At 44.0% G+C, this 126,227-nt stretch overlaps 3 protein-coding genes and 1 pseudogene across 6 annotated transcripts; 3 read left to right on the forward strand and 1 right to left on the reverse strand.

Annotated features, from left to right (window-relative positions):
* The first annotated feature begins 15,497 nt into the window (after window positions 1-15,497).
* Window positions 15,498-78,585, forward strand: LOC123993014 (RNA-binding protein Nova-1-like). 3 transcript variants are annotated; one of them, XM_046294743.1, is made up of 5 exons: window positions 16,487-17,384; window positions 19,251-19,325; window positions 29,043-29,186; window positions 56,919-57,085; window positions 69,433-78,585. In XM_046294743.1, the coding sequence occupies exons 1-5, from the start codon at window positions 17,228-17,230 to the stop codon at window positions 70,459-70,461; spliced, it is 1,572 nt and encodes a 523-aa protein (XP_046150699.1). In that variant the 5' UTR covers window positions 16,487-17,227; the 3' UTR covers window positions 70,462-78,585. The 3 variants fall into 3 exon arrangements, with proteins under 3 accessions (XP_046150701.1, XP_046150699.1, XP_046150700.1); XM_046294745.1 differs by lacking the exons at window positions 16,487-17,384; window positions 19,251-19,325 and adding an exon at window positions 15,498-15,783; XM_046294744.1 differs by lacking the exon at window positions 19,251-19,325.
* Window positions 78,586-91,117: 12,532 nt separating this feature from the next.
* On the reverse strand, window positions 91,118-93,305 carry LOC123993018 (DNA-directed RNA polymerase I subunit RPA34-like). The gene is made up of 3 exons (XM_046294748.1): window positions 92,581-93,305; window positions 92,257-92,392; window positions 91,118-92,036 (listed from the first exon to the last, which is right to left on the reverse strand). Exons 1-3 carry the CDS (start codon window positions 92,654-92,656, stop codon window positions 91,292-91,294), a joined length of 957 nt encoding a protein of 318 aa, XP_046150704.1. The 5' UTR covers window positions 92,657-93,305; the 3' UTR covers window positions 91,118-91,291.
* On the forward strand, window positions 92,344-96,237 carry LOC123993016 (interferon regulatory factor 2-binding protein 1-like). Of its 2 annotated transcripts, none has more exons than XM_046294747.1 (2): window positions 92,344-95,113; window positions 95,317-96,237. In XM_046294747.1, the coding sequence occupies exon 1, from the start codon at window positions 93,222-93,224 to the stop codon at window positions 95,091-95,093; it is 1,872 nt and encodes a 623-aa protein (XP_046150703.1). In that variant the 5' UTR covers window positions 92,344-93,221; the 3' UTR covers window positions 95,094-95,113; window positions 95,317-96,237. The 2 variants fall into 2 exon arrangements, with proteins under 2 accessions (XP_046150703.1, XP_046150702.1); XM_046294746.1 differs by having other exon boundaries at window positions 92,345-95,113; window positions 95,314-96,237.
* A 4,625-nt stretch (window positions 96,238-100,862) lies between these two features.
* On the forward strand, window positions 100,863-105,036 carry LOC123993017 (annotated as a pseudogene).
* The last annotated feature ends 21,191 nt before the right edge of the window (window positions 105,037-126,227 follow it).

The raw sequence follows: 126,227 nt of genomic DNA on the forward strand, positions 1-126,227 counted from the left end.
ATCCTGCCAACCTACAGATAAAATACAAACTGCAGAAACAAGGCTTTCCCTTGCTAATTCATTGGGATCATAAACCCATGTTCATTATGAACTGAAATTTCCTCTGACGTTTCCCACAAACCAAATCACTGGCTTGACACTGACACAAAATAAGAGAAACTATCTCGAGGCATTTTGTTTGATTGATATCCTCAGTGATAAGACAAGGTGTTAGTGTGCCCCAATTGTCCTATACCAATCAGAAATAACTAAGACTGTGAGTAATGACCTTTGTCGTGCATTACTACTGTACATTTGGAAACCAGGCTTGAAATTACTGTAAGCTTTTACCCAAATGAACACATTCATTTGTATGGTACAGTAAGATACTGTTTATTCTATCACAATGATACACAGTGAATACATTGAAAGCAGTGACGTGTGATACTGTGAATTTTCAGGCAGAGCTACAAATAACCTCTTATGTAATTACGATCTCATTGTGCTGGCGTTTTCATTCACACAATCATCATCTTCTTTACCACAGTATTTTGTGGTATCCTCTGTAAAACAAAAATGTGGCTTGAGTCTCACACATCAATATACTCCAGAGTTTTGGTTCCTGACACGTGCTGTTGAGAGGATTCTGGCAAAAGATAACAGTCCCGTATTTATGGAAACTGTTGTTTTCAACAGATGTCCATTAATTTCATCGAAGGTTTCATGTTCATATCCATTCCATGAAATCTGATATCCAACTAGAATACCTTCTCTTTACATAACTGAAATGTGGAATCATTTTAAGTATAAAATATTCACAGTACCAGTCAAAAGTTTGGATACACCTACTCATTCCAGGGTTTTTCTTTATTTGTACTATTTTCTACATTGTAGAATAACAGAAGACATCAAATCGATGTAATAACACATATGGAATCATGTAGTAACCAAAAAAGTGTTAAATAAATCAAAATATCTGTTATATTTGAGATTCTCCACCCTTTGCCTTGATGACAGCTTTGCACACTCTTGGCATTATCTCAACCAGCTTCATGAAGTAGTCACCTGGAATGTATTTCAATTAACAGATGGGCCTTGTTAAAAGTTAATTTGTGGAATATATTTCCTTCAAAATGTTTGAGCCTATTAGTTGTATTGTGACTATTTGCATAAAAAACAACTCCGTATTATGGCAAGACCAGGTCAAATAAGCAAAGAGAAAGGACAGTCCATCATTACATGAAGGACAGTCCATCAAGACATGAAGGTCAGTCAATGCAGAACATTTCAAGAACTTTGAAAGTTTCTTCAAGTGCAGTCACAAAAACCATCAAGCGCTATGATGAAACTGGCTCTCATGAGGACCGCCACAGGAAAGGAAGACCCAAAGTTACCTCTGCTGCAGAGGATAAGTTCATTAGAGTTACAAGCCTCAGAAATTGCAGCCAAAATAAATGCTTCACAGAGTTCAAGTAACAAACACATCTCAACATCAACTGTTCAGAGGAGACTGTGTGTATCAGGCCTTCATGGTCGAATTGCTGCAAAGAAACCACTATTAAGGGACACCAATAAGAAAAAGATACTTGCTTGGGCCAAGAAACACGAGCAACGGACATTAGACCAGAGGAAATCTATCCTTTGATCTGATGAGTCCAAATTTGAGATTTTTTGGTTCCAACCTCTGTGTCTTTGTGAGACGCAGAGTATGTTTGGTTCCCACTGTGAAGCATGGAGGAGGAGGTGTGATGGTGTGATGGTGTATAGGGGCTTTGCTGGTGACACTGTCTGTGATTTATTTAGAAGTCAAAGCACAACCAGCATGGCTACCACAGCATTCTACAACGATACGCCATCCTATCTGGTTTGCGCTTAGTGGGACTATCATTTGTTTTTCAACAGGACAATGACCCAAAACACACCTCCAGGCTGTGTAAGGGCGATATTGAACAAGAAGGAGAGTGATGGTGTGCTGCATCAGATGACCTGGCTTCCACAATCACCCAACCTCAACCAAATTTGGATGGTTGTGGATGAGTTGGACCGCAGAGTGAAGGAAAAGCAGCCAGCAAGTGCTCAGCATATGTTGGAACTCCTTCAAGACTGTTGGAAAAGCATTCCTCATGAAGCTGGTTGAGAGAATGCCAAGAGTGTGCAAACCTGTCTTCAAGGCAAAGGGTGGCTACTTTGAAGAATCTAAAATAGAAAATATAGTTTGATTTGTTTAACACTTTTTTTACTACATGATTCCATATGTGTTATTTCATAGTTTTGATGTCTTCACTATTATTCTTCAATGTAGAAAATAGTAAAAAAAATAAAGAAAAACCTTTGAATGAGTAGGTGTGTCCAAACTTTTTACTGGTACTGTACATATAGCAGAATATGTATTTTTCTATTTAATATGACATGTTAGAATGAAACCTTTAGCCAGTAATATAAATTGCTTAATTATTTCTGCCTGCTTCATTGTGATATAGTTTGGTGGTTCCTATTCAAATCAAATCAAATGTATTTATATAGGCCTTCGTACATCAGCTGATACCTCAAAGTGCTGTACAGAAACCCAGCATAAAACCCCAAACAAGCAATGCAGGTGTAGAAGCACGGTGGCTAGGAAAAACTCCCTAGAAAGGCCAAAACCTAGGAAGAAACGTAGAAAGGAACCAGGCTATGAGGGGTGGCCAGTCCTCTTCTGGCTGTGCCGGGTGGAGATTATAAAAGAACATGACCAAGATTTTTGTTTTTAGACATTTTTGCTAATTAATAAAAAATGAAAAGCTGAAATGTCTTGAGTCAATAAGTTTTCAACCCCTTTCTTATGGCAAGTCTAAATAATATCCGGAGAAAAGATTTGATTAACAAGTCACATAATAAGCTGCATGGACTCACTCTGTGTGCAATAATAGTGTTTAACATTATTTTTGAACTACCTCATCTCTGTACCCCACACATACAATTATCTGTAAGATCCCTCAGTTGAGCAGTGAATTTCAAACACAGATTCAACCACAAAGACCAGGGAGGTTTTCCAATGCCTCGCAAAGAAGGGCACCTATTGGTAAATGGGCAAAAAAAGCAGACATTGAATATCCCTTTGAGCATGGCGACGCTTGAAAACCTATGGCAAGGCTTGAAAATGTCTGTCTAGCAATATTTGAGCAATTATTAGTACATTTGCAAAAAAATGTTTTCATTTTGTCACTATGGGGTATTGTGTGTAGATGGGTGAGAGAGAAAAATCAGGCTGTAACACAACAAATTGTGGAACAAGTCAATGTGTATCAATACTTTCTGAAGACACTGTCGATAGAAGGCATCCTACATTCAACTTTATTAGGACAGGATTTCTGAGTGACAGGGGAATCAACCAATCACAGTTTGACTTATGGGTGGGACCGTTTTTACAAAAACGTATGGAATCGTCTGCCTTCTAGAAGGCCGACAGGTCAGTGCGCAATAGCGAGTAGCAGTTTTCTCACGGTCCAGCTAGCTAGCGGCTGCAGTAGGCCACAATACCACATCTGCGGAGTTTTTGGAGTGAACCTCCGTCTCCTTCAAGTCACTTCTTTTATCTCCCCGGAGACCGTCAAAGAAAAATCCTGATTGGATCTTTTTTTTCTTTCTCTTCGGTGTTAACCCTTTCCAACACAAACTAAAGAGATTAAATCTGAATATTATTGAAAATAATAATATTATTAGAATATCATTGAAATATTATTGAAAAGATAAATCCTTAGGCCTCACTGTTCCCAACTGGGCTATCCCCCTCGGAGAACCCCTTGAAGAACCATTTTGGGTTCCATGTAGAACCCTTTCCACCGAGGGTTAAACTTGGAACCCAAAAGGGTTCTGCCACATGGATATCTGACATCTAATAATATTGTAATAAAGTTTTTCTCAATTGCTAAAACACAATTTCTGAAAGCTTGCTCCATTTCCTGAAAACATTAAACACAAAACCTCATCTTCAAGCACTATTTACATAACCTCTGACTCCTCTCGCAAAATGAAACATTCGCCTCAAAACAGTTTAACCTGTGTTCAAAATCAAACACTGCTCTCAAATCATAAACAAAGTGATCAAAATGATATACACTCTCAAGCAGTCAGTAAACAATACACCGAAAAATAGAAAACACATTGTTCAAAACATACAATTCTCAGGGAGTACATTTTTAATATAATCTAAAAAAATATTCATATTTCTCCGTCATTGTCTTTTGATGAACGAAAACATGTTCTATCATTTTTTGTTCTTCCTCCTCCTTGTTCCCCTGTTTTTACAGTACTGTGCCCTGCATCTCACACACTTGTCCTTTGTCTCTGTGATACTGTAATTCTTGTTCTTTTTTGATATGAACCTGCAACCAGTCAAAATTGATTGAGCAGTCAGTACTGTTAATAAATGGAAAGCACAATGTTTAGGGCCATACAATTTGCCATTGTACAGTATACAGCTGACAATGCACTGTACTACAGTTTACAATACTAAAAGGGACAGAAATCAAAGGGGTAAACATGTGATCAATGTGCTTCTTCTTGTCTTTGGGCTGGGTCAGGCCAAGCAATATTGTCCCTCCTGAGGCAACGGGGAAGAAGCCTCGTGTGCCGTATCCAGCCCTGACATGATTCCTCACCTATATCACCACAGGCAAAATCCATGGCTTGCAGCAGATTTACTCTCGTGTATTCCTCAAAAAAAATCCTCAATCGGATTCAGGAAAGGCGAGTATGGAGGGAGGTACAAGTACATAAACTGCCCATTGATGTTATACCATTCCCTTAGCTGAGCAGCTCGGTGGAAACTGACATTGTCCCACACTATCACATAGGTGGGAATGGGATTCTCATGTAGCTCTGTCCCTGCTGCTCTTGAACCTGCTGCTCAAATAAAATATCTCTTAGATTGGCAATAAATCTTAGAAGGTGCTGGATGTTATATGGCCCGAGTGTAACATGGTGATGTAGAACACCATGGTTGCTGATAGCAGCACAGATTGTGACATTGCCACCTCGTTGACCAGGGACTTCAACAATGGCCCGCTGCCCAATCATGTTTCGGCCTCTCCTTCTCCTCTTTGTTAGATTGAAGGCTGCTTCATCGACAAAGATGAACTCATGGGGTCTGTCCAAGGATTCCAAGTCAAATATTGTCTGTGTAGAAATACAATATGCTGTATGTAGGATTTTTTTATGTCGTACAGAGACAGTGCTATACTGTAGAGTACAATTAGGCTTCTGATTCACATACCTTGTATGTACTGAAGAGTAATGTCATTCACATAGTATGTGTTAGTACTGTAGACAATCTGGATTACAGTAAATGTTTCTGAATGTACACTTACTTGCACATACTACAAAAAGTAGTGCAGTTACAAAACATATTCATGCAGTACAATACATAGTGATTAACTTTACAAATGTCTATTGAAACAGCTGCATATAGTGTAGTACAGTAAATTTGCAATTACAAAAAGACAGTAGTATCCTATACCTGTTCTCTTCTCTGAATGTCCTTACTATGGTGGACACAGAAAATCGGCTCAAATTGGGTTGCACTCTAAGTCCTGCTTCCCTCTGTCAGTCCATGGACAAGAATATGGTCTTTAACTGTTGCTCGAATTTCATCAGATAATTCTACTCTTTGTCTTCCTCTTCATCCTCCTCTTCGCCCACCTCGCATACGCACTCTTCCTCGTCCTCTCACATTGTTTCTTCTATCCATTCTCAGACTTTCTCCTTCCCACCTTCAACAACCTGTTTGCTCTCTGAACTGGCTTATATTGGTTGTGTCGCATCATTTGAAACAGGTTAAATCAATTTGAGTGGTTGTGTTCAATCAATGACATGTCTTCTCTATTTGTATTTGATTGTTGCCACTTGTGTTTACCAGTATGGATGACATGTGCATTAGAGTGCAGAATGTGGTTAGAGTTTTCCTTAAAAGTCTAAGTGAGATCTGCAAATTGTGTTTTACCATGTGAAATGGTTTAAGGTATTGACAACAGACTGCATAATTAGGTAAATGAGTCCAGGCAACTGAGAACTTTGTTCAGCCAATGGGTTTTAGTGTTTTAGCAATTGAGAAAAACTGTAATATGCTATTTAGCAGACGCTATTATCCAAAGCGATTTACAGTCACACGTGCATACATTATACATAATGTATGGGTAATCCTGGGAATCAAACCCACGATTCTAGCGTTACCACTGCCATGCTATACCAACTGAGCTACAAAGTGTAGGCTGCTCCATCTTTGTGATGGAATGATGGTGGACCACAGAGAAGAAGCAGGAAATCAGCCCTAGGGCGCATCCCACTTCCTGCTGGAATCATCGTCATGGTGATGGCTCGTGGTTCGTCAGGGATTCCAGCTGGTCCCACAGTGTTGAGTCCAGTGGGACCAGGGGAGACAGAGACAGATTCAGGATGCGGTCATGTTTCCAGCATTCCCATCCCATCTGTAAACACAGTCTCCAATAACTCCGTGACTGCACCAGTGAGGGGCCTGAGAGAGAGAGATTGAGAGCACGAGAGAGAGAGGTGAATGGTGTATGATGACAAAGCGTACTAGCAACAGACCTAAATCCCCAAACAAAGAAAAAATCAGACTGTTACTGTGTTCGAATACTCATACTAACTGCACTAACCATACTATTTGTGACGTAAATTGAGTATATAAAATGCTTATTGGTCATAGTATGGATATAGTTAGTATGCCAAAAGTTCCCGGATGTCGTACTAAATTCGCCAAAATATGAAGTATACACGCAGAGGACACTATTTCTGTACTATTCCTGCAATTCTTCAGGAAATGGGCATGGCTTCACATTGTTTTCAGATTTGAAGAAAATGGCAGAAAATATGCAGCTGAAGTCTGACGAGAGCAGATACAAATTCAGTGCTTTAACTAATTATGACAAATGTTAAGAAAATGTTGAGCAATGTAATAAAGTAATGACTTTTCAAACAAGTTACCTTCCAGGTTACGTTGGCTGACAATTTGTTAGCTACACTGTCCTTACGAACCACATAGCATATCATTACAACAGTATGTACTGATATGTTGTTAGCTAGCTACTTATACAAACTTTCCACTATATATTAACTATAGGCTAACTAAGTATCCAACAATTATTGACTTGATTATTCCCGTCATTCTTAGCTTAGCTAAATGGTATTTTCTTGTGCGTTCTCAATGCACTCTCGTCAGAGTACCAGAGCGCAGAATAATGAATTTATGAGAGCTTCACACCCGTTGAATATGGCCGATGTCAGTACACTAAGGCAAAAAAGCGTAATTAAATTGTTGCCAGCAGCACAGTTACAGCCACCCTGGATAACATGAAAACTGCCTAACCAGCTCTGCCAGGGCGAGTAAAATGGTCAGAGTGGTCTCATTTGTGTCTGGAAGTAGCTAGCAAGCTAGCCAATGCTAGCCAGTTAGCTTGGGTGCTTGACTGCCGTTGTGAGGTCAGAACGCTCAAATCAACCCTATTCCTTGTGTGATAATGTTGCGTTAGGAGGTAGGTGAAAGAGTCAGGCGCAGGAGAGCAGAGATGTCTGAGAAACCTACTTAAATTAGCAAGTCCACCAACACCGGTATGGCACAATCAAAAAAGTAAAACGCCCCCAACAACAGAGAACCCGTACAAACGCATGGAGGAACAACAAAGCTCCGACAATAACACACTCTTAAAAATCTGTGAAAACAAGAAATAGGGCATAACCTCACCGAGCTACATCACAATAAAATAATAATCCCGCACAAACCTAGGCAGGCAACCAGGTAAATATATACACACAGAAATGAAGGCAAATGAAACCAGGTGTGAAAAGAACCAAAAACAAAACAAACAGAAAAGGAAAAAGGGATCGGTGATGGCTAGTAGACCTGCTACTCCGACCCGCAGAGCGGACCGCTCTGAATTTACAAGTGAACACACCCGAAGTCGTAAAATGTTTAACTGGTCATTTGTTATGTTAACTACCTAGCAAGAGGTTGCATAGCAACAGCATCAACTTCCGGTTGACAGGTGAAGAGCTAGTACACTCAACGGAAAGGTTACTATTCGTTTACAGTATACTAAAAGGAAATAATAGTATATAGTATGTAGTGTATACTCATTAAGTATGTAGTATACCGTATGTCAGTATGGGTATTCGAACACAACTTGTGTTTTACTGGTGAGACATAAGGTTTGCTTTGGATGTTGTGCTGGCTCGTATGGCTAATTGTATGTCAAAAGTGAATGTGAAATGTAAACCCCTCCACTTGACAATTTCTTCAGCGCACAGTACAGGCTTGGAGATGGGAATGACCTCTTAGTGATGCTGTAATTACTTCCTGCCTGGCATCATGCACTGCATGGCCTTAATAAAGAGTGACTGCCTTTAAAAGCAACAAATCCCTTTGAAAACTGCCTATGTGGCATTGATATGAGTCAGAAACAGTTATTCTAGTCTTAAAATTGACTACAAAGTGGAAAATAGGATAATTTTGATCATAAAGTCAGTCTGGTCTAAATCAGAGTTTAGGTTTTGATTTGATGATGTACATTTGCCCACTAACATGTGGTGAACAGCTTCAGTGATTGCATTCTATCCAATAGCATAGACCTTGAGACAGACCTGCCCAGCAACTCCGACTTTGTTGACAGACAACATTTAGCACATTTTTTTACTTGAGTAATACTGCACCAAAAACACCTTAGATGTAAAATTGTGCAACTAAAATATCCACTGCAAAAACATCTAAATGTATTACAGATTTATTGAGTTATCTTACATTCATTCTGGGGATTTTGAGGAAGTGAAATAGGCTCCAGTGTCTCATGGGGGACAAACATCATTAACCAAATGTGGAGTCAGTCAGGAAACACCTCCAAGACTCCAAGCTAAATAGAGGTTAAATCAATTTTTTTTTTTTTTTTTAAAGACTGAAATCTCGTTTTTTCGAATGATCAACAGAATAACACGTGCCAATTGGCTCTTTAAGTACTATTGACAATGTATTGAGAAACATGCATAAATCTGTCTTCTCACATTTTGAAATACAATGGTGATTTTACAACGCAATTGCATGGTGATGATTAAATCATCTTTCTTTCATCTTGAGTAAATTGGTGTGATTGATGGGTCTTGCAGTAATGGGGGACTTCAGGAAGGAGAGAACAGTGTTGGAGAGAAATGAGAACATGTAGTACCATTGGTTATGACTGTGATTGCCTGGCGGCTGCAGAGATGGGGTATCAGTGGACATAATCGACTTAAAAACAAACAACCAAAATCATCTGCACATATTTGAGTGTTTGGCACAAACTTAATCAAATGTCATTGTCTAACAAAAAGAATAGTTTTCGAGAGCTTCAATCTATTAACAGATCTGTGGGTAATTGCTTGTTTTTGTTTGCCTTAATTACGTGTTTGATTGTCTAGTACTTGTTTTCGTAAACTATGGGTTGGGAACCAAAGTGGGCCCAGAGCATGTGAGAGGTGGGCCGTGAGTTATGAGAATACATCCATAAACACAATTCTTCTTCTTAATTTTGGTAGTTGGAGTTTGATTTGGGTCACGGAAACATTGGTCAATTTCTCATTTGGGTCTTGTGCAGAATTTATTTTTTAAACCCCTGTTCTAGTAAAATCATAAATGATACATAAATGATAGTATTAAAAAACTCACCACTGTAAAATCCACAGGAATTCTGCCCCAAAAACAATGTGTCAGAATGGGTTTCACTTGGGAACTTCAGCCCTGTTGATCTGTAATTATTGTATGGCAATGAATATGAAGAGGCCTATGAGGATGTGGCCCAGTGATGGGCCTGCGAATGCAAGGCATCCAGACACCAAGACAGAGACTAGGGTTGCATAATTCTGCATTGAACAAGGGACCATTTTCCCACACAATCTAAACAAACATAACGTTGGAAAAATAAACACAGATTGGTAAAAAAAAAAATAACGTGTATATGAACATAAGATCTGTCTATTTGTCTTCCATCAACATATCATATGTACCAGCATCCACTGTGGAGGGCATTGTCTCTGTGCTAGACAGGCATATAACATACCATTCCTATCGCGTTACTCTTAAAATATACTCGTATATACAAATATATACAAATGTATGATAAGGATGAATCAATGCCTGTAGCAACGAATAACTCTAAAGGTGTATTATTAACTTCTAGAACTTACTTGCTTATAATGTTGTCCCTAAACTAGATGATGAAAAGAAAACAACACTTATGTTTTATAAGTGTTGATGTACCACAATTGGCCTTTACAGCAAGTACACAGCTGTTGCTGAAGAACAATTTAAAATTGATAAAGGAAAAGACACAAGAGCGCCACCTAGTGTACAACGATGTGCACCTTTCTGCATTATCCAGCTTCTGCCCGATAGTCAGCATCATCATCATCATCTTTACCGACACAGCTGTTGGCACACAATAAATCCAGGGAGAAGTCGTTTTTAAATATCCCTCAAATTTGTCAAAACTATTAAATGAAATCACACACTAAATAATTGTCTAATGCTTCTGTGGTTATATGACTGTGGCATATTCAATGTTTTGGTCAGTGTTTCCCAGGGGACCTTAATTAGTGGGGACATGCAGAAAGTATAAAAGCATGGAAAAGTCTAAGTGGAATCCTTGGGATGTCCCAACTCTGATCATCACCTCATTGAAGTTTAAATTGAAAACGGTTAAATGTCCAATGCAGCTGTTTTTATATCAACATCATATCATTTCTGGGTAACAATTAAGTACCTTACTATGATAGTTTTTTACTAAAATGGTCAAAAATAAACAAAAATAGCTTCTTTAATTGCAAAGATACATTTCTCAATAAATAATTTTCTAGGACTGTCTGGGTGTGGTCTAAGTCGGGAGGGGAAACTGAAAACTAGCTATTATTGGCATAGAGGTATCAAATTCTCTTTCTTATTGGTCTATTAGCTCATTTACTGACTGGTGATGTCACCAGGCAGTCCAAAACTCCACCCCACCAAAACAGGCAGACATTTCAGGCGGCCTTTTCAAACAGCTCTTACACTAAAAGGGCATTATCAAAGATTTGGCATGGGTTCTCAGATCCTCAAAGGTTCTACAGCTGCACCATCAAGAGCATCCTGATTGGTTGCATCACTGCCTGGTATGGCAGCTGCTCGGCCTCCGACCGCAAGGCACTACAGAGGGTTGTGCGAATGACTCAGTACATCACTGGGACCAAGCTTCCTGCCATCCAGGACCTCTATACCGGGTGGTGTCAGATGAAGGCCCTAAAAATTGTCAAAGACTCCAGCCACCAGGGTCATAATCAGCTCTCTGCTACCGCACGGTAAGCGGTATCGGTGCGCCAAGTCTAGGTCTAAGATGCTTCTAATCAGCTTCTGCCCCCAAGCCATAAGACTCCTGAACACCTAATCAAATGGCTACTCAGACTATTTGCATTGCCCCCCCCTCTTTTATACCGTTGCTACTCTCTGTTGTTATTCTCTATACATAGTCACTTTAATAACTCTACCTTCATGTACATATTACCTCAACTAACCAGTGCCCCCACACATTGACTCTGTACAGGTACCCCTCTGTATATAGTCTCGCTATTATTATTTTACTGCTGCTCTTTAATTACTTGTTACTTTTATTTCTTATTTTTATCATTTTTTAAACTGCATTGTTGGTTAGGGGCCCATAAGAAAGCATTTCACTGTAAGATCTACACCTGTTGTATTCAGCGCATGTGACTAATAAAATTGGATTTGATTGTCTTTTTCACAATTTCACAGTATTATTCCAACCTCATAGTGGTATATATAAAACACAGGAAAAATCATGTTTTTGACGTCACTATGACGTTAAAAGCTGAAATATTCACATTTTTGGGAAACCCGACCAAATTCACATAGAAATGTGAGTTATAAATTTGTCATTCTCATAGAAAGCAAGTCTAACAAGCGCTATATCTGTTCTATATGCGCTGTTTTTATGCTTCCGTTTTTAAGTTGAGTTATTGCATCTTTTACTTTAGGTTTTTCTACACCAGCTTCAAACAGCTGAAAATACAATATTTTTGGTTATGGAAAAAATATTTCACAGAAGTTCAGATGTTACAATGATTATCTACGCAAACCTGCTTGTTTGGTCACATAAACTGAAATAAGGGTAACTATTTGAATTTGAGCATCGAGGAAATGGAGGGGTGATTTCTGTATATTGCACCTTTAAGGTAAGGGTTAAGGTTAGGGTTAGGGTTAGGTAAGGGTTATGGTTAAGGTCAGTGGCGATTTTAGCACGTAAATCTTGATGGGGCAAACTTAAAAATATATATTTTTAGATGCATGCCAGTAAAGCCACTACACAATACAACACTAAACAATACATGAATTGCACTATAACGGTGACAAACGGTGCACACAAACTGTTAGGGTCTACATAAAGATGTCCCAACAGCAGAGCTTTCTTTTCAGCACCATAAAGTGAATCCTTACCACTGCTACACCTGGCTATCAGTGGAGACTCATTCATTCAGCCTCATTTACTGCCTTAAAAAAACATAGCTGATATGGCTGACTTGCTTAAACAAATGTGGTTTCTACTGACAATTGAAATATACAAACTATGGCATGAGGGAACGATGAGCGGATAAGAGGCCGTCCGTAATTTCGATTACGACAATGAGCGAGCCAAGACGGACGTAGTCAATATAGCTATTTCTTCGGCACTTTTTAAATGTACAGCGACAGAATTCAGAACATGGGACATTCGTACAGTATTATCCTTTACACCAAGTCAGAATCCTAGGATAAATAAAGGGGGCATATAAGCAGACAATGAAATCTCTTACGATATTCAATGATGTAATTTCTCTAAAACAGGATTAGGGTCAGGGATTATTTTTTTGCTAAACAGGTGGGACTCAAAACAGGTGGGCTCTGCCCCACCTGCCCTGAATGACGGGTCGCCACTGCTTAAGGTTATGGTTAGGATAGGGACATCCCAAGGATTCCTGATAGAACTAACCATAAAAGCACCCCTTAGATCTCTTCTTGTGAGTCGTGAGTACTTTTGTACCTGAAGGTCCAGTGTAGAGATTGTGTGGCGTCAATGCTGTGTACTCTATTTGTGTGAAGACAACCATTTTGGGGGCCATGCTGTCTGGAGGTATGATCATTTGGACAAAAGAATCACTGATAATTTGGACAAATAATGATTTTGCAGGCTCTAGCATTTTTGAATTTCAGAAGGGGACATTTGTCTCATAGACTTTTCAGATGCTGGCTGAGAGTTTCTGTTGAGAGAGGGAGACTTCGCTATTTTTGTTAGTACATTTTCTAACATATCTCCCCTGGAACTTAATCAAGCATCTTAATCAAGTTCTGGGTGTCCAAGAGTAGTAGCCTGACATTAACAGTCTCCGGGGCTGCAGCTGGATACCGCTACATATTGTAGCGAGAGTAGTTTAGCTGTTTCCTAAATTTAACCACTAGGTGGCAACATTGCATAATAATCCTAATTCCACTTGTATCGTAGCCCACTTTTACTTTCACCAATCACCATGCGGATAGGCCTATAATACATAATGACGAGGGTTTGTGGATTCAAAGGCCGTTATTTTTGGATCAAGGATCCAGGAAAAATATGAAATATTATATCTACAAAACATCACAACAGTAAATAACAATACGATTTAATAATAAAACGTGCAAACAACTTTGACCTAATTTTCATGTAGTTGAATAATAATAATATTATTATTAGTAGTAATAATGATTATAATAAATAATAATACATAATGGAGACATTAATAACTTAAATATCATAAGGATGATCACACCAGATGTGGCTATTTGACCGGCTCCTTTCAGGCAGAAGGTCAGGAGGGAACAACAGTCCCAACACCATGTAGGAAGGGGCAGATGGGGACCCCCTCCAAACAATGGGATGGGGGTTATGCATGGAGAATCATCCGCTGCTGGTCTACATCACGCAGGCTTTAGCCTTTTACTTCTAGCACAGAAGGAGAGCCGCATGGGTTTATGTGAAAGCTCATAAACCCATATTGCTGGAATGGAGTGTTTTACCCCAAACCATCTGTCCAAAATGACCAAATTAATCAAATGCTTTGATGGGAAAATACAGAGATTGGTGGCTTACCTACACATAATAGGTACCATATCACCCTGAATGCACTGCAGTTACCAGTTATTTTAATGGTGGCATTGGGTCTAGTTGCCAGGCCATCTGGCATTTTGGTCAAATGCCAGATGGCCTGTCTGCCACCCTGCCACATCTGGAAGAGACTATCATAAAAGTGGGTCTCCCTGGCCTGGACCCCTATAAGAGCTGCCCTATTGTCATAGAGGAAGGTGAGATACTCCAAATGACACACAATACGTTTTTAGCCTAGTGGACCTGTCTTACTTGGGTTTTTTGCCCAAAATTGTAAATATCTGGCTAATAATGGCCATCTCAAGGAATAAAATAGGCAGGTGTAGCTTTAAGCACGAGCTGTCAGAGCAGCTCACAGATCACTGCACCTGTACATAGCTCATCTGTAAATAGCCCATCCAATCTACCTCATCCCCAAACTGTATTTATTTATCTTGCTCCTTTGCACCCCAGTATCTCTACTTGCACATTCATCTTCTGCACATCAATCACTCCAGTTTAATTGCTATATTGTAATTACTTCACCACCATGGCCTATTTATTGCATTGCCTCTCTTACCTCATTTGCACACACTGTGTATGGACTTTTTCTATTGTATTATTGACTGTATGTTTGTTTATTCCATGTGTAACTCTGTGTTGTTGTATGTGTCGAACTGCTTTGCTTTATCTTGGCCAGGTCGCAGTTGCAAATGAGAACTTGTTCTCAACTAGCCTACCTGGTTAAATAAAGGTGAACTAAATAAAAAATAAATAAAAGGTGTGGGGGCGACAAAGATGGGCCGGTTTGTGGGCTTCAAGGGGGGGGGGGGGATTGTCCAGTGTGTAAAAATGCCAGAGCCGATTTATGGTCCCAGTCCGCCCCCAAGATGAGGAGCCAATAGAAACCTTGTCGTATATCATATCATACATGTATATCATATGTTGTGCAGTGCGTCGGCTGAATAATCAGCCTCTCTATCAACAGGTACAAATAGCATCCTACATTTTCCATTATGCAATCTAGGAAATGTACACTCAGATAAGCGTCACAATAGTCTACGCTACATCTGTTAGCTGCTATACAGCCTGCTTTATAAAACCCCAAATAATGTTCTTAGTATTCCTCATTTTAAAAATAGCTTATGGGCTCAGCTACTTCACATTGTCCATATTACTGTAGCAGGCAACCACTAAAAATATAGCTGGACATGAAAGGTCCACACCATGGGCTGAAAGAAAGTGGGATGCTGCGCAATTGTTTCTTATCCGAACTCCGACGGTCCAATAAAGTGGCATACATCTGCCTTGGATTTGTCACATATTTCCACACATCAAGCGGCGTATTCTCGGAGAAAACCGAGATGTCTCCCCGCATAGAATTTCACAGCCATGTGAAATCGTGTGAGATCCCTGCTTGTGTGTAGGCCACGGTCGACGCAATGTCACCTTGACGAGAATCTAGAGGAGCACGAGGGGCGCTCCGCATCTGTCTTGGACTGGACAGTGAGAGAGGGTGTGTGCCGGCAAGTGTGTTTGTGTGTGAGAGAGGCAGTAAAGACCGGCTCGGAGAGTTCGCGCGCACGGAGGATCCCTCCATTTGGTTTCTTCCACACGGAGATGGCTGGAGTCCACACAGGTATACTTCCAAGTTTCCTTTCCTATAGGTATGGAACGGGTTTATTTTAGAATCTGATTGATTTAAAGGGTGTAATTATGTTTATCTATTTAGTCAACGATGTTATGGAAATTATAGTCTGTAGGCCTACACTCTAACAATAAGATAATAATTAGGCCTACCCTAATAGGTAATAATAAGAGGAGTAATAATATTATGTTATGACTAAGCCACTTCATCGTGGATGTTTTTTATTTCAGTGAACGAGGCACAGTTGAGCGCCGTTAGAAGTTACGGCTTCAAGTCAGCCTAGTTTTACATCTTCCTGTGCAGCCCGACCCTCGGTTAGTTGTCCCATTTTTACTAGATGGGATACAGCTTTTGTCAGATTTACCTTTCCGTGGCAAATTAGGAGAATTAACGCAGCAGGTTAGGAGATTTGGCGTAGCAGGTTATGATACTTAGGTTCCGTTTATGAAAATGGTTAGGGTTAGCTAAAAAGCAAAGAAAATATCAACTTTTGACGTTAATTTGACAAAAACCTGTACCCTTTCTAGCCATGACCTAGTTGTCCCCAACCCCTCCTCTTTCTTTATCATGTGACATTGGTTTTATACTCCGTTTGCCAGAGAAAATCAGTTCATCCAATCGCGTTTCGAGAGGGGCGGCTCGTTTTCTCAACATTTGACAGGGATTTATTCTGATCTTCATGACGTCACTCGATACCCTGCGCTCCGACAGTCAGAACGCGAAGGGATGCTCTAAACGCAAGATTGCAGCATCTTTCCTGAGAGACTACAAACAAATCGCATCTCACTCTAGCTTTGTATCCATTCTCGGCATTCTCTCCCCTTTGGACCCTCCTGAAAACGCACCTCTTGCCCTCCAACATCGAACTGCAGGGTGTCTTCGTGCACGAAAGGAGGACCGGATAGAAGACCATATTTGTATTTCAACACCTTTCCTTTCCCTTTATTTATTTAACCTCTGTCGTCTGTATATTTTTTTGTTTTGATCTTTTATTTTGTTGACCATTGCCTAGCTGCAATACAGAGAGGAGGAGGTCGTTCTGCATTGCTTGATAGGAATACGCGCTTTATTGCAGTGGAATGACATAACACACATATGAAGAAATTAATGGAAGATTAAATTAGCCTACTTTCTACAACACGCTTATAGTATCTGGAGCGGGACATAATTTATCGTTTCATTGGATTTTTGTTGAGGTTACGTTCCAGACGCAGCGCAAGCATCGTCTTCCTCGGTTAGAACACATAGCCCATACTCATCGTAGCATCTCGGTGTTCTCTGAAAGGGCGAGGATAATAACACGCAAGATATTTCATTATCAAGAATATAGGCATTTTCGATTTTGAATCGCTTCGTCTATTCAAATACATTTTTTTTCTCAATTGGTTACGTTGCATAAAGGGATAAACGCAGTTTCATCCAACCTACTTTAAAAATGATGGCCGGCGGGGCAGTACAGCAAAACGGGGTTTTCTTGAATCCTCACCATCACAATCAACAGCCGCACATGGAGTCGGATCCCCCAGATTCGCGTAAAAGACCGCTAGAGACCCCAACTGAGGCAAGCAGCACTAAACGCACAAACACGGGAGGTAAGTAAATGATGGGGATGCGGGGGATTATCTCGAATGTGTGAATCCAGTTTATCATTATGCCCACACAGAGGTAGCACCGAGAAAGGGAAAGGATGGCAGGTTGATTATCATCTTGATGTAGCATTCCTCGACACCACTGAAACTAGTGTTATTTAGTGATGTATAAAGCGAAATGTCCAATATATTGCCTCTTGTTATAGTCTTTTTTATCCATTGCATCTATTTACAAATGACGGAAAATCCTTTGTGTTGATGGAATGAAGACAATGAAGGGGGTGAGTGAGAGGGTGCTGATTTGGAGGGAACCCTCGGATCTCATGCACATAGAACAAAGGTGTTATCTAGAACCTAAAAGGGTTATTTTATTTGACCCATTTTTAGGTTTGGGCGCAATAAATTGCGGACGTCCAAAATAACAAAACATTCTCGAAACTACAAACAACTGAAAAACATTCCATTGTTGACCGCGCTCACATCCCTTGCTTTGTGACGGGTAATCGTGTGATTATCGATAATCTGGCACATAGGCTAGGGTACTCTAGTCTCTTTGCGTACAATTTACTCAAGAAGACAATAACATGCATATAGACACCGTTAGTAATAAGCCCAAATACAGGAGTCTACAGTATATGTCGCCATTTCAGTGCAACATTGTCATCCGCTATTATGCAGTCACTGCTTATACTTCATCATTATCATTGTAGCAGTCCAAATACTGCACCTCTCATTAAAGAAAGGCTACATTGACAATTAATACATTCTAATCATGATTCTATTCACTGGTTGGATCAAACATGGATGTCACCGTAGGTAATCAGCATTTTTTTTTTACATTGCTGTTAAGCGCCATGCATTTCCAACCTTCTAGTCATTATTACTATACCATTAATATTTACTTATCCTGACTTCGTGGACTTTTGATAGGCTTACAAAACATTTTTGAGGGTAAACAAAATATATTGTAGAATATTAATTTTAGTGTGGTGCGCCTACCTACCACACACATAACAATATCATGATATTGTTTACAATCAGAAATAGCTATATAGTGACCCAAAAAGTAATTTCCCACAATGCATTACGATAATCAAACGCTGCCAAAGAAATGAAGTGAGACAACTTTGTTAAAAGGAATCGATACTCAGCTGCACATATAAAAAAAAAACATGCAACACTCTTGGGAGACATTACATACACACACATCTCATCCATTTGACCAAATGAAATGTCTGTGATTATGAGAACAGCTAGAGTGCAGTAACAACCACAACTTTCCCATGGAGTATTGTAGTCAGACGCCCAGTCAAAACACTTACACACATGCGTCTACTCAATGAGATTGTACCGTAGTAAAATGGCAGTTTGTTTTTCTTTAAAAATCAGAACGACTTCCTCAGAAGTGATATAAAGAGCAAGGTTCCGGAAAGATACACGCTTTATAAGAACACATAAATGCTCAGACATGATGACTGCCAAGTAGTAAAGCATTGTAGCAGCAACCGCTTCAATAGCTTGATGTTTTAATATTTGCATTGCACACAAACATTCAGAACTTGTTCACTAAAAATCCACTGAGGCCATTCTAAACGATACCCTCGTCATCACAATACTCACAAGCGTTTGAATGTGTCAATAGCAGAGCAACCATTTACACTGTACGTAGGCTAGCTAGAGGCCTGTCCATATTGGAGCCCAATACCTAAATCAACAGGCCTCATGTGCAGGTTGTTTGTGGTTAAACAGAACCAGTTGTCGACTTCAGGACATTGATGCCAGTTACAGGGGAGCACAGTACCTCATAATTATGTGTGATAACATTAAGTTTTGCCACACACACACAATGTGCTTCCTCTTCCTGTATAGTGGCCTTCCTGCAGCCCCTTTTTGAAACTGAAGGCATTGTATTCCCTCACCAGGAATCACACTCTGAGGCACATGGTAAGAGAGACACTTTGATTTTGTTATTATTCTAATTTCTTTTGCTATGCGCTTACTAAATTACAATATTGTTATAGCAGTTTGACAGTGATATGAATAGTTCCTAAAGAAAGGCAAAAAATAGTCTGCAGACTAAAATAACCCAGTCTTTTCTGAAACTATTTCTGGAAAACCTCTAAATCTGATTTAATATATTTGGCCTACATCTTTAATTGAGCTAAACTGATTAAATGTATCTCAATTCATAAGCATCTTATGTATATGGACTATCATGGAAGCTTTGATTTTAAGCATATCATCTGCAGAAAATGTAGGCATATGTTTACGTTTTATATACGTAAATCCATAGCATCCATTTTCATGTTAAACTGCCATGCTTATTTTGCCATGCTATTCACATTTGTGGAATTGAAAAGGTTATCACATTTGTAATATTTGCACATCTATTGGATATGTTGTGTATATGAAATTGGTTGTTGATCATTTCGTAATTGACACGATCACCTTCATTCCTTTTGCATGACATTGTTAAAGGGGGCATTGATTGAGAATGATGATAACGTGGATTAGACATATTTAAACCTCAATGGATGTTGTGTTCTCTAAATATTGTCTACTCTTCTGATTGTTCATCTCGGTCTCGGTCATACTGCAGAAGAGATGGGATGAGAGGGCATTGTGCTGTAACCTATAGAGGCTCTAAATCATGATTATATGTTACATAAGGTGACATTCATATCAAGGGGGGGGATCACTGACTCCCTTGGTTTGATTTTTGTTACCATCCACATGCTTGACTTGCTCCCACTGCATACCCATGGGACGCATATTCAGATAGGTCTTCAGCCCAAATCCCCTCTTGTAAATAAAAATATTCTGTCCACTATAATGAGATATGTGGAAGTCATTTCGTTAATGGATGGACTGGCACCAAAGTGGCTTCAGTGGACAGTGGTGAGGAGGCCTTCTAATGCCCTTGCCAAATGACGTGAGGAGACTGTGAATACGTCCGTGGAGGGTGAACAGAGGGGGGGGGGCGATGAGGACTCAGACGAGTAGTTATTCTCCAACCCAACCCGCCCCCGTCTGGCAGATACTATACAGAGCACTGAGACATCGGTCTATAGGACAGGGCCTTTGATGTTAGCGATCGCATCGCTCGTGTTTTGTGTTGCTTTCCCCTCCGGAGCTGAGCTGACTTACCTTCCCCCGGATCTATCCATTGGTGCTGAGGAGAATGCGTCACACTTTCACAGAGTGAAAAAGCCCAAAAGATAGCAGAGCTGGTTTTTATAAAGGCTTTGCATAAACATTTGGATATTGATTTGTCAATGATGGTGAAGGAGCACTATGGACAAAGGGCAAATATAAGCGTTGTCCTGGCCCATCGCCTGCCAATCTCATAGTCACCCAGTGTGTGTCAGCTCGGGCTGTTGTAGCCAAAACACTGCGTGTCCTCCCACTTCTCTGCGGCATGGCTGTTTTTCAACTGAGCGTTTCTAGGCAGCACGGCGCTCTCTTTCTCTCCATCCATGCTAATCATGGTTCTCCTTCAGACCATCACGACTGCTCCCTCTTCTCCACCTACCCACCCACCTCATCAATCACCAGCTGCCATTCACTACCTACCCCCAGCAACCACATGCAGCCGTGTCTGCCCATCGATCCCCATCCATTACCATGAACATGAAGGGGGCGCTGCTTCTTCTTCTTCATCATCCGTTCTTTTTTAAAGCACTGCGTCAAACAAAATAAAAAAAATCCCATTGTATAGGGCGGGGTTTCGGGTGATGCTCTCGAAATGGTTGCTTACAATTGGACACTGAAGTCGCCTGTCTCCTCCAGCCCACCGCCGAGTGGAGGAGAGACCTCACAATGAATATGGATGAGAGCGATGAAAAGAGCGATGCAGAGGGGAAGATCTAGCCCCCTCTCGAAACAGCCGTGCTTGACGAACAATGCATGGCGCTTTTCACACACTCAAATACACTGGAGATGGAGTGGCGCTCAGCATGGGCATTAGCATAGTTCAGATAGCCGTGTCCGGAAAGGCTCAAATGTGGACACTACAAGGGGGGACATTTTGAAAAGACTATAAACTGGTTAGACCCAACCGAAACACATTATGCACCTGGCTACATAAGGAACAGAGGACAGCCAACAAGAAGTTCATACAGATTCACTGGTGACCTTGAAAATACCCCGCGACAACAGAATGGCTACAGATGTGAAATACTTTTTTCTTATTCATGTTCTAGGTTTCATGACTCAGAGTAACCCCATATACAACCAAGACAGGTGGTTGTCCACTAACTGGTGTGGAGATTTAACTTGAACAAAAGGAGTGGAGGGTGAGACTAAGCTCCGCTCCCCCACACAAACTCACCCAGCTTAAGTGAACTGGATTTTTATAACACCCCAATGCTTTAGCCTAGCCCAGAGGCACACCCAGCCCCCGACACCAGATCCCCAGATTTGAACCGTCCAGGCTGATGGAGCCTATTCTGGGCTCCAGGACTCCTGGGAGCCCCTAGCAACAGATTGCTGTGTTTACCAACTAGTTTATTATGTCAGATGCCTATTCATTATTTATTGTAGCTACCCCTTACATACAGACATAATGACACGCACACTCTTGAACAAATGACACTGATCCAACGCCAGGCATAGTAGGAGTAAGACATGTTGGATGTATTCTGACCTAGCTGGCTCACTTTGTTGTTTTCCAAGTAGTTGGTGAGTTGGAAGCAAAATGTTTTTTTTTTTTTACCTTTATTTAACTGGGCAGTTAAGAACAATTTCTTATTTACAATGACGGCCTACACCGGCCAAACCCTAACCCGGGATGACGCTGGACCAATTGTGTGCCACACTATGGGACTCCCAATCACGGCCTGGTTGTGATACAGCCTGGAATCAAACCAGGGTCTGTAGTGATGCGTCTAGCACTGAGATACTGTGCCTTAGACTGCTGCGCCACTCAGGAAGTTAGAGATTCGCAAGCCAATGCTAACTAGCGTGCTAGCAGATACCTATAGACTTCCATTCATTACACTAACGCTGGTTAGCAATTGCACTAGCACTAGTTAGCAACTTTCTTAAAACTGTGCGCGTAGACATACAAAATGGTATCCACAAGTTTATCTGACTCTGGGACGTAGTTAAAGGGCCTCGTTGCCAAAATCCTGAAGTATACCTTCAAGTCTTATGCACTGACAAGTAAAGAGGAAATGACTGTGTTCCTCCAGAAACTTGAACTGCTGGGATCCTGTCTGTGTTGTGTAAGAGGAAAGAAAGCAAAGACCAGGAACTACAATCCTGATGCCTAACATCTGCTCGGGGCGGATCACATCTCTGTCAGGTTCATGCTCATTTATATCAATCCATCCACAGTCCTCACTGGGACGTATCAGCTAAATATTTAAAACCAACAGTTCATCTGAAAGCCTCTTCTCACCAGACGTACTAATTCAATTTTAGGGTGTTCTGCCCTAGCCTTCCTTGGTGACACCGTCGAGGAACTAAATCTGACCGGGTTAGAGCGAGTGGTTTTATGTTCCCTATCAGAGATCGATGTAGAATGCGTGCTGATTGTCTAGACAGGAGTAGCCGAGCAACTGTGCACAGTCATCATGCTTGATTAGTAAGGGCTGCATTCAGGATTATCATCTCAGGGACTGGGATTCGCCATGATACAGTCAGATCTGTATAAAACAAGTATCTTAAACAGAGACAATTAGAACATAATTGTCATGTATAAAAGAATGGCCCACTGTGTATGAAAGGTGTGTGTTTACTGTTTATGAGATGTTTCTATGGATATACAGTATGTATGTATGTCCACCTGTCTGTCTGTGTATTTGTTGTATTTGTGTGTGTATACGTGTGTTGTGTAGTGCGTACCAGGGTTCATGTGCAGCAGCAGAACCCGTTTGTGTTTGATATTACTTATCAATTGAGGCTGGTTAAAAGTAAATCTACCCCAATCAAAATGAGGTCAGTCTTGGCTTTATTTGGAATCTGGGTCATTGCAGAACACAGGCAGTTCTGCTGCTTCTTATACTCAGCGTAGGCAGGCTCACTGTCAGGCAGTGCTGTGCGGGAGAAAACAATTCTATAACCTGCTTTAAAACACAAAGGTCCGTCCCAGCTCTATGTAGGATTTCATGTCTATGACCTTACTCACAGTTAGAAGGGAAAGTATCGTATTTCCTCCTCGTGTAAAGCGCTCTCTCTCCATCGCCCTTGGGTTGGTTCAACAGACCAGGTCCCAGACGGTTCCAATGGTGCAGTTCTATGATTTGGAGCATGCCGAGGAGAAAAGCCGTGCTTAGAAAACACTATTTCTAACAAACAGACTCTCTGCACACACGCACGCATGCACACACACACACACACACACACACACACACACACACACACACACACACACACACACACACACACACACACACACACACACACACACACACACACACACACACACACACACACACACACACACACACACACACACACACACAAACACAACAAGAGGGGGTGCATCGATTAATGAGATTATAGCAGGACCAGTGAGTGTTTCGATGAAAGATAATGAACTCTCTCAATTTGCTGATGATTCCCCTGGCCAGACCAAAACCTAATTCTGTCTGCCTGCCTGCACCCTCTCACCATCACCGTCACTCTATGAGGTACTCAGTGTTCTTGGTTAGAAATACGAGACACTCCTGAATACATGCTAGGAAGTCATCAATACACATGCAAGAGGTGTCGCTATTTTATTGCATGTCAAGTCAAAGTGTGAGGGTAGCCATCATTATAATCGGTGTCGTAACTCATGACCCCCCCTCCCCTTTCTCCACATCTTGCACAGTGGATTGATTGCTGTTGCATTAGTATAGAACAGGTCCACTTAATAATAATCCTATTTATATCTGCCGCCTTGTGGGAGGCAACCTGGATTAATTGTGGTGGAATATTAGGAGAGGAGGAGAGGACCCAGGCGATTGGTTGAGACACTGGGATACATTGTCACCTTAACCCTTAAACTACCAACATATTTTACATACGTGATTTACCATCTTGGATCAGCTTGATTATTTTCAAAACATCATTAGACATGTAAATAATGTTATCAGATAATAAAAAATAAAATATAAACAGACTGTTATTTTAGCTACGGTTTTAGCTACGCTTAATTAGCATATTCTGTCAAACGAAAATAAGAAAAAAATCCCTTATACACATCCACATTAACACTAAAAAGCTGATTTACCATCATTTGATTGTAATATCATTCAGTTATGTAAGTATGAATTGTGTCATATTTGTGGTAAAAATGTCTGTCATTGAAAGGAGCAGTACACCAACATTTGAAATATGCTACATTTTTCGGACAAAAAGGAATTCACTCATTGTTCCTGAGAGACATATGGCTTAGTTTGCTTTATTTACTTACCCCACAGCCAGCATGAGCATCACTGCTAGTGAAACAATGGGAGTGGTAGGGTCTATGGCAGGATGCTTAAAAAAGCATACCCAAATCCTTAAAGTCACTTCAAAACAAATGTTATAGCAACCAAAATACCATAACAAGTTGCACATATAGAATATTGGAGGATATTAAAGGAATTCTGGTATCTATATATCATTTTCTGTAGAATAACTATTTTTCGGAGAGTACACACCAATACAAAAGTATATACAAACTTGGCAGGTAGCCTGGCGGGTAGGAGCGTTGGGCCAGTAACCAAAAGGTTGCTGGATTGAATCCCTGAGCGGACAAGGTAAAAATATATCGTTCTGCTGCGGAGCAAGGCAGTTAACCCACTGTTCTTTGGGCGCCGAAAGACGTGGATGTCGATTAAGGCAGCCCTCCGCACTGCTCTGATTCAGAGGGGCTGGTTTAAATGTGGAAGATGCATTCAGTTGTACAACTGACTAGGTATCCTCTTTCCCTATGTACATTCAGAGGGGAAGCTAACTGGTTTCTGTGTTACAATTCTACCAAGCATTCCTACCACTGACATACTTTTATGAGCTATTTTGACTGCGACTAAGCATGTATCTTAGGTCATTTTGATTTTGTACACAGTCATACCTAGTTATAACCAGTTATAACCAGCTATATCTTTGCAGGTGATCCGTCTATCTAAACCCTCTGCTGGCATGGATAATTTGTAATTATGTCCCCAGAGAAACCTAGATTCAAATGAAGGTCCTATATATACCATTTATATAGGCAGAATGGTGTGTATTTGGCTGGGGGTCAGAATGACCCCAAAGGACTTGAATGTAAAAAAGAAAATCCAAACAATTATTTTGATTTATTAAGAAAAAGTGGACTGACAAAGTCATGAAAAAAATGGAAGAATTGAATAAAGCCACCTTTGGGCTATGATCAAAAGTATGCCGATGGGGTAAGAATGTCCCCAGTCGGTAGTTTGAGGGTTAAAGTCTCAGTCAGGGAAGAGGCTATAGACCTTAAAGTCCCTGTCAGGGAAGAGGCTATAGACCTTAAAGTCCCTGTCAGGGAAGAGGCTATAGACCTTAAAGTCCCTGTCAGGGAAGAGCTTTAGAACTTAAAGTCCCTGTCAGGGAAGAGGCTTTAGAACTTAAAGTCCCTGTCAGGGAAGAGGCTATAGAACTTAAAGTCCCTGTCAGGGAAGAGGTTATAGACCTTAAAGTCCCTGTAAGGGAAGAGGCTATATAGACCTTAAAGTCCCTGTCAGGGAATAGGCTACAGCCTGATCGTGAATACAGCCTCAAGCTCATTACCATAACGCAACGTTAACTATTCATGAAAATCTCAAATGAAATGAAATAAATATGCTAGTTCTCAAGCTTAGCCTTTTGTTAACAACACTGTCATCTCAGATTTTCAAAATATGCTTTTCAACCATAGCAAAACAAGCATTTGTGTAAGATTATTGATAGCTAGCGTAGCATTTAGCGAAGCATTTAGCGTAGCATTCAGCATGCAACGTTTTCACAAAAACAAGAAAAGCATTCAGATAAAATAATTTACCTTTGAAGAACTTCAGATGTTTTCAATGAGAAGACTCTCAGTTAGATATCAAATGTTCAGTTTTTAAAAAAAGATTATTTGTGTAGGACAAATTCGCTCCGTTTTGTTCATCACGTTTGGCTACGAAAAAAACCTGTATCCAGGAGTGTAATTCTCTAGGCAAGCTCATTAGCATAACGCAACGTTAACTATTCATGAAAATCGCAAATAAAATGAAATCAATATATTTGCTCTCAAGCTTAGCCTTTTGTTAACAACACTGTCATCTCAGATTTTCAAAATATGCTTTTGAACCATAGCTAAACAAACATTTGTGTAACAGTATTGATAGCCTAGCATAGGATTAAACCTGGCATTCAGCATGCAACATTTTCACAAAAACAAGAAAAGCATTCAAATAAAATAATTTACCTTTGAAGAACTTCGGATGTTTTCAATGAGGAGACTCTCAGTTAGATAGCAAATGTTCAGTTTTTCCAAAAATATTATTTGTGTAGGAGAAATCGCTCCATTTTGTTCATCACATTTGGATAAGAAAAAACCCTGAAAATTCAGTCATTACAACGGCGAACCTTTTTCCAAATGAACTCCATAATATCGACAGAAACATGGCAAACGTAGTTTAGAATCAATCCTCAAGGTGTTTTTCACATATCTATTCGATGATAAGTCATTCGTGGCAGTTTAGTTAATCCTCTGAAGAAATGGAACGCGCATGGACCTGGAGATTACGCAATAATTTTGACGCAGGACACCGGGTGGACACCTGGTAAATGTAGTCTCTTATGGTCAATCTTCCAATGATATGCCTACAAATACGTCACAATGCTGCAGACACCTTGGGGAAACGACAGAAAGGGCAGGCTCATTCCTGGCGCATTCACAGCCATATAAGGAGACATTGGAACACAGCGTCTTCAGAATCTGGGGCATTTCCTGTATGAAACTTCATCTTGGTTTCGCCTGTAGCATTAGTTCTGGGGCACTCACAGATAATATCTTTGCAGTTTTGGAAACGTCAGAGTTTTTTCTTTCCAAAGCTGTCAATTACATGCATAGTCAAGCATCTTCTCCTGACAAAATATCTTGTTTAAAATGGGAACGTTTTTTATCCACAAATTAAAAGAGCGCCCCCTATCTCGAAGAAGTTAAGGCTTCCACATGCTTCAGTTCAGCTGGCGCCTAGGTATGCAAGTGTGCTCGACCGCTTGAAAGACCTTTGCTTGAAAAACTAGAAAAAACTGTTTGTCTATCTTGAGATGCCGTAGCCAGTAAAACACTTCCTCAAAATAGTCAGAATTCAAGAAATCTGTCATTCATTTGGACGTTCTTGCCAAGGAGATCTTAGTTGCACAATTTTACATCTAACTAGGATGTTTGGTTCAGTATTTCTCCAGTGAAAAAATGTGCATCAAAACGAGTCGTCTATCATTGAATGGCAACAAACACTTAAATGACGAATCCCTACTGGTGACCAATCACCGACGAAGGGGCGTAGACTTCGGCTTTTGAACTTCGGCTTGCCTCGGGAAAGAATGTCGTGTGAACGAACAGCAACAAAATAAAATGTCCCAAATGAACAAAAATGTCACAGAATGTTGTTATAATGTATGTAGGAACTGTTCTGAACAGTTTTGGATGGGATGCATGTGGACGCTTCAGGAGGCAGGTAGCTATCGCCCTACAAAACAAAGGTACTTTTGTTCCGGGGGGGGAGTTGTGTATCCTCTCTGCTGCTAAACCCCCATCTGCACGCTTTGAAGCAATGTCTTCATGTCTTTGATATTTCAGTTGTGTTCCTAGGCCTGTGTGCCTTCATGTTTTGTCCTATATCCAAGAAGGGTGGGCTGAGAGCAATATCAAAGTTTTCTCTGTTAATGTATAGAATAGTTTCGAAACTGGCCAAAGTGTAAGGGACATTTATGTAAACCAGACTGTGTAGCAATAGATGGTGTATATAAGGGAATATGGTTATGCAATGTGTGACTGTGTTTCCAAAAGCATTACATCTATTCGATTAGATTTAACAAATCCCGTCCCTTTATTAATAACGGTCTGCCAAGATGATGACAAAGAGTAGGTTCTTCTGTGAAACGCAAAAATTAGATTAAAATAATTAGTGAAATGAGCTGGGACCTCCCTGGTGGCGCAGTGGTCTTAAGGCTCTGCATCGCAGTGCTAGATGTGCTGCCAGAGATTCTGGGTTCGAGCCCAGGCTCTGTCGCAGCCGACCGGGAGGTCCATGGGGCGACGCACAATTGGCCCAGTGTCGTCCGGGTTAGGGAGGGTTTGGCTGGCAGGGACTAGCGACTCCTGTGGCGGGCGACTCCTAGTTGTACGGTGTTTCCTCCAACACATTGGTGCAGCTGGCTTCCGGGTTCTATGTGTGTTGTGTCAAGAAGCAGAGCGGCTAGGTTGGGTTGGGTTGTGTTTCGGTGGATGCATGGCTCTTGACCTTTGCCTCTCCCGAGTCCATACGGGAGTTGCAGCAATGAGACAAGACTGTAACTACTACCAATTGGATACCACTGAAATGGGGGGGGGGTTACAGCTGTAAATGCATAGAAAGAGGATAGTTGTTGGGGGAGAAAGAGGTTGCAAAACAGAGATGGCTGTATGATTTTACTACAGGTAAATGGATCACCTGACTGTAGTATATTCTTACTTCCTTTTCTGTTTCCTGCCTGCAGAGGAAGGTGAGTACTTCCTGAAGGTTCTGATCCCCAGCTATGCGGCCGGCTCCATCATCGGCAAGGGCGGACAGACCATCGTCCAGCTGCAGAAAGAGACCGGCGCCACCATCAAGCTGTCCAAATCCAAAGACTTCTACCCTGGTGAGTGCTCATTGACCAGTGCTATATTTCAATCAATGACGCTGTATTTTAGAGATCTTTCGATATACAGTAAATAAGCTTATTTCCGGAGTGTACTATATGAATTTATTTTCTGACCTCTGCCTCTCAAAGAGGCTTCCCTTTTCCCCAGACGTGTTGTGTCTGAAACCTGATTCCACTGGGTAACAGACATGGCCTCTGTCGGGGCTCAGGTTTCATGCAGCCGTGGAGCGAACACAGAGTCAAGTTCACCACAGATACGGTATTAGGGTTAATTAAAGGTGAAATTGTATTTGCCTAAACTCTTAATTCCTTCATGACGTTACATTTTGTACAGCTTGACACATGAGATGCGCCTCAGCTAAGTGCCCAGGCTGTCAGTGAAGCAGCTTGTGTGCTCGATGAGAATTTGCTCTGAACATCACAGGCAGGAAGGGATACATTGAAATTATGAGACGAACCAATCACTGTACATGTTATATCTCTATCGCACTCAATGGGATTCTTGTCTGGACATGTGAAATGGGAGAAGGTAGAATCAGTTTCAGATGTTGGGCTCCTTGTTAGAAGAGCATTCTAATTCCCTGTACATCCTTCTACTGCTAGCCATGTCAACAGAACAGGCCATCGCTATTGTATCTCCTCTCCCTGGGACTCAAGACCCCATACTCCAGCCAGCTAGAGCAGATGCAAGATGCGAGACCCCCACCACCCCCCAACACTCCTCCCTTATTGCAATTGGCAGTAACTAGCGATCTTATGTTGAAAACGGTTGAGATAGAGAGTGAAAAGGACCACAGAAAGAGGGAGGAAGAGAGTGAAAGGGGGCTAAAGAAAGAGATGGCTCTAAGGGCCTCTTTCTGTCGTCTTGGAGGAGTGCGGGGAGGGGGGTGCGGGGTGGTCCTTCCTCTGCACTGAAGGAGGCATCTGTATGCAAATGAGCACCGGGCGGCTCTTCCTGGGTGACAAATCAAAAGGTCCACCTGCTGCGATGTCCCGTCTGGGAGGGGGGCACGGAGGGAGGCGCTGGGCGTAGTGGGTGCCGTGGGGAATGATGAAAAAAGTTTAATCAAGTCAGAAGCAAATGGCCGTGTAGCGCTTGAGACTCTGTCCCACCTCACAAGACGTGCTCCCTCAATTCACCCTGGTATAGTGCCTCACAAGTATTTCATTCCCAACCAATTAGTTGGCCACAGCAGTGTTGGGCCAAGACAGGCAACATTCATTATTATTGGAGCCAAGATTTATTAGATACGGCCCCTTCCAAATATAGGCCACTGCAATGTTTACTGGAAAGTAAAGGCCATATTTTATGCAACCTTGCGTGGACAGAGTGGAGGCGCGCTGCTCAATTTTACAAGGGCTGAAAAAATGTAGATTAGAAAGAAGATCTCTGTATGACAGCGTCTTTGCTCATACCTGCAGGTGTCTGGGCCTATAGGGAGAGAAGGTTAAGGATGCTGTGGCCACTCGTGTCCTCCATTACTCTTTCTTTGGGGATCACAAGCAGAACAAAGATGTTAAGACATTAGCCATCGCACCCAGAGCACAATTGGAACTGATCAAATCAAATGTTATTTGTCACATGCGCCGAATACAACAGGTGTTGGCCTTTACCGTGAAATGCTTTCTTACAAGCCCTTAACCAACAACGCAGTTCAAGGAAAAGAGTTAAGAAAATATTGACTAAATAAACTAAAGTAAAAAAGAAAAAGTAACACAATCGAATAACAATAACGAGGCCATATACAGGGACGAGGCCATATACAGGGACGAGGCTATATACAGGGACGAGGCCATATACAGGGACGAGGCCATATCATATACAGGGACGAGGCCATATACAGGGACGAGGCTATATACAGGGACGAGGCCATATACAGGTACGAGGCCATATACAGGGACGAGGCTATATACAGGGACGAGGCCATATACAGGGACGAGGCTATATACAGGGACGAGGCCATATACAGGGACGAGGCCATATACAGGGACGAGGCCATATACAGGGACGAGGCCATATACAGGGACGAGGCTATATACAGGGACGAGGCTATATACAGGGACGAGGCCATATACAGGGGAGGCCATATACAGGGACGAGGCCATATACAGGGACGAGGCCATATACAGGGACGAGGCCATATACAGGGAGGCCATATACAGGGACGAGGCCATATACAGGGACGAGGCCATATACAGGGCTATATACAGGGACGAGGCCATATACAGGGACGAGGCCATATACAGGGACGAGGCCATATACAGGGACGAGGCCATATACAGGGACGAGGCCAGGCCATATACAGGGACGAGGCCATATACAGGGACGAGGCCATATACAGGGACGAGGCCATATACAGGGAGGCCATATACAGGGACGAGGCCATATACAGGGACGAGGCCATATACAGGGACGAGGCCATATACAGGGACGAGGCCATATACAGGGACGAGGCCATATACAGGGACGAGGCCATATACAGGGACGAGGCCATATACAGGGACGAGGCCATATACAGGGACGAGGCCATATACAGGGACGAGGCCATATACAGGGACGAGGCCATATACAGGGACGAGGCTATATACAGGGACGAGGCCATATACAGGGACAGGGGACGAGGCCATATACAGGGACGAGGCCATATACAGGGACGAGGCCATATACAGGCCATATACAGGGACGAGGCCATATACAGGGAAGAGGCCATATACAGGGAGGCCGAGGCCATATACAGGGCTATATACAGGGACGAGGCCATATACAGGGACGAGGCCATATACAGGGACGAGGCTATATACAGGGACGAGGCCATATACAGGGACGAGGCCATATACAGGGACGAGGCTATATACAGGGACGAGGCTATATACAGGGACGAGGCTATATACAGGGACGAGGCTATATACAGGGACGAGGCTATATACAGGGACGAGGCTATATACAGGGACGAGGCTATGTACAGGGACGAGGCTATATACAGGGACGAGGCTATGTACAGGGACGAGGCTATATACAGGGGGTGTACAGGTTAGTACAGGTTATGTGCGGGGGTACAGGTTAGTACAGGTTATGTGCGGGGTACAGGTTAGTACAGGTTATGTGCGGGGGTACAGGTTAGGTTAGTACAGGTTATGTGCGGGGGTACAGGTTAGTACAGGTTATGTGCGGGGGGGGTACAGGTTAGGTTAGTACAGGTTATGTGCGGGGGTACAGGTTAGTACAGGTTATGTGCGGGGGTACAGGTTAGTACAGGTTATGTGCGGGGGTACAGGTTAGTACAGGTTATGTGCGGGGGTACAGGTTAGTACAGGTTATGTGCGGGGGTACAGGTTAGTACAGGTTATGTGCGGGGGGGTACAGGTTAGTACAGGTTATGTGCGGGGTACAGGGTACAGGTTATGTGCGGGGTACAGGTTAGTACAGGTTATGTGCAGGTTATGTGCGGGGGTACAGGTTAGTACAGGTTATGTGCGGGGGTACAGGTTAGTACAGGTTATGTGCGGGGGTACAGGTTAGTACAGGTTATGTGCGGGGGTACAGGTTAGTACAGGTTATGTGCGGGGGTACAGGTTAGTCAGGCTTTTCCCGCTCATGCTGTATGTGATATTGACATTTGAGAAATGCTGTAAACTGATTGAGAAAGTCAATGTCAACATTTCTCATTTCAAGCCTTCAGATAGGCTCCTGAGTGGCGCAGAGGTATAAGGCACTGCATCTCAGTGCTTGAGGCGTCACTACAAACACCCTGGTTCGATTCCAGGCTGTATCTCAACTGGCTTGTGATTGGAGTCCCATGGGGTGGCGCACAATTGGCTCAGCGTTGTCTGGGTTTGGCCGTCATTGTAAATAAGAATTTGTTCTTAACTGACTTGCCTAGTTAAATAAAGGTTCAATTAAAATTAAATTTAAAAAAACTATTAAATGGCAAAGAGCCCCAAGGTGCTATATGCTTGTTCACTTTCATATCTTAGCTGCCGAATAAGGAATACAAGAAGATAGCTAGGTGTTTTCCAGTCCAATTATCATCCAGGTGATGAGCTTACTTGTTCTGGGTCACCTCTCCAGTCGTTGGAAGCTGTTAACTGTCTCCAGAGACCGTAAGTAGGTCAAGAGAATGGAGGTGGCGTCTCATTCCCTCCTTTAAATTGAGGACCTGCTGCAAATTTGGGAGATACATTACAGTAAAATGCTTAATGTCACATGGTTCATAAAGACCACAGCCTTTACATGTTTTTGACCTATGAACCCACCTACAGGCTACCACCTACAAATCGTTTGTCGTTGTCCACCTATGACACCCATCCCTTCGTATGCCCTCCCGGTATGAAGTCACCATAGGGACGTTTTAATGGGGTTCAAAGGTGACGATGGTGGAAGAATAAAGAACTCTCCCTTGAAGTGAGCGACAGCCCCCCTCCCCCCGTCTTGTTGTTTGTTCCTCTATGTTGACTCCCTCCACGTTTAGCGTATCCTGACCAACCGCTCACTGATCTTTCCCTCCAGCTTCTCTGTCCCTCTCTATCGCTGGAGTGAGGCACCATATTGAAGCTTTGTCTTAATCCTCTGCCATGATTTCGGTTTTCAGTAGTTAATACCTTGCCAAACCCCACAGCCCTTCCCACTGCCCCCCCCCCCAGGCATTATCAACATTACTGATTTCGCCCTTCTAAGCCGCTTAGGCTCTAAGCTTTTTGACTGAGGGATGAAAAGCCGCAATATTGCATATCCAACTCGTTTGGGTGAAGTGAGTTTTGTGTTTGTTTTCATTTACGGTCTATTTTCTAGATGAATCATTATTACCGTCTGTGGTTTAATTCAGTTATTCAGTTAATTCAGTATGTAATCTAAATACAATTGTTGATGTTGATTCTGACTGATTGTCAGAAATATTGGGATGAATGCATAGTTTGATGTGCCATGCCGCTTAACTGAGAGCTTCACTGTTGATATGAAGTTATGTTGTCATTCTCTCGATTGCCCTCTGTCTTTTCACTTCTGGTCAGCCACTCCAGGCTGTAGTTTTATTCCAGGAAGTGATGCTGTTCAGGGGAGTAGTTAGATATGGGAAGGGGCATTTTAAGGCTAATGGTGGAAAGATACCACTATTTTGATGTTAAACTCCGTGAACTCACACCTAGAGACAAACCAGTTTAATTGGGTTGAGATAGTTTTGCCTTGAACTGTCAATGATTTCTGTCATTCTCCCGTATCCACCACTGCCAACATTATGCCATTGGCATACATGTACAGCTCACAAGAGGTTGGTGGCACCTTAATTGGGGAGGACGGGCTCGTGGTAATGGCTGGAGCGGGAATAGGTGGAATGGTATCAAATACATGGTTTGATGCCATTCCATATGGGCCGTTCCAGCCATTATTATGAGCCGTTCTCCCCTCCTCTGCCTCTACTGTTGCAGCTTTAAAAGCAACCATTCTCATTTTAATAGCAATACACTCCATCTTCATTTTAATACAATATCATGAACTCCACAGCACTTGGCTGATGCTGTGTCAATGCTACCTAGTTGTATTCAGTGCCTGTGTGCATGTCAGCCTAGTATGTGGAGGGTCTTTGTTGAGCAGCAGTAGTGACAGTGTCGCCAGTAGTAACAGCAGCAGTCGCAGTAGTCCCAGTGAGGGATCACAGGCTGGTGACAGGGTGTCCAGCGTCACCGTGGGGGCAGGGTGTCCAGCGTCATCCCACTGGCTTTGTTTTGTTTTCCATCATGTGTGACGTCACCGTGAACGCCAACAAACGGCCCACTGGCTGAATAATTCCTCGGTGCCAGTCAGTGCCTGAGCGATCACTGCATGGTCTACCATGCCACCATGGGGCTGTCACGTCACAGGCAGGCAGCACACACAGGAGCACAGGGAGGATTAGAATGACGAGGATTAAACTACTACTTATCAGCCTCATCATCCACATTATCTTCACCGGGTTATTGTTTTGATTTGAATGGTTTTCTGGCATTATCAAGCCATCCATCCAATACCTCTAGAAACTTCCACATCCATCCAATACTTCTATGAAACTTCCACATCCATCCAATACCTCTAGAAACTTCCACATCCATCCAATACTTCTATAAACGTGGCCTTACTTGACTGTATATGACAGCTATGTTTGTGATGTAGTCAGTTCGGCGAGATAGACTGCCGGACATTCTGTTCGCTTCCAGGTCCACTCCATCACCCAGCTGCCTTGTGTAACTAACCCAGAGGCTTCACTCACCTCTGCCTGCATCAGGCCACATCAATCACCCTGCCCAGCCAGGAAAGGCATGGCTAATCAATCTAAGTGCCACATCCATAGCAGGGTGCAGGACATTGTAGCTACCTGCAGACGTATATACCCAGATGCATTCCTCTTCCCTCCGATCCTTTGCAGCTATCCCATGTTGCATCTCTCTCTCTCTCTCTCTCTCTCTCTCTCTCTCTCTCTCTCTCTCTCTCTCTCTCTCTCTCTCTCTCTCTCTCTCTCTCTCACTCACTCACTCACTCTCTCACTCTTTCTCACTCACTCTCTCTCACTCTCTCTCTCTCTCTCTCTCTCTCTCTCTCTCTCTCTCTCACTCATTCTCTCTCTCTCTCTCCCTGCTGTCTTCAGTCTCTGAGGTGGTGTACCTTCGCCGGTTCCATGTGCTCCAGCTTTTTAATCAGATATAATAAAAGAGCTCACTGGGACTGGCCTCCATCAACATATCCCACAGATCAATTGTGCCGGGAGTGGGAGCATCCTGCCCACCTGCATGGTGAAATATGATTGTCATCAACCCCCTACACTCTCACTATCAAACAACCCCCGATAATCCATTCCCTGCATAACCTCCATTGATCTAACAGGCCTAAGTCTGTGTTTACTTCTGGAAATGAGAACTGTGGCTAAGTGTGCAGGGAAAGGTTAAGGGAAGAGAGGCAGTAATCTTTTTCCACCCGCTGAGTTTTATCACACGGTTACTCATATCCCCCCCAGACTCCCCCTGCAGCACCACAGCCAGTCAGTCTGATAACTCACACCATAGAGTAAAAAAATAGCAATGTTTTCTTAAAAATGCTTGAATAAAAACCAAACGGGTGCATTATCTCCAGCTGAAATTGTATGTCATGAAACTTGGTTTAAAAAAAGTCCTGCAACAATATTCACCCCAGTAAAAGAATGCAGGGGACAGTGAATCCAGTCATTATCTTACTTTCTTTTAAGAATCTTTGAACAGGTTCCTCTTCTGTGTCTAAATTGGGGAAATCTGACCCAGTGAATCTCACGCCACAGGGCACCTGCCAATCACAACATCATCAGACCTGGCAACCAATCAGAATACACCTCTGTGGTTGCCGGCACAGCAGACAGGCCAGAGGTGTCCTGTGATTGGCTGTAGCCGGGCTGGCTGACAGAGAGGGACGGGGGCTTTTGTTACAGGCTGATTATGTACGAAGGGAGTCGAAAATAGCCCACCTCAATCCTTCCTTTGTGCTGGCATGACAAAGCTCTGCCCCAGCTGTGCTGTCTCCTCTCTGGGACTATACAAGAACTGCTACTGCCTGACCTAAAGAGGCCCAGACCTACATAGGACTAATCAATGCTAGAGCCTGTTTGTTAGAGGGGGTTGATGCAGGCATATTCATTTCTATGGTTGAAGGCGCAAGTAAAGAGATTATGGCTACGGGTCTTTTGTTTCTGAGAGAATAGCTGTATGAATGGATGAGGTTTCTGAGAGAGTAGCTGTGTGAAGGGATGAGGTTTCTGAGAGATTAGCTGTGTGAAGGGATGAGGTATCTGAGAGAGTAGCTGTATGAATGGATGAGGTTTCTGAGAGAGTAGCTGTGTGAAGGGATGAGGTTTCTGAGAGAGTAGCTGTATGGGTGGATGAGCTTTCTGAGAGTGTAGCTGTGTGAATGGACGAGGTTTCTGAGAGAGTAGCTGTGTGAATGGATGAGGTGAATGTGGAAGGAGAGCGTTGTGCCTTAATTAGAGGTGGGAATGTGTATGTGACAGATTGGGGGAATAGAGAGAATGGGAGGGGAAAACAGAATGGGAGAGTGATGAAGGAAAGAAATATCCAGTGGTTTGAATGGTCAATGATGGCCCCAAACTGTCAGCGACAATAGAGAGAGGTGGGCCACTCTTAATGACAATAGAGTCTTTGCCATTGTGACCGCTCAGGGCGGGGGAAGGGGGAAGCGAGTTGGTCTCCCATCTGCCTCAAGAGGTTCATGTCACACTGTGTGTGGTGTGTGTGCAGGCACTGGCCTATAGCTTGATCTGTTTTAGCATGTTATGCATTTGTTTGGTTGCTAGCTTGACCACATGTTTGGGTGTGTTGTATAGGTTTGATAGCTACAGTAATTCTACCAGTGGAGGCTGGTGGGAGCAGCGATAGGAGGATGGGCTCATTGTAATGGCTGGAATGGAATAAATGGAGTGGTATGAAACCGATCAAAACGTATGAAAACCACATTTGACTCCGTTCCATTGACTCCATTCCAGCGATAACAAAGAGCCTGGCCTCCTATAGCTCCTCCCACCAGCCTCCACTGAAATATGCTGTCGAAGGAGATACAAACCCAGGCTTTCTAGCTCATTGTGCTACCCTAGCAGTTAATGAAATAATGCAACTCACTCTCCATGTCTTGTCAATGCCATGAGTATGATTTGATATAATCACAATATATCTTGTTGTTGTGTACCACCCTGCTGAAGCCAGCATAATATAGTTGATGGCTATCAAACTGCCTGACTCTCCCTTCACGTCTTGTCATCAGCTGCATATTTTCTGCGAGCTCATCACAAAAATGCGTGGTCTTTATTTAGGCTTGCTTGGCTAAGCAACAAGGCCAGCCTCTTCAGACAAAAAAAGGGGTGAAAAACTGTTACTGTGGAACACGCCATGAGTGACAGTGTAGGAGACAACAGACGTTCTGGCTTCAACAACAGAGTCGAGTTAGAGAAAAGAGTTGACATGTTCTTTCCTGAAACATGTTGTCACAAAGCTCAGCCCCACCCACTGAGACGTCTGAATCACCACCACAATTGACTTGTTTTGTCATCTGAATTGAGCTGCATTGTGGGATGTTAGAGAGCTGAGAGAGAGAGACTTCCTGTGTTCGCATCACAGGAGGTTGGTGGCACCTTCATTCGGGACGACGTGCTCGTGGTAATGGCTGCAGCAGAATCTGTGGAATGGTATCAAATACATTGAACACGTGGTTTCCAGGTGTTTGATGTCATTCCATTTGCTCCTTTCCGGCCGTTATTATTAGCCGTCCTCCCTTCAGCAGCCTCCACTGGTGCACATGCATGCTTGTGTGTGTATACGTGTGTACGGTGTTCTCGAGGTACAAAGCAGGAGACAACACGCCCCTCGTATTCCACTCTGCCTCCCAAAACAAAGCAGGGTTTTGTGGGACTGCACTGTACGCCCTGTTGCCTTGGTGATCGGAATCAAAGTGACAGCTCCCCAAGCAACGGCGCCCTCTCCCCTTCCTCCCTCCCCCGTCCTCTCCTCGCCTCAGCAGGTGTAGCAGGAAGAGGAAGATGTCTGTCACTTCAGGCCTTGTGTCTCTGCTAGAGGAGAGGAGAGTGATGTGGGACTGCGGCTGCGCAGCTCATCAGCGGCTCTCCGTGTGCGACTCAGATCGAGGGGGCCACAGATTCAGGGAACCAATGGGTAGCGAACAGCGCTGCAGTCGTTTCTGTGCGCCCGCGGAAAGGATGGGAAGCAAAAACACAGCAATGTCAGATTGACCTTTTGCTCGTATGGAAGTTCTACCTCGATAAGAGAACTGGATTTGTTTCGAAGCCTTTTTGGATTCGATAACATTGTGGTTTTGATCGTTTACATTGGTTGGGTCTATTGTGGTTGTTATAGGTAATGCATTACTTTCAAGTATTAAGTTATAGAGCAAATATAGTGAGCTTTTAATCATGATTATGGTCGCTGGCTTTATGCTACTGTTCAAGCACAGATATTCAAAGGGAGAACGTGTGAAAAATACAAGATCTTTATATGCAAATCGAGCCATCTGTGCTCCAACTGGAATGCCTGGTTTCTCTGCCGCGCAGACACCCAATACCAGGGTTGGGGCCCCGAGTACGCTCTCCTGTGATTGCACACTCACCACAATGACACTTAGCATTTATGGTTGCCGTGGAGACGTCCCTCGTTGCTGAACGAGGTTAGAAGCAAAGGTCTAAATCTCCTAATGTCCTTGCCGTGGGTGGAGACTCTGTCTGAGGGAAAGAGAGTGTATGCCGCAACTCTCCGCGGAAAGAAATGGAAGGTCTTAAAGGAGCGTGCTGCACTATTACTGCCTGATGGAGACCTGCTTTGTGTGTAGTTTGCATTCCCTTTAAAATGGAAGGTGAGCGCTGACAAAGAGGTTCATTGAAAAAGAGAGCCGCCCCGGTAGTGGATTCCCTCCCCCCCATCTTTACAGACCCAGTCTCTTACATGGGGACAAAGCCCCCCCCCCCCTGTGCCCCCTCCAACTCACCCCCGGTAACCCCCATCTCCCCACTAAAAAAAAAAAAGACCAGGTTCCACAGCTGCCTCTAGCTCCGCCCCCTGTCCCTCCATTATCTCTAATCCCCAGTGAAAAGCTCCCCCCTTCACACCCCAAGTCCGCCCCGCCCCAACCCCCTATATGCTCGCCCCCTCTCTGTGGTTCATTTCCCCAAAGCCATTAGCTGGAACGGCCCCTTCAACACACAATCTGCACTCTCACTTTAATTGCGGCAGATCGGGGCACGCTAATTAACTGTGACCCGGCAGAGGTGTCTCATTAGGGGGCAACAGGGCGGGGGAGCAGGGCAGGGGAGCAGGGCTGTGGGTGTGTTGGCTGGGGTCAGTACAGTTGGTGTCCAGCCACGTCATGAGACAGCCGGACCCATTGTCACATGGCTGCTGGAGCCCTGACAGGGCTTGTGATGAGATCTTGATGGGTTTCATAACCCTTGACCTGAGTCTGATGATGCGTGGCGTCTACATTCTGGGGTCTTGTTCTTCTCTTGCATGACACACTCTAGATGATCATTTGAGACAGTTTATATTTATTAACTCGCGAACCAAAAATGCAGTATATGGTGATTTACGATGTATTTTTTAATTACGGAGATATACGGAAACAGTAAATCAACCTAATGTTTGCCCAGCATGAATTGGTGAGGCTGTTTATTTAAAAAATGATTTTGGGGCAGTTGAAATCATAGCCATCCAACGCCATAGGGTTTCGATGAATGATAATGACATCAGTGTTGAATTGGGATGCTTTACTGTCAGTGAGTTTTTCATGTCACTCCTAGAGCAGCGGCCTCAGCTCCACTGCATTAGTAAAGACGGGTGAAACCTTGGTCCCGTTAGTCACTGAAGACATTGCTAATTGTTGTTTTGCTGATAGCTAATTGCTATTTTTTCACCCTGCTGTTGGAACCACACAAACACCCCCCAAAAAGACTGAAAGAGGACACTGCTCCCATAAATCAGACGAGAGAGAGAAAGAGTACAAATATCTGTAGAAAGAGGAGGAGAGAGAGGAGGCGAATGGATGGAGTAGGAATGGTGTCCCGTGCATTTTGTTAGTTGAGTCAGACCCTCTCCTCTGCATAATTATAGTCCTGCTGATTCTGTCTCTAGTCTAAACACAGAGAGGCCTATGAGAGGCAGCCCAGGCCAGGGTCGCCCATGGGCCGCACGTGCGATCCCAGCCTTCAGCCCCCCTACGCCTCCTCTTCGTGGCAGGTGCGAGAGGAGAAGGCTGCTTTTCAGAGGCTTCTTCTGGAGCCGCGCGCTATACCGCCTTACACCTCTAACCGGGATGCGAGGGGACAGGGGATCGTCAGTCCGCCTGCCAACAGGCAACGAGAGAAAAAGGGGGGAATCGAGGGGAGGCAGCATCTTAACCCTGACAAACCCCCACGCTTCCTGGGAAAAGCCAAATGACTCTCCTTGACCCATACACACAAACATACACACGTTCTCATGCTGAACCACATTTGAAAGGAAACGTCTGATCCACCGATTCAGCTGTAGAGTCTTTACTAGTGTCGTCTCAGAGACTGGGTCTCCACTTGAGAAATCTTTCGCTGTTTTCTAAAACATGCCGTCCTGTACCAGGAGGTGGTTTAGCTATTTCACAACATATTGACTGACACGTAGCTGTCTACTTGACACTCCAGTGAGTGTTAGATTCTGTTTGTTTAGGAGAGAGCGAGAGCACATTCATATAGGTGAGTTTGCCTTTGATAGTGCTTACACGGTGTAGAACAACACTTGTGATAAAGGATGTGCCGACATCGGCAAGCATAAGGGTTTCATGTGGTTTTTCCGTGGGATTGCCACGATTCAAATCAAATCGGTATTTGTCACATGTGCCAAATACAACAGGTGTAGTAGACCTTACCGTGAAATGCTCACTTACAAACCAACAATGCAGTTCAAATAGCAGCCCATGTAGGGCTGAGTGCAGACTGCAGAGCCTCTGTTATTTGGCTGAGGCCTGTTCACAGGCTCCATTGCCTCATTGCAGTTTGCAGCTGTATGAAATGGGGAACAGATTTTATATGATGTAAAACGGCAAGCATCCCCCGTCTCCATGGAAAAGGTCATTTGTTGAGTAAACGCTGTGGTGCAGATGAATACGAGTTTAGAAGGAACAACACGACTCACAACACGTGCCCATGGAAACAATGAAAAGAGCTCTGTTTCGAATCTGCGGCTCCCACTGGACTCCATCATCATGGCTGGAGAAGGTGTGGTGGAGAAGGAGAGGTGGAGAAGGAGAGGTGGAGAAGGTGTGGTGGAGAAGGAGACGTGGAGAAGGAGAGGTGGAGAAGAAGACGTGGAGAAGGAGAGGTGGAGAAGGTGTGGTGGAGAAGGAGAGGTGGAGAAGGAGAGGTGGAGAAGAAGACGTGGAGAAGGGGTGGTGAGCGGGGGGGAGGGGGGGGGATTAGAGCGGTCTATAAAGTTGTGAAAACGGTAGTAAAGCTGAGTGACCGGCCCAATAAACCCTGCAGCTCGTCAGGGGAGCCACACGACCGGGTGGAGGATAGAGGGAGGAGGGTGGTATCGGAGGGTGAGTCACTGTGGGTAGGAAGGGAGGCAGCTGACACACGGATAGTAGATGGTCAGAGGGGCAAAGGGTAGGGTGGGGTGGTTGATGCCAGCTGACACAATCTGGCCACCCTCCAGACCATACCAGGAGGATGTTTAGACAACTTTGATGGACGCGGGGCGAGCGGGGACAGGTGTGCGGTACCCAACACCGCCAAGGGGAGATGTTCTTAATGGGGATGACACAAAAGAGTTGAGGACAGGGAGCATTTGGGGTGGGAGGGTAGGGTTAGAGGCTTAGAGCCCTAATCGACTGCCTTCAGCTGCCTCCACCCCATCTCCAGAGTGAAGGCATCACCAGGCCCCCGTCTCTTTCCATCGACAGGAGCCACCATGGTCTGGTTGACCCTGGAGCCCGGGCCCACTGCAGAGAAGGTCACAGCCAGCCTTAATGCTCCTTAAAGCCCCGGGCCACTGCTGCCAGTCTAAACTCAGACCTCCATTCCTGTCCTCCTCACACACACACACACACACACACACACACACACACACACACACACACACACACACACACACACACACACACACACACACACACACACACACACACACACACACACACACACACACACACACACACACACACACACACACACACACACACACACACACAGGGCCCTAGAGGGATAGCTCGGGTGGGAGTCAAATAGTCAATTCAACATAATAGAATCCAAGTAGAAAAGCAGGCGGGCGCACAATTGGCCCAGCGTCGTCCGGGTTTGGCTGGTGTAGGCCGTCATTGTAAATAAGAATTTGTTTTTAACTGACTTGCCTTGTTAAATAAAGGTTCAATTTAAAAATTAAAATAAACTAGCTGTGGTGAGATGTTGAGGAGAGGGGGGTGATGTTCGAGAGGGATGGGTGGGGGGTGATGTTCAGAGAGGGAGGACTGGGGGTTGATGTTCAGAGAGGGAGGGCTGGGGGTTGATGTTCAGAGAGGGAGGGCTGGGGGTTGATGTTCAGAGAGGGAGGGCTGGGGGTTGATGTTCAGAGAGGGAGGACTGGGGGTTGATGTTCAGAGAGGGAGGACTGGGGGTTGATGTTCAGAGAGGGGGACTGGGGTGTTGATGTTCAGAGAGGGAGGACTGGGGGTTGATGTTCAGAGAGGGAGGGCTGGGGGGTTGATGTTCAGAGAGGGAGGACTGGGGGTTGATGTTCAGAGAGGGAGGACTGGGGGTTGATGTTCAGAGAGGGAGGACTGGGGGGTTGATGTTCAGAGAGGGAGGGGTGGGGGGTGATGTTCAGAGAGGGAGGGATGGGGGGTTGATGTTCAGAGAGGGAGGGCTGGGGGTTGATGTTCAGAGAGGGAGGGCCGGGGGTTGATGTTCAGAGAGGGAGGACTGGGGGTTTGATGTTCAGAGAGGGAGGGCTGGGGGTTGATGTTCAGAGAGGGAGGGCTGGGGGGTGATGTTCAGAGAGGGAGGGCTGGGGGGTTGATGTTCAGAGAGGGAGGGCTGGGGGGGTGATGTTCAGTGAGGGAGGGCAGCCAAGAGCCTCTCTTCTCTCCCCCCTAGCCTCATTCCTTCATCCCTCCCTGCCTCCCTCCTACCCTCTCGCTCTCCTCCATCACCCACTAACCAAGAGTAGCTGCCTCATTATTCATAGTGTGTGTGTGTGTGTGCGAAGGGGAGTGTGGGTGTATCATAATTAGGCCGTCTGTGCAGTACGGCCCGGCCCAGGGGTTGATGAGACAGGGTTTCAGAGTGCTCCAGCCCCCCCCTCCTCTGATCTCATCTCCTCCCTCCATCTGAGCCCAATGCGGATGGCAATCAGTCACCGTTAGACTGATCTTGGCTGACCAAGAATTCACACGAGGTCCAGTTACCACACATGCCCTGAGACCACAAATGAGCTGCTGAAATGTGTATATGTAACTGTGTTTCAAATGTGTTTCAAATGTGCACGGTTTAGCTGGAAGAGAGCATCTATTCTAGGTATATGTGTGTCAGTGTGTGATTATTTTCTTGGTCTGTGTGCCTGACGTGTGTGCATTAAGCAGAGTGAATGTTTGGTGATTATAGCTGTATATATAGCCCTCTGTGAGTAGGCTTTTGGACGTGTGAGTTTTCTGTGTGTGTGTGTGTGTGTGTGTGTGTGTGTGTGTGTGTGTGTGTGTGTGTGTGTGTGTGTGTGTGTGTGTGTGTGTGTGTGTGTGTGTGTGTGTGTGTGTGTGTGTGTGTGTGTGTGTGTGTGTGTGTGTGCGTGCGTGCGTGTGTGTGTGTGTGTGCGCTTGTCCTTTGTTTATTGTGGGTCAGATGTTTTAGGATGTTAGTAGTATCAGCCACTTGAAATCATCTCCATAGTAAACACGTTGCTCCTCGCTAACGCAGCCTGGTTCACAGCCAAACAAGGCTGGTTTGACACATCTCCCTACTCTGCCTCTGTGGCCATGTTAACATGCAGTTAGACCCATTTGAAATTTAATTGGAAGAAAGTGTGACAACTGTCCATGGAAATACAACTTCCAAGAGTCCTTACAGCAACCTGGCAGAATGTGTTTTTCTCTGGGTAACACCCCTCCTTTCCCACCACTGCCTCTCTCCCCTATCTTCTCTCGCTCTCTCGCTCTCTTTTTAACTCTCTTTCCTTCTCTCTCTTTCAAACCCCTCCCCCCTCTCTCCCTCTCCTGTGCCCTGTCTACTAGCTGGAAGGTCTCAGAGAGGTGTGAAAGAGGGCCTTAGGGGGGTGAGGGACAGAGTGTGAGAGAAGATGAAGTGCACACCAGCGGAGAGAGCAGACATGGCATCTTTTCAGCTGTTTGCACGGCATGGGCCCCGTAACCATGACAACGCCATTCTTGCTGGCTGAAGTCGAACTGAGTAAAAGTGGGGGTGGCTGAGTGGACAGGGGGGGAGAAGGCCCAGGACTCACTCAAAAGAGTGACATCACCTTAGAGGAATTTACTGTTTCTTCCAAGTGCTTTTGTTATTCTTTTGAGATGTTCTTATTCTTCCTCTGGTGTACTCAATCATTGCAAAGCTGAGGAGAAGGAGGCTGTGAATTATGTTTGCTGATTTGCTGTTACAGGTACTTATTCCTCTAGAAAGCTGCAGGCCAGTTGTCCACACCAACACTCCGTTTTCACATGGTTTCCTAAATGACCTAAATGCGTTCCTTGGCTGTACAACCTGGCCCTCAGACTCAGTGGCTGCAGAGCGCCTCTCTCTCTCTCTCTCTCTCTCTCTCTCTCTCTCTCTCTCTCTCTCTCTCTCTCTCTCTCTCTGACCACTCATCTCATCCACATTCAAAAGACATAAAGTGATTTTGGACGGCAACCATTTGCCAAGTTTCCTTGACCCCCACCCCCTCCTCCCTTACTGTTCATGATTGCATAAGCACATGCAACGTCCACATCCAGTGTAGTCGCCTCACATGCAACCTCTCCTTTTTAAATAATAGCACATTACGTCACCCAACAGGCAACAGCTGCCCCGTAATATTTTCGGGGGGCCTGCCGGTTGCCTGGGTGACTAGGAGGAATAGTCATGGGTCTGGACTGAACCAACCGCCTCCTTCTCTCCAGCAAAACACACATAAACACATTGCATCCCTGGAGACCCCAGTCTCCCAGCACCTCTCTCTCCTGCTTTGTGTGTAGGGCTAGACAATGAGCCCCCGACACTCAGGGGACCCATCTGTTTCAAAAGTGCAATCAAGTGAGCCGCGATGGGTGGACAGGAAAATACGACTCACAGAGGAAGGGTGAAGCCTGTTTTTATATTCTCCCCTGTCTCTCAGTCGTCCTCGTTGACTCTTTCTCACACACTCTTTCTCTCTCTCTCTCTCTCTCTCTCTCTCTCTCTCTCTCTCTCTCTCTCTCTCTCTCTCTCTCTCTCTCTCTCTCATCTCTCTCTCTCTCTCTCTCATTCTCTCTCTCTCTCTCACTCATTCTCTCTCTCTCTCTCACTCATTCTCTCTCTCTCTCTCTCTCTCTCTCTCTCTCTCTCTCTCTCTCTCTCTCTCTCTCTCTCTCTCTCTCTCTCTCTCTCTCTCTCTCTCTCTCTCTCTTCCTCTCTCTCTGTCTGATGATCATCAAGCCAAGAAACATCTGTAACCCCTTCCACGGGTGAGAGTTCATGTTCCAAAACCTAGTCAGAACAGGCAGAGTCTTCTGCTACAGTGTCCCCCTGTCTGCTGAGACAGATAGCTCTGCCTACTTTGTCCCTGGAGCTGGGCCGGGTCATTAAGCTATTTCTATGGGTTCAGTACCCTGTCAATCAATGAATCAATCAATCTCTCTCTGCTAGGCTGGTATCAGCTTGTGGTCAGCACTTTCTAAATGACAGTGAGTTCTTCCCTTGGAGACATGGGTTTTTGATCTATTCAACCTTTGTGGTGTGACTCAGTGTTAACCTGTAATCTAAAAATAGTTTAACACCATAAATTGACCATAAGGTTACTGGAGAGTATGCATTCTGTTTACCCATGAGAACAACTCACTTCAAGTGTCTGTGAGCTTTCTTTTAATCTGGATTGGTTTTTGTTCTGCATTTACACAGGCAGGAGAATTCTGATATTTTTTTACACAGGTGGGGATTCTGCTATTTTTTTCCACAGGCAGGGGGATTCTGCTATTTTTTTCCACAGGCAGGGGGATTCTGCTATTTTTTTCCACAGGCGGGGATTCTGCTATTTTTTTACACAGGCGGGGATTCTGCTATTTTTTTACACAGGCGGGATTCTGCTATTTTTTCACACAGGCAGGGGGATTCTGATTTTTTTTTACACAGGCAGGGGGATTCTGATTTTTTTTTACACAGGCAGGGGGATTCTGATTTTTTTTTACACAGGCAGGGGGATTCTGATTTTTTTTTACACAGGCAGGGGGATTCTGATTTTTTTTTACACAGGCAGGGGGATTCTGATTTTTTTTTACACAGGCAGGGGGATTCTGATTTTTTTTACACAGGCAGGGGATTCTGATTTTTTTTTACACAGGCAGGGGGATTCTGCTATTTTTTTACACAGGCAGGGGATTCTGCTATTTTTTCACACAGGCAGGGGGATTCTGATTTTTTTTTTTACACAGGCAGGGGGATTCTGATTTTTTTTACACAGGCAGGGGATTCTGCTATTTTTTTACACAGGCAGGGGGATTCTGCTATTTTTTTACACAGGCAGGGGGATTCTGATTTTTTTTTACACAGGCAGGGGGATTCTGATTTTTTTTTACACAGGCAGGGGGATTCTGATTTTCTTTTACACAGGCAGGGGGATTCTGATTTTCTTTTACACAGGCAGGGGGATTCTGATTTTTTACACAGGCAGCCTAGAACAAACACAGCATATGTGACATGGCTGAGTGATTCTGCCTCATCACATTTCCTCTATTTTGTGACATTAAACCCATTGAAAGTCTCCCCTATAATAGGCCGATAATCCTTCTATTAGATCAAAGGTACACAGTTTACCGGGTTTAACCAGGGCCTATGGAGCTCCCTTTAATGAGCTTACATTAAACCTATCCACCGTATCTCAAAGTTTAAGATTGGTATGTATCAGGCTTTTTCCCTCTCTAAGGTTATCCCAGTGTGAATCCAGTCATGATAGAATACTGGATTGTTTTCAAGAAGTCTCAGAATTGGAATAAGGGATTGAACTGGGATGATTTCAGTGAAAGCGGTAGAATTAAATACATCTTCAAGTGCTTCCTGGTGATCCAGAGATGGGCTCTGCCATTGGACGCCCACCAGAATTAGCCAGGAGAAGTGTGTATGTAAGAGCTGTGTAAGAGGACATTTAAGCGGAGGGTTGCCCCCTCTGCTGCTGCTGCATGTGAGGTTTTTCATGCTCTCAGGGGCAGGGGAGCAGGGGAGGCCAGGGCACACATCATCTCTCAGCAGCTCCCCTCTCTGCCCGTTCGTGCAGGGAATGAATGAGTCACACAATTAATGATTCCATAAAAACAACTGCTCTTGAAATGGCCCATTGCTCTCAGCATGGCAGTTGTTGCTGGAGCTGAATTCTCCCAGCCAGGCCATCCATCTACTACATGAAGTGCTTCTCAATGACTTGTGTCAGGCCAAAGGCTCCAAGACGAGGTTCATCTGACCACATTTGAAGAAAATATTTGACCTGTTCCCTATAATGCCCATCAACAGTTCAGTTGTATTCGTATTTTCATTAATTTCAGGTTCAAATGATTGCAGAAGGAAATCCTTCACCCGTAGAAATTGTAAATAAGAAAGTACTAAATACTTTTAAGCAGTCTTGTGTGCTTTTAATTGGGAGGAAATCAGGGGTTTCCCTGCTATAGTAACTGTAACTATAGCAGTAACCAGGTAGAGGTTAGTCAGACCAACACGAGTAGTAGGGATGGGACTGCCAACTGAGCATGCTCTGTGAGCACTGTGGGAGATGTCAACATAGCAGAGAAAAGCTTTGTCAAACAGTGACACTTCTCCTGCAGGGTCACCCCATGTAACCTCACCCCCTCCCTCTCATGCACACACACACACACACACACACACACACACACACACACACACACACACACACACACACACACACACACACACACACACACACACACACACACACACACACACACACACACACACACACACACACACACACACACACACACACACACACACATTTCCCCTTTAGCTACATTACAAAAGTCATCACTTTCCTAGGCCTTCATTTAACGAGTAAGGTTCAACTGTGCTGCTGAATATCAAACCTTAAGCAGAGAGTATATCTATAGAAATTACCTATACAATTGAAAATACAGAAAAACAGTTGCAAAAAAGGGTACAATTTGATAGGATCTGATAGGATGGCCTTTGCTGCAGTATAACCAGTCTGCCCACCCCTCTTACCCACATCAACATGCTAAGACAATGGCCATCTCTGCCCTAATAATCCACTGGCTGATTGGTCGGGCCCAGATTGTCATGTTTGTCATTTATTATCATGTCTTGTCCCTGTGCTCCCCATGCTATTCGTTTCCCTCTGCTGGTCTTATTTGGTTCTTTCCCTCCTTCTATCCCTCTCTCTCCCCCTCCCTCTCTCACTCTCTCGCTCTCTCTTCTCTCTATCGTTCCGTTCCTGCTCCCAGCTGTTCCTATTCCCCTAATCATCATTTAGTCTTCCCACACCTGTTCCCGATCCTTTCCCCTGATTAGAGTCCCTATTTATTCCTTTGTGATCCGTTCCTGTCCCGTCGGTTCCTTGTTTTGTATTCACCATGCTGTGATTGTGTTTCGCCCTGTCCTGTCGTGTTTTTTGCCTTCATCAGATGCTGCGTGTGAGCAGGTGGCTCTATCAACTACGGCCTGCGCCTACCCGAAGCGACCTGCAGTCTGTGGCCGCTTCTCTAGTTATTCCCCTCTACAGACTAGAGGATTTTTGTTATTCCCTGTTTGGATTTAAATAAACTCTGTTTCTGTTAAGTCGCTTTTGGGTCCTCTTTCACCTGCATGACAGAAGGAACCGACCAAGGAATGGACCCAGCGACTTCAGACGCTCGTTACACTGCCGTCGAGATCCAAGGAGCCATGCTCGGCAGACACGAGCAGGAATTGTCTGCTGCTCGCCATGCCGTGGAGAACCTGGCCGCTCAGGTTTCCGACCTCTCTGGACAGTTCCAGAGTCTACGTCTCGTGCCACCTGTTACTTCCTGGCCTGCCGAGCCTCCAGAACCTAGGGTTAATAACCCACCTTGCTACTCCGGGCAGCCCACTGAGTGCCGCTCCTTTCTCACGCAGTGTGAGATTGTGTTCTCTCTCCAACCCAACACATACTCTAGAGAGAGAGCTCGGGTTGCTTACGTCATTTCACTCCTTACTGGCCGGGCTCGAGAATGGGGCACAGCTATCTGGGAGGCAAGGGCTGATTGCTCTAACAAATTCCAGAACTTTAAAGAGGAGATGATTCGGGTTTTTGACCGTTCAGTTTTTGGTGGGGAGGCTTCTAGGGCCCTGGCTTCCTTATGCCAAGGTGAACGGTCCATAACGGATTATTCCATTGAGTTTCGCACTCTTGCTGCCTCTAGTGAGTGGAACGAGCCGGCGCTGCTCGCTCGTTTTCTGGAGGGACTCCACGCAGTGGTTAAGGATGAGATTCTCTCCCGGGAGGTTCCTTCAGATGTGGACTCTTTGATTGCTCTCGCCATCCGCATAGAACGACGGGTAGATCTTCGTCACCGGGCTCGTGGAAGAGAGCTCGCATCAACGGTGTTTCCCTGCTCCGCATCGCAACCATCTCCCTCCTCTGGCTTTGAGACTGAGCCCATGCAGCTGGGAGGGATTCGCATCTCGAATAAGGAGAGGGAACGGAGGATCACCAACCGCCTGTGCCTCTATTGCGGAGTTGCTGGACATTTTGTTAATTCATGTCCAGTAAAAGCCAGAGCTCATCTGTAAGCGGAGGGCTACAGGTGAGCGCAACTACTCAAGTCTCTCCATCAAGGTCCTGTACTACTTTGTCGGTCCACCTACGCTGGACCGGTTCGGGTGCTACATGTAGTGCCTTGATAGACTCTGGGGCTGAGGGTTGTTTCATGGACGAAGCATGGGTTCGGAAACATGACATTCCTTTCAGAGAGTTAGATAAGCCTACGCCCATGTTCGCCTTAGATGGTAGTCATCTTCCCAGTATCAGATTTGAGACACTACCTTTAACCCTCACAGTATCTGGTAACCACAGTGAGACTATTTCTTTTTTGATTTTCCGTTCACCGTTTACACCTGTTGTTTTGGGTCATCCCTGGCTAGTATGTCATAATCCTTCTATTAATTGGTCTAGTAATTCTATCCTATCCTGGAACGTTTCTTGTCATGTGAAGTGTTTAATGTCTGCCATCCCTCCCGTTTCTTCTGTCCCTACTTCTCAGGAGGAACCTGGCGATTTGACAGGAGTGCCGGAGGAATATCATGATCTGCGCACGGTCTTCAGTCGGTCCCGAGCCAACTCCCTTCCTCCTCACCGGTCGTATGATTGTAGTATTGATCTCCTTCCGGGGACCACTCCTCCTCGAGGTAGACTATACTCTCTGTCGGCTCCCGAACGTAAGGCTCTCGAGGATTATTTGTCTGTGTCTCTTGACGCCGGTACCATAGTGCCTTCTTCTTCTCCGGCCGGGGCGGGGTTCTTTTTGTTAAGAAGAAGGACGGTACTCTGCGCCCCTGCGTGGATTATCGAGGGCTGAATGACATAACGGTTAAGAATCGTTATCCGCTTCCCCTTATGTCATCAGCCTTCGAGATTCTGCAGGGAGCCAGGTGCTTTACTAAGTTGGACCTTCGTAACGCTTACCATCTCGTGCGCATCAGAGAGGGGGACGAGTGGAAAACGGCGTTTAACACTCCGTTAGGGCATTTTGAGTACCGGGTTCTGCCGTTCGGTCTCGCCAATGCGCCAGCTGTTTTTCAGGCATTAGTTAATGATGTTCTGAGAGACATGCTGAACATTTTTGTTTTTGTCTATCTTGACGATATCCTGATTTTTTCTCCGTCACTCGAGATTCATGTTCAGCACGTTCGACGTGTTCTACAGCGCCTTTTAGAGAATTGTCTCTACGTAAAGGCTGAGAAGTGCTCTTTTCATGTCTCCTCCGTTACTTTTCTCGGTTCCGTTATTTCCGCTGAAGGCATTCAGATGGATTCCGCTAAGGTCCAAGCTGTCAGTGATTGGCCCGTTCCAAGGTCACGTGTCGAGTTGCAGCGCTTTTTAGGTTTCGCTAATTTCTATCGGCGTTTCATTCGTAATTTCGGTCAAGTTGCTGCCCCTCTCACAGCTCTTACTTCTGTCAAGACGTGTTTTAAGTGGTCCGGTTCCGCCCAGGGAGCTTTTGATCTTCTAAAAGAACGTTTTACGTCCGCTCCTATCCTCGTTACTCCTGACGTCACTAGACAATTCATTGTCGAGGTTGACGCTTCAGAGGTAGGCGTGGGAGCCATTCTATCCCAGCGCTTCCAGTCTGACGATAAGGTTCATCCTTGCGCTTATTTTTCTCATCGCCTGTCGCCATCTGAGCGCAACTATGATGTGGGTAACCGTGAACTGCTCGCCATCCGCTTAGCCCTAGGCGAATGGCGACAGTGGTTGGAGGGGCGACCGTTCCTTTTGTCGTTTGGACAGACCATAAGAACCTTGAGTACATCCGTTCTGCCAAACGACTTAATGCCCGTCAAGCTCGTTGGGCGTTGTTTTTCGCTCGTTTCGAGTTTGTGATTTCTTACCGTCCGGGTAGCAAGAACACCAAGCCTGATGCCTTATCCCGTCTGTTTAGTTCTTCTGTGGCTTCTACTGATCCCGAGGGGATTCTTCCTTATGGGCGTGTTGTCGGGTTAACAGTCTGGGGAATTGAAAGACAGGTTAAGCAAGCACTCACGCACACTGCGTCGCCGCGCGCTTGTCCTAGTAACCTCCTTTTCGTTCCTGTTTCCACTCGTCTGGCTGTTCTTCAGTGGGCTCACTCTGCCAAGTTAGCTGGTCATCCCGGTGTTCGAGGCACTCTTGCGTCTATTCGCCAGCGCTTTTGGTGGCCGACTCAGGAGCGTGACACGCGCCGTTTCGTGGCTGCTTGTTCGGACTGCGCGCAGACTAAGTCGGGTAACTCTCCTCCTGCCGGTCGTCTCAGACCGCTCCCCATTCCTTCTCGACCATGGTCTCACATTGCCTTAGACTTCATTACCGGTCTGCCTTTGTCTGCGGGGAAGACTGTGATTCTGACGGTTGTCGATAGGTTCTCTAAGGCGGCACATTTCATTCCCCTCGCTAAACTTCCTTCCGCTAAGGAGACGGCACAAATCATTATTGAGAATGTATTCAGAATTCATGGCCTCCCGTTAGACGCCGTTTCAGACAGAGGCCCGCAATTCACGTCACAGTTTTGGAGGGAGTTCTGTCGTTTGATTGGTGCGTCCGTCAGTCTCTCTTCCGGGTTTCATCCCCAGTCTAACGGTCAAGCAGAGAGGGCCAATCAGACGATTGGTCGCATACTACGCAGCCTTTCTTTCAGAAACCCTGCGTCTTGGGCAGAACAGCTCCCCTGGGCAGAATACGCTCACAATTCGCTTCCTTCGTCTGCTACCGGGTTATCTCCGTTTCAGAGTAGTCTGGGTTACCAGCCTCCTCTGTTCTCATCCCAGCTTGCCGAGTCCAGCGTTCCCTCCGCTCAAGCGTTTGTCCAACGTTGTGAGCGCACCTGGAGGAGGGTGAGGTCTGCACTTTGCCGTTACAGGGCACAGACGGTGAGAGCCGCCAATAAACGCAGGATTAAGAGTCCAAGGTATTGTTGCGGCCAGAGAGTGTGGCTTTCCACTCGCAACCTTCCTCTTACGACAGCTTCTCGTAAGTTGACTCCGCGGTTCATTGGTCCGTTCCGTGTCTCCCAGGTCGTCAATCCTGTCGCTGTGCGACTGCTTCTTCCGCGACATCTTCGTCGCGTCCATCCTGTCTTCCATGTCTCCTGTGTTAAGCCCTTTCTTCGCACCCCCGTTCGTCTTCCCTCCCCCTCCCGTCCTTGTCGAGAGCGCACCTATTTACAAGGTACATAAGATCATGGACATGCGTTTCGGGACGGGGTCACCAATACCTAGTGGATTGGGAGGGTTACGGTCCTGAGGAGAGGAGTTGGGTTCCGTCTCGGGACGTGCTGGACCGTTCACTCATCGATGATTTCCTCCGTTGCCGCCAGGATTCCTCCTCGAGTGCGCCAGGAGGCGCTCGGTGAGTGGGGGGTACTGTCATGTTTGTCATTTATTATCATGTCTTGTCCCTGTGCTCCCCATGCTATTCGTTTCCCTCTGCTGGTCTTATTTGGTTCTTTCCCTCCTTCTATCCCTCTCTCTCCCCTCCCTCTCTCACTCTCTCGCTCTCTCTTCTCTCTATCGTTCCGTTCCTGCTCCCAGCTGTTCCTATTCCCCTAATCATCATTTAGTCTTCCCACACCTGTTCCCGATCCTTTCCCTGATTAGAGTCCCTATTTATTCCTTTGTGATCCGTTCCTGTCCCGTCGGTTCCTTGTTTTGTATTCACCATGCTGTGATTGTGTTTCGCCCTGTCCTGTCGTGTTTTTTGCCTTCATCAGATGCTGCGTGTGAGCAGGTGGCTCTATCAACTACGGCCTGCGCCTAATAGCGACCTGCAGTCTGTGGCCGCTTCTCTAGTTATTCCCCTCTACAGACTAGAGGATTTTTGTTATTCCCTGTTTGGATTTAAATAAACTCTGTTTCTGTTAAGTCGCTTTTGGGTCCTCTTTCACCTGCATGACACAGATTACCCGTTGGACACCAGCTGTCAGGAACTCACAGAGGCTCTTTACGCCAAGCGACAGTCTGAGATTCCTCAATTGCTCTGTATTAATAGCTTGCCACAACTGGTACTGCGTAGGGCCAAACTCAACCCCATTGGCCCAAGAAAACAATGGAGGGAAAGGAGGAAGCAGGACGCTGCAACTGGTCGGAGGCGATAAGGACAAATGTCAGTCCAGCCCTAACAGAAGAGAGAGGGAGGGAAACAGGGAGAGGGAGAGGGGGAGAAAAAGAGGGAGAGAGAGGGAGAGGGCTCGGTTTGGGACTGGCCTAGTTTCTGCCACGGTATGAGGGCTTTTAGGTGGGTTGCTTTCCTTTCATGGTCTAAACACACATGTTCTGAGAGAACGGTGAAAATATATTTACACAGAGAGAAGTTGTGTTGGTCTTGGATGCCTGGCGCCAATGCAACTGATAAAGGCAGTAGAGGAAGATAATTAACCAAGGTCTGTAGCAAGGCTGAAAGAATCTGGACCTAAAAATGAAGTGCTTGCTGTATAGTACTGGTAACGCAGAGGTCGACATTGTAAATAAACCCTTTTATTGTCCAATTCCCCTCCTGAGGGACACTCCAATGTCAAGACCAGTCAATGACTCGTGTTACTATTGAATTAGTTGCAATATGAAGTCTTTCAGTAGACTCCCTGTCCAACACTAGCCATTATGTCCTGTAGGCCATTCTCTGAACAACAAGACACTCCATAGACGTGTGGCTGTTGTATCAGCTGCGTTCACAACTTCATCCTGTCATGGGATCGCAGTACAGTGTAACACTGAACAGATGTGGCCATGTGGATGTTTTAAACATTTGTCTCAATGCTAATCATGATTGTAGACATACAATAGTGAAGCCAAATGGTTGATAATGAATGTAGCAGATGGGTTGCTAGTACAGTGCCTTGCAAAAGTATTCATCCCCCTTGCAACAATCCCAGTGGCTAGATGTGCCAAGCTTATAGAGACATACCCCAAGAGACTTGCAGCTGTAATTGCTGGCTCTACAAAGTATTGACAAGTTTTCCATTTCTTTTATATTAGTTCTTGTTTGTTTCCCAATGTTGTGTAAATGAAATGATACAACCCCCCCCCCCCCCCCCATTTTTTTAATTTTTAAATTCCAGGTTGTAGGGCAACAAAATAGGAAAAATGCCAAGGGGGTGAATAGTTTCACCAGCCACTGTGTGTATATATGTGCAAACCTGGTCAAGAACTACAGGAAACGTATGATCTCTGTAATTGCAAACAAAGGTTTCTGTACCAAATATTAAGTTCTGCTTTTCTGATGTATCAAATACTTATGTTATGCAATAAAATGCAAATTAATTACTTAAAAATCATACAATGTGATTTTCTGGATTTTTGTTTTAGATTCCGTCTCTCACAGTTGAAGTGTACCTATGATAAGAATTACAGACCTCTACATGCTTTCTAAGTAGGAAAACCTGCAAAATCTGCAGTGTATCAAATACTTGTTCTCCCCACTGTGTATATATATATATACAGTATATATACTGTAGAAATATAGGACTAGTGCATAGAGCATGACATAGATCCTTAATCTGCTGTATTACTGTAAACGCACTTTGACCTTGGGTGATGTTAATTACTCAGTAGTATTCATGCTGCCTAACAGGCTTCATTTAGGTATATCATCACTGTCTACATTTCAAATGACCTGACACACCATAGTATAATAGTCATGGACTTCATTTAGGCAAGTCTCTAGTCAATTGAGTATTTTCATCCTAGCCTGGTCCGAGATCTGTTTGTGACGTATACACAACTCCTATATGATACTTTTGGCATGACAATGACAATAGGAGTTGGCAAAACAGTACAAAACAGATCTGTAACCAGGCTGTATTCATCCTTCTGACCCTGTATGACTTTACTGGTGTAATTTGACCAGGCTTTACTGATATTACTTTCACAGATGGAAGATGTGAAGTCAGGAAACTGAAATAGAAAAAAAAAACGATATTGGGTCATTGCATAAGACTGTATTTAGAAATGACAGGGTTGTATTTTACGACGTGGCAAATATTATTACACAATTCCTATGTTGGCCGCCATCTTGGGAAAGACCAGAAGTGAAACTTTTGAAATTTGGGAAAAGAGGGAATCACTGGACATTAAAGAAATACACATTCTGTTTTTTATTTTTTATGTTTGATTAGGCCTACACATACTCATAAAATGACATTTTCTGAAGATGTTTGATGGGTAATGAGAGTACATTACCCGTAATAAATATTGCATATGTTCTATATGTATTTGTCAACAACCAAAGCTCCTACCAAAATCTTTAAGTTAGTAAAGTCATGTTCTGTATGTGTTTCCGTCTGTTCTCCAGGCACGACAGAGCGGGTGTGTCTGATCCAGGGGACAGTGGAGGCTCTGAATGGAGTCCATAACTTCATCGCTGAGAAGGTGCGGGAGATGCCGCAGAGCACCCAGAAATCAGAACCGGTCAGCGTACTGCAGCCACAGACCACTGTCAACCCTGACCGCATCAAACAGGTGAAGCCCATTACCATGATCCCAACCCCTACCTTTTTTCTCTCAAGACCGCCTGGTGTTCAGACCGAGACTACTTTCTCTCCCTGGACTAAATGAGAGTTCAACCTGAGAGTGTATAGGGAATGTAAAAGGGAGTTTCCCATGTGTTTTTGTAACCTATTTCATGCCAACGGAGGCAATGAAAGTGTCTGTGTGCGTGTGCACGTGCACGTCTGGTTGTAGGTGTGTGTTGGGTAGGTAGGTATGAGCGTGACTTAGCAAACTGACAATCCTGGACTGAACCATTATAGAGGAGAGTCAGTGCGGTAGCTGAGCCAAAATGTTGACCCCTGAGCTAGTCAGCCCAAAATGGATGATTCTAATCCCAGTCATTCGTTTCTATATAGCCTCACTCCATTGTCTGTGTGTTGGCAGCTACCATCTCACAACAAGGGGTGGAATTCATTATTATTTGTCTTTCGAAGAAGGCCCAATCTAATAAATCATTGCAGTGTGAGTTTGTGGCCAAGCTCTGATTTTGTGTCTGCACAAGGCTCGATGCAGGGAGGGAGTGTTCCCGGCTTCCATGTTAACAGACAGGAAGAGACATCCTCCGGCTGTGATATAATCCACTCAGACAGGACACGGAGGCTGGGGTGTGGGGTTTCTTGCACTTCCAGATAGGCCCCCTTAAAGCCACACATGTGACATTAACCACGGGTCGCTAGCCTCACTACCCTCAACCTGTCACCGGCTATCACACAGGCCAGGGTCCTGTGTCTGGAAGGAAGCTCCCCCAGCACCGCAGAGGAAGTGTGGCTCATAAGTGTCGTCCAGCTAAAACACATAGATGAGGTGTGAGAAGTGGCAAAGGCCATCCTCCAAAATCCACATCAGGGCTGAGACTTTCAGCTCATTTGTGCTGCGACATTTAATCCAGCTGATTTGCTCTTTCCATCACCCTCTCCAGCTTCCACTTCCTTGAAAATCAACCGTAGCGGAACCATCGAATGAAAATTACAATAAGAATTGTCACTGTATTTTTTTCATATAGAACTCTGTTGTTTGGCCTTTCAGAGTCCACCAGTTCATACCAACACAGAACAGGCTCAATTAGGCAAGCCATTGATTCCTCCTCCCAATCTCTTTAAATGATTATCACTTCTGGCCACTTGATGATTGCACTCTATTGATTCGGGGAGGACCTGCATTGTTTTCATCTGCAACATTGACCCTGCTCATCTATTTACCGTCCCGTTAATTCAATTACCCTCTAGGACAAAGAGCACATGTTGGGTATTAATAATTCAGAACTTGAGTTATTTTCTGGTATCTCGGCTGTGTTTTCGTCCATGCTCATCCCTCATGGCGTTGTCCCTTCTGTGCTTACTGAGCAGACTCAGTGACAGGAGGCCATAACCTAAATTTGTGGAACACAACACGGCCTGCTCCCTCTCCTGCCGCGCGGCCAGCCTGATTATTAACGTGTGTAATTGTAGGAGTTATCAGACGAGTTACACACCTCTCTGCTGGGCAAAGAATAGTCCACTGGGGAAAAAGCTACTGCAGAGTGGACATTTTGCAGTTCTGATATAGTCAGGAATTTATGCATAATATACACTTACACACACATTATACAGGCACGCATGCATGCACGCACACACACACACTCTCACACACACACATACTGTTTCCTAGGAACACACGCACATACAGTACATATCAAAACTGATGCACGCAGATACACAAACCAGTATTTAAAGGAAAGATGCACTCATTTTGAATGTTGTACGTTTTTGCACAACTCGTCACACCAGCTGTATTTCTGCCTGCTTGAGCGGCAATTAGCTCAAGATGCACATGAAATGACCCCGGGAATTGATAGAACATCACTCAGAGAACATCACTAAAACGAAATAACATTCAAAATGGGCGAATCGTTCCGTTAAGCTTTTGAGTGAACTTGGAGTGACCTTGGATCAATCCAACGATGGATTGATGGCAGGGCTGGAAAAAGAACAGCTCCTATGGCATCAGATAAAGGGCAGTTATTTTAGACAGAAATAATTCCCGTGCCTCTCTTTTACTATTAATAATAATGAGTTTAAGAGTGGCGTGTGGAAGGATTCTGTGTTTGAATTACAGACAGACAGTGTAGCCTGTCGATTGCTGGACTATTAGTAATGTAAGCTCTTCTCCAAACTCCCAATAGTCTGGTTTCATTTGATGAATGGACTTCCATACTCAACCCAAAGGCCCAACGCATATGCGCTTTGAGGGCTTATTTTGGTTGTGTGTGTGGTTATTGTTTCAACGTGGTTGTTGTCACGAGCACGGCTGTCGTGGCATGTGTCTCGTTGTTGGTCACCCTAGGGAGCAGAGTGAGTGAGAGATGTAAGATCAGATGTAAAGTCATGTTAAGCAACAGCTGCCAGCCTGGCTCTCTGTGAGGTACAGCCGCTAATATCCACTAGCCAAATGGGGACAGGACAGGCAGGAGCACAGGCAGCTTACAAAAAATAAAAGCTAATGCCTAACTCAATGAAATCACTCAGGACAGACAGACAGGCAAGCACAAAACACATTCACACCCACCGACACTGAATCTCACTTAACATGGAGCGACATTCAAACTGATACCTAGGCTAATACATGACTAGTTTAGCTGAAATGCTAAATAGCATTGTTGTGCTAGCTAACGTTGATCTGATCTGGCATTTCAAGGCAACAACAGCCCACTATGGCGAGACTGTGATGTCTAAAATAGCATGATGACAGTGAAGTTGCGTCAACTTTGCGCTGTGCCCTGCTGCCTTTGGTCTCAAATGTTTTCAGAATCCTCCCTCCAGTGATTTCCTCTGGCCAACTGCAGTTTCCTGTGACCTTTCACCCCATGCTGGAACACCTGCTTCCTACTTCCTGTTATTGCCCTGTCCACACAGGAAGTAGCCCATTAATGCAAAGGAAATCAGGAGTCAGGTTAACTTCGAGTTAGCTGTGAGTGAGTGGAAAAGTGGAAATGTGGGATATGGTATTGGAATTTCTCCCAAAAATGTGTCATGCTCCACCATCGGACACCAAAATGCATTGTAGTTGTGACTAGCACACCATGTGTGTAGAGGGCTATTTGTTGTGATACAGAAATAGTTTCATAGTTGAGTGACTCTGCACAGTATAAACAATCGCTTCCCATACAACATGAGCCCTCCCTCACAGCATGACCCTAGCAACTCCAGAAATATTTAAAATATTCTCTGGTTTCCGTGATGATCATCTGATATAACTGAGGTTTTGAGGTCAATTACAAGGAATTGTGCATCAGTGATTTCGTTTCAAATTGAAATGTGGATTTTATTCTGGTCGGTCACAGAAACAATACTGTTTATATTCTCAACGATTCCGAAAATCAACATGTAAGCGACCAAGAAGATCCTACGCAGTAAACGATCGGTCTTTCGTCTCATCTCTTAATTAAAATAACCGTAAACCTCAAATCTTAAAATGATCCCTAACCCTGTAGTAACGTTGTTCTCCATTGGAAAGACATAAGTGGCTGCGCCGTTTCAGCCCACCCTTCCCTCCGCAACACCACCAAGCCCAGTCTATTTCATTAACCAGCATCCTGAATCTAATAACTGCACTCATTGGAACAGCACACAGCGCCGGCTAATCCAGCCGTGCCTAGCGCAAGCGGCGTTGGCCGTTCGTCTCCTAAATTAAAAGCGACATCAGGAAAATTGCTGTAACGCATGAAAAAAATAAGACAGAGCAATGCAACCCCCTCCCCCCAACCGCCCCCTCTCCCTCTCCAGCCTTGTCTCAGGAGGACCAATTGCCGGCAGAAAATATTTTATGCCATTTTTAACCTTCACGTTCATCAGCTGGCTCAGGAAAAGGTCACTTCCTCCGGCAAGTATCGATCCCATTCGTAGGGAAGCCGGTAGAGAGAGGCACAACAAGATATTTGTTGTCTTGACAAGGATATGCACCCGCTAATGTTGGGTTAAATCTCTTAGGAAGAATGGACAAATGTGCCACTGTGTGTATGGATGTTGTGTGTGAGCGTGCTTCCATGCGTGTGTGTATCTGGGAGAGAAAGGTCATTTGAAGGAGAGTGTTTCATGTTTTTGAAATACAGGTTTATCCATTTGCTGCTTTACAGTATCTGTGGAGAGGAATCTTAGATCAGGTTTAGATCAGGCTTCCGTGGAAGCAGAGCTAACATATCTGGTGTTAAGGTAGTATTTGTATGTGTGTATGTGATATGTCCAGTATTTTAAATGTGTAGCCAAAACATATACTTAGAAACTGGAAATCATCCAATCCTCCATCGTTAACAGAATGGAAAGTTCAAATGTTTCATTTATTAACTAAATGTTGAAAGTGCGACGGAGATAAACAACATGGTGCCGTTTGAGGCCATGTGGCGGAGAGTGATGCGGGCGCTGGGGACAGGGGTGTGAGCAGGTGGGTCTGGGCAGGTCTGATGTAATTGATGTTTGCGTGCATCTGTATGCTGTTTGAATGCGTATGGTTTGTATTTTAAATTCTTTAAAAAAATATTTAAAAAATAAAAACATGTGTAGCCCCAATGTAATGTACGATATCTGTCTGCAAGGCTTGGACCAAGATGGAAGATGGAGGATGGAGGTCAGCAGTTGCCATGGATACTAGAACAATTCATTATTAGTCCCCTTTTATTAAATATGCGTGAGAAAAATTCCTACCCAGCGGCACACCAATGTCCTGATTTATTGTCATCCACTGTGACAAGGGATGTCTGTAAAAACAATCCGATAAGATTGTGGTCGCCAACATTTCTGAGCATGCCATCCATCGCCTCCTCTGGTTGGATAGTGTTTGACATGGGCTTCCCAGCCTATCTCAAAACACACTGCCATTCCCTAGTGACTTAAAATTCTCTATCAGCCGTGCCACAGCTCAGGATTCTTCTGTTAATGAAAGCCTTGAGAGGGCTAAGTGGACAGTGGTGTTGTATTACTTAAGGCTGAATGGTACTTCCAAGCCTAAAAGCCTGAACACAGCATCAGCCCTGTTTCCATTGGAGTGGGAAGGAGAAGGTCTTCCTCTCAAGTCCTCTCTCTCTCTCTCTCTCTCTCTCTCTCTCTCTCTCTCTCTCTCTCTCTCTCTCTCTCTCTCTCTCTCTCTCTCTCTCTCTCTCTCTCTCTTCACCGCTCCATGTTGTCACAGTGTGTTAAGGTCTGTGAGTGAACACGTCCTGGCAGAGCGGCCCGGCGGCCCGGCTCAGCAGCACACTGAGGCTCCTCGGATGGACGTGACCCCACCTCAGCCCCACAAGGACGGGCTATTTTGGGCCTCATCAGCACTTGTTCGATGGCAGGCCTCATGAGGTCACTTAATGCATGATCTAGGACTCAGGTTTGGGATCAGAGCCAGCCACGACTCTGAGCAAAGTTGCTGTTATATGTGTGTATGGGCGTGTGTGTGCGTGTGAGCTTGTGTGTGTTTGCAACACACGTGCATATGTTCATGTACTATACATTATGGTATATGTGAATATACTGACCCAAAACATTTAAGATCCTATTTTAGATCACAATCCATATGGAATGCACTGCTTTTTTAATACAGTTAAAATGGAACTGACAGTATTTTAGCAACATGAAATCTTATTAGAATCTGTTCATATTTTTTTAATTTAATCTTTATATAACTAGGCAAGTCAGTTAAAGAACAAATTCCTATTTACAATGAAGGCCTACCAGGGAACAATGGGTTAACTGCGTTGTTCAGGGGCAGTTACTATATACCCCCTGGGAGAATATGACACTTAAAAAAAAAAAACATTTTCTGACAAGCGAGCACTTAGATGTGGTCATTTTCACAGTTCCGTAAATTCATAGAATGTTTGGGAATGATGTATAGTAAGGCACTTGTGAAAATTCTATAGCACTATAGAGTGGGAATGTGGCCGTGCGTTTGGACAATTAATAGACACTGCACTAAAAATAAACCCTCCAAAAAAACATCTGTCTTGTTCAGGACCGGAGTCTACGCAGACCGGTGCGCCATAGCCAATTTGAGCTACAGTAGGCCTATAATGAAAATAAACCATTTGCCACACGGGTCTGCCATCATTCACTTTGAACTGAACTGTGTGTTTACAGGCAGTAGCCACAGTGTGACTTTAGATCATTAGAACACATTCACCAAAAGCCACAAAATAGACTTGAATGGATTTCTGCAAATACCCAAGGGAGTCCTCTTACATTTGCGAACTTCACAGTCCTATTGATCAAACAACGATGAAAGGCTACAGCTATCTCTCCCTCAGTTGCTTATCCACATTAACAACAACAATATCAATAACTGATGCTAACCAGAGCGAGATGAGCTTAAAAATCTAATGAGGGAACATTAGATAAACTCTCTAAAACTTTTTCTGCTAGTTGATCATCAAAATTGCTCTGATAAAGGATGGGGATTACTGGCCTGCTCCTCCTCCTGCAGCTTGGTTGCCAATGCATGTCCCAACCCAAGTTTTGACAACCGAATGGGAACTTTCCTGCCTGCCTGCCTATTTGATTGATGCCAAATACATTTGATTGACAACTAAGAGATATGCTAACTGTGGCTAACAGTCGTTCAAGTTCAGCACTGACATTTCTTTGCTAGCTAACCAAATGACATCTGAATCTTTAGTTGTAGCCACCGATAAAGCTCCACCTTATCTCAGTTCACTGGTCACGATGGCAACACCCATCCGTAGCACGCGCTCTAGCAGGTGTATCTCACTGATCATCCCTAAAGCCAACACCTCATTTGGCCGCCTTTCGTTCCAGTTCTCTGCTGCCTGTGACTGGAACGAATTGCAAAAATCGCTGAAGTTGGAGACTTTTATCTCCCTCACCAACTTCAAACATCTGCTATATGAGCAGCTAACTGATCGCTGCAGCTGTTACATAGTCTATCGGCAAATAGCCCACCCATTTTTACCTACCTCATCGCCATACTGTTTTTATTTATTTACTTTTCTGCTCTTTTGCACACCAATATCTCTACCTGTACATGACCATCTGATCATTTATCACTCCAGTGTTAATCTGCTAAATTTTAATTATTCGCCTACCTCCTCATGCCTTTTGCGCACAATGTATATAGACTCCCCTTTTTAATTTTTAAATTATTTTTCCTACTGTGTTATTGACTTATTAATTGTTTACTCCGTGTGTAACTCTGTGTTGTCTGCTCACACTGCTATGCTTTATCTTGGCCAGGTCGCAGTTGCAAATGAGAACTTGTTCTCAACTAGCCTACCTGGTTAAATAAAGGTGAAATAAAAATTTAAAAAAATATATATATAAAGGGGAAAAAGTGTGGTCGCTCACCACACTCCTCCCATCGGTTTGCTAGCTAGTTAACGTTAGTCTCACGGGCCATATAGAAAAAAATACAACAAATTCGCCGGCCATTGTTTTAACTTGAGAAGATGTGTCCCTTTATCATGCCCACTTACTCGACATAGGATGCTGTGTATAGCATTTTAACATTTTTAAACAAAAGAGATACATACTATTTGTCCAGCCTTTGTTGCTATGCTTGCAGATGTGCATAATCAGCTGTGACCCTCATCAAAAAGTGTTTAATAACTCCAAACAACAAAACATAGCTGTAGGTCGTTGTAACATTTAAATATGTACAGTAACGTGTTTAAAAAAATAAAATGTTGCACTGCATGGATCACCATTGTGGTTGATAGTTGTATGTTACACTCAAAATGCAATGTAGTATGAGTAGCCAGCCTAGGCTACTGCTCAAATGTTGCAGTTATTGGCTTACATTGTTCCCCTTTGCGTGGGTTTTTGGTTATTAATTGTCATGCTTTAAAAACCGAAGCCTGACTGCTACATTTTTATTAGCCTAGCTAGGACTGTGACGTGTGTCTGCACACTTTCCCTCTGCGGCGCGCTGTAAACGGGACCCGCGAAAACAGCGCGTCAAGCTGTACTTAGTTGATGACTCAACTGTTGACTGATTTATACTCGCTTGTGTATCCTACTCGCTTGTGTATCGGGCCTTGACACATGTGCGCTAGCCCATTAGCTACTTTATGACTGACGTGTGATCATTGCCCTTGCTAGTTTTGGTTGTATTGACATTCCCAGACTTAGTTACAGTCATTTGTATTTGTTCAAAATATTGATTCACTGAAACTGAAACAGTGAATCCCGAATGGGTGAAGGCAGCAAACAATGTTTCAGGCCAGCTGTGATTTTCAGCCTGGATATTAATATTATTTGGCTTACCAAGAATTGTATTGGTGAATTATATTAATAATGCATTGAACTGCATCCATCTATTCTCTCAACCTCTTATACAGTTGGTTTGAAGCATAAACTGTGAATTTGATATTTTTGACTAATGTTATGTTTGTCTGTTTCATGTCTGCAAAGTAGTTAAAACACTGTGAGTTCCACTTTAAGTCCTCCCCTCAAATACTGTATCTCTCTGTTTAGATGTCAGTTCCACCCTATTGTGTTTGGCCATAGCATCAGAAAGAAAGAAAAGTCACACTCCCTTCATATCACTAGCGAGTCTAAATACAGATTTCTTAGTGTGATAGGCAGTGAAATGGAGGGAGAATGAGCGGATTAACATTACTGAGAAAGGGAGGGGTTGAGATGACCACCAGAGTTAATCCTTACGGCCACAAATATATATATATATATATATATATATATATATATATATATATATATATATATATATATATATATATATATATATATATATATATATTTCAAGAAAAATGACAATTGTTACACCAGGCTAGCGGCCCAGAGTGCGTGCCACAGCGCTCGTTCTAGGCACGCATTTTTCTTTCATTTCATCATTTGATATTGGATTGTGCGTGCGCGGCGGGCGGACGAAGGTCCATCACTCGGGACCCTTCTTGTCAACCTTTGGAGCGGAGCTGCTGGTCGGCTGCAGTGTGATGCTTCTGTGTTATTTTTAACCAGGGTTCTTTCCCCCCAGCCTCGGAGAGAGAGCCACACTGAAAGGCAGACGAGGCAGAGAGGAGCGGCTAAGTCCGGGGATCAGGAGACAGGCGATTAACCTAAAGTCTAGTGCTTAAGACTTCAAAGTACAAACAGCCCCCTGCTCACGGATCACACCACATCCATGGGCTGGACAGAGGGAACAGAGGGCAACAGTTGCTCCGTGTCCCCACACGTACGTAACCGGGGGCTGGGGAGGGTAGAGAAGGGTGGGGTGGGGTTCTGGCGTCCACAGACAATAACGCCCTTCGGGCTCCTTGCTGAACAGTGCTGTGGGAGGTTTAGGGTGAGCCTCAGCCCGTGACATAGAGAAGACACGAGCTGAGCCTCTCAGTATCCCTGAGCATGGTGCGAGAAACCAGGAGAGGGGGTGATGAACAGTGGGCGTGTAGTACTGCTACAGCAATACATTCTGTCAAGCTATGGGCGTGATGGAAACCTGGAACCGAAAAAGAAGCGGTCTCTATGACGGAAACGGGGTATGTTTGTTTTGTCTTCATGTTATCTCCAAAAGCTGGTTCTGACATATTTCCATGCCTCAGCACACCCCATCCCTATTATCCCTGCTCCCCATCAGCGCAGCCCCAGCCCCCCCCCACCCACACACACACACACACACACACACACACACACAGTACATAATGAATGACTAGCCACGGCTGATGAAACGGCAGCAGGTCTCTCTCATCTTCGCTTTCTCTCTCACCCCTCCCGCTATCCTCTCAATCTCCTCCTTCACAACTCCCCCCCTCTCTCTTTCGCTCTCTCTCTCTCTCTGTCTCTCTCTCTCTCTCTCTCTCTCTCTCTCTCTCTCTCTCTCTCTCTCTCTCTCTCTGTATAGCTCTCTGTCTTTGAACGAAGAGGAAGGAGGCTTCATTGTCAGTCTGCCTGAACATTAGACACACATTCAGCAGAATTAGCCCGGCGTATCTGTCGACGTTGCTCTATTCTTACCCCACGCTAAAGAGCCTACATTTTAATCAGCAGCTTGCTCCGACGCACAGGCCAAATGTTCTTGCCTTTGTAAAAAAAAAAATGAATAAAATGAAAGTCAGCTATAACTCTCGGGGATGAGGACGATTATTTTAGATTAAAATGGCCGCCAATGACATGGCGAGGGAAACTCGACGGCGACCAAGAAAAAAAAAGAATGCTTTAGAAACAGTGCATGTGGAGTAAAGGATTTATGAGAGAAAGTCAAATACAAGTTTGAATATCTATCAAATATTGAAGAGCTGAATGTGGTCCTTGAGACTCATCATTAGCAGTAATGGGTTTTATACATCGCACTATTCAGCTATTTATTCCACTGCTTCTTCTAATCTTAAGGAGGCAAGTCCCATCTGAATCATTACATGTCCAATCCAATAACATGCTAAATCTGTGTGGTGTGTGTGCATGTGTGTGTGTGTGCATGTATATGTGCAATGTAGAAGATGAAAAGGATTCTTAGGAGAGTCTTTCCTCGTTCTCTCGCTCACTCAGTTGTTTTGAGCCGCGTCTCTAATGTGTGCTTTGAACGAAAAAGAGGGAAACGTTTTTGCCTCAACACTGAACCACACACGTTTGTATGAAAATTAGGCGGAATGTTGTGAAAAATGGGTTGTGAGAAACTGGATGAGCCAAGACCAATTTAGATGGCACTTATCCATATGGGGACCGATCAATGTGTTTTTTAAATTTAACCACAAAAAAATCAACAAAAAATAATCCCTCAATTCCAATGCATGGTGAATCTTCATTGCTGTCACAAATAAATATGTGAATAAAATATTTGACTACAAACACAGAATAAATATTTGATGTTTAATAGTTTGAAGTCAAGTCTTGATCTCCCTCTGTCCCTGCCTTCTGTTAATTTCCCATTTCTATGTCAATTCACTGCAATGTACCACAGCCAGCAAGGCTACAGAATCAAGGTTACAGCAGCGCCTCTGTAAAGAAATGTTTATGGATGGAGGACTGCAGCAAACATTGAGAACATTTAAAGATCAAATCCAGCCGCACAAAAGGAGAAACATGCCAATTACTAGCCCCATACTTCCCCTGTACACACACACACACACACACACACACACACACACACACACACACACACACACACACACACACACACACACACACACACACACACACACACACACACACACACACACACACACACAACGTCTCTCTCTTTGTTCCTTCCCTTCTTTGCCTTGTCCTCCAACCAACCAACACTCACTTGCTTTCCTTTTGCCATTTTTGTCAAATATATTGAAAGAATAGGTTTGTAACCGTTTCCACGTTGTATGATACGGACATATTGTAGGTAACCTGTGAGACTTCAGAACAGAAACTCCTCTCATGTATCATCCTTACCGAGTAGGTTTACTCAGAACATTGTGTGACTTGCTTTGGTGCAAATCTACCCTCATTCAAAATACCACTACAGTACATTTAACGATCATAAATAATTTGTGGTCCTTATCAAGTACATATCAAGTACTGTACTTATTAAGAAAAAAGCACCCCCACCCCCCCCTCCTTACCCTCTGCCCAGCTGGCAGCTTTTCTCTAAAGTTGTAAGACAAAGGACAGTGAATGCGTGAATATGCTTCAATATGGCTGTTTATGTGAGAATGTATACTGTTAATACAGTACATAGTATACACATAGTTGTATGGAGAATTGTTTAGTGTGTATGTGTGCGAGCACGCTTGTGTGAATTTGGTGGGGGGGGGGGGTCTAGTTGCTACGCATCGTTTCGACTCCCTTTCAGTACCCCTTGAATGCTGGAGCTGTGTTTCCATGGTAACACTGACCCCTGGGAGTAGATGCTTTTCACCAGGAGCCTCTTTATAACCACAGATTCACAGCTCGGAAACAAAGAGACAAAATACACTCTTTCTCTCTCCCGTTCTTTCCAGAAACTACTCTCTCTGTCAATGTTATAATGTTTGGTCGAAGGAGTAAAAACAACTCACTCTTATTTTTCCCCTATGCTACGCCATAAAAAAAAAATATATTGAGTGTATCCCCCTTTGTGCTTTTTCCCCCTTTTAACTAGCCCCCTCTATTTCAAGCTCGATTCACTCTCTTTTTCTCTGTCTGTCAGGTATTTCTAACATATATTCCCCATTTTCACTCTTTGTTGGTTATCTTACGTCCTTCTCCATTGTTCCGGGCTATTTCAAGTTCTTATCTTGGTTATCTCTTTTCTTCCATTCCCTCGCCCAGTCCCTTCCTCCATTCAATTGATATCACACTTCTGTCATGTGGAGATACAATGTTAAATCAGTGCGGTAACCATCTCTATGTCCTCTCTCTCTCTGCTCCTCTCCCCAGGCCAAGCTGATAGTACCAAACAGCACAGCAGGTCTGATCATTGGTAAAGGTGGAGCCACAGTCAAGGCCGTCATGGAGCAGTCAGGCGCCTGGGTGCAGCTCTCCCAAAAACCAGAGGGCATCAACCTGCAGGAGCGCGTGGTCACCATTAGCGGAGAGCCCGAGCAGAACCGTAAAGCCGTGGAGATCATCGTTCAGAAGATCCAAGAGGACCCCCAGAGCAGCAGCTGCCTCAACATCAGCTACTCCAACATCTCTGGCCCTGTGGCCAACTCCAACCCCACCGGCTCCCCCTACGCCAACTCAGCCGAGGTGAACCCCGCTGCTGCTGCTGCCGCCGCTGCCACAGCCTCCAGCCTCCTGGGTCAGGCCACCATGCAGAGTATGGGCGGCTTCCCCACCACCATGGGTCCCAGCTTCTCAGGCAACGACCTCTTGACCATCACCTCGGCCCTCAACACGTTAGCCAGCTATGGCTACAACACCAACTCCCTGGGCCTGGGGCTCAACCCCGCCGCAGCCTCAGGTGTCCTGGCCGCCGTAGCGGCTAGCGCTAACCCCGCTGCGGCTGCCGCTGCTAACCTCCTGGCGTCCTACGCCAGCGATGCCTCCACCAGCGCAAGCCACCAGGCCGCCTCCATGGGAGGTTTCACCCTGGGCTCGCTGGCCGCAGCCACTGGGGCCACCAACGGCTACCTGAGCGCCTCGTCCCCGCTGATGGCACAATCCCTGATGGCCACTGAGAAGCAGATGCAGGAGGGGGCCAAGGACGTGGTGGAGATCGCTGTTCCCGAAAACCTGGTAGGAGCCATCTTGGGGAAAGGAGGGAAAACGCTAGTGGAGTACCAGGAGCTGACTGGAGCCCGGATCCAGATCTCCAAAAAGGGAGAGTTCATTCCCGGCACCCGGAACCGTAAAGTTACCATAACCGGCTCTCCGGCGTCAACGCAGGCGGCTCAGTATCTGATCAGCCAACGGATCACGTATGAGCAGGGTGTGCGCGCCACCAACCCACAGAAGGTGGGCTAGAGAATGAGAATGGAAAGGAAGAAAACGAGTGGGGGCTTGGGGAGGAATGCAAAGGGAGAGAGAAAGGGAGAGGAGAGCAAGAATGTTGGAAGGAATCGTCCACCCGTTTCTTTGGTGTTTCAGTATTCAAAAAATGATGCGACGCAAAAATTTGCTCGGGGAGAGAGGAGAAAGTGTACCGCGGAAAACAAAGGAAAATAAGGTGTAAAATGTAAATACGGTTTTATTACTTAAGTCTTGATGTTTCGGGATTTTTTGTTTGTTTTGTTTTCTAGTTCATTTGTTTTCTGTTTGTTTGTGTATTCTCCGGACAGTGGTGAATGCGATTTTAAACTGGCATGCTGCCGCGCTGCAGTTTGGAGAAGGGGGGCGGTGGGGGTACTGGGGGCCGACCCCCATGGAATCAGCCCCTTCCCCACCCTCACCCCCATTCCTGTGTAGCTCACTGATGTTTTTCTTCAGATTTGCCTTCAATTTCAATTTCCCCCTTACCCTGCCCCCCACTTTTCGCCCTCCCCCTACAAGGGTCTGATAAGACTGCAAACCAGTGCTTGGTTAGAGATCTAAGGAAAATCCCTGTAGTTGATGACATACCCCTCCATGCCCCGATCCCTCGCCCCTCTCCCAGCCACCCCCACTCTGTTTTGAGCAAAGGAGGGGGAGAGATGTGCCCAAGGCTTCCACACATGGATTATCCTCGTACCCCCTATAGCCTCGCGCCTTAGGTTCTGATTTAACCAGATGCATGCTATACCACGCTCCATATTTATATATCCGGGATGCTTGTGTTTCGTATGTAGGACGAAGGCAGACACGCATGGTGCATCTCATTGGGTCAGAATTCTAGCGTAGCGCAAGAGTACATATAGAGATCGGGGCATTTTTCTCAACACGGTTTGCAGTCGGATATTATGATTATTATTATTATGATTATTATCGATATCATCGTCATTATTTATGAATATGATTTCGCCCATAACATTTGGTATTTTTATTTTTTATCTGTAAATTCAGGTTGACATGAATGTAAAAGACTATTTTTGATTTGATTTGTTTCATTTAAGTGGATTTAATAACATGTCACATAGTGTAATATACAGTATGTCTTATTTAAGTCCAGTAAGAAATGGAGCATAAGCACCACAGCAGTGATGATGAAGAGTAAGGGTCAACTTTGATATCCAGCAAAGAGCAAGACAGTAAATATTCAATTTAAAACACACACACACACACACACACACACACACACACACACACACACACACACACACACACACACACACACACACACACACACACACACACACACACACACACACACACACACACACACACACACACACACACACACAAACATGATGCCATTTCAGTGCTATAAAAGGGATTATAACATATCTACATGGCAGATTACGGTGAAATCAAGCAGACTAGTCTCTACAGTATATACATAGATAGCGGCAAAATGACAATGCCACTTGCACAACGGGCCCAAGAGCACCGTTCACATTCTGGCATGGGCCGAAGCGCTCTAAAAACGCCAACCCAAAGTTGTTTCAATGTTGTCTGAGCTCAGAAGTCTCTCCCTCCGGTTTAGCCTGCGTCCCTCAACATTGTGAAAAGCCAAAGTATTGTTGGGACTGTAGGGCCATAGGCGTCTCCACTGAGATATCCAGCGAGCGCTGCTCTTCTGCCTGTGGCACTCTTAACAACACTCTGTCTAGACAGGCCAGGCGAGAGACCAGGAACAGGGGCACTTAGAACCTAGAGGTGGTGGCCCCGCCAGGATACGTACATACTACTGAGAAATACAAACACTGAAGATGAGAAAGTTGATCTCACTAGGGTCCATGCAGTTTGCCAGGCCTTGTCTTGTGGCGAGCAGAGGTATTGAACACAGTGCATATTTAGAAGTTGTTTTCCCCTAATACTTGCTCTTATCAAGCAGTGTTCAACTGTCCACAATGAACGGGGGGAAGGTAACATGCTACGGTCTGTTGGGCGTTAACGACAGCTAAGTCTAATGGTTGTGGTTTATTCTGCTTTTGGCAAACTGCAGGGACCTCCCACTACACGTTCCATGCAATGGATACTGCCCACTAACCTATAAGCTGCTATGATTTTGTTTGTTTTTCTCTTGTTTTTGTTTTGTTTTTGCAATCGGAGTACACTGAAGTTGATCTTGATGCACTGTGAAGTGTGGGGATCGTTTTCTCTGCCCATGAGGTCAGGGTTGTGTTCTGTAGGGGAGCTTTGTCAGAGGCGTGTGCGTTATTATGTCAGGGAAATGTACGCACATGGAATACCAGGCGACTAATCATATCTCATGAACAGAACTCTATTTGCAATACAGTATCAGTTCTCAGTTAGATATGCAAGACGAGGAAAGAGTATTCATGTTCCCAAACACCACCTTAAAACCGGGATCCTGGGTTGAGGCTTTGGATGCGCTTTGACTCAGTTTGGCAATGAAAGTCATGTGGTTGTAGAAACAGTCTCTAATTATAGGATGGGATTGGGGGGGGGGGAGTGGCAAGTGTGCACGTTCAGCTTTTGCTTTTCAAAGACAACAATAGTTGGAGGTATGTGGAGTTTTATCCCAATTTTGACAGGGTTGCTCTAATCGTCCGACTTCCCTTTTTATATTTGCTGTTTTCACAAACAGTTGAAATTGATATATTCTGTTAGCCAACGGAAAATGGTTGGCTAACCTAAAATGTGATGACTTCTAAAATGCCAAAGGAGGAGGGGGGGCACATTTTGCTCGACCCTAAACAATCTAACGTGCTCTGGTAAGGGAACCTATCTCCCCAATTGGACATTTAGACACTGTAATGTAAAGGCAATCTATCCAATGGTGAACTCTCACTAGTATTCAACATTGGAGCGTTTTCTCTATTGTCTATTGGAGCGACAGTGAAGCACGTATCTCGACAGATTGGTAAGGAGTCTTCTTTATTCCCATCTAATACCATCCACTTTCCTCACCCCCCCCAACCCTTGTACCGCCGTGCACCCCATTCTTACACATCAACCCAGAGCCCCCCCTCTCACATCTCTCCATGGGTGATAGTGTCTGGTGTTGCGATGCATGTCTGCTTGCCCTTCCAGACCACAACTACTCCAAAACAATGACTCTCTGAGTCTCCTAGTGCTTTGAGGGTAGAGAGGACAGCGTCCCCTTGATTGTAGAGCTGAGCATGAGAGACTAGTTAGTGACCATTTTGCCAGCAGCAGTGAGAACAAATTAGTAGGTGACAGTGGAAGTAGGAAAGAGAACCTGCAACCAGGCAACTAAGAGAGAAAGATACCAGCTGACTTAATTCTGTCAATCCAATGGCCAGTGGCTTGAAACCATATTTTATATTGTATGTTATTGACAGGAGTGAAAGCACTTTGCTACATTTGGAATGCATGGGCAGATACATACATTACATTCATAAACACATTCACGTAGATTGCGAATAGAATAAGGGAAATACTGCTTGTTGAAGTCATGAAGAAATGACAGAGATTACTGGATATAAGCGATACTAAAACTGTGACAAATCAATGTGAACGATATCAAATACAACAATATCAAATACCTGTCGTGGAGATCACGAGAAGGTGCCAACAAAGTTCGTCAAAGGATGGCTTTGTTATCTTTTTTATCGAATTCAACAAAATTACCCCATGATGATGGGGTTTTAGGGAGTCCATTTTTGTTTGGTTTGTAATTTAGGGGATGTAGATCAAATGTGATGAGTACTGGAAGCAATATACGTAGTAGCATGTTGTCCTTGTATTGTCTTTTTATTCTGTCTGTTGTCAAAGCTTTGGATTTACCTCGATGTTAAATAGATTTACCTAATTACAACTTTTTTTAATTTGTGAAATTGCTGCTATTTAATAAGTGATGTACTAAAAATAAAGTTAAAACATATCTGATTGGTCGTTTAGCAGGATGTTGTAGTTCCCAGAGGTGTACTAAATGCTATACATGCTGATAAGATAATAATTACTGTAAAAACAAACTCAACAAATAAACCTGTGCCAAAATAGATCTTTAAAGACTGAAACAGGAAATGCGCGTGATTTAAAAAACATTACATGAAAGGAATCATACTTTTATAAGAAGAATAATGTGAAAAGTGCCAAACGAACCATATTTATAATTGTAAATAGAAGGGAATGGTACAAGATACTTTTTTGTGTGTGAGTAAAATCAATAAAAAAATACATAAAAAATAAGCTTTTTAGTTAACCTTTTAATGCCCTCTTTACTACTATGTGACATAAAATAAGGGATTGTGAAGGAAGGGAGCCATCTTGTTAACCAGTAAATCCAAATTTCCTTGAATTCTACAGAACTTAGACTCCTGGGCCAGAAGAATCAACGTATAGATAGATTAGCATGGTTAATGATACACATGATATTAACATTCTTAATACAGCCTTTTATAGTTCTGAAAATGTATTTTGTGGAGATAGATGTTATCTTTTTTTGCACGTCTATATTGCATGATATCAAAGTGAAGCGTGGACAACAAAAAAAATGTAAGAAACAAAAATTGTACAAAAAATTAGGCGGTGTGTTTTGTTCATTTTGAAGACAAATCTTTGCATGCCAACAATGGTAAAGCAATTTCATTTTCCTTGACACATTTTCAAACGTGTGTTGTTTTCACTAAACACATGCAGGGACATCGTCCAGTAGAGCAAGGCCACAGTGTAATTAGATTGTATGACTGGATGAGTATTTTTTTTTGAGAACATTGTCTAGGCATCTAAACATTCTTAGAGAGATAGGAACAAACTTTTGATCAAACATGAAACAATTCGTTGTTTTTTTTTGTTGATTGTGCTTCTTTTACTAAAACTGCATTATTTAATTCCGGATCACATTTTATGCTTTTTACCATAGATACCGAGATATTGTCCATGAATGTACTCACCTCTGCATAAGTTTGCATATCACTCTTCGATCATGACTTCAGGGCTTGAGTGTCCATGTGTTCTGTGTGAATAACTAACATCAGGTAAGGCCAGATCTGGCCCTAGTGTCATTCTAACCATCTGTTTACCCTTCCGGCTCCCTCTGAGCTTGATCTCTTGTCTTGATGTAAATATGCACTTTATATTTCTCATTTAGACAGAGTTCTCATTTAAACCCCCATCTCCTGAAAGGAAACAGTATTTTGAAGTGTCAAGCTAGGCTGTGTGTAGGCACCATGTTTTTTCACGCTCTGTTGCTGCTTGGCTTTTGTATTTCTCAATCCCCTGGGTCTCTCTCCAGAATTTGGGACAAGGTGTGTTTTACTCTCTATTCGGTGAATTTGGTCTCATTACATGATTACACTTTCTACAACAAAAGGTTATAGGGAGAGAGAAAGAAGGACAAATATTGCCAATATTCCCCATGTTGTCCATTTCCCAACTGTCATTCAGTTTCACCATTAGACAACTGAGTGGTGTCGGCATGCTCAAAAAGAGATTGTAAATAACAAAAGCTGGTCAGCCACAAGAAAACATAGCTTTTCCTCATTTAACACAGGATCTTGCCTTTTGTATATTTATCAAGCGTTCAATGATCTAGATTAGTGTCAAAAAGGGACACTCAGTTTAAACTATAACCAAATTGACATCCCTGTTCCTAGCGATGCCTCAGTTGCAATAGAATGTCAGCATGTATAGCTGTATAGCTCTGTAGAGTAAGCTGAGATGGGGGTTTGTGCAATAGAGTAGTACCTTGCTGTGCATGTGCTATTGTCTGGCTCTCGTGTCTGTGTGTCTGCGGTAGGTCAGCATCATGGTGTCGTCTCCATGTCGCTGGGTGAACAGATCTGTTTTGTGATGTGCAGAGGAATGCAAAAACGTATGGTTCACCTGCTACAGGTGACATCATTTATTTTCAGTGGGTGTGTGGCTACTAGTGCTCAACTCCAAAACCTCACAATGCCCCAACCCCCGCCCTCCTCGCTCTCACCCGCACCCACCGCCCGTAGCCAGACATTCACGGAACCCAGGGTCCCACTCTTGAGCTTGTACCCCATCGAAGCACCAGCAATTTTAAACTGCATTTGTCATATCACTGTTCAGTTCCTCTTTATTGTTTTCCTGTTTTTTTATTTGTACTACGCTCTCTAACCTAGACCAATTATAACAAAATGCCATTCATGTGTACCCTGTTTACTCCCCCTTTTCTCCTTTTTGCACTTTCACTGCCCCTCCTTTTCCAACCACTCCCCCACACTTCTGCTCCGATCCCGCCACACCCCCCCCCACCTCCTCCTCCTCCTCGAGTTTCTCCCGAGTGCCAAACAAAAACAGTACCATTCCAAACTTTTTTGAGTTATCTTGTATGTTGGACATCCATTGGACGCACCCATGAAGCCAGCATGTTCCTCCATAACATGATGTCAGTCATGACGCCTCAACATTACCCAAAAGAAACAGATCAAAAAACCCCTGAGCTAAAAGCAGACCTGGATTAACCCGGTAAAGGCTGGCTACCTCTCATAAACTGCTTTTCCTAATTCTCTATCATCTCTTCAACCTCCAGGACATCATTGATTGTGTGCCATAGTGTTGGGGGCACTTGTCACTCTCCTCACCCCCCCAAGTCTCTCCATTTGATTTTCGCTGGGAAAAAAAAATTAAAAAATCCATTTCTAATGACGATTTTTTTTTCTTTAACATTTAACCACACTCAGAATGGTGTGAGGAGTGTAATCGTCAGCTGCACAGCCATCCTCTGTCTTCTGAACTTTGAACTTTTCACCCCTCATGAACTTTATTGACCTTCTTCCTCCCCTTCTATGTTCATCAAACTGTTTGGACTTAAATCTCCATTCCATCACCAAACCTATTTGAGACTGTGCAATTCTAGTTGAAATGATTTGATTTTTTTTGTTTGTTTCTTATCAGTGGGGCAATTCACCGAGATAAAGAATGAAAAATCACCCACAAAAGAAATACAGACAGCAACAAAAAACACAAAAAAACCTGTTTCTCCACTATTTCATTTTTCTCTCATTGTAAATATTTTTGTCAGATTTTGTTGAGCTGTAAAGAGAGGCGTGTTCAACAGAATGGGGCCGGCAGCATAAAATCCACTTAGTGGAAAGAGGAAAAGAAAGGTGCACCCCATACATCTACTCGTTTGTTCTGCTACAGTAGCTTGTGGTCTTGACATTGGTGTGACCTGCTGTATTTGTAGTTGTTTATCGCCATGAGGCTCCACTTAGATAAAATGAAATAAAAACCTAAAAGATCATTCAGTTCTGGAGCTGATAGAATTGTTTACATTTGCTACCGTAGTTGTATTCGTTGGTGGGTTTGTTCCGCTTAGAGTGAGTCGTAGTTATTGTAATGCTTTGTAGTGTAAGAAGATATCAATGTGGAGAACTTGCTGGACTCAGCACCTTACACTAAATGTGGGACACACAAGACTAGGGGGGGGGGGGGGGGGGATGTGTCGCTCCCAAACCACAAAAAGGAAGTTGAGGCCTCTTTAGTGCAATAGAGTTACTGCGGTTTACATGATAGAAGTGATATAGTTTAGAACTCGGATTATGTTAATTAGGCCTATTGTAGGTGGGCGTTGGTGAATTTAAATGCCAACATGACAAAGGTGCCCGTAGTGCCAACTGAGACATATCTCTCTCAGTGAGTTTAGTAGAGTTGAAATGACTGAAAGTATTCATTTGACACAGCTAGACTGGACTGACCATATCATTGCTTAGCTTTGTGCTCCACTCACAAAGTTTTATGCTGCCAGCCTCATTTTCTGATAACACTTCATGAGCTATTTATTTTCAACCTATAATATACTATTAATAAATTACAAGACAACAAGAAAAAGGGAATGACTGGAAAGGTGAATTATTGTTTTGTTTTTTTAGCATTTTAGTGGTTGCTTTTAACACCATTCATTAACTGACTTAAAGAGTATTGGATATTTAATGTAATTGTAGCATTGTGTTTGTAAAAAAAAAAGGAAAAAAAAGTAGTGAGTTGTGTTTATTGACTTGTGGATTACCAGTGAAGTCGGCAATCTAGTGCTAATATATATTTCATCTTTTTTTAAGGATTATTCTTTTCCGACAGCAACAACAGTCATTATAAATGTTCATTTTAGCATCACCTGTCTTCTGTTGTCTTATTCTTCACCTCCCACTACACTCAGTCTCATCCAAGTAACACATTGCAAGTTTGTGCCTGAAACCATGTGCTCGGTCTGGGGGCGGGGCCATATGGTATGAGCGACGTGTGTGTGTGTGTGTGTGTGTGTGTGTGTGTGTGTGTGTGTGTGTGTGTGTGTGTGTGTGTGTGTGTGTGTGTGTGTGTGTGTGTGTGTGTGTGTGTGTGTGTGTGTGTGTGTGTGTGTGTGTGTGTGTGTGTGTGTGTGTGTGTGTGTGTGTGTGTGGAAAGGCTGCTAGCTCAGCCTTGGTGGGTGGGTGTTCTGTCCAATGTCCACCAAAGCTAAAACCTGGAGGGCTTCCATTCACCAATGGAATCCCCTGACGTTATAGCTGGAACTTCATCATGTGACCTGAGCCGACTCTATCGTTCATAACCCTCCCACCCAACCACTCTCCACCACTACCCTATCCCTGAGTCATCCCTTACCACACGTCATCACCATGTGATGTTCTCCATCGATAACATACTACTCGACCAGATCCACATTAACATGTCTCCTCCATGTTTCCAAAAGGAGCGCGTTGCCAGTCAACCTGCTTCCCACATGATACTCAACCATCCTCTCTAGCTGCCGGGGCCAGGCCCATCAGAAAACCATTTGTCTCAAAACAAGAGGATAGAGAGAAATAGTGATGCTCAGGGTGTCTCCTTGATCTACCTTTATATCCCGCATTCTGCGGTTGTCCCACTTTATTCTGCCCTAATGATTTCTATGGAGCCCAAAGACGACGATGATTTCCATGTTCATGTAATGGTTGCTTAGCAATTATTCTGAGGGATGATGTGCACCTACTTAGAGGAGCGTGCACATACTGTATTGTTTACAACCTAAATGAGACCAACGCTGTTGAAAAAGAATGTGTAGGACAAAAACAAATTCCGTATTGCTAAATGATGACATTTCAACGACAATTTCTATGACATGAGATAATGTAATTATGAGTCATTGCATGGTACTATTTTTTTGCAATGAAAATATATTTTTTTGAACTGTTAGAATGGATGGTACATTGTCAAATTCGTGCAACATTTAGACGCTAATAATAAAACAAACGTCGGTGTCCGTGTTAATGTCACCATGAGGAGAGGTTTTGGACCAATGAATGCCAAAATGTTGTAAAGGTTTTGTTCATTTGTACATGGTAATAATGGGTCAAATAAACCATTGAAGCTAATTGTCAGGTAGACATTAGTCTTACTAATTAATTCATCAAGGCCCACACATTGGTTTACCACGTTAATACTCAAAGAGGTGCTTGGAAATCAGTTGATATTGGACCGAATACAGTTATTACTATAATCAAACCCCAAAAGAGGTAAGTTAAACACCCCTACTCATGTAATACAATGTGCACCTGATATTGTGGTGTTTCACAAACACACGTTTACCCCAGGCAGAAAGTATATTTCAAGAGGATTTAGGTATATAAGGAGGACATGAAGGACAATGTTGGACATGCACATGTTTTTGCAGAAACGGGCATCGGGAAATCAGGAGGGTTGCAGCATAGCAATCAAGAGGTTATGAAACAATCGGAAGGGTTGGGACTCCTCTCACCTCATCCAGTACACCCAACACATTAGAAGTGACACAATCAAGATGTTGCTCTTTGACATTCTCATCCTCCCACTATCACTGTGCACCAACCAGTTCATCCAACCAGCAAACACCACCCCCACATTCACCATGTCTCCACAACCAACCTATCCGGACCGGCGGATTTAGGCAGATCCAAGCAACTTCTGGCTAATGGGCTTAGACCTCTCCATGCATTGGCTATTGCTTTATTGACCTGCAGCACAGCAGAGTCTCCAGGCATATCAATATTCACAGGATGGTCTGAAAACCAAACCTGTCTCGAAAAAACTCCAATTATCTAAAAGAAGTACCTCCAAGGTTCAGAATGCAGCCGAATTTATGGTTTACTGCACACACCTCCCAACGTTCGTAATGAGCCCCTGAGCTATGTGGTAGAGCAAAGTCAGAACTTTGACGTGCCTTTCGTTAGGCGCTACTGTAGATGTGTTTGTTTTGTCTCCTTGATAGCTTTGTAGTCATACCAGAACTTCAATGAACTGAAAGGAGGTAAGTCATGAGATTAATGGAGAATAACTGAATGTTAATGGGATAGTCACCCCAAATAACAAAATGACATCTTGGTTTAGTTACCCTATAAGCAGTCTACAGGCAAAGGATGACAGCAATCCGTGTTTTACATTTTAGCATTTGTGGTACAAATCCCATTACAGTCATGGGACCGATATTAGCATTTTTCACGCATTATGTCCAAATCATCCAACGTATCTAAAACTGATTGTGAAGCTCGACAAAGTCACATATGTTTCGAAAATGATGCGCAAAGAATGCTAATATCGGACACATGACTTGATTTAATGCCACAAATTCAAAAACCTTAGCATGTGGAAACAGTGCCAAAGCATGGATTGCTGTCCATAGACTGCTTACAAGGTAAGGAAACCAATATGGAATTTTTGGAGTTTGGGTAAACTATCCCTTTAAAGGGTGTGTTTGCATTGTATTATTCACTCTACGGAATACCACTCAAACTCTGCAAGCCCCATTTGTGGCTTGTGTTTTTACGTGAAAACCTCTGGGCATCTGGTGAAGCCGCTACAATGACAGATTAGGCCCCTCCACATACCTCCCATCTATCTCTCCTGCCAGTGGGACTGGAGTGGTGGTAGCTTGTGCTTCATCTTTGCCAATGCAGCCAATCCTGTTAATTGTGCATCTCTCCTGCCTGAGGCGGTATTGATTTTCCTTCTCCTTGCTGCTCTTTTTCCATTCCCTTGTTCATCTGAAGCCCAAGAATCCCTGTAAATCCCAGACCAGCTGTCCCATGGAATTCCCTCGTCCTGTTCGGAAGTTGGATAGGAGAGGTAGGATAGACATAATGCCTTGTTGCTTTCGTACAGCATCTTGTTGCTGAGAGCTCGGCGCTTCTCCTCACTGCTTCTCAGCTGATGCTAGTGTTGGTTAACATCCTACTCAGTTCCAGAGGACAGAGAGTGAGAGACAAAGAGTTTGCCCTAATATAGTATGCTTGAGGCTGGAGCGACTAGATTGTGCACCTAGTTGCACCCTCACCTAAGAACAAGGCCATCAAAATCAACTCCAATGGATAATATCATAATAACAAACCAGTCAGGACTTGACCCTATGGGGTCCACAGGATAAAATATAGATAATCCCCCTCATAGATAAGATGATAGCGATTTATAATGTGCCATAGATACAAATGCGGGGGTGGGGGGTTGCTAATAATTATTATGAACCTGCGTTTTGCACAATCAGATTGTAAATCAAACCTGCTTTGCCTGTGGCTACAGTAGAGTAGCATTACTCACGCCACCATACCTACTGTATGTAACTGTTCAGATTTCTGTCTGCAACATCACACCCATGTCCACTCGCACCCTACTGCGCTGTTACCTAGGTCGCTGGTAAGGGGGCTGTGCATTTGCCAGAATAAACAACATATGTTTTGAATTGATAGAACACACAAGCACTTCATCCTTGGCAAATCACAGTGCTATACTGCCTAATTGAAATCCATGGAAGCTCATTTATATTCTCTTGTGCTTGGCTATTCCAGGCACGGGTTGATACAGAGGATATGAATAATAATGTGTCGTAACAGCCAATGTTTGAGATTTGTTCCCTTACGAGATGTTTTGACCAAGAGTTAAGAGAAAGTTCTGACCAAGAATTGCAGAGAAAATTCTGACTAAGAATTAGCATAGGTACATAGACATTTGATTGACTTTAAATTAGGGAGTACTTTTATCCTGTGTTTATATTAATGACAATGTCACCCTTCCTTCTGCTTGAATCAATAGATAAATGTATTTTTGAATGCAATATTTTGTATCAAAATTAGGGAAGAAACATTTTCAATTCTAGACGACATCAGATTTGAAAGTGGCTGATAAAGGAGATTATTTGTCATTTAATTAAATCTGAAATTGGAATGTATATTTTTGACAAACAGAATGGTATTTGTATTTCGACTGCCTGTGGAAGACCAAGTTTGTGTTCTAACAGTTATACCAGAATTTTGGCAATTTTACAGGGACTCAGGTCAATGTTTGGGTTATCTCTTGAATGTTTTCATCTACTTATTGCATGTTTGTCTAGGAAACTAATGCGTTGTCTTTGATTGAAGGAAGATACACATTTGTAGACTGTCACAAGGCTGAAATCTTGAAACTAATTTACCACTTGTCTTTCAGCATTCAGTTGTTGCTGTCTTCCATTTGCGTGTACCTTCTATGCATTTAACAAATATTCATCATAAAAGTGATATCAAATTCCTGGGCCTGGAAATAAACTTCAAACCACTGAGCTACAACAAACCCCAAGGTTGGAGAAAACCTCAACGGACCTTTCTCACTAAAACGTGCCATCTGTACTGGTACAAGAGCTGTCCATCTTTGACTAGCAACAATGTTAAAATTATCCTAAGTAACTCAAGTGGAAACTGGCTATTGTCCTTTGGCAACACTTTACATTACATAGACATTGAACTTACTAGCCTGTTACAGTGTAATAGGCCGTTCCACAGGTAGTTGCATTGGTATGAGACGGGCCTATGTAAGGACAGGTGTAGCCAATGATTTTATAATGATGGTACTTTGCTTCACGGCCAGTTTGTAGATTATATTTCAGAGCCTTTATTCCACAGACCAAAATGTATTCCATCTGGTTGATAATTATCTTTAAATCAAATTGATTGAATAATTTATGCCAGGCAGATAAGCAAAATACTGAACAATGATTGTACGTTTTTGTGTGTTTTTATTTGTTGCTGTTGTGATATTTCTAACCAACATCACAGATTAAGTTTTAAAATAAGAAACACATTTCATTCTTAACTATTCCAAAAAAGTATTTGAAATGTCACGAATGTTTGATTATTATGTGCATAAATACAAATGAGAATAAATACATTTAAATTGCGATGCAAAAGCTGTGATTTTAAAACACTGTGGCGTGTACAGTGATTCCTTTATCAATTTTATGGTACAAGATATGTTCTGCAATCTTGCAGTTGTTGTTTTTCAGTTCTCGAGCATATGCTTTAATAAATACATTTTCTACAGTATATAAGGGAAGCCTAAGCAGTGCCTGCTGTATTATTCCAGTATCCTATGTGTGAACTGTCTCTGTGTGGTTAGTATCAACATGATCCTACAGGGAAATAGAGTGGGCGACAGCACATACAGCATACCAATAGAATTCTGAGCCTGGGTCGATTGAAAGTGGATTAGCATAAAGAGAATGTTTTTTTGGGTGCATATCATTTTCCAACCGATGGTACTCTGTGTGTGTGTGTGTGTGTTTTATTAATGAGCCCATCTGAAATTATTTGGCATGTAAGTACCTGCAGGAAATCTGAACCACTATGATACCAATGGACAAAGGAACACTCTGTAATGACATCAGGTAATTAGCACGAAACAAACGTTTCATAGAGGGAAGCAACAATGGCATCATTCATTTCAGTCCTTTCAATAGCTTTGGTATCTTAATGTTTGTACGGTCCTGAACTGTCTATGTATACGATACTTTGTTTCATTTAAATTACCCAAAGGGAGTGGCATATACTGTACTTTATAAATGCTCACATAATAGATTATCAACCATAGCTGTACCATGTATAGTCATTGTTCCAGCAATTTGTGTTATACAGCTAATTTGAACAATTACAAATCAAAGCAGTCAGGAATATTAGATGCACACTGACTCACCCATTTTCTTAGGATAATGAGTTCCAGCCAGGGCTTGCTAATCGATCACAGAGACTACAGGGTACTATTAGGTACTCTACACTGTTCGATATAGACTGCATGGTGAAATTCAAATTCCTTCCGACACCAAACGACCACTCTTCCATCACCTGACGTCTGGCTTCATGTCCTGCTACAGACGTACACTGTACACCTGCCACCCGGGGACTTTCCAAGGATCTCTTTAACCCTAGAGGCACACATTAGTCTTTTTTCGGGCCTCCAGAAACACAAACGTATTTTACCTTTCTAAGGAGCCCTGGCATGACACTGATGGAAGATTCTGCAGCATGCCAATGAACCATTAGGGAGAAGCCAGGGGAGCTCAAAATGACTTGGCCCAGTTTGAGACAGACTGAGGCAGTTGTGTGGATTTTTCTCCATAGGCTGATCGGTAAGGAGCTGCTACTTTAACTTGAGCAGGCACACAGGGACAAGAAGGTAAAGGTTGAATAAAGTACATGAGGTAAGATATTATTCAACTGGGGGAGGTCATAGACTAGATATATTAAGTAGGACACAAATAATACTAGCCCTTTAGATTGAACCCATCCAAGTTATTATAGGTTTTATGGCCATTCAATAAGTCAGACGAATCAAATCAGTTAAAGTGGGCAGGAAAATTAAACGGCTGCTATTTATTCCCCCCCCCCGGAGACCACGACAAAACATAATGGTTAGATAATTGACATCTGGAAGCAAAATCACTTATAGAAAATAGATCAATTCTAAACTGAACTGACTTTTAAGGCTGAGGAATGAAGGGTCACCTGTGTATTGCCCAGGGATACAAAATAATGGATGAACATCACAGAGGGAATTTAGAATGACAGGGTTATTTATGCAATACTTGCGGTAGACATAATCCTGTTTTACATAACTCAGATTATGGCGTCTGCTTTCTGAGAACTCATCATGTGAGAAAGTCCAGTTTCAGCCTAGATACATTTCTGCTACTATCATACTAAAATGTATGGAGTACTCTCTGATTGTAGGTCCACTAATATGTTAATATCCACGACTAATCAGTGATTATCTAAGGGAAAAAGTTAGCCTGCTGCAATCTTGACCCACTTAATTCAAATGTGATACTATTCTGAACCAAAACGTCTGGTTCAAGCTTCATGCATACTGTAATACTGAACATGGCTGGAGGAAAACGCCTCTGTCATATTTGTCAGTGGATCCCACTCTAGGGTTTCCACTTTGAGTCATATAAAATGCCCGTCCACCGTTGCAGCGACAGCAGCAAGCACTTGAAGGTTAAACCATACACATGGAGGAGGTATGTAAAGCACCCGTGACCCATTTTCCTCTTCCACTTCCCCATTTATCTAGTTCACCCCTAAAACATCATGGAGACGGTGGGTGAAGATATGCACGCGGGTGTGGGGTGAGCTACTAGACAGACGGAACCATGTGGGCGTATTGCTGCCCAGCGGCAGATGGGTGCACAGCAGGGATGGCAGGGGCAGTGGTGGCCCTCCTCGACAGGTTACGTGCTCCTCATCATGCGCCCTGGCCCCTGAAACCTGGCCTCTGACAACGGTCCCCCAGGCCACACAAAGAGACAAAACTGTCAACAACAAACACAAACAAACCTCATCCGCCACTAAAACACACTGAGCTGGTATGACAATGTATACAAGGTTGAATTAGCTACGCTGCTAAAAACACATTGAACCTTCATACTAGGTTGAATTACAACATTTTTTAGGGCTGTATATGACGTGATAAATTAAATAGTATTGTACACATTGTTGCTAACAATGTAGGTTTGATTCCTTCTGTTAAATGAGATGTTATGACGTCTTGAAAGATCGCAAATGATGCCAATGTCAGACTGCATTAGAGACAGTGAGTTGGTGCACTCTTACGGACTACGGTATGGTGTCATCTGTTCCATGTGAAGTCCCAGGGGAAGAAAGTGCTGCTCTGCCCTTGAGCAAAGCACTTAACCTGCACAGCTTGTCCAGCTGTGCCGTCCACTCTGAATACAGGAGGAATTACGGTAACAATGGACTGTAGTTATGTGGTATATTTCATTGAATTCAAGTCAACGTAGTCATTCTTGAACAAAAGTAACCCACAATACTGCCCATATTCAATATTTACTGAATGTTTTAATAACATCCCACCAATATTATGTATATTTTATGCCAGTATGTGTCTTAAGGTGTATAATACATATACACATTCCATTCCGTACTTTACATATGAGCAAACTCAAGTGACAAATGTTTAGATGGCGCCGATATGGAAATAGTTCATATGTTGGATTGAAGGAGTGAATGTTCTGCAGTATCAAATGGCTAATGTCACAGTGTGTAGTGGCACTGTACAGCATGCAGACAACAACAACAAGGTTGATTTTTAGGTGTCTTTAGTCTCCAGTGTACGGGGATGTATGAACTGATCACTGCTTTCTTCCCTGCCACTGTGAAGGTCAAAGCAAGGACTTGTCTCTCCCCGAGGGGACTGCTGTCTCTCTCTGCTGTCTAGTTCCTCAAGAAGTCTACACTGCCACCTGGGAATGACAACTATGAATACATGCAAGCCCCCGATGACTATGAATACATGCAAGCCCCAAAGAAGGACTTCCAGGCTTTTAGGAATTAGGGTCCAAGAAGTGCTTTCAGCATATCTAACGCTAGTCCAAGGCAACAATGAGGGAAATAGCATTGAGGTTGTCATGGAGACTGGCTGCAAAGACAGCTCGGGCTGCTTTCACAGCGTACATCTGATTTGACTTGTCTGTTAGTGCATGGCAACAGATTTTCCTCAGTGCAGACCATCCCCCATTGAAGGTTTGTTCATTTGAATGGCTAATCAAATCGAAATACTTTTTTTTTTTCAATCACTTTATCTACAGCGATCGATTATCTACACATTCATTTTACATTTGATAGCCATTTATGCTGAACACTTTTCCCTCAAGCATTAATAGGTACAGTATTTTCATGGTATTCAGTTCTTCAAGTAACATTCAACAGAAAAGAAGCAGACAAGAGGAGCCCGTTCAAATCAACATGAAGCCCAGGAGACGAGAAAGACCCCGAACATCATCAGCGACAGCTTCCCAAACCCTCGTACACCTGATCAACGGTACAAGGTTTGTCTCCATTGACAGAACGTCTTTTAATTCAGAAGACAGTGTGCATTCAACACTTTCAAATATTACGCATCAGTACTTCTGTATTGTGTTTCTTCTATATTGCAGAGGCGGCCTTAGCCTATTCGTTCAATGACATATTTCTGCTCTATGAATGGGAGGGCTGAGTGTGCGTCATGTTAAGGCATTAGTATGCAATGAAGTTGCTGGTGTGGTAAGACTTGTTTTGGAGGCGCTCTCCTGCAGCCAAAGCAATGTCAGGGAGGCACTTATTCATCAAAGGGCAGACAACGCCAGAACGAACGCAAGACCAATTCTCATTGCGTTTAACACAGACCAATTTCACTGTCATCCTTAAACCGATGGACCATTTCTCTCTGCATCGATCCATGCAGTTTAATCGCCGTCAAAACGCTGAGTGTTATGGGCTTGCAAAGAAAAGGACAGAGAGGAAAGCAGAGGGGGAACTGCAGCTTTCTGAGACAGCAATCTTAGCATGCCCGAAGTGGTGGAGCTCACATATAATACATTGATGAGCCCAATCCCTCTCTCTCTTTCTCTCTCCATCGCCACAGAGCAGAGCACCATGGTCCTTGGCAGGACTGTGTTGCCATGGAAACCATCACATTGCAGCAGGCTAGCTGGAGCGCGCTGGTTGAAAAGGAGAGCAGTACAGGGGGAGATGGGGGAGAGGGAATCGCTGCAGTGATGGGGAGGGAGGAGGGAAGGGGGGGGAAGAGAAGGAGTGGGTGGGTACAGCAGGCGAGATTGGTTCTCCAATGCATTACCCCCACAAGTTGCTCCCCTCTCCCTCCCCCCAAATTTGCATCGGTTGGGGCACGCAGGGCCCAATCCTGCTCTGTAGTCTGGACACGTTGTATCTAAACTTCAGACTGCATTCAATTATTCATCTGCTTTGCCAGACGGCACTTACTGTTCAAGCAACCTGCTGCGCCTATAGCAGATCTATCCCCATTAAACAATACATCAACGCATAGAGATAGACGAGAACATAAGAGTTCGACTAGATTTCTGTTTCACATCCAGGTGCTTCACTTCAGAGCCTCATTGTCCCAGCTGTGACTTGGCCTGGTGACCCTATGGCTAATCCACTGAACAATAATGACCGTGTGCACAATGTGGAGGAAGACACAGGCACCAGAATGATAGTGTCCATCTTGGTTTCTTGCTGGAGGACATTCGACTGCTCTCAAGCGGGTCAAATGGAAACGGACAAATAACCAGCCATGGTGAAACGTGTGAGCCTGTGAGACAGCAAAGGTGAGTAGCGTTGTGTGTAGGAGACACCCACAGAACAGGAGTCAATGTTCTGCTGTTTACCTGTTGTGTAACCCACTAGCTAGGAGCCAGGTTATCTGCAACACCATACCTGAAGCAGATCCCAAACACACACACATTGCACGTATCTGTGAGAATACATAGACATCTCGCATAAGGTTTGATCCAACATCAAAGTTCTATGCCCTCCATACCACAGTTATAAAATAGCAGCTGTTGTCTTTGAGATACTCTCTGAGCATCAAGAACCAAGAAAGAATTCTGAAGACCAGAACTTCCATGCAAGTTTAAAAAAATATTATTCATGTACAAAATAATATATATATATATATTTTAACAATTACATAACCTTTTATACGAATAATTGAATTGAACATGTAGCCTATTCAACGTTATTTTGTTCACGGCTCATAATTCACTCACAAACCCAAACGCAACTTTCAAATATACAGTAAAAAAAAAATACAGTAAAAAAAAAGAAGGAAATGCGACACTACCACAGACTTGCAGCGAGTAAGTGAGGCATACATGCAGGGGGTGGTGTAGTGGGAGGAAAGTACAGACATCGAGTTGGATAGCACCAGAGGTGTCTCTGAACTCATTAGAAAACATGACCATACTCCAGTGCAGAGTAAGAGCAGGCTGAGAGGCAACCGACCGCATCTGTGGCCGGTGACGAAAGAAGAACCACAGCACCATCTGCCTGTGGAGCAAGAGTACTGCAGGACTGCAGCAGAATCAATAGTTAATGGCAACATTGAGGGTAAATTAACTACAACGAACAAAAATATCAACGCAACACGCAAAAATGTCAAAGATTTTACTGAATTACAGTTCATATAAAGAAATCAGTCAATTGAAATTAATTCATTAGGCCCTAATCTATGGATTTCACATGACTGGGAATACAGATATGCACCTGTTGATCACAGACACCTTAAAACAAAAGGTAGTGGGTGTGGATCAGAAAACCAGTCAGTATCAGGTGTGCCCACCATTTGCCTCATGCAGTGTGATACATCTCCTTTGCATAGAGTTGACCAGGCTGTTAATTGTAGCCTGTGGAATGTTGTCCCACTTTTCCTCAATGGCTGGGCGAAGATGGTGGATATTGGCGGAACCAGAGCATACCAAACATACCCAATGGGTAACATGTCTGGTGAGTATGCAGGCCATGGAAGAACTGGGACATTTTCAGCTTCCAGGAATTGAGTACAGCCCCTTGTGACTTGGGGCTGGGCATTATCATGTTGAAACATGAGGCAATGGCAGCGGAATAATGGCACGACAGTAGGCCTCAGGATCTGGTCACGGCATCTCTGTGCATTCAAATTGCCATTGATAAAAGGCAATTATGTTCGTTGTCTGTAGCTTATACCAGCCCAAACCATAACCCCACCGCCACCATGGGGCACTCTGTTTACAACGTGAAAACCGCTCACCCACACACGCTGCCTGCCATCTGCCCGGTACAGTTGAAACCATGATTCATCCGTAAAGAGCACTTCTCCAGTGTGAAAGTGGCCATCGAAGGTGAGCATTTTCCCACTGAAGTCAGTTACGACGTTTAACTGCAGTCAGGTCAAGACCCTGGTGAGGATGACGAGCATACTGTTGAGCTTCTCTGAGACGGTTTCTGACAGTTTGTGCAGAAATTCTTCAGTTGTGCAAACCCAGTTTCATCTACAGCAATCAATTATCTACACATTCATTTACATTTGATAGCCATTTATGCTGAACACTTCTCCCTCAAGCATTAATAGGTACAGTATTTTCATGGTATTCAGTTCTTCAAGTAACATTCAACAGAAAAGAAGCAGACGATTCCTCGGGTGAAAATGCCGGATGTTGAGGTCCTGGGCTGGGGTGGTTACACGTGGTCTGCGGTTGAGGCTGGTTGGACGTGATGCCAAATTCTCTAAATCAGCTTTGAAAGCAGCTTTTGGTAGACGTGAACATTAAATTCCAGCAGTCAGCATGCCAATTGCACACTCACGCAATACTTGAGAAGTCTGTGGCATTGTGTTGTGTGACGAAACTGCACATTTGAGAGGCCTTTTATTGTCCCCAGCACAAGCTGCACCTGTGTAATGATAATGCTGTTTAATCAGCTTCTTGATATTCCATACTTGTATGGAAAATGTCAGGGATCTTTTATTTCAGCTCATGAAACATGGGACAAACGCTTTACATGTTGCGTTTATATTTTTGTTCAGTGTGAATAAAGGGGCACATGTCTGAAGACTGTTATGTGTTACTGTCTAGGTTTTATTAGACAATAACATTTCCCCCAAAAAAACAAAATGACAGTACAGTAGCATAATAATTATTTGTTGAAGTGCCTAATTGAATAATACAATTATATCATAGCATAACTTCACAAAACCAGATGACGGTAAAAACAACAGACTCGTCATCGTCATGCTAGTTTTTCTTTATCTTTTTCTTTTTTCCAGAATCTTCAATGTCACCATAGGAACTGTCCATTGGTTCAACCTTTACTTCCACCTCTTGTTTAATTACATTAAAAGACGAATCTACAGTACCCTCTGCCTCACCTCTGTCCTTATCCTTCTTTTTCTTCTTCTTCTTCCTCCTCTTCTCCTCTAAGAGTTCAGCTTCCTGCCCAGGAAGTTCATAGGACTCCTCTGGGCTCATGTGTAGCAGCTCCTGCTTCACCCTGACCACCTCCTCCTCCTCAGTCTTTATAAGTTTGTCTTTCCTCTTCTTTTTCTTCTTGCTCTTCCTCTCCTCCCCCGGGTCCAGTGTGACCCTGAGAGGCGTCTCTGGTGAAGACGGCAGCGGAGTATCCAGTGTATCCTCCATCACTCTGGAGAGGGTTGGGGTCCTGCTTCCGAAAGGCTGGAAGCGCAGGCGGAGCCCCGGGGGCACTGTGGGGGCCGGGGTGGCTGGGATGGCTATGGTGGTCTGGTTGGTGCTGCAGTCGCCGTAGCTCTCACAGATGTTGAGGAGGCCGCTGAAGGTCGGGGCACAGACCACCGAGTCGAGCTTCTGGCGGTGGCTGGTGAGGAGGTGGAGGTCCGCGGCACCAGAGGGCCCACCCAGCACGCTATAGATCTGCCAGGAATTCCCACCACTGCCCCGCGCCTGCTGGACAGGGGCCTGCATGGTCTGCACCCCAGACAGAGGCATCTTCAGACTGCTGAAACTGGGAGGGAGGAGAGAGAGATGACAGTCAGACAGTGTGCTAAGAGGCACACCAGATGTAGACAATGTGGGTGTAAAGCAATGGAAGTGGACAGTGACTCACTTCTAATAACAGACACAGAAATGCTGAGGACTTTGTTAGATATTTCCCTGTCTGTTATTAGAAGTGAATCATGCCTCTTCCAAGATAATTCAAATAAATGGAAAGAGGGGTTGCCTACCTGTCCGGGTTGAAACCGCTGGGAGCTTTGATTAGCCATAATTCTGTGTTGTCATCACGAAGCCTTTCGATGAGGGTACTGGCACAGGGTTTGTGGGTAAATGCCACAAAATCAGCTGGACACTGATACCTTGAAGCTGAGGGTTGAGACATAGGTATTGTTATTCGCTAGATAGATAGCTAAGTGAACATACTCTGTGTGTGTCTGCCATTACAGCATTTCACTTTTGATTCCTAACAGGATTTACTAGATATCTGGCAGTCAGCTTTGATGGGGTTGATTGGAGTGGCTAACATTAGCTAAGTTAGCTAGAAAATAACTTACCCTGCTTTCTCCGTTTTTGCGGAACCTCCTCCGTGTCACTTGAATCATCGCTTGGTGAAGATACCTCATTTGGCATGATCTCGGAGTACTGATAAATGACTAAATTGAAATTAGTCTAACTAAAAGCGCATGCCTTCATCAACATGTTTTGTTCCAAAAAAATATATAGTACCTTTGACCTGGATACACTAAATCTAGCTCGGTTCGCGATGATCTGGGCTGCGCATATCAGTACCTTTTGTAAATATATCTTATTTTACATAGAGTGTTAAAATATAAACCATGGTCTGTGTGCAATCAAAATTCGCTTTTTAGACGCAACTGATGCTGTTCACGAAGCGCATACTCGCGAAGGCCCTCCGGAACTAAAACAACAAATCCCAGAATGCACCATTAGCACGGCGTTGTGTAAGTTCCAGCAAAGACAGTCTTCTAGTATGAACACTCACGTGCACAGGGCGGCCGAAATGGAGTAAACACAACTTTTTATGTGTGTTTAATACAGAGAGTGTATCATATTTGTTAAGGTATTGGAGAAGTAACAGACGCGGCGATTATTTGTGAACTATTGAAAGCTAACGTTGCATCTGTTTAATCAGGACCTCAGAAAGCAAGAAAGATATAAAAAGGGCCTATCAAATATGTCCTCCCCCCAGTCATATTCAAGGCGGCAGTGGTGTTGTTACCTTTGCGATTTGCCTAAGATGCCATGGGCTATGATCTGGGACTTTAGCGAGACTGTCTGCCGAGGCTGTGTGAATTATGAAGGTACGGACCGTATTGAATTTCTCATAGAGACGGCAAGGCAGTTGAAAATAACTCATGTTATGCAGGATGACAGGTCCCCGTGTCCCCAACCCACTAAACATGGCCCAGGTGGGAGAGATGGACCTATGGAGGGTTGCAGGCCACTTCCTGAACGCTTTGAAAGGGGAAGAGGGGACTACGGAGCCCCAGCACGGATCCCCAACGGTCTGCACAGAATAGATGACGGGGGCCCACAACAAGAACTCAGTGGACAGAGCCCTAACAACGCCAGAAGACCCATGGGGGGTACCGTTCCTCCCAATTTAATGACACAAGGCCTTGTGGGGGCTCCACACGGGTTGCTAGCAGCTGTGCCTGGTTTAAATGCCAGAGTCGGGGGAGCCCCCCTCACCCTCTCTGCCCCCATGCTGAACGAGATCACCAAGAGGCAGCTGAGCATGGGCATGGGTGTGGCCTCCTTCCTGAGCCCTGAGTTTGAGAAGGAGCTGAGGGAGAAGCAGAGGAACGCAGAGGCTCTGGCTGAGCTGTCAGAGAGTGTACGGAACCGAGCAGACGACTGGGCCGGCCGACCCAAGGCTGTACGAGGGGCCCTGCTCACCCTCTCCGGCTGCACCCCCTTCAACGTGCGCTTCAAGAAGGACCACAGCCTGGTGGGACGGATCTTGGCCTTCGACGCCAAGCTGGCGCTGGACTTTGAGCTGAAGATCTTTGCGGAGTACCCGTGTGGCTCGGGGAACATGTTCTCCAGCCTGGCGGCGCTGGTCAAGCAGATGTTCCACGACAGCCAGAGAGACTCAGGGAGCAAGATGGTCAACTCGGGCCTAAAGTATGTGGAGTACGAGAAAAGGCATGGCGCGGGGGACTGGCGACTCCTCTCAGAGCTGCTGAGTGATGCGGTAAGGGCCTTTAAGGACACCCCCGGCCCTGACGTTCTCCCCCAGCCCTACCTGGACGCCAGCTGCTCCATGCTGCCCACAGCGCTGTGTCACATGTCCCGCTCGGCTCCGCCAGTCCGCGGGCGCCGGAGGAAGGCTTCCCCAGAGCCCCAGGGTGGAGAGGTAGTGACGACAGAGGAGCAGCTCCGGCAGCACTGGCCCATGGGGATGTACCCAGGAATGGCTATCCACCTAGCTGCCTCCTCCTTCCCCAGCGTTAGCCAGCCTCCTCCCCACCAGGAGGGCTCGGCCTCCCATTCCCACAGCAGCGACCCCTCCCCCATCACAGCACTGATGAGCGTGGCTGAGTCACCCAGAGAGGCCCCTAGCAGCAGCAGTAGTGGTGGAGGCCTGGGCCACTCCTCCTTGGCAGTGAGGCAGAGCAGCAGCAGCCCCATGGCGGCCTGCCCTGCGGGGCAGCAGCGGCACCTGGCCTCCAGGAATGGGGAACCTCAGGGAGCCAGCAACTCTACAGGGGGCACCACAGCAGCTCTACCCCTGGCTGGGGCCTCGGACCAGGGAGCAGGGGACCCCTCCAGCTCCTCTGGTCCCCCTCTCTGCTGCACCATTTGCCACGAGCGCTTGGAAGACACTCACTTTGTCCAGTGCCCCTCTGTTGCGGCCCATAAGTTCTGCTTCCCTTGCACCAGAGACTTCATCCGTAGCCAGGGGGCCGGCAGCGAGGTGTTCTGCCCCAGTGGAGAGCGGTGTCCCCTGGTGGGCTCCAACGTGCCCTGGGCCTTCATGCAGGGAGAGATCGCTACCATCCTGGCTGGAGATGTCAAGGTGAAGAAGGAGCGCGACCCCTAAATCCTCTGGGACAGCTGACTGTAAGATGCAATTTCACTACACCTTGGTTTCCATTGAGTTTGTTGTCTTGGAGTCAGTCTTTAGGCCAAAGTATTCTCTATGTAGCTAGGCCGTAATACATCCTATGCTTTATGATACAGTATAATATATGATATGTCACCGAATATGGTCAGCCTACCATTTATTAATCTGTTTGTTTGTGTGATGTCTGTCTGGACAGAAGGCTGTTGACGCCTGTGTGGAGCTGGAGCCTGCAGACAGATAACGACAATCTCAACAGGTTCTCCCCACCTCGCAGCCAATCACCACAGCAATCCGCCAGGTTCTCCCCACCTCGCAGCCAATCACCACGGAAATCCACCAGGTTCTCCCCAACTCACAGCCAATCATCATACACATCCACCTGCATGGAGCAGGCCTTACACTACCACTTCACTGTCTTGTTGGTTAGGGGGGGTGACGATACCCCCAGCCCCAGCTCACCTCTAATACCTAATTCACCCCTTTGTCCCTCAAACATCAACTTATTTACATTAGTATTGGTCACTAGTATTAGTCACTGAAGTTATAAACCAGTGGACCATGGTTGAGAAGTATGAACTTCATCTAGCCTCTGGTTCTAGGTGATTTTAGGGTTGTTTCATTGAACATCTTTCTAACAGATTTCTGAGTGGCAACGTGAAAGAGGGACGACTTCACTACATGTTGCAGCAACATACAGACTAGAAGTGTTTTGTTTTGCGCCACATTTGCGCTTTACGTTAAAAAAACTGACTGTCTCGGAGCGAATTGTTTGCTCCTTGTTGAAACCTCCGACTAGCAGCAGTTGACGTCTGTCGCGCCATCGATATTATAAGAGAGCAACGGTGGCTTTCAGTGCTAGACGATACAGTAACATGGCTTTCACAGTGCCCAACAAAGACGCTTTTATCCAGCATGTATGAAATGGGATGGATACCTCTCTATTTTATACTGAATGTTCGAATGCAAGACGATCTTGCTCCGCGGTAATAGATGTGCAATCTATAGTTTTGAGACCAATACAGCTTGTAATATAATAATAATAATAATATATGCCATTTAGCAGACGCTTTTATCCAAAGCGATCTTACAGTCATGTGTGCATACATTCTATATGGGTGGTCCCGGGCAATCTACCCTAGTTTTGATGACCAACTGAGCTACAGAAGGAGCTTGTGGTGTGTACCACTGAGTAGCCTAAACACGTGCATCGAAACCAAAGATTCATGCTGAAGTAAATGTACAGTGCCTTATAGATGATCTATGCACCCTTGTACTTTTTTCAAATGTTGCTGCGTTAGGACGTAGGATTGTGATAGATTAAAAAAAAAAATTGTGATTGATCTACAGAAAATACACCATTAATGTCAAAGTAAAGGGGAGGGGGGTCTAAACATTTTTTTTTTTTTTTAAAGAAATCACTAAAATATAGTCGTTGTCTAAGTATTCACCCTTTTTGTTTAGGCAAGCCTAAATGAGTTCAGAAGCTTGACACAGGCAAAGACTGGGGAGGCTTTCAGGAAGAAACTGAAATGTGATGGAGCTAAGCACGGGCAAAATCCTAGAGGAAACCTGCTTCAGTCTGCTTGTACAGCAGACACTGGGAGAGGAATTCACCTTTTCAGAAAGACAATAACCTACAACACAAAGCCAAATCCACACTGGAGTTGCTTCCCAAGAAGACAGTGAATGTGACCAAGTTGCAGTTTTGACTTAAGTCTGCTTGAAAATCTACGCCAAGACTTGAAAATTGCTGTCTAGCCATGATCCCCAACACCTTGACACCCTGACAGAGCTTGAAGAATCTTATTTTTTTTCTTTCTACTTTGACATTACGGAGTATTTTGTGTAGATTGTTGATGAAAAATGACAATTTCAATCCCACTTTGTAACGCAACAAAATGTGGAAAATGTTCAAGGGGGTGTAGACTTTTGGTAGGCACTGTACATTTCAAACCTAATCTTATCCTTTATGTGTTAAATGTCTTTATTGTTTCAATATGTGCCAGGGAAATAGTGGGTGAAATGGTTATTGTTAGGATAGTTATAGGTTCTGTTAACTGAAGTGGTAGAGGGTGTAGATTAAGCTAATAGTGTGGTGTTTATTAAAGGAATTTACTATTCATGTAAAGTCAAAGGTTGTTTTCTATATGGACTGAGATTCAAGGTTTGTTTCACGTGATCCTCATGAAATAGGATTTATTTTATTTTAATAAGTTCTATACTATCCCAATTTAATGTTCTGTTTTTACCTATGAACTTAACTCTTTGAATTGTCTCAAATATAATATATACATGTATATCAAAATACTTCCCTGTCAGGTTTTCCTTAACCTTTTTATGTTTTGTCACCAAAATGAATATGAATTTAATGATCAATTTGCAAAGCTGGTGCCAATCAATACCCTAGCATGTGCATGTGGTAATATGAAATTAAATGAGGACAATGCATCAAGCCATTGCCAATCACGTGGGCATGAATGTATACTGTACAAACATACGTATTGTACACTAGTAGCTGTATCTGAAAGTGTATTTAGTACCAAAATTAGGCCTATTTCTTATCTAAAATAGGATACTGTAATTCAAATGTAGCCCATAGGAATTTCCCACAAAAACACTATGTTCATGCAACTTTCCTCAAGTGCCTTTAATGGCATCCTCCGTCTGAAAGCACTTTTTAAAATCCCTATAAGTCTATTCATTTTTGTATTTGGCCACTAAATTAGTAAGGATTGTCTTGTGCCACCCTTTCTATTATTCTGGTCCTTTATGGTCCTGTCTGCCATGGCCTCCTGTTGAGTTGTTTTTGTAGTTGCTTATCTCAACACAGTTTAAGGGTAAAGCTTGTATTCCAACTCTATATAAACTTTTTGTTTCATATCGTTTCGTTTCATGTGATTTGTTTTGTTCATTGGATGTAAATGTCACATTTTATTTGCTATTTCTCATGAAGCTTATAGGTAATTGACAAAAAAATTGAAGCGTACATAAATAAATAAAATAAAAATACTACCACGGTGTTATACTGTGTTGCAATGAAACGCTCGATGGTCATTGTCTTGCTATGTCCAGTAGATGGCGCACTTTAACCTGTGCAGATCTTGATTTTAGAGATGTGTTGTGAACTAAAAAATAAATAATCGAGTCGGTCGTCTATATTGGAGGAAAATGGCACAGTTGCCGATTAATCAATTAGATGGCGTCGTATTTGACATCGGCCATAATTTCACTTAGATAAATGTGTTATTTTATCTGATGTTGTAGTAATTTGTTTCTCAATGTATTTTACTGTAGGCATACAGTTCTTTAAACACGCTTAAAGGTACAACGCCTAATTGTACAACGCCGCCTACCAAGATATGGTAGAGGGCGAATCATAACTCCCCCCACTAGAAAGCATATTGAAATCTCTGGCTTCCTCTATTAGTGTCAACTCATTAAAGCTATTGTTAGCTAATCGTTGAGGTGTTAATGAACGATCTACTGTCACATTGGCATTAGAAGCGGCCGACCTGCAGGAAGATGTAGGGATCTGTGATGGGGGAATAGACCATTTAAAGGCAAAGGATTACCACTGAGGAAGTACAGCTCCCGCTCAGCCCAGTCAAAACTGTTCGCTGCCCTGGCCCCCCAATGGTGGAACAAACTCCCTCACGACGCCAGGACAGCGGAGTCAATCACCACCTTCCGGAGACACCTGAAACCCCACCTCTTTAAGGAATACCTAGGATAGGTTAAGTAATCCCTCTCACCCCACCCCCCCTAAGTTTTAGATGCACTATTGTTAAGTGACTGTCCCACTGGATGTCATAAGGTGAATGCACCAATTTGTAAGTCGCTCTGGATAAGAGCGTCTGCTAAATGACTTAAATGTAAATGTAATGGATTAATGAGGAAGTAGTTCTCTGCTCATTACTCAAATGCGTTTCAGCGCGCGCCACATATTCCTCTAAAGCTCTCCATATTGTAGAACAATTTTTTGAACGGGTTATCTATATCTATCGAAATAGCTGGCCTTCGATTCAAGACAATTGAGCTTAGCTATATGTATTTGGCCATGGGGAACAGTTCAATTACATTTTGGGCCATGCCTGAATATAATTACATTTTGGGCCATGCCTGAATATAATTGTTCAAATAAGTGCTAAAAATGTGTTGCTTATAGATACTTTAATCACGTAGGTATATACTTGGTTAGGAAAGCATTGTTCTATAAAGCTTAATTACTATCATTACAGACAGCCATGTGTTATCCCATTGAATGTGTTAATCGACCTGACAACGTTTTGCAAGAAGGCGCAAGTCGTTGGAAGTGTTCAGACCATTAGGTCTGATCGAGATCAAGCTTTTGTTATAGTCCTGCTTATATTACTGTGAAATCAAAAAAGATGACTGAATAAACGGATTCTGTTGTTTTGAAACTTTTAAATACTTTTTCATTCATTCAATTATTTTAAAAAAACAAAGTGTCCCGAAGTAAGCCATTTCTACGTATTTGCGCTGAACGCGACGTCTCCTTGCTGCGTAATTTCCTTAACGCTTTTCTCAACTAATCCTGTTGACCACCTATGCGCATCATTACAGCTCTATTCATGGTCAATTAAGAAATGCATTGACATTCAGATTTCACCGTCTGCGCTTGACAACGAGATGTGTATTCTGAATCAGGCCAAGGATAGTCCTTACATGAGACATTGGATTAGGTCTACATGATTTGTTTTTCATTATTTTGGTTGGCCAATATATCCTTCACTTAATTTACCTTAACATGTACACCTGCAATGCACACGTATAATACACATTTTCGTTAATGTGGCCTTCAATTGGGCGGCAGGGTAGCCTAGTGGTTAGAGCGTTGGACTAGTAACCGGAAGGTTGCAAGTTCAAACCCCCGAGCTGACAAGGTACAAATCTGTCGTTCTGCCCCTGAACAGGCAGTTAACCCACTCTTCCTAGGCCGTCATTGAAAATAAGAATTTGTTTGGTTTGTTTGGTTACAAAAAATTGGACTAAAACTTTGCAGACCTATAACGAGGCTATGGGAGTTGGGAACCAACGTGTTTCTGAGAAGTCCAAGTTCCCCAGGAACTCATCATCCTCCATAAAACCGTTAGAGCTCCAGAGAAGTGATTGTCGCGGAAATTAACAGCTCTCCCACCTGCCAGCCACCTCAGGCTCCCTTATCAGACCTCCCACTGATGACCTTAAACCCGTGAGATTATACCCCTGTCCTCATCAATGCCTGCAATAATCCTCCTTCATTTCAGATCTTGACCTATTGAGCTGATATTTTCTTTGGTCGAGTGTATTAAAATGAGACGCCAAAATAAAGGTCTTTGATTTCCATTGAGTTACATATTGATCGTCAGTTTGACTGCGAATTGAAGTCAATCAGAAGACGACTCCGTGTTAAGCAATCCTTTATACATTCATATTCTAATCATTTAAATCCATAAATTACTTACGAGGTTATAATTGTGGTGTAAAATAAATGATGAAAATAGCCTACAATCAGTGTCTGCATCCAGAGACGGTTAAGTAGGAGTTTTTAGACAAGAAATGGAGGATGCATGCTTGCATTTGAGATGGATGTGTCTGTCCCCGGCCAATATACACCCTCACCAGGGGGCAAGAGACGTCTTTTTACGATATTCAAATTGACTTGGACGATATTCAAATGCCCTTATGGGGCGGGACCTTACCTGAGTTTTTAAGAAGGCACGTCCAACTTTTACTCCACTTGCCCACAGAACATTGACTCACGCACACGGACCGGGGCTTGCACAGGAGCTTTCTGCGGATTTCAGACGGATCTAGCGTTTCCCAAAGAGCACGTCCGCTTTAGATAAATAACCTGTTAATCTTGATTATGAAACGATGGATGATTGATAAATCGACGAATAAATATTGACATTTCACTGAAGACCCACTCATAGCCCGAGGAAGCATTGTTTAAAAAAAAAAGTGTTTTAGTTCTTGATTATTTTTATTATAGTCTTCAATCTAGTCAGTGGAACTCTTTCGTTATCTTGGATTAAAATTGTACTCCTTTTGCTGAAGTCCTGAATTTTGAGCAGAAACTCAAAGCTATTATAAACTCAAACAAGGATTTGCAGTCTTTTATTCTCTCAAATATATTTTCTTACTATAAAAAGTTGTATTTGGGATGTTGAGCTCAGTGAAGATGGAGTCTCATGAACTGCCAGAGTGGAATGCCTTCTACAGCGAAGCCACTGAGGTAAAAATACATTTTTTTCTATATAAGTTTACCATATGGGCTATGTGCGTGTGTGTGGTTGCTGGATATTTGTTTCTTTAAAGTCTATTCTAGAGTTTCTTTGAAGTAAGTTATTGTATCGAAAGCTCAGTATTTTACTAACACATTGGATTGATTTTGATATTTATCACTCCAGAATTGTGGCTGCGACTTCTTATCTTTGAATTAGTATTGTTAAAATTTTACAATTCAACATATAACACTGATGTGATAGGATTTGGCTCAGTTTGCCCTTGTGCGACCTGTTGAAATTGTATATGTGTGACATTTAGAGGCTTGTTTACATAAAATCTATCTTATTTTTTAAAATTAATTGCCTAGTCTGTTTATACTAACACTTATGGACTTATACCATTTAAATATGCAAATTATGTGAATGATAAAGCATCTCGGAAATTAAATTATCAGTCAATTTGATTAAGGTTGGCTACCTCCGAGAGTTGAAATAACGATACATTTCCCCCAAGAAATTCGTGATTAAAATAATGGCTAATTAAATCCCGTCTTTAATCAACTTTATATGCTCTCAAATAAATGTTAGGATACTTTGATGATTATGTAGTTTACGGCTGTGTAATCCTTTTTAAACGTGTATTGTAACTGCTAGCGGATGGTCAGATATTTTGGAACGTTTCTTAAAACGTTTGTTTTATTTGCCTTGGTTTTGGAGCACTTAGTAGTGACGAGGGAGAACTACTAAATGAAAGGGAAAGAATCCATGACGCGCATGTTACGCATTTTCAGGTTTAACAATGATATGTGAAATCCATGTCCCTTTCGCTCCAATGGTATCATTGACCATTGATGCTTTCCATTAGTACAGGCTTTTGGACACAACAAAATAAATTACATTATTTATTGTCTAAACCGACTTAGCTATATTTTTAGTTTCTAAATGACTAAATCAACCATTTTCTGTTATGTTTTCAGATGTATTCCACTCCCACTGCCATGAATTCAATGAGCTCAATGAGCACCATCAACAGCTACATCAACCTGAACCCAGCTGGTTCTCCAGCCACCATGAACATGGGCTATGGCAGCTCTGGGCTCAACAGTCAACTGGCGTCCATGGGCGGAGGGGCCAACCATATGAACCTGTCCCCGGTGACTTCATCCCTCAACCCCAGCTCTCTCTCCCAGCTGGGCTCCCCAGGCCCTTCCCTAGGCTCCCTCTCCCACTATCAGAACATGAGCCAGCCCATGAGCCAGCTGAGCTACCCCTCTCCCACCTCCCTCAACCGGGCCAAGGAGGTGCCCAAGCCCTACCGCCGCTCACTGACCCACGCCAAGCCACCTTACTCCTACATCTCCCTCATCACCATGGCCATCCAGCAGTCCGGCAGCAAGATGCTCACCCTCAACGAGATCTACCAGTGGATCATGGACCTGTTCCCCTACTACCGCGAGAACCAGCAGCGCTGGCAGAACTCCATCCGCCACTCGCTGTCCTTCAACGACTGCTTCGTCAAGGTGGCCCGCTCGCCCGACAAGCCCGGCAAGGGCTCCTACTGGGCCCTGCACCCCAACTCAGGCAACATGTTTGAGAACGGCTGCTACCTGCGCCGCCAGAAGCGCTTCAAGATCGATCAAGAGAAGGCTGCAAAGAAGTCTGGCAAGGCCCAGGAGGGAGGCTCGGGGAAAGGGAGCCATGGAGACAACCTGATGGAGGAGCACAGCCCAGAGGGGGGCTCGGAGGGGGCCGACTCGGCTCACTCTGACAACTCCCACCCTGGTTCCTCCTCAGAGGAGCAGCAGCAGAGGAGCATGGTCCAGCTGGATTGCCCCCCACAGCCCCAGTCCCACATTCCAGAGCACCCCTGTGGCAATCACCTCCTCAGTGCCCTCCACCACCCCTCTCCTCCACTCCCAGGTCATGGGAGGCAGCCCCCATCTCCTCCCCAGCGCCATGCATAATCTGGACCTGCAGAACGACCCTCTCAAAGCCATGGATCCCCACTACAACTTCAACCACCCCTTCTCCATCACCAACCTCATGTCCAACGAGCAAAAGATGGACCTGAAGACCTACCAGGACCACGTGATGGCCTACAACAGTTACGCCTCCTCCTCTCCGATAGCAGCCAAGCAGATCTACGACAGCGCCGGACCCTCGGTCATGGACTCTGGGGCCTACTACCAAACCCTCTACAGCCGGTCGGTCCTCAATGCCTCCTAACATTGGGGCCTCTGGACCACAGACAAGGACTTTTAGCAGCCTTGAAATCCCAAAGTGTTAGGTGGCTGCCATTGAAAGTCTACTCACGAGGGGCCAAAGGGACGAAAATAACATTTAGCAGAGCTGAATACACAGTTGATCAGGGAAACCCTGCAGATACATGAAGTAGAAGACACAGGTAAAACCCCAGTGCCATTCATCAGGTCTTTAAACGGACACATTCATAAATTCACACTGAAGTAAATTCACACCCCCCTTTGCCATTTTTCTTGTGCCATTTTTAGACTATTTCAAACTGGGTTTTAGTTTGTTTGACAGACATGCAGGACTACTTGGGTTGTACACATTGTAAATAGATGGAGTGGGGGAAAGGCGTTGTGCATTTATTTATGAAGGGAAGAAAATTAATATATCTTGTACAGTGCTGTGTAGACGCGTTACAAAACAAATGTGACATGAAACAATGTGAGGGATTGTGGGAGTGAGAAAAGGTTCAGGTTACTGCTTCGGGGCAGTTGTTACTGCATTACAGGGAATTCTTGTTGTGTTTTAGAGCATGATACTTCATTCCTATTCTTAACATGCTGTTTTAATCTCTTCAAATACACATCCGTGAACACAAATGAGCTGCCATGGTTCATTTTTACAAGTGGTGCAAGGATGTTGTTTTTACTGATAAGAGAGCCATTTCTTGTATTCTTTTACCAGGTATCCATTTTAAGGGGGGGGGGGTGAAGTCTGTTTAAAAGTGGATGAAACTGTGGTAGATCTAATTTCATCTTTGTTTGTCTGTTTTAAAACATGTTTTTTATTTGATTATTCATTTGATTATTCACGATGAGAGCCTGCTGTTCCACAGGTCTTTATGGCATAGGATATTTTGGAATGGCTTCACGTTATATTACACAACATACCAAGGGTTAGGATGGAGATGAGCCATGGTATGTCAGTTACTAAGATAGGAGTTGAATGGAAATGCAGTAAGAGGACCATTTACATACAGTACTTTGCACAAGAGTTCCCACCATTTTGCACAGCTGGGGTGGCCCTGATAGTGTATGTTACAACAATGCTATGTAATTACCTTCTTCTTCTTTTTTTTTTACTGCAAATGGTCAATTAGAATTGGACCACTGTAAACAATGTCAATGCCACATTGAGCTTTATGTCGCAACCTTCATCCTCAAAGTGCCTTTCAAGATGTTCTGGTAATGGAGGACCAATAACTGCATATTCACTGAAGGAACACTTTTTGAAATATAAACCATGAGTTTCAGGTCAGAAATACTGTTTTTTATTTCTTGTATTTTAGTTTTTAAAGACTTGTTATTTAAACTATGTGGCTTTTCAGACTTGGAAAAGTATGTTTATGTATATACTGTGAGGTTGTTGTTCATGGTTTGAATGTTGTGATTTGAATGATTCATGTTTTTCTTATTAAAAAGCAAAACATTGGGGAGAAACACGATTGTTGTCTGTTGCGTTGAGGTAAATATATACGTGAGATTATCTATAGTAGGTCTTGCTGCAGGATTGACAGGTGCAGCTGAATTATTGGGTTGTTGAAACAGCTCCGTACAGTACCAAATGACTCTTGTATGTGACTTTTGGGTAGGTTAGACTAAACAGTGTGGAACTCATGCTGGCCCTCTGGCCCCAACATAAACTGGCTTCTAGACTCTACTGTATTCTGATGGCCAGTGAATCATCTCAAACCGAGTGTTTCAATCAGGATTGGGTGCCTTCACATTTCAACAAAAAGCATAATTCTAGGTATTAAAAAATCTCTAATTGCAGTTTTGTTTTGTCTTGCTGTTTTCAGGATATCCTACTTTGACTGTAAATAATCTGAACTCGGTACACTCCCCTCCATATGTATTTGGACAGTGAAGCAAACAGTTTAAATTTGGCTCTATATTCCAGCATTTTAGATATGAGAATGTTTCGTATTAGGGGACAGTACATAATATCAGCTTTTATTTTAGGGTATTTTCATACATATCTATTTTACCGGTTAGAAATGAAAGCACTTTAGTGTACGTTTTAGTATTTGGTCTCATATTCATTGCACGCAATGACTACATCAAGCTTGTGACTCTACAAACTTGTTAGATGCATTTGCAGTTTGTTTTTGTTTTGTTTTGGATTATGTTATGCCCAATTAATAACGTGGGAGTCAATGGGTAGACATTCAAAATACTACTAACCATTTAAGTGAGAAACACAAAAACAACTTCCAGGAAGATAGAAACACTTCCTGTATTAATAATTCATTTAAAAAGCAGTGTTTAAAATGTGAAATGTCAATGTCTGGTCCAGTGTAAATTACGGTGCTTCCGTTCAGATTTTTGATCATTTGGAAATTAGAACTATTAAACATTTGCATAATTGGCATGTGAGTCAAGGGCAACCATGATATCTAAAGTGCCACTGCTTTCTTAACCATTCAGGCTAGAAACACCAAACCAACTTCAGGAAACACCATGATATTACTTAATTACTGTAAACCTTAACATGTGCATGCATTAGCATACACAATGATTACAGATCACAGCATATTAAAGTTGCAGATAGCCTACTTATAATGATACTGAATATAGGTAATGTACTGTAAGATATAACACCAATCCAACTCGACAGAATAGACTATTCCCACTTGCAATAAACCTAGACATTTGATTATTTTCATTTGCATGAGCATGCATATTAGAGTAAACGCCAGGGGTGCAACTTTCACTGATGACGGGGGGGACATGTCCTCCCTCACATTATGAAATTGCATTTTTTATCATTGGAATGTGATGCTTTGCTTTAGGACCATGCAGACGCCTCCAGGTGGTTGGGTAGGCTGTTTGGAGTGTTTATGTGACAACAAAAACAGTTGCGTCCCTAGTAAACACTGTAACTATTCAAGTTTTGAAATGAAAACTAATTTGAAAGTGCTCAGGCTACCCTAACTTAGATTCTTACATATACTTCTTTGTGATCTGTAATGCATTGCCAGATACAGATTTAGCAAACACACAAAGTTTCTTCAGAACATTGACTTTTTCTAGTTTGATAAAAAAACGTTTCCTTCAAATGATTTTGTGTGACCAAAAAGAAGACATCTCTGCATCATATTAGACAGGACACATTCTGTGTTGTTCTTGGAGGGGGTATAACTGCATGTTATTCACCTTCTACAAGAAGGAGTCATCCAGGGGGAGGAAACCTTTATATTGAGTTTCAGTAGAGACCAGCATTCCATTGACCGTAGGACAGCCCTCCACAGCCTTCTTGCTCAACACTGCTCTGTGTTTTCGGAGTTGTCACGCAGGGGTGCAAAACCATTCTCCAGTGTGACGTCGCAAGCCTTTGAAGCTGACCGTAGATCACACACACACACACACACACACACACACACACACACACACACACACACACACACACACACACACACACACACACACACACACACACACACACACACACACACACACACACACACACACACACACACACACACTCTCTCTCCCTGGTCTGAATGTTTTCATGGGAATCTATGGCCGTTCGTCATATTTCACACAAAACGGTGCAGTTGGTTCGATAAGATAGGCTAGTATTTCGCTGATATGGCAGCCACAGCTACACAATGGTGCATTGGGAACAAGGGACAGAGCCCTGCCCAGTTATGACTAACCTGCAACAAAGTGACACCCCCATATATTAGCTGTGATTGGTTTTGCAGTCTGTTGGGAAGCATGATAACCCCATTCAAACACCTCTCAGATCATTGTATGAGCATAACAGTACTGCTGATCAGAATCGGTTCACTTTTGAGAATAGCATAATGAGACAAAAATATGAACCACAATTTGATCACTTTTTGCCAATTCAACCAAGTCACGTCACTAAAGTAAGATGAAAATAGCAAGTCAACTACTTCGACTCAATCCAGTTTTACCCAGAGGGTACTGTCTTGCATAGTATCTTAAAATGTCATTCTCAAGAGAAACTCCACCGTAGTTGCTCTTGTTAAACATTTCACCTGAGGCACAGGAACAGGTGACAGCAATTGAATGCGCTTGCCAGGAGCACACAGGGGAAAAACATAGTTTAACACTTTCAGATGTTCTCTATGTGTCACGATCGTCGTAATGGACGGACCAAGGTGCAGTGTGAGTTGAGTTCTACAGCTTTTATTTAAAGTGAAACATAAAAATGAAATAAACAGACAACGACCGTGATAGCCGGGGTGCAACATGCACACACACAAAAACAATATCCCACAAAACAGATGTGGGGTAAAGGCTACCTATGATCCCCAATTAGAGGCAACGATTACCAGCTGCCCCTAATTGGGAACCATACAACTCACCAACATAGAAATGCAATGGCTAGAACACCCCCCTAGTCACGCTCTGATCTAAACACCATAGAGAACCAAGGGTTCATCCAGACCATGTATCTAATTAACTATTATTTGCACCCTCAGTTAAGTTGTTGCTTAATGCACTTTGGATTTCCTGGCTTGTCAGCCATCACTCAATTTGGGATGTTAGAAGCTGTCATAGCAGGCGGTTGATGTTGGATACTTATAACCTGGCTGTGTTTTTCTAGTCGTATGTACAGGTAACTGCCAAAATAAAGGAAACACCAACATAGAGCGTCTTAATCGAGAGTTGGGCCAGAACAGTTTCAATGAAGCTTGTCATAGATTTTACAAGTGTCTGGAACTCTATTGGAGGGATGCGACACCATTCTTCCCAGAGAAATTCCATAATTTGGTGTTTTGTTGATGATGGTGGAAAGCGCTGTCTCAGGCCCCCCTCCAGAATGTCCCATAAGTGTTCAATTCGGTTGAGATCTGGTGACTGAGACGGCCATTGGATATGGTTTACATAATTTTCATGCTCCACAAACCATTCAGTGGCCACTCGTGTCCTGTGGATGGGGGCATTATCATCCCATTGAGGCATAGCCATGGTTTCCAAAATATTGGCCCAAATAATAGCCTGCCAAACACTTTGATAGATAACCCTAAGCATGATGGGATGTAAATTGCTTAATTAACCTAGGAACTACACTTGTGTGGAAGCACCTGCTTTCAAGATACGTTGTTTCTCCCATTTACTCAAGTGTTTCCATTATTTGGGCTGTTACCCGTGTATGTGACAGGTAAAGCTAGAGAGAAGGGTGGCTCCTGGCTCATCCCTTTAAGATGTACTATGCAAATGAGAGCTGTATCCTGTATCCTGGATGCAACGCTGCATCCTGTTGACATTTCCTAAGCAGGGAAAGAGAAGAGAGAAAAAGCCGAGGCTTACAGTTCAACCCTCAGGCTATACTCTCGTGTTGGATTGTTGGGAGGAAAACGTTTGTGAAATAACGAAAGACTTGTTGCGCAAGTGGGATGACTGCACTTTTGAATGGAGCTGCCCTTCGTAGCATGTACTGAAATATTACACGTTTGAGCCCTGTGAAATAGAACGGATAGCCTACATTCATGTAATCTCGTATATAATCATTACATTAGATGTGAGACTATGAAAAGATGCCGTGTAGTATGTTTAATGTAGATAGTGTACATTAGGCATTGTGCTTATATTCGTATACAGGCTCAGACCTAAAAGGGTACCAAAAGGGTTCTCCGGCTGTCCCCATAGGAGCACCCTTTTTAGTTTCAGGTCAAACCCTTTTTAGGTTCCATGTAAAACCCTCCGTGGAAAGGGTTCTACGTGGAACCAAAAAAAGGGTTCTTCAAAGGGTTCTCATATGGGGACAGCCGAAGAACCCTTTTAGGTTCAAGATAGCACCTTTTTGACTTAGAGTGTGGTAACAGGACACAGATATAGATATTTTATTTTAGACTGTGCTTGTTGTCACCCACTACTTCATATCCTGCTCCAGCTCTCTCCAGCATGCTGTATGTTGTGCTGTGCAGAGGAGGCCAGTCAGCGAGTGGACACGGGAGAGACAGAGGCAGAGATAATACGCTGGACTTTGCTCTTTGGGTTGTGGATGTTGTTAAAGTGGCTCCTGATAAAGCAGGCTGGGAGAGAACGAGACAGGGAAGGGGACTGATTATATTTCCCTGTGAGAAAGAAAGAAGGAAAGCTACTGGATTGATCAGGGCCTAAGTTTTGAGTCAACAGATACAGAGAGAAAAGTTCCATGTCCAGCCCGGTACCACACTCATACCTCTGGCTTTAACTCGGCACGTAGGAGCTTCTGTCTGCTCTTATGTCTTGGCTGATGTCCAACTACCACATACTGTTGGTATGGCCTGTAATAGTTGCCCTCCGTACATCTGATATAGTTTCTGTCGCTCACACGTCCATAAACCCTCATTTGCCTCTTGGTACTAACACTGCGACAGACGAGCTGACACATTTTGACGAGGACATTCAGTCAGAGGGAGGAATGCTTATTTCTTCCTTTCCAAAAACACGGCACTCTCCAAGTCCAAACAAAGCAGTGTCTCGCTGCAGGGTAAGAGAGACAGTGTGCGACAGTGTGGCCGGTGATTTACGAGGCAGTGGACAGTGGCTGTCAGACCTGGCCGTGTTGTCTTAAGGTCTAGCCGGGGCTGACATGCTCTTCCCCTGCTCCTGCCGGGCCAGGGCCGGGGCCGGCCCCCACGTCCACATGGACCCCAGATGGCGGCGGACATTCCAGAGGCGTTCATCACCCACCCTGCTTCACCTGGGTGAAGCCACCTCCACCACCTCCACCACCACCACCACCACCACCTCCACCACCACCACCACCACCACCACCACCACCACCACCACCACCACCACCACCACCACCACCACCACCACCACCACCACCACCACCACCACCACCACCACCACCACCACCACAATTAAGATTCTGTCCTCTGGAGGTCCTGGAGAATAAGGACATGAGCAGCCAAAACACATGGCCCCTACACATAGCACAATACATGGCCCCTACACATAGCACAATACATGGCCCCTATACATAGTACAACACATGGCCCCTACACATAGCACAACACATGGCCCCTACACATAGCACAATACATGGCCCCTACATATAGCACAATACATGGCCCCTACACATAGCACAATACATGGCCCCTACACATAGCACAATACATGGCCCCTACACATAGCACAACACATGGCCCCTATACATAGCACAATACATGGCCCCTACACATAGCACAACACATGGCCCCTATACATAGCACAATACATGGCCCCTATACATAGCACAATACATGGCCCCTATACATAGCACAACACATGGCCCCTATACATAGCACAATACATGGCCCCTATACATAGCACAACACATGGCCCCTATACATAGCACAATACATGGCCCCTATACATAGCACAACACATGGCCCCTACACATAGCACAACACATGGCCCCTACACATCGCACAACACATGGCCCCTACACATAGCACAATAAATGGCCCCTACACATAGCACAACACATGGCCCCTATACATAGCACAATACATGGCCCCTACACATAGCACAATACATGGCCCCTACACATAGCACAACACATGGCCCCTACACATAGCACAATACATGGCCCCTACACATAGCACAATACATGGCCCCTACACATAGTACAACACATGGCCCCTATACGTAAGCACAATACATGGCTCCTATACATATCACAATACATGGCCTCTACACATAGCACAACACATGGCCCCTATACATAGCACAACACATGGCCCCTATACATAGCACAACACATGGACCCTATACATAGCACAACACATGGCCCCTATATATAGCACAGCACATGGCCCCTATACATAGCACAACACATGGCCCCTATACATAGCACAACACATGGCCCCTATACATAGCACAACACATGGTTATTTTGAAAAGGGTTTTATCATCCTTACAACAATAATCTGAATGTGCTCAATTGTAGACAAGATAGGATCTAGCTAAGATCTCACAGCCTTTAGACCACGTTTAATGATCTGATTAAATCTAGAGATCCTCTTCCTGTTCTCCAAGCATGTTGCTTGAGAGCACTGGTAGATAAGGGATGTAAGTAGCAACACTTCAGGAACCCAACAAGGACTTCTGGACTTTTGACACACCCAACCTACCCGACGTCTCCAAGCGGTTATTATCAGTACTTATGAGCCGTTTGCATCCCAGGTGTGCGAGTGACATATACGCCCCCGCCTCTTTGCCGTTGCAGCATGTGACCTCATTACTCAGTCCAATCAGATAAGCTTTTCTCTGTCTCGTCCCGTGTCTGATACACACAAGTTTCCCCTGACCCACTGACAAATGTAGTAAAGGGGTAGTAAGGCTATTATGACTGACCTGGACTTTTGACCAGAGGGTTAAAGGTTGTCACACGGGTGCGAGAACTTGAGCCAGACACTGAAAGTGAGTGGCCTCAGTGTGTATCCAGCTGTACAAATGGATAATACCGGAGCTCTGTCAGTTGTTTCTGTGTGGTGACGATATTACCCTGGAAATTAGCAATCCTCCGGAATCGACTTATCATCAATAACACTGGCGGTATTCACTCATCCCCATCAGCATCATTACGATCTTTCTTATCATCCCTTACTTGGCAAAAGTCTACCTAAAAACACTGACACTTCGTCTACCACCCTCGGTTATTACATCGTAAAAAGCTCACTTCAGGTGGCAGTTATGACTGTATAAGGATGTTAGGCATGTCTACACCTAAAGGCAGAATGATTACTCTAAATTGAGTAAGTCCGTAAAAAAGCCTCTCCCTGTGTCTGTACATCTATAAGAGTCTGTGGAATCCCTGGTTGGAGACCCTGGTTGGAGTCACTGTTCGCCCACCACCGCTGGGTCCTGGTTGAGTGAGAGGTCACAGTTGGGTGGAAGCAGCCCCTGGAGCCTGGGTCCTCCACCCTATCACGAGCCTGTTACTGGGGGTTTTGTTTTCATGGCCACGCAATCACAGGTCCCCCTCGTTTGCACCAATTAGCAACATCAGGAACCAGCTGGGCCATATTACAGGCGTGCCGCCCACCTCTCGGGTTACCGGTGCGAGGGGCTAAAAACAAGGAGGGTGCGAAAAAGACGGGAGGAAGGGCTGCCAGCAACAATACAGTATGTCCCGAGCATACACAATCATTCACACTCACTCTTATTGGACCTATGTAGACACACTCCTACTTCTTCTGAGTTTCTCTCTCTCTCTCCCTCTCTCTGATCTCTCTCTCTGACCTCTCTCTTCTCTTTCTCTCTCTCTCTCTCTGATCGCTCTCTCTCTCCCTCTTTCTCTCTCACAAACATGTTGACTCACATTTACCTTACTATTGTACACAATGTCATCCCACCAACACATACGGTATCCCCTTTAACATGGCAGGATACAGCTTTAACAGTAGAGCAGCACTTTCTGTTGGATACCACTACTGGTTTGAACACCATGTGTTTGTCACGGATGTGTCCACCACTCATCTCGTGGCCTGTCCCGTCCCGCAAACCTCTCCCCTAGTCTGTTTTCGTGCTGTTGGGCACCAGTAACGCCAGTGGTCGGGAGAGGGGGAGGAAGAGGAGGATGGGGGACGAAAAAAGCAGGGGAGGGAGCTGGGCCGCAAAGGGATGAATGAGGCTCCTGAGTCGATGGCTCTCTCACAAACAGGACTTCACGAAAGCCAGAACGTCTCACGCGCCATAGACAAACTCAAGGTTTTCACAGCACCGGTGGAACAGGTGTATTCTCACATCAACAACATCGAGTGTCAGCGAGATTTGCTTAGAGCACCTGTTCCACACACCACAATTTCCAAGAGTACTACAGAGTCCTGACTCTATAGCTAGGACACAATGTTCAGTACCATTCTTTTTCTGGAACTGCCATGATTATCTATGCTGTGTATGTTGTTTTCCCTAAAACGGCATTTCTATCAAATTAACTTTGACCAATTCTCACTGAACTGGCTTGATCTAATATGGACATGGACTGGTACAGTGTTCTAAACCTTACAGGGCCTTCCGAGCTAGTGGAAGAGAAGGGTCCTTGGCTCCCAGTCCACCATCCACATTCCCTCAGGCTCTGATATTTGCATTGTGACAGCTACAAAGTGCCTGAAAACATGTGCGCCTTGTCCATCTCAACAGACAATCAATGGAATGTTCTTTTCAAAGTGGAATGTACAACCCCAAAATATCTATCCTCTTCTTTTCTCTCCTTCTTGCCACGCCCCCGCCCCCGTCCCCCGCTTTACTCCTCTCTGTCAAAATAAACAGATTGAGAGCCCTTTTGTATTTTACATGGCCCCTACATGCTTACTTTGACGCAGGCATTTATAAACAAATTAAAAGGTATTTTTCTTGAAAGGTATCTGACATACCTAGTGCTGGTTCTCTCTCTCTGCGTCCTCTCTCTCGCTCTGCGTTCCTGGCAGATAGGGTCCTAACCGCTGCCGGGGGAACTTTCCTGGCTCTGTGGGACCCGGGACAATCAATCCTTTCATAGTGGGCAAAAAATCCGACCCCTGGCTCCATCCTAGCAGTTAGGCCGCAGGGAGAAGGTCTCTAACTCTCACTTTCACTCTCTCAAGCCACCTTGGTTTACAAAGCTACCTTTTTACGGGTTTATATTTAGATAAACTTATTTTTCACCGCTGACCATTTTTTAGCTACTGGGGTTGTCGTGGAGTAGGATTTTTTTATTTTTTATAAATCTCTAAATGGTTTGCTTCGTGCAAAGCAATTTGGAAAAGGTTTGGACGCATGAGGTGGCTGGGTGTGATGGTGCCCTGTGTGTTTCCAGTAAATGAGCTGTGTGCCTTATTCAAAGACTTGCGGTTAAACGCCAAATAAAGATTAGCTCAGCAAAGACGCTCGGATTCAGAGGGAATCGAGAGGAGGGATTCAGTATATCTGAGGACAAGCTAGCCATGCCACATTCCGACTGGAAGCAGTAAACATAATCATTGATCATCAGAACATACATCACTACTTCACATCCCGAATGAAAGACATAGGTGAGAAAGGGATTCTCGCTTCCCATATCTTCCCATACAGTAGGCAGGACACACAGACCTATCACGTCAATGATGAGCAATGCTCGATTCACTTAAAGATAAACCACAGCATAAAATTCATTCCATTCCAATATTGCTTATTCAACAAAGGGAAAGGGGAAAGGGAGATTCCTAGTCAGTTTGTACAACTGAATGCCTTCAACAGAAATGTATCTAGCTATAATAAGAATAACTATCTTTGCAACATGGTCTCAGAGCATTTCGTATTATTCTGTTACGGTTAAGATTAAGGTCATGGTAAGGTTAAGGGATTAAGTTTATTGTTAGGGGAAGGGTTAGCTAAAAGGGTTAACGTTGTGGTTAGGGAAGGGTTAGCTAACATGCTAAGTAGTTGCAAAGTTGTTAAAATGCTAAAGTTGTCCGTGATGAGGTTTGAGCGCTCAACCTTCGCGTTGCTAGACGTTTGCGTTATACAACCACCCATCCACCTTAACCAACCACCTCCCTTTCTTTTGTTGCCTTAAGCAACATTCTGTCTTCTGTAACCACACCAAACGTAACACATCCTACTAATTTCAGTGTCCTGGATTTACGTTTACTATGTTACGTCTAGTCTGTGAGACCAGTCTGATCTTTGCTCTACTATCTTTTTCGGTAGCTGTCATTCTCAACAATACAAATGACATCTCAAACATCTGATCAAAGCTTTGAATCAAAGAGTTTGACATTGAAAAACAAATGTCAAATACCAAAAAGCAGTCCTGGGGCCAGTTCTGAGGCGAATGAGAATCTCTCTGTAGACAGTAAAGGAGGTCGAAGGCCTGGGGCAGCTAGCTGGAGGCCTGGGTGCAGGCTGCAGGGAGGGGTGGGTGATCCTGTTCTCAGGAGCTGTCTTGCATCCTGGTGTCACGTAAGACTTTTTTTCTTCCAGGAACATGCGAGGATATTTAACTGTGCTAACAATGTGTACTCATTCATGACTCACCCTCACTTATCCCTCACACAACCCACTGGCTTCTCTCTCTCTCTCTCTCTCTCTCTCTCTCTCTCTCTCTCTCTCTCTCTCTCTCTCTCTCTCTCGCTCTCTCTCGCTCTCTCTCGCTCTCTCTCGCTCTCTCTCTACCACAGTAATGCGTGCCGTTAGAAAGGCCTCTTTGTGTACTGGCCTTTTTTTCAAACTCGCCATTATGTCTTATGGAGGTGTGCCCATGGCGTAGCATAATCACACTGTCCAAACCCAAGATGATTTTTTGATGTTACATGCATGAATCAGGTGATGCTGTTGTCCCTCTTGTAATCTCTCTGGCTTTACTCTGTCAATACGGGGGCCATTCTGATTGCTGTTTTGAGGCTGGCTGGTGTTATTGTTTTCCCCTGTGTAGAGACTGTATTATGACCTGTCCTTCAATGTTGCACTTGTTCTTCCTGAAACGGCATTGGCCAATTGGTGGTGTCCACGTGTAAAACAATAAATAACAAAAATAGTTCTGGATTTTCTATGGATTTTTCCACACAAAGATTCAGGAGGTTTTATACTCACTGAGAATTATATTCTGGTAATAGGTGAAGAGGAGAGTATTATTCGGAATGGACTATGAGTGGCCACATAAGATTCAGGCCACTCTATCAGAAGAGGGCAGTAGTCAGGGACAGAAATGGTGGTTTTGCACATGGCTGCCGAAATCCTTCATGTCCGGCAGGGCAGGGCACACAGGCTGGTTCTGTTCAGCATTTCTTTCAGGGGTCTTTTAATTCCACAGGCAGCCAGAGGAGACGGAATTTGTGATACGGTGGGTGATTTTTCACTGCTAAAGGTCCAGGGCTCCAAACCAAATAAATAACGCAGATTCATTTACAGTTTTTTTTCTCTCTGGTTCGCACTGAAAAAAACGTGGAAAAAAAACCTTCCCCACATTCGACATAAATAGAAGAATAAATAGGAAAGAGTGGCATAGAGTGGAATAGAGTGGCATAGAGTGGAATAGAGTGGCATAGAGTGGAATAGAGTGGCATAGAGTGGAATATAGTGCCATAGAGTGGAATAGAGTGGCATAGAGTGGAATAGAGTGGCATAGAGTGGAATAGAGTGGAATAGAGTGGCATAGAATGGAATAGAGTGGCATAGAGTGGAATAGAGTGGCATAGAGTGGAATATAGTGGCATAGAGTGGAATAGAGTGGCATAGAGTGGAATAGAGTGGCATAGAGTGGAATAGAGTGGCATAGAATGGAATAGAGTGGCATAGAGTGGAATAGAGTGGCATAGAGTGGAATATAGTGGCATAGAGTGGCAATTTAAAGGTTATGGTTGAACTTCCACAGGTCAGACAAGTTCTCAGACTTTACCCAGCGCAAACACCTCAATTGACCCAATGCAACGTTTCTTTAAATATTTTTGTTGTTGTATTGTTAAATAATGAAATCACCATTTATTTGAAGGTAATAAATGGAGGGTACTGAATTGTACATCTCTCGCAAATGACAAATACCAGCTGGATGGCCTTTGGACACATGCTTCACAAGTCTATCAATGGGAGAATTATGAGTCAATGCTTTCCAGTCCATTTAAATAGGAGAAATAACATGTGTATCATCACAGTTATACTTCAAGAACCTGGGAAGCAGACCGGCACAGAAACAGCCGCTGGAAGGTACAGTTGGTGCAGCGACGTCCTTAGACAGTTTCCTTCAAAACATCCGCTTCATGAATCAGATGTCTTATTTCCAGAGTATCCCCCCCCCCACCTCCAACCCGCCCCTACTGTCTTGACCTCCTCCCTCTTCCCTCCACCTCTCTCTCTCTCTCTCTCTCTCTCTCTCTCTCTCTCTCTCTCTCTCTCTCTCTCTCTCTCTCTCTCTCTCTCTCTCTCTCTCTCTCTCTCTCTCTCTCTCTCTCTCTCTCTCTCTCTCTCTCTCTCTCTCTCTCTCTCTCTCTCTCTCTCTCTCTCTCTCTCTCTCTCTCTCTCTCTCTCTCTCTCTCTCTCTCTCTCTCTCACTCTCACTCTCACTCTGGAATAAATGCCCTGGTATGTTTCCCTACTCGAACCCGGGGAGAGAGACACCAACACTAAGTTCTTTGTACGCTATACATACGCAATGAAACTATAATTACATCTCCTTTAATTGCATCTTATATTGCTTTATATGGGGAGGAGGGCAGGAGTGATGTACTGTGGACATTGATACGGCCACACTTAGTGCTATAGATACACAGTAGGTGCACCCACAAAGTCTGCCTTTACAGGGCTGTGATCGGACCATTGCGATGACAGCCGACTATCAAGTTCTTTGATATATCGTCATAAATACAAGCATCAGACTCAAAGTCATTACTCGGTTTTGCCACAAAATAGTCCAATATCTCATTAGAATTGAATAAACACTTGGTAACATTGTTGGTAAGCATGACTTACTGTTATGTAACTTGGCTTTGAAGTAATAGATTTGGTTCAGTCCTAATACTCCCCCAACCGGTGCAGGATGATTGGTAATGTGTCTGTCTACAATAATACTAATGAGAATTGTGTTTTTCTCTCTCTCTCTCTCTCTCTCTCTCTCTCTCTCTCTCTCTCTCTCTCTCTCTCTCTCTCTCTCTCTCTCTCTCTCTCTCTCTCTCTCTCTCTCTCTCTCTCTCTCTCTCTCTCACACCCCATGTTGTGTCTCACTTCTTCAACTACTTCTTCAACACACGTTTTGTCTTTCCTCTTCACCTCTGCCTCAATCTCTCTCACACTTTCTCTCTTTCTCCCTTTCCCTCTCTCAATTTTTGTCAATTTCAATGGGCTTTTTGGCATATGTTAGCATTGCCAAAGCAAGTGAAGTAGATAATATACAAAAGTGAAATAAACAATACAAATGAACAGTAAACATTACACTCACATAAGTTCCAAAATAATTAAGACATTACAAATGTCATATTATGTATACATACGGTGTTGTAACAATGTACGAATGGTTAAAGTACAAAAGGGAAAATAAATAAACATAAATATGGGTTGTATTTACAATGGTGTTTGTCTCTCTCTCTCTCTCTCTCTCTCTCTCTCTCTCTCTCTCTCTCTATTGTTGCGGGTACATTCAGGCGTCCCTGCGATAGAGCACTCGGCCTGTGGTTAATGGATAACTCACCGGGCCAGGGCAGCCACGATGAAACGTTGACATTTCCCTCCGATTATTCATCCTCCTTTGTTCTGCAGGCTGGAGTGTTTGCTCACGGCCCGGGCTCTGGGCGGAGGCAGGGGGGACCTATCTGAGGCACTCCCCGCTGTTTGCTCGTCCTGTTTGCTCAATATGGTGGGTGGGCAGCAGGGCCATGGGGCTGGGGATGGGGCGACCACTGGTTGGGGAGACAGCCCGAGACAGTGTGCGAACAGATCCCCAGGGATAAACGGAAAGAAACAGCAGTGGGTTAACTAATCATAATAATATATGCCATTTAGCAGACGCTTTTATCCAAAGCGACTTACAGTCATGTGTGCATACATTCTACGTATGGGTGGTCCCGGGGATCGAACCCACTACCCTGGCGTTACAAGCGCCATGCTCTACCAACTGAGCTACAGAAGGACCACATTTCCACAATGACAGAGATTGTCAGGCACAAGTGGATAGATTATTGAATGGATATAGACAGTGCTTGACAACATCTGATACTAGAATAGTCATAGGGATAGTAATGGAATAGTACACATTTAATCAGCAATATAATGTCAGCTGGACATTTGTATCTACGATATCATTTTATCATTTAGGGATGTACATCAACATTTTATGTAACTCTACAGTGAACAATGTGCAAACATCTGAGTGAGCCTAGCCCTCCCTTGTGTTAATCCCCTCTGTGAGGGGTGGGTCCATAGCTCCAGATAGCCAGAGGGAGACTCTGCAGGTAAATGAACCACCAGGGTGAGGGATAGGGGGGGGGGGACTAGCTCAGGTAGATCGCTCACATCCAGAGCCAGGGCCAAAATGCCTGGCTTCTCAGAGTGAGAGGAGAGTGGATGATCGGGTTGACTGGTATTGTGTCCACTATTTGCTCATTTATTCACCTGGCTCTATCTGTGAATGGATGGCTGGGATGAGGGTTTCAGCCCACTCACGATGCCTGGCTCAGGGATTAGGCAGCAGCAGGGCTAGGATGCATAGGGTTAGGAGATGGAAAGGTTAATTGAAAGATATGAATAATATTGAATATATGGAATTCATTGAATATACTATCAATGGCACCCGTCTTCATATTCTGTGTGGGGTGTTATGTTACAGTTCAGTGATAAGATGTTCTCCAAATCGGTTTTAGATGCTTCCCTGTACCAGTTTAAGATGTATCCATTCACAATGGATTTGCCCATTTAATAGCATCAGTTACACTTGACAACATTGAGATTGAACATACAAGTTTCAACAGATCTACACCCTCAGAAAAAAAAGTGCTATCTAGAACCTAAAATGGTTCTCCAGCTGTCCCCATAGGAGACCACTTTGAAGAACCCTATTGTGTTCCATGTAAACCCCTTTCTATAGAGGGTTCTACATGGAATTCAAAAGAGTTCTACTTGGAACCAAAAAGGGTTCTCCTATGGGGACTGCCGAAGAACCCGTTTGGAACACTTTTTCTAAGAGTGTAGTGTAAATTCAACAGTCAGTTGCTGTTCCTGTTATCACCTGATGATGGAAGTTTCCCCCCTGCTGAGACCACCAGCTCATCCATGTGTTTGAGAGAGGGCTGTTTGTGTACACCTGGTTCTGAGAGAGGCTGGGGAGGGTCCCTTGGGGAGGGGAACACTGTGGCTTTTACAACTGAGTCAACACACTGCTAATTGCTTTTAACGGGATCAGCGAGAAGCCTCTGTGTGAACCTGCCCCGGTCCAGCCCTTGTTTGGTCGTGAGGGCATTGGGGGATTGTCTTCTCGTGCAGGAGTTCTCAAACTGGGGTCTGCAGACCCCTGGGGGTCCGTGGAGGTACTGCAGGTGGTCCGCGGCCAGATCTCCCCCGACCCCAAATGAGTTGTCCTAAAAAAAAAACATGTTTTGCTAGCAACAACAGATGAAACAAATTTGGCCTAGAGGTCTGTTAAACAGTTTTACAGGTTGCATTACAATACAATGTAATCTTATTAAACGACAATACAGGCTACCCTTAGACGCACAACTGGGCCTGGGAGGCTCACAGGGATCCACAGTACTCTAACAAGGATCCAATTTTCAACTCAATACTTCTTTTATTCCTTAAAATGTTGTTTTGTACTGTAATTTAAGCTTTAAAACTGCAAAAGTGTGTCTCTGCCCAATGGCAATTGCAGAAAATTACCTTGAAAACTTTTGAAATGTTATCTCCAATGCGAAGAGGAGGGGCTTTAAACTTGGTTAGTCCAATCATGCGCTGCAGCAGTTATAGTAAAACACCTTGTATGCTAATTTAATGAACTCTAAAGTCAAAGGTTTGGAAACCCCTGTTCTAGTGGGTCACCCAGGACAGGGAAGCTACACACACACGCGCACTTGCACGCGCACACACGCGCACGCACACACACGCGCACTTGAATGCAAACACACGCGCACTTGCACGCGCACACACACACGCGCACTTGCACGCTCACGCACACACACACATGCGCTTGTATGCACACACACACATACACACGCACACACATACACACAGATACTGTGCCAATCTGACATGTGAAGGCTGTCAAGATTTGTGAAGGGTGCTGTGTCACGAGACAATGGCTCAGCAGGGACCATCATGGAGAAACAATATGCATTGTGGGAAGGATGCCTCTAAAGATGAAGTAAATCCATTGTGACCTCAACCGCGTGACCCCCCGATCTCTACATCTGGGTTACCCCAGTTTTTTTGCTGTATATATGGGAGTTTTCAATATATTTTGAACGTTTTCAGACAGCGAGATTAATCATGATAAAAAAAGAATGCGTGCACTAAAATGACAAAAAGTTAACTCGAGTTAACTAATTAACTGTGACAGCCGTAGTTCGTACCAAAACTCAATTTTAAAGGCTGTGTTCCACATAGCACCCTATTCCCTATATAGTGCACCAAATAGGGAATAGGGGGCCATTTTGGGACGGACACAGAGTGCCTATGATAAAGGAAGTAGGACAAAGATACGAGATGAGTAAAGAACAAAGTGTGACCCCCAAAAGGGGAAGACATTATTCATTCAGACTATTTCCCCTCTTCTGTATTGGAAAAGTATTGTGAGGAGTACTCAGGAGGGTCTGACAGCTCTCTGGCCATATAGAATGTGCTCCTCATTGCATTTGAACCCAGCTAACGGTTGTGAGACTGTTTCGACCGGTGAGTGTGATTTAACCACGTCATCTATAAACAGTAAACGGTAGTGAGAGTTGGAGGTTACACTAGACCAAGATGTTTGCCAAACAAATAATAGCACAGACAATGAAGACATGATGATTACCATTACCATTAATGATAGCGGGTCCAATCGGAGAGTCCGCACAGACCGTTGAAAGTGTAATTGAAAGTGTAAAGTGTAATTGGTGGGGGTTTTATCAGTATGATTTCCATGTTATGTCCCCTTGTTATGGTGCCTTAATTAGAATACACAGGAAAGCAATCCATTAAGTGTTTGATCTCCAATAATGTCAACTTGTGAGATCCAAAACTGAAGCTGGTAGAAGCAGGTATTGTAGCATAAATGAAACACCCTTTAACCTTTTACTGCAGTGGGCTAAATCAGAGATACACTGAGGGATTCCTGGTAGTCTTGAACGAACAAATCTACTTTGAGACAAAAGTTTTCACCTCACACACATGGTTATGGGCTTAAAAGAAAGAAGACACCTGTACCATGTCAGATATAGAGACGAAATGTAATACATTTTGAGTTTGCATCGTAATATTAAACTTTATTTACATCACATGTAACAACACTGTTTGACATAGAAAAAATGTAATAAAAAAAGTGTATTAAATATGAAATTATGAAAAATATTAATAGCATTCCACCCATGAGGCCACTAGGTCATTTGACAGCAGGAAAGGGCTACGATCCATGAACTCTGTTCTGTAGATTGTGTTAAACCTATGGCTCCATATTCAGACACAATTATTAATTGTACCGTAAATGACATGAGGAACTTGGAACAAAATACATTATTCAGTCATACAGCTCACTACTGATACACGGACCGTTAATTTTCCTAGGCCGAATCAAAAACCGCAATGTAGTGGTTATGTCCTGGCACTGGACAAAGTCCTGTAACAAAAGTTAATATAATAACAGTGGTTCATTTAATAAAGGTAATAACTTGTACATTTTTTATGTAATAGAATTGGTTACGGACTCCTGACCAATTCTGCTATTTTGTGTGGTTTTTTTGCACTGATCTCAACTCTTTTCGTACATAATGTTTCCGCCATTGTTTCCAATGACTGAATACAGCTTCTGGACATCAGAAAGCGACCACTAACCTCGATTTGGATGAAGATTTCTACTTCAACGAGTCGGCGGCGCTGGACATGCTGCTCACCACGAACCAGGCCCTACACCCCGACACTCGGAATAGAAAGAGTGGGCACCCTGATGAGACTTCGGCGGTAAATAAACCCGCCTCCAACCTCTGTTCTATTGGCGAATGTACGATCACTGGAGAACAAACTGGACGAGCTCTGTTTGAGACGATCCTATCCAAGGGACCTGAAGAACTGTCATGTCCTACGGTTCTCGGAGTCCTGGCTGAACAAGGACATGGATAATATACATCTTGTTGGTTTTTCTATGTGTCGGCAGGACAGAACGGCAGCATCAGGTAAGCTCGAGGGGGGTGGTGTGTGTCTCTTCGTTAACAACAGCTGGTGCGCAATCTCTAATTTTAAGGAAGTCTTAAGATTCTGTTTGCCTGAGTTAGAATACCTCATAATAAGCTGTAGACCATTCTAAGTTTTAGACCAAGTTTTTTCATCTATATTTTTTGTAGCTGTCTATTTACCACCACTCACCGATGCTGGCACTAAGACCAAGCTCAACACACTGTATAGGGCCATAAGCAAAGAAAAAAATGCTCACCCAGAGGCGGCGCTCCTCGTGGCAGGTGATTTCAATGCAGGAAAACTGCAATCTATTTTACCTAATTTGGCAGCGACAACACCATCACTAAGTTTGCCTACGACACGACGATGGTAGTAGGCCTGATCACCTAATGACGAAGAGAGAGCCTATAGGGAGGAGGTCAGAGACCTGGCAGTATGGTGCCAGGACAAAATCCTCTCCCTCAACGTCAACAAGGCAAAGGAGCTGATTGTGGTTATCCTTCCTGTTTGGCCCTGTCCGGGGGTGTCCTCGGATGGGGCCACATTGTCTCCTGACCCCTCCTGTCTCAGCCTCCAGTATTTATGCTGCAGTAGTTTTTGTGTCGGGGGGCTAGGGTCAGTTTGTTATATCTGGAGTCCTTCTCCTGTCCTATCCGGTGACCTGTGTGAATTTAAGTGTGCTCTCTCTAATTCTCTCTTTCTCTTTTTCTTTCTCTCTCTCGGAGGACCTGAGCCCTAGGACCATGCCTCAGGACTACCTGACATGATGACTCCTTGCTGTCCCCAGTCCACCTGGCCTTGCTGCTGCTCCAGTGTCAACTGTTCTGCCTGTGATTATTATTATTTGACTATGCTGATCATTTATGAACATTTGAAAATCTTGGCCATGTTCTGTTATAATCTCCACCCGGCACAGCGAGAAGAGGACTGGCCACCCCACATAGCCTGGTTCCTCTCTAGGTTTCTTCCTAGGTTTTGGCCTTTCTAGGGAGTTTTTCCTAGCCACCGTGCTTCTACACCTGTATTGCTTGCTGTTTGGGGTTTTAGGCTGGGTTTCTGTACAGCACTTTGAGATATCAGCTGATGTACGAAGGGCTATATAAATACATTTGATTTGATTTGATTGTGGACTACAGGAAACGGAGGGCCGAGCACTCCCCCATTCACACCGACAGGGCTGTAGGAGAGCAGGTCGAGAGCTTTAAGTTCCTCTGTGTCCACACAACTAAAGATCTATCATAGTCCAAACACACCAACACACTATATAAGAGGCCACAACAACACCTCTTCCCCCTCAGGAGGCTGAAAAGACTTGTCATGGGCCCTCAGATCCTAAAAAAGTTATATAGCTGCACCATTGAGAGCATCTTGACTGGCTGCATCACTGCTTGGTATGGCATCTGCTTGGAATCTAACCTCAAGACGCAACAGAAGATAGTGCGTAAGGCCCAGTACATCATTGGGGTCGAACTCCCTGCCATCCAAGACGTCTATACCAGGCGGTGTCAGCGGAAGGCCCTAAAAATGGTAAAAGACTCCAGCAGTCCTCTCTGCTACCGCATGGCAAGCAGCACCGATGCACCAAGTCTGGAACCAACAGGACCTTAAACAGCTTCTACCCCCAAGCCATATGACTGCTAAATAGCGACTCATCGTGTATCTATTATGACTTTTATTATTACGGGTTTTACTTTTCTGTTATTTCTCTATTTTCTATCTCTCTGTGTTGTTGGGAAGGGACCAAAAGTAAGCATTTCACTGTTAGTCCACACCTGTTTTTTATGAAGCTTTTGACAAATACAATACAATTTGATTTGATTATATAATGTAATAACTTGACGGTTAAAGGGGCAATCAGCAGTTGAAATAATAACAAATAATAACAAAGCAAACTGCCACCCTTTTTTTGATAAAAAACTCAGTAAACTCGTAAACTACAACGGTAGTGATCGATCAGGGCCCGGTCAGGGTGCGGAATTCCAATGCGAACTCCTCGTCCCCCTGCCTCAGGTGCACAAGACGTTCATCCTTGAATTGGTAGAATTGGTAGGAATAGAAACCAGGTGTGTAGAAAATAAAGACAAAACAAAATGAAAAGTGGATCGGCGATAGCTAGAAAGCCGGTGACGTCGACCGGAAGTCGTGACAGCCCGGCACCCCACAGGGAGTTGCTAGAGCACGATGAGACAAGGAAATCCTGGACGGCCGAACCCTTCCCTAACCCGGATGACGCCGGGCAAATTGTGCACTGCCTCATGAGTCTCCCAAAGTAACTTTAGTTAAGTAAACAGTATTTTTCTTAACTGTAGCTTTAGTGTAGCTTAACCTTTTTTTGGAAAACCATTTTGTCAGAGTAGCTTCCCCAACACTGCCCACACATACAAACACACGCGTGTGACAAAATAACACACACACATACATTTTATTTCAAAATAAAGGTATAATGTATAATGGAAACATGTATTTTTGTTGTCACCATATCCAACCCTATGACACCGCAAACACAGAACAGGCTTTGAGCAGAACAGGATCAGCATTGCCCTTGTAGCAGTTTCGGGGCAAAGTGCCTTACTCATGGTCACCAAGGCAGTGGGAAATAACACCTGAAAAGTGATGTAGGTGTGGTTAAACTTGTCTGAGACCGAAAGATTTGTGTAAGCTCCCTGAGCTCATGTCTATGCTTAAGCTTAGCTTGGCCTGCAGGAACTGACAGAATAAAGGGACCACTTGAGTAAATGAGTCATCTGATGGCTCTCTTATGGTGTGGGGTACATTTTCCTGGCATGGTTTAGGTCCACTCAACCACATTTATTGGGAAGGTAAACACCAATAAATGCACAGCCATTCATAGGGATCACCTTCAACCTATGGTGAAGCAT

The sequence above is a fragment of the Oncorhynchus gorbuscha genome, linkage group LG13 (genome assembly GCF_021184085.1).
Source record: "Oncorhynchus gorbuscha isolate QuinsamMale2020 ecotype Even-year linkage group LG13, OgorEven_v1.0, whole genome shotgun sequence".
In the NCBI taxonomy this organism is placed as follows: domain Eukaryota; kingdom Metazoa; phylum Chordata; class Actinopteri; order Salmoniformes; family Salmonidae; genus Oncorhynchus; species Oncorhynchus gorbuscha.

Coding starts and splice junctions, on each gene's coding strand:
- LOC123993014 (XM_046294743.1), top strand. CDS start 17,228: ATGATGGCCGGCGGGGCAGTACAGCAAAACGGGGTTTTCTTGAATCCT. Junction 17,385..19,250: donor TAAACGCACAAACACGGGAG/GTAAGTAAATGA, acceptor CTTCCTGTATAG/TGGCCTTCCTGCAGCCCCTT. Junction 19,326..29,042: donor ATCACACTCTGAGGCACATG/GTAAGAGAGACA, acceptor TCCTGCCTGCAG/AGGAAGGTGAGTACTTCCTG.
- LOC123993018 (XM_046294748.1), bottom strand. CDS start 92,656: ATGCCAAATGAGGTATCTTCACCAAGCGATGATTCAAGTGACACGGAG. Junction 92,393..92,580: donor GCAAAAACGGAGAAAGCAGG/GTAAGTTATTTT, acceptor CTCAACCCTCAG/CTTCAAGGTATCAGTGTCCA. Junction 92,037..92,256: donor AGCGGTTTCAACCCGGACAG/GTAGGCAACCCC, acceptor CCTCCCTCCCAG/TTTCAGCAGTCTGAAGATGC.
- LOC123993016 (XM_046294747.1), top strand. CDS start 93,222: ATGTCCTCCCCCCAGTCATATTCAAGGCGGCAGTGGTGTTGTTACCTT.